At 38.6% G+C, this 111,856-nt stretch overlaps 2 protein-coding genes and 1 non-coding gene across 6 annotated transcripts; all 3 read right to left on the minus strand.

The window, feature by feature from the left end:
* Positions 1-1,681: 1,681 nt before the first annotated feature.
* MIA2 (MIA SH3 domain ER export factor 2) lies at positions 1,682-79,298 on the minus strand. Of its 4 annotated transcripts, none has more exons than XM_075530983.1 (24): positions 68,609-68,740; positions 64,160-64,181; positions 63,978-64,070; positions 63,218-63,227; positions 60,930-60,993; positions 52,371-52,481; positions 50,767-50,838; positions 45,173-45,277; positions 38,925-39,047; positions 36,435-36,555; positions 34,416-34,462; positions 33,248-33,338; positions 31,847-31,985; positions 26,676-26,777; positions 25,556-25,616; positions 24,977-25,012; positions 23,516-23,583; positions 21,978-22,060; positions 20,243-20,371; positions 16,622-16,780; positions 15,555-15,677; positions 3,565-3,623; positions 3,238-3,466; positions 1,682-2,234 (listed from the first exon to the last, which is right to left on the minus strand). In XM_075530983.1, exons 1-24 carry the CDS (start codon positions 68,714-68,716, stop codon positions 2,068-2,070), a joined length of 2,322 nt encoding a protein of 773 aa, XP_075387098.1. In that variant the 5' UTR covers positions 68,717-68,740; the 3' UTR covers positions 1,682-2,067. The 4 variants fall into 4 exon arrangements, with proteins under 4 accessions (XP_075387098.1, XP_075387097.1, XP_075387096.1 ...); XM_075530981.1 differs by lacking the exon at positions 63,218-63,227 and adding an exon at positions 79,148-79,298 and having other exon boundaries at positions 1,684-2,234; positions 60,930-61,001; positions 63,982-64,070; XM_075530980.1 differs by lacking the exon at positions 63,218-63,227 and adding an exon at positions 77,046-77,198 and having other exon boundaries at positions 1,684-2,234; positions 60,930-61,001; positions 63,982-64,070.
* Positions 79,299-92,676: 13,378 nt separating this feature from the next.
* LOC142426596 (melanoma inhibitory activity protein 2-like) lies at positions 92,677-110,853 on the minus strand. Its single transcript, XM_075532206.1, has 6 exons — positions 110,739-110,853; positions 107,461-107,594; positions 106,146-106,232; positions 100,951-102,193; positions 93,010-93,198; positions 92,677-92,909 (listed from the first exon to the last, which is right to left on the minus strand). Exons 1-6 carry the CDS (start codon positions 110,851-110,853, stop codon positions 92,677-92,679), a joined length of 2,001 nt encoding a protein of 666 aa, XP_075388321.1.
* LOC142426990 (U6 spliceosomal RNA) lies at positions 110,485-110,591 on the minus strand. Its single transcript, XR_012779839.1, has one exon. It is a non-coding gene; the product is annotated as a U6 spliceosomal RNA (small nuclear RNA).
* Positions 110,854-111,856: the final 1,003 nt, after the last annotated feature.

The following is a 111,856-nucleotide window of genomic DNA, read 5'->3' on the forward strand; positions in this document are numbered from 1 at the left end:
GTATAGCAAGAATGAAACATACAACTTTCCTCTAGTTCTTTAATGCTTCTCTCCCACCCCCACCCCCAATATCATGATCCCAATTCTACCTTACAAATCCAGCTATACCAGAGGATATATACTGGTACAGATAAAAACTGGAAACATCTGACAAAATAATTTATAAATTATAAAGGGTTCATGAGGGAGAGGAGCAGGGAGGGAGGGGGAAATTAGTAGCTGATATCAAGAGCTCAAGTAGAAAGCAAATGTTTTGAGAATGATGATGGCAACATGTACAAATGTGCTTGACACAATGGATGTATGTATGGATTGTGATAAAAATTGTACAAGCCCCCAATAAAAAGATTTTTTAAAAAAAAAAAAACCTGAAAACACAAGGAATTCAGGACAGATAAACCCCTCAGGACCAATAATGAGAGTAGCAATACCAGGAAGTAAGGGGACGGTGGGATAGACAGGGGGAACTGATCACAAGGATCTCCATACAACCCCCTCATGAGGGACGGGCAACAGAAAAGTAGATGAAGGGAGACATCAGACAGTGTAAGACATGATAAAATAATAATAATATATAAATTATGTAGGGTTTGTGAGAGAAGGGAGGCAGGGAAGGAGGGGAGAAAATGAGCTGATACCAAGGTCTCAAGTACAAAGCAAATGTCTTGAGAATGATGATGGCAGCAAATGGACAAATGTGCTTGACACAACGGATGTAAGTATGGATTGCGATAAGAGTTGTACGAACCCCCAATTAAATGATTTTAAAAGAGGGAAAAAACCCACCCGGAAATTGTTGGAATGAAATGTTCCAATTACAAACACATCACTGCTTTGTTCAAGAATATTCCATCTTCTGTCTTTTGGCAGTAAGGGGAAAAATAATCCCAGTAAAAAACTAAAAATATCCAAGCCTGTCCTTGTGATATTTATTAGCTATACTTAATTTCTTTTTCCTTCATAATTATATTAATGTTGAAGGCTAATTACAGAATACATACTTGACTTAGGAAAAATTACTATAATGATATTAAATTCAAAATGATGAAACATGGCCTCCATGCTTTTATCCTATAGTAAACCTCAACATTCTCTAAAAGAACCTTCAGTATCTTCCCAATGAGGACAAACAAGTTATAAAGCTATAGGACTACAATTGATATATGTATATATATGGATTGTGATGAGAGTTGTATGAGCCCCTAATAAAATGTTTTTAAAAAATTAAAAAATAAAGGCTCAAGTAAAAGGTAAATGTTTTGAGAATAATGATGGCAACAAATGTACATGTTTTTGACACAATGGATGTATGTATGGATTGTGATAAGAATTGTACGAGCCCCCAATAAAATGATTTTTTTTAAAAAAGCTATAGGACAACCATTGACTTTAAGAAAAACCAAATTCTGAAAGGCACTGCTAGATAACATGCTGCTTTTCTTTAGAATATATAACCCAGTATTATTTTTTTTAAGATATTAATCTTTTGCTTTGAGTCATTTATGTCTATTTGCAAGAAAGAAGATATATTTTTGGTAAGATAATGGAATCAGAAAGAGCCATATAAAGCATTAGTCTTGAGCTTCCAGCTATTGAAAGAAGGAAAAAAACTAAGTAATGCATTAAGGAAAAATTAGATAATTTATTATTATAAATGCCAAACAAATCTTTAAACAATAAAATTTATTTAATTAAGCAACATTATTTTTCACATATGTCTACAACTGTAGTAAACAGAGTTCTTGGCATAAAGACACAGCCTTTGGAATTTAAAATATCCCCATATGGTAAGATTATGTATATGTATATAAAAAGCTCTATTATGTATATGATACTAGTTAATCAAATTAAAATAAGTATGCCACCTAGAATAAAATAAAATGGAAATAATTTACTCATAAGATTCATATGTAAATCATCTTTATTTACAAAATACTATCCTGAGAATTATAATTCCATTAAGCTTCAATTTGAGCAAAAGTATAATCACTTAAGTAACAGTAGTTACTTAAACTGAAAATGAGAGACACGTCAAAATTACTTTTGAAGAAGAGACCGAGACCGCTGTCAAGTTTCTTGCGGTGGATCTGGGGGTTCAGTAGTAGGCTCATTTGAAGGAGGAATCGGCCCTGGAGGGAATTCACTTCTACTTTCAGGATGTAGACGTGGGGGGTAAAACCCAGGTCTTAGGGGGAGATAGGGAGGAAAACCCCTCGGTGAATAGACATTTCTCACTGTTCAAAGAGAGAAGTAAGAGAGAGTTTTAAACGTTAAGGATCTGTACTGCAGTCCTGACAAATCATTAATTTAAAACTTCTAACACCTATCTTTATGCTCATAAACAGATAAAATAATTACTTGAGCAAATTTATTTTTACAACTTTGAGGAAAACATAGTCTATCCAACTATCCATTAGAGAGAATAAATTTTATACATAATGCAAATCTAACACCTTAACATTTTAAAATAGAGGGGAGAATATTTCAGAACAGAGGAAACTTACTTTATGAAAGTTTTAAGATTCACCAGATTTAAAATTCAGATCACTGTTTCCCAAATTCTAATTTTACACTTTAAAAGATTTCTAATCATATCAAAGACTGTATTGAAATTCTCCAAACAGCTCATTTTAGTTCACCTTCAATTTTTGAAATAGAGGAACAAGGGAACGAAAAACTACCTCAAGCACATGCTCTTTTGCCCAGTGTTTGTAACCATGTACTAATTCTTCGTAGACCTACAGTTCCACATAGCAGTGTATGGGTGTTAAAAAATAAAATTATTCTTTTTTTTTTCTTACGTGAGACTGTGAAAGAATTTCAACAAATGCACAAACAAGCCACACATGACAAATATATCTCAGGATTTTGTGAAGTAAAACCACATGGTAAGTTCTCAAACTAAAAATACTGTAGTCAGTAATTACAATGCTAAAATACAATGATTTTTGCCAGTTGCCACAGTAACCAGTATCTATCAAATGAGACATAAATAATTTTAGTCTTAACATAAACTGTTTCAAAACACTAATGATTTTTTTTGACGAGTTAAATGCACATATTAGTAAACTCTATCTGAGCCTCGCCCTTCCCAATCTGGAAAAGCAATACTATGCTCACAGATCACGTGAGTCTTTTCTTCTACTACATTAGGTTAATAGATATTAAAATTAATACCCCGACTGACTGTTAAACACATATTCAGCTTTAAATTAAAAATGAAAGAAAAGGGCATACTTGCTAATGCAGGATGTGGTGGGCCAGGAAAATCCCTGGGTGGAAAAAAATCTCGGGGCACTCCGTACATGCTTGCGGGAGCCGGTGGAGGAAAGGGAGGTCCTCTTCTCATGAAGGGGCCCCTTGCGTCCACTGGAAACAGCGGAGCCCTGATTGGAGGGGAAGGTACAAACCCGGGTCCTGGGATTGCACTTTCAGCAGGGAGAGATGCATCAGGCATATGTAAACTCTACAAGAAAACGACAAATGATTATCACTAAAACCCGCAAAAGCCACAATCGTTATCCTCAATCAATACATGGGTAAAATTGAACTTTCAATACTTACACTGAGATCATCTTTGGGATCATTTTTACTAGATTCCATTTCTGAAGATACTGGCCCATCTAAACAAAGATTTCAATGAAAATATAATTAATCACTCTAATTTTGGAATATTCCCAAGTCACAAAAAAAATATTGTTTATTTTCCCACTTCCCTTGTCTGCACATAAACTAGCTTAATACCAGCATTCTGTGTTAAGGTCACAAGAGCAGTGTGAGGTCCATGGAAATATGGGGAGACTAAGGTTTGTGCAAAGGGATGGGATGATGGTTTCCCCAGCTAGTTCCTGGGCGATCCTGTCGCAGCAACGTCACAAAGATACCTATGGCTAGGAGGCAGCATTCCTCTCCCTGCTTCCTTTCTTTTCTCCCTATTTCTTTTCTCCTTCCTTATTCCTCCATCAGATAACACACTTTAGCAATTTGAATTTGGCTGTTTCTAAATAATGTTCATGGACATCATCATCAAGAATTGCTTCATCTGCACACCAGCCTACCCCGACACAATCGCTGAAGACAAAGCGGGTGCATAAGCAAATGCGGTGAAGAAAACTTATGGTGCCTAGCTGTCAAAAGATAGAGAATCTGGGGTCTTATAGGCTGGAAGATAAACAAAGGGCCTACATGGAAGAAACATACCAGCCTGTGAGATCACAAGGTGTCGAAGGGATCAGGTATCAGGCATCAAAGACCAAAAATTAAAATCATAGCATTGTGAATGAGGGGGAGTGTGGAGGGGACCCAGGGACCATCTGTGGGAAATTGGACATCCCCTTGCAGAAGGGCTGCAGGGAGGTGATGAGCCAGTCAGGGTGCAGTGTAGCAATGATGAAACATATAATTTTCTTCTAGTTCTTGAATGTTTCCTCTCCCCCCACTATCATGATCCCAATTCTACCTTACAAATCCGGCTGAACCGGAGGATGTGCACTGGTACAGAAAGGAACTGGAAACCCAGGGAATCCAGGACAGATGAACCCCTCAGGACCAGTGGTGAGAGTGGTGATACCGGGAGGGTGGAGGGAAGGTGAGGGAGAAGGGGGGAACAGATTACAAGGATCTACATATAACCTCCTCCCTGGGGGATGGACAGCAGAGAAGTGGGTGAAGGGAGATGTCGGATGGTGTAAGATATGACAAAATATTAGTAATTTATAAATTATTAAGGGTCCATGAGGAAGGGGGAATGGGAAGGGAGGGGGAAAATGAGCTGATACCAAGGGTCTAAGTAGAAAGCAAATGTTTTGAGAATGATGATGGCAACATATGTACAAATGTGCTCGACACGATTGATGTATGGATTGGAATTAGTTGTACAATAAATGATTTTAAAAACTGCTTCATCTCTGGGAACATCCCTGCCTCTCGTGTACATGTCTCATTTACGTCCTCCATTACATCTGCTGGTGGAGGCACTGAGACTTCCAGTCCTCTACCCTGTTCTCGTTTCCTTCCTTCTTCACTCATTTCCCTAACTCGATCCCAAAATTCATCCCTTAAGCCAGTCATTAAGTTCCTCACCTACTGCTCATTTTCCATGTTTGACACTGTCAAGCACAGCTCAACCCAGCTCTCACCTGCACTTTGTCGGTGCCTGTGGACGCCACCACTACAGGCTGTGGCTCTCCAGTGTCCCTTCAGCTGCACACTTGGTACCCCAGCCACTTACAGCTCTCCTAACTTCCTGTGACCAAGCTGACAACCATGTCTGCAACTGTATCCCTCTAACTTTTCTTCTTCCTCCCATTATGGAAAAGGCTCCTTCCAGCCAATCTGTGTCTCTGGCCTGTGCTGAGAACCCCGCTCCTCCAGCCTCCTCTGAGACGCTCCTCTCAGTTGGCTTCCTCCTCCCTTCGGGCAAGATCCATTTTAGCAAATCTCTCCCAACTGCTTCTTAAAATTGAGAGCGCCAATCACAATCCCCCTTCAACTACCTCTTATTCACAATCCAGGGGTGTTCCATATACATTGTTCAGAATTCCTATATTAGTCGTTATTTTACTGAAATGTATAGGGTCACTGTGAGTTGGAAGTGGCTTGACATTACTTTGTTGTTGTTTTTTATTTGTAACATCCACTACTCCAGTGAATTTATTTTCCCAAGATTGTACTTTGTTTGGGGGGAGGGGTATTTTTCAAAAGACTTATTATTGGTCATGAAAAAAAATAGATTCCCTAAATGGCGCAACTGGTTAAGCAATTGCTAGCCAAAAGTCTGGTGGTTGGAACCCACCCCGAGGCACTCTGGGTTTGCTTCCCAAAGGCCGTCGTTTGAGAAGTCCGTGCATGGTTTCGCTCTGCATACTTGAGGGGCTGCCAGTGAGTCGGGATTGATTGGACAGCAGCTAACAACGGTCCTAACTTTAACTCCTGACACTTCAGCGACTCGCAGCCTTCAGAATTTCTCCCATTGCTGTACTTCTGAAGATACTACTTCTCAGTCTTTCTGAAGGCTTCTATCTCGCCCTCTAACTATTCCTAAATGATGACGCTTAGTCCTATTCTCCTCTCATTGCGTCCTTGGGAAATCCCAATGACTCCAACAACTTTTACTTACATACGCTGCCAACCCCGGACCGAAGCAGCACAGCTGAAGTGCCTGGGTCCACTTAGACGAGCTGTGTCACACCAATCATCTCTAGAACAGCGTGTCTCTTCAGTAAACTGAGTAGTGCTCCAAATGGTGGTCCCTGGCCAATCTCCCATATTTTTCACCATGTTTGGTGCAATACCATAAAGTCTGAATAGAATTATGGGACTCATGTGGAATGCCACTAGTGATGCTGCAAGGGCTCCTAAGCAGCAAGAAAGGTCATGACATCATAGAAAAAGTGGAACTTACTGATCTGTATCTTAAATTGAGGTCTGCAAAGAAGGGCAAGCATGATGGTGGAGCAAGAGGAAAGTAAAAGGAAACAGAGGAAAGATCTTGGAAGCCAAGCTATGGATACCTGTATAGATATAGATGTGTACATATGTAAATACATCCATTCATAAAAATAGAGGTATAGACCTATGTACATATATTGATATGACAATACACTATGGTAGTGGGCGGACGTTGGGCCTCTGCTCAAGCCCTGCCTCAAGAATACTTTGTTCTAACAACATGGCATTCGGTGTTGCTCACCCTTCCAGCACAATCACTGAAGACAAAGCGGGTGCATAAGCAAATGTGGTGAAGAAAGCAGATGGTGCCCAGCTATCAAAAAGATACAGCATCTGAGGTCTTAAAGGCTTGAAGTTAAATAAGCGGCCATCTAGCAGAGAAGCAACAAGCCCACATGGAAGAAGCAAACCAGCCTGTGCAATCATTAGGTGTCAACAGGATTGGGTAACAGGCATCAAGTGATCCAAAACAAACAAACAGAACCATATTGTTGAGAATAAGGGGGCTCAGAGCAGAGATCCAAAACCCATCTGTACACAATGGAACATCCTCTCAGAAAGGGCCACAAGGAAGGGATGAATCAACCAGGGAGCAGTATAGCACTGATGAAACACAATCTTCCTCTGGTTCCTTGAGGCTTCCTCACCCTGCACTATCATGACCCCAGTCCTGCCTTTCACTGCAGGTATGTACACAGGTACAGATCAAAGGTCACGACACAGGGAGTCCAGGAACAGTAATGGGAGTAGCGATACCAGGAAAGTAGGAGGAAGGTGAAGGAAGGGGGAACCGATGGCAATGACAGACACAATCACACATACTCCACAAAGGGGATAAACAACAGAAACCGTGAGGGAAGGGAGATAGCGATTGGTATATGAAAATAACAATAATTTATAATTTACCAAGGGGTCACGAGGTGGGAGTGGGGAGTGAGGGGGAAAAGAGGAACTGATACCAAGGGCTCAAATAGAAAGTGTTTAGAAAATAATGGTGGCAACATATGGACAAATACACTTGATAAACTGATGTATAGGTTGTTATGAGAGCGCAAGAGCCCCAATAAATGATCTCTTAATAAAATAAAAATTCATATACAAAAAAAATTAATTGAGGTCTATAGTTGTGATTCCCTGCCATTCAAGATAAATAATCCAACTTAACAACCACTGTATTAAAAATAGTTGTGTAAAAAAAAAAGTTGTGACTGTTGCTACAGCTATGCCAGCACACACAAAAACTTTGCACATCTCATCATGAAAATGCAGCTTTCATGTGGGTGCAGTATATAACATGTAACATACAAAATGCATGCTAACAGCAGGGCTTTCAGTCCATAAGAGGCTGTTAGCAGTTAATTTGGGAGGAAATAAAAAGACTCGATTGCATGGGGGGGAGGGTGTCCCTAACCCTAAGCTATGCAAGGGTCAAGTGAATTATCCTGATGACTTCTGGACATACAGTTCAGGTCTGGGTAGCTTTGCCAGGACATAAAAGCTTGAACTGCCCACTTGAATATCCATGTAGGTATACAACAGATGCCAATAATTTTTTAAGTTCAAAATGATACTCAGAATCTTCTCTGTCAAATTTGCTACTGCAAGCTTGTTCTTAAGTCTCAGAACAAGGAATGGTACTTCCTTCCATCGAGCCAAGTGCTACAGCCTGGGCATCAGCTAAGATTTCTTCTCTTTTTTTAAAAAAAGATTTCATCTCTTCTTTCATTTTCCATGTGCCTTCAATTATAAATCATCCCAATTCTACTTTCTTTGTTCACATCTATCCCTTTTACAAAATCATCCCCATTATTCAACAAGACAGCTGACACAGCTCCTGAAATTATCCTCCCCATAATCTTGACCCCTCAGCTCCAGTCTATTCTCCACAATGCAGCCTGAATAATTCTTCTAGAAGGCACATGTGACTATACCCTTCCACTGCAAAAAATGTGTCCCATTATCCTACAAATAAGGTCCAAATTTCTAAACATGGATTGCAAAATCTATTCACGGATTGCCTCTTCAGCAGCTTGTTTCAAAAGTCCCTGATTCATATTACATAAATTATTAAATTCTGAATCTCCTAGAATATATTTTAACCATTTTAGTACAGCAACTTCTTCCTTCCCTTCTTAGAGGATATCCCACTTCCTCTGAGAAGTCTTTCTTTACAGGCCCTCCCTTGACCCACTTCTACTTCATCTGGGTTAGTGTCCCCACATGGTACCGTCTTGTATTCGTTATTATGGTTGCCATGTACTCTGAGTCAGTTAAGAGTCACTAGGACTCAGAGGACATGCATACCTCAAGAGGCATCACAGATGTGTTCTAGACCACTGCAATAAAGCAGTGTGACGAAGAAGCCAACCACGTTTGTAGTCTGTTAAGTATGCAATCCACCACTGCCATCAAGTCGATTCTGACTCACATCAATCCTACACAGGGCTCCTGAGGATACAAATCTTTAGGAGAGGACATATGCTCATCTGTCCCCCATAGAAGGGATGGTGGGTTTGAAGCGTCAACTTTGTGGCTAGCAGTCTGACACTTACCCAGCAGTGTCATCAGGGCTTATTAAGTTACAACAGCATAATGAAGAAGTTTGAAATAGGATGAGAAATACCAGAATGTGGCAGACACACAAGTGGGCACATGCACGTATAAGCATTGTGTTGATGGCCTTGATTGACAGGAGTTGCTATAAACCTTCAATTTGTAAAACAAACCAAAAAACTCACTGTCCTTGAGTCAATGTTGACTCATAGTAACCCCCTGTGGTTGAGACTGTGACTGTTTACAGGAGTAAAAAGCCCAAGCCTTCACCCTCAGAACTGCTTGTGGTTTTGAACTGCCAGCCATATGGATTGCAGTCCAACATGTACCCACTACACCACCAAGGAAGCTCCTGTAGAATACACCATATCTGTAAAACACAACAAAGTGTAACAAGGAGGTACGCATGCTGAGCTCCTGGCCCCCCTGAAACCTAACCACCACCATAATGCCTGGCACATAGGAAGCAGTCAGTAAATATGCAGCGTCGTAATTACTGAGTCCATAATCTTCTCTTTCAATGCAGAATCGGGACTAAGACATGGCTCTGGATCCACACAGGCAGGAGTTCAAATCCTATTGCTTACAGACTTCCTAGCTAAGGTCTTGTGTACCTTTGGGGGGGCCTCAGTTTCTTGATGTATAAAATGCAGATAATGATGGTTTATACTTCTTAGGGACATTGTGAATATTAAAATAAAACAAACTTCATTTCTTTTTAAAAATGCATAATTTTGGAGAAACTCTACACAGCAAATTAAGTTCTCATTGATCAATTTTAAGCATATTTTAATGATGTTGGTTACACATTTCATAACATATCAGCATCCTCATTTTTTTTAAAATCATTTTATTGGGGGCTCATACAATTCTTATCACAATCCATACATACATCCATTGTGTCAAGCACATTTGTACATTTGTTGCCATCATCATTATGAAAACATCTGCCTTCTACTTGAGCCCTTAATATCGGATGCTCACTTTTCCCTCTCCCTCCCCACTTCCTCCTGAACCCTTCATAATTCATAAATTATTATTTTGTCATGTTACACTGTCCGATATCTTCCCTTGCCCACTTCTCTGTTGTCCATCACCCAGGGAGAAGGTTATACGTAGATTCTTGTAATCGGTTACCCATTTCCACCCCACATTCCCTCCACCCTGCGGGCATCGCCACTCTCACCACTGGTCCTGAAGGGGTCATCCACCCTGGATTCCCTGTGTTTCCAGTTCTTGCCTGTACCAGTGTACATTCTCTGGTCTAGCCAGATTTTTAAGGTAGAATTTGGATCATGATGGGGGGGAGTGGGGGAGAAGCATTTAAGAACTAGAGGAAAGTTGCATGCTTCATCGTTGCTACCCTGCACCCTGACTGGCTCGTCTCCTCTCCACAACCCTTCAGTAAGGGGGTGTCCATCAGCACCCTCGCTTAATTCCAGTCTGGTAGTTCTGTTCCTTTTCATCTTTGATCTAGGGCAAATGGTGACGGCAAGGCCTCATTTAGACGACTGTACGAAGAATCACAGTGCTAGTGATTTTGTGACAGTGACCTCTGGGAGTGGCGTGAGTGGCAGGTTTAAAGGATGTACCACGGTAATGCTTTGGGGAAGTCCCTCTTATCTTTGCTGTTACAAACACACTCTTAATCCTGAAGACTACTTTCTTCTGTGTGTTTGGTTACAAATGTGGTGACCAAAAATTTATCTTAGATGGCAACTCACAAGCTTTTAAGACCCTACATGCTATTTACAACATTGTCTTTATAAACCTAATTCCTGCCCCCCAAAGCTATCATCCTAAACCTTCAAACCCATTAGCCCAATTATGTGAAGTGTTTGATGATATATAAATCTCCATAACCATATGCAGCACAAACATGTCTATCTGTTTGTATACAGGAGCTCTGGTGACATAGTGGCCATATGTTGGGCTGTGACCTTTGAGGTGAGCAGTTCAAACTCCTCGGGAGAAAGACAAGGTTTCCTACTCCAGTGTAGACAGATGCCGTCTCTGAAACCTCACAGGGACAGTTCTACCGTGCCTACAGGATCTCTGTGTGTTGGTGTTGACTGGATGGCAGGAGAAGTATCACAGATGCCCATCACCAAAACTAGTGTCCACTATCTAGAAAATGATTGCTCCTTCACTCTCTCACATCCCTGCTAACAAAGAAGATTGCTTTCTTGCACAATCAGAACGTATTACTAGAGTCCGTCCCAGTTCCTACATGCATGGCATGTTTAACATCTCTTTCATCAGTGGATGCTGCAGACAAGTTCTCTCAGTAATACATTGGTCTTGGCCTCGTGAAGGCGCCTTCCAAAAACACAAAACTTTTGTGGCATAGGCAAAACGTGTAGGTCACAGCTAATAGCAAATGTTTAACAAAACCTGTCTTCCCAAACCACTGAAGCTTTGCTACACTTAAAGAAATCTGCTTCAGTTTTTAGCAGAACAAATGTTTTCGGGAAGGTCAGAGACTTCAAAGATGAACTCAAAGAAGGAGGGCAAAACCATCAACCTTGACCAAAAAGAGAAAAAGACACTGACTGGAGTACAGGAACTGGAGGAAGAAGACCGTAGAACTACCATTAATTTGATAGCTATTTTAAGTGAGCCTCAGAAGCTTTAAGCTCATGAGTTGCCAAAGGCAAGACACAAAGATCAGCTGACTCACAGAACTGATCTTCCCAGCAGTCTCTCAAGCAAAACCAAAGCTAAGGAAGTGTTATGGAACAAATTAACCGGAGATGGGTTGATCTAACAATTTCTGATCTAAAGAGCAAAGTTCAATAAAGACTGGGGTCTTTCACAGGGCCAGTTAAATCATAACAGAGAGTTCCGTTCAAAAGGTACGGCAACTGGTTTTTATGATTCCAAAAAGGTAACTTTGGTGTGTTTTTCCCCCAAAACCAAGGACAATCATGGGAGCAAACATCAAATTTCTGGCTTGGATGGAAGAATGGTGAAATCGCTGATGCTTTATCGAAGCATATGGAGACAATGCCCACACCCCTCTCACCCCCACCACCAAATCAAAAGTTTACAAATGGATAATCCACTTTAAGAGAGATGAGCTGGTGTTTAAGATACAGCCACAGCAGCAGACCATTCACATAAATATACAATGAAATCATTGCTACTGTTCATGTTCCAATTGATGAGAACCAGCAATTAATGGCAGAAACAACAGCCAACACCTTTGCCATCTCAGTTGGTTCAGTTTACACAACTCAGAAGGAACAATTAATTAGCTGAGTAAACTTTCCAATGGATGAGTGCCAACAGGGTTGTGTCCCGGTCAGCTGTACACAATAGCAGAACTTTCCATGGAAATTTCAAACAACAGGATCAAGATCCTAAAGCATGTCCCGGAAAAATTAGAACAGGAGATGAAACACATGACTTCACCAGTGCAAGCCGAAGACCAAGTACAAAGAGCAATGGATACCAAAGGTGGGAATAGTCCAGCAAAGCAAAAGCAGGCTTATCAAGAGCAAAGGTTTTTGTGATACTCAAAGCCGTTTGCTTGGTGACTTTCTGGAGGATCACAGAATACCTGCTTATGGTGAGAGTTAGCCAAAGCGTTAGCAGGAAGCACCTGAGAAACCGTCACCACAACAAAGCTCTTGCTCACTCCACTCATCAAACAAGGGCAATTTTGCAAGAATTTTAAGGGAAAAAATCATGAGGCATCTACCTTACTGTTCTAACTCAGCTGCTGGGTTTTTTTTAAATCATTTTATTGGGGCTCTTACAACTCTTATCACAATCCATCTATCCATTGTGTCAAGCACTTTTGTACATTTGTTGCCATCATCATTCTCAAAACATTTGCTTTCTACTTGAGCCCTTGATATCAGCTCCTCATTGTTCCCCTCACTACCCCCTTCCCCATGAACCCTTGATAATTTCTAAATTATTATTATTATAACTTAGCTTCTTCTGACTTGTTTGCTACACTTGAGAAAAATATTTAAAAGACTTCCATTTTCATTCCATTAAAAATATGTTTTAAACTGTAATGATATGGTTAAATTGCCAGGACTCAGTTCTTTAAGGATAGGCTAAAAGACCGGCATCATCACTTATAAACGTGCCTTAATCGAGATTTTGTTGAAAAGCTTCTATCTTTTCATTCCTTGTTTCCATAACTGCTAATGTCTTCTCACAGAACATGTTGAGAAATCCTCCTCGGTCTTTCGGACTGCACAGTGCTCCCATGTGTGTCTGTGCCAGTTTATTCATCCATCTGAGGTTGAGCAGTGGTTTGCATTTTTACTACTGTAATGCTACACTGAGCAGACTAAGGGGCTAAACAAGCAAACAAACAAACCCTCACTTCCCACTCGGGGCAGCCCTACACAGTGTCTACGCTGTGCGTCTTTCCGGGAGCAGACCACCTGGGCGTGCCAATCCGCAGCATCAGTCCAATGCCTGCCCAAGGGCACCCCAGGACTGCATTTAACAGTTATGCACGTACCCGCCCAAGTCCGTGGTTTTGGTTCTGGAGCGTACACACCTAGGACTAGGACTGCTGGATCATGGGATTTCTAGTTTTTGCTTTTCCAGAAGCATATACCATTTTCCAGCGGGACTAAGCCAATTTAAATCCCACCAGGACTGGGGCAGCATTCCAACCTCCCTGATAAATTGCCAGCATTTGTTGTTTTTCACTTTTTGTGATCAGTGCCATTTCTGTGCAGAAGTGAGATGGTCTCTCATTATGGTTTTGATTGGCACCTCTGATGCAAATGACTGTGAATTTTTTTAATGTGTTTGTTGGCCGCTTCGTGTGCTTGTTGGTCCTCTTTTGGTAAAGTGCTAAAGTCTCGCTCATTTTTGGAATTGGATGGTTTTTCTTTTTGTTGGTGAGTTGTGCGAGCACTCTACATATTTTAGAAATTAGACACTTAACAAATATATCAGACCATCCAACAGAAAATAATGTTTTCTTGGTATTCTGGTTTTAGGCTTATTCCTGAGATTATTTGGGGTGCGGATTCGGAAAACTACATTGGATAGATCACATCAATTCTAGTTTCTTAGATATTGAGGTAGTTTGTTTATTGCGCCAACCTGGCCGATAAACACATGTGGGGTTAACTGAAGGGCGGAGGGATAAATGGCTAGGTCAGCCTTGCCTTTTTAGTACTCGGGTCTCTTGCTTTGTGATGGTCGCACCAGGGTGCAGCTGCCTTAGCAGTTCCCTGCTTCAGTTGGCAAGGCTCACTTCTTGTAAGACATCCCTTAGAAGCCACATGGACCTACCCCGATTTTAATGTGTACAAGCCAATGGATAATTCCTGTTAAATATTTCAGAAGTGAGATTGACTCCCAAGCTTGAATTAATGAGAAAAACCATTTCAAAAGCCAAAAAAGAAAGAACTAACAATACTACCAAATCACAGAAATCCGTATCATGGTTTCATTTCTTTTCTCTATATTCTAAAAGATAACTTTTCTAAAAGAATATAGTTTTCAATTAGAGAATATATTCTTTCTTGAGATAACTTCCTATCAATAAATTTAAATTCTACTTAAATATGCATAATTTATATACAGAGAGAACTCTCGATTACCTGTTTATATTTTAACGTTAACTTCAGTTCGTATTGATACACAGGATACACATAATTCCTAGCCTCAGTACATAGCTATAAAGTGTTTTAAATTCAAGAATGCCTGGCAAATAATGGGTTGCCCAGTCAGTGTAAGCTAAATTTCTCCAAGCTTATAACATTGAAGCAAAGTACCCGATTATCCCATAAACAAAGAGTTTAATTCTTCTGATTAATTTTCATATATCTATTCATATTTGCTTGCCTTATTCCCTTGATTACTATGCAGGTGGAATTAAAAAAGGAAGTAAATCACGGAGCAGCGTTTGGCATCTAGTATAAAAATCGAGGCCAAACTCAATGCCATCGAGCCGATCCCAACTTCCAGGGCCCTGCTGTAAGGCAGGGGAGAGCTGCTCCTGCATGCTCCTACAGCTGCCACTCTGTGAGGACAGAAAGCCCTGTCTTCCCCTCTGGGGCAGTGGGTGGTTCAAAACTGGCCTTGCAGTTTGCAGCCTAGTGCGCAACCATTATGCCACCAGCACTCCTTGCTTCCTGGTACATGTAAAAAAATTTGTCATCAAGGTGATTCCAAATCACAGGTGCTCTAGAGAATAAAGTAGAAATGCTCTACAGCATTTCGGAGACTACAAATCTTTACAGGTGCAGACACCTCATTTTTCTCCTGTGGAGCATGCTAGAAGGCTCAAACCACAAACCTTTCCGTTAGAAACCCAATGCTTAATCCACTGAGCCATCAGGGCACTTTTAACCATGTTCATGATGCTCAAACCAATCGCCAAATCATATTCTGCAAAATGTATATGTAATATAACGAAAAATACCAAACCAGAAAGAAAGTTTTCAGGAAATGGATGCAGGCCTGAAGGGCTACTAAAATGCAATTACATTAGTCTTGTATTCAACTTTCAGACATTTAAGTGAGTCATGATTACAAAAAGCAAAATTCCAAAAAGTGCTTCTTACCTGCCTTATCCAAAGAAGGCATATTAAAACCTCTGAGCTCTGCTGGTCCAGAGAGTCTACCAGAATTAGAATGAAATCTATCTTGCCTTTGTGGAGGAAACGCTGGATCAGAATATGGTTGGCCTAGAAAATAATTTTTATAATACCTTTATTATTATGTTTTAAGATGTATACTTAAGTATAGTATAATATATAATGATATATTCCCTTGCTTCCAAAGAGATTGACCCATATTCTTAGGAGACATCAGTAAACAACTGTAGGAAAAGTTTTTCCTTTTAAAGTCTTTAACCATAAAAAAGTGATTAAAAACAATGAAATTACAAACTACATAAAAATTATTTCTGCCCACTCATCTTAAAGTCAACAAAAATATTAAAAAATCCTGCCAAGAGTAAGAGCATACTACCAAGTATTCACAGTAGGGCTAAATGACACCGAGGAACCCGGTGCTTTATGGCTGCAAGGTGGCTTGCTAACCTCAAGGTCAGCAGTTTGAAGCCAACTGTCACTGCGCAAGAGAAAGATGAGAGTTTCTAATCTCATAAAAAGTTAGCCACGGAAACCCACGGGCAGTTCTGCGCTACCACACAGGGTCGCCGTGAGGGGTCAGAAGTGACTCAATGGCAGTGTGTGGAAACAGACCCTACTGTGGGGAAACACAGAGTGCGTACGTACCAAGAGATTCCTGAAACTGGCAACTTATGAACTTATTCAAAGAAAAAGCTCCTCAAAATCTTACAATAAAGTCCACTGAGACTAGGGGTACAGTTCATTAATTCTTTTTATCATGGCTAACTTTTTTTACAAATAAATGTTAAAAAAAAAAACATTCATTTGGGGGCAAAACCAGCTTTCTGTAACATGAGCAATCATCCCTAATGATTCCACGTGGAGATTCGTATGTCACTGCTTTCCGATGCTTCACGATGAGTCAGAACGGACTGCACCATGCAAAGCAGCGCCATGTGTCATGTTTTCTCATGACGTGGCAACCCTGTTTTCTTTCACTGCTATACATTTCACAGACTAGCTACCTTGCACAGGTAAATACCCGGCTCACAAACCTGATGGCGGGATCATCATCCTCCGATCCTGCTCCCATGGAGGTGACAGGGAGCCAGTGTCAGAAGGGGCTCTGTGAGGATCAAGCAGCCTATCATAGTTTGTGTCTCCTCTTTCATTGGAAGTCTGCTGGTCCAAAAGACTCCCTGGACCTCTTGAGCCTAATGAAAGGAAAACATTACAATTCGCATTCATCTAAAATATTTCATTATGATGAGATCTATAAATAAATAAACCCAAGTATGTTTTAAAGTGTAAAACAAAGCTGTCCCTAAAAGCCATTAGATATATACCACTAAGACAAAAAAAGGAGAAAATTTTGCCAAAAATATAAACACTTGTATAAAATTCCTATTTAAATTCATCAGTCATCAAATCAAAACAAGTCACTAAGTTGAAACATGAAATCTGTGGTTCATTTATAAACTATAAAAATGAGGGGGAAAAGTAAACTGCAATAGAAGTATTCCTAATACTACATATAAAAATGAGAATGATTACTTTAAAACAATAACCTCAATAATTCTGCTACTAGTAAGTATAAAGTTTAGGATAACTCTATTGGAAATATCCTTAGATTAGCTTAAAAATCATACTATAAGCCAAATCTCAATGCTAATAATAAAACACTGTGCTTCTAGCTGATACCAAGGGCTCAAGTAGAAAGCAAATGTTTTGAGAATGATGAGGGCAACAAATGTACAAATGTGCTTAACACAATGGATGGACGGATGGATTGTGATAAGAGTTGTACGAGCCCCCAATAAAATTATTTTAAAAAGAAAATAAAGGACTGCCACACCCTTGGGCCTAAAAAACAAAAACAAAAAAAAATGATACTTCTGCCAAAACTAATTGTAAACAATGTGATCATAAACTTCACACCACCAGATAAAATTGGCTCTACAAGTACATGAGTCCTAGCAGTTTCTAAATAACAAATTCACCTCAAGAAAAGGTCTATAAGCTCTGAAGGTAAGTCTAATACAAGAATTTCAAAATCTGTAACAGCATTATTGGAGTAAATACTTCAAACAGGATAACAATCCTTGCATTAAAGAGAGGAGTGAATACCATTTAAATTTCCTTATATGACACTGAAGAATAATAACTTCATTTAAATCCCATATTCACTTAAAAAGAAAAATATAAATATCATGAAAGCATTCCATAAAAAAACATACTAATACCTCATTTATCTGTTATTGAGAGGGGAATGAGGTCTTCTCAAAATTAAATGTCCAGAAAACAAAAGCTTATTCCTTTCAATAGCTTAAAAAAAGTTTTTCAATAGAAGTCTTTCTAAAATGCTTTCCATAATTCAATACCTCCTTTAAGAGAGGAGACCAAAATTAATTTGACCTTTTCTTCGTAACTCGTGCAAATCAGTATAGACATTCACTTTTAAATATATAACCTTTTTAAAATTTTCCATCTATTACCTCATGTAGAATCATGTGGTCACTGACTTTTATACCAAGAAGTACACCTCAACCCTTCCTTAAACAAAACTAGATCCTGATCTCATGAAAAAAGAAAACTAGATCCTACTAAATGCCCCAAATCCATCCTTGTAGGTTGCTCAGCCCTCTACCAATCAGTTCGTTCGAGACAGTAGGTTGGATTCATCCGGAGGGAGACATTCTTCTAATTGCTTACATCCAGAGGACCAGAGCTAGAAGCAAACTAACTGCCCGGTGAAACTACAAACCTGAAAAATACTAAAGATCAAAGCTATTCAATCTGACCTAAATCTGACCTGCATTCACTTTGCTCTAAAATGAAGTGTTCCTTATAGTCAATCTTATTCAAAGAACTCATTCAAACTTTAAAATGTTTAAATCTAAAACAAGGAAGGGAAAGAAAGAGCCCTCTTCATCCTCCTTTGAGAGGTCACTTTCCACTCAAAGTGGTGTTTTAACGCCCACTGATAACTTACTTAGCATCTCTACAAACAGTAACACACACACACATTGTAAAGAAAGTAAGTAGGAAATGAAAGGGATTTAAACAGGAGAGGAGAAATGAAAAGTTTGGGGGGTTTTATTGGAAAATTATTTTTTACTCTTCAATAGACAAGCAATCCTTGACTTATGTAATTGAATTCCAGTTAGTCACATTTGTGGGTTTCCTAATAATATCTTAATTTCTAGGCCACATTGTCAGACTACATACAATCTCACATTTGTGGTGCATGAAATAACTTAATCTCAATCAGCATTCTTTTCTTAATGAAATGGAGTAGAACTGAAGAGAAAAAACTAATAGACTTCAGGAATGTCCAGCCAACATGAAAACGGTAAAATTAATCGGATTTCTACAGTGCTCGTGGCAAAGTTCTCCTAGGAACCAAGTGCTGGTGTGTAACTTGGTCCCTTTTCCCTCGGTGCTCTGGGGCCAATGCAAGCAGCACAAGCAAAAGCCCTCTGTGAGGTCTGTAGCGGAGACCAGGGGCTGGAGGAGCTGGCTCTAAGTGGAACAAACCGAAGATGGAGAGAGAGCTGTAAAAAGGCAATGGGCAAAAGGTGCATATCCTGTGACCAAAAATAGGAAACTAACTTTCCCGTAGTCTTTGAAAACCGTTTCAAAGGAAAAGTTTCCAAAACTGTTTAAGATAATGGCAGCTTCAATGGGGAAGTACTAGGGCTTCCTAAGAGGCTATTTTGAGGAGGAGTGTCTATTTGGATGTGTGTACTAGGTAGGCTGGGCTCAGCTGGTGATTTTCTGTAGACCTGTCACTAGATGTTCCCACCTCAGATTCAATCTGTTAAAAACACTGATAAAAAGGAGGGTGAGGACGCTTTGCTGTGGCAACAGCGCTGATAAAGCACAACCTTGGCACTGAAAACTAGGACTGGATTTTTAAATAAATAGGGGTATAAAATCTTTGAATTTTGCCACTACTCAAAGGAAAATTATAAGGCAATATGACAAAGTATAAGAGCTCAAAATAGAGAAAAACCACCGGTGCAGTTAAGAGTTTTCATTTAAAACATAAAGTTTTCAAAGGCAACCCATTTTGAGCAGGGTTAAGTGCTGACTGAATGAATATAGAAAGATCATCAGCCAATGCTTAGACTTGCGGTAGCTGCAAAAACCCTCAAAAACATGTAAGAAGCAGCACAAAGTTCAGTTAGTTTCTTACAACACTAGCAAATTGTTTGTTTCCTTAAAAGGTACCAGTCAAAACTCTGGCCACACTCACAGAAATAGCATTTACCTTCGGATATTTTATTTTTTAGAAAAAGGATCAATTATGGGCAGATTTAAAAGTCTACATTAAAATAGTGTTTTATCCTAATATAATTTTAGGATGGGTTAGTGTTATTATGTTTTATATATTCTTTAGAAAGTTTATAAAATAATTTTAAGTAAAAATTATGGGTTTAGAAGATATGCACTCAGTCCTTAAATCAAAATGCAATGTAATAACATAATTTTGAAGGAAAAAAGGATATTAATATTGGATGGCTGAGAGCTCCTTTTCCAAAAATGTAACCAGTAAGAAGTACAAGGAATGCCTGTATTTTCCAAAGATTTATTTCATAGGTCATTTTAAAAGTGAGGTGAAAATATAAAGGAAGGAAGAAATCTAGAGTAATAAAGATGTTTAAACAATATACCTCTTCCTCCTCCCCCTGGAAGCAAAGGTGAAAGTCTGAGTGGGCCCTCCAACAAAGTTGGAGGGGAGAGAAAAGCTCTCGTTTCAGATGAAGGTCGACCCAACGGTGAGGGACCATATGGGGAATGCTCTGGAATAGTTAAAACAGCATGTTTAAAGTCACGGTTTCAGTTAGCCAGACTGCAGAGTTAGAATCCCATTTCAACAATTTCCATCAGGTCATCATCCTATTGCCAAGTTCAGTTTCATTCAGGCCTGAACGATGCTTTGATTTGCTAAAATAGGCGAGAATGAAATATTTGGAACCCTGAGTTTTTAAAGTTTGTCTACCAAATGAACACCTTCATCAACAAAACTGATCCTCTTGGTAAGGAGTAGATCCAAATAGCCATACCATATTAAGCAAGAGGAGATTGGTGGGATTTGGGGGAAATGAGGTTAAGCTTTATATTGTGTTTCATGGTAGGATGTTCCAGATAATTTCAGCTAGTGAGGGTTGTAACATGGAAGGGTTCAGTTTAAATCAGGCCTTTATAGGCTGGGTTGGGCCATGAATTTTTGAAGTAAAGCTCAAATTTTGGAAATTACAAAAGTGTGCATCACACTCTAAAGCATTATAAGCTACTTTTGAATCATAACCAGTGGAAAATTAGTTTAAATGTATTAATGCATCAGATAAATCACTTTTTCTCTAATTCACATAACCAAGAGCCCTATCACTTTACAAACTTCACCATCTCCAAATAATGGTTACATTTCTAAAGATCAAAAAATAACAACCAAAAAAACACTTTAAATACCACAAAATTAACACTTTTATACTATTAAAATTTATTGAATGTAGCCTACACAAAATATAAATGCAGCTACCATAAAAGATCAAGGCATTCTACCCTCCTTGAGCCTTTCACATTATATTAAAGAAAAACTCCTGTCTAATATCCCTTCCACTCCAAAATTGGATAAATTTTGGAATGATAATAATCTGACACTTTTTAAATGTAGAAACATTTTTTAATTCTAGAAACATTTTCTTTTTAAAGAAATTTCATTCTCACAAGATAATTTTCATCTTTTCAAAGGTTGTGAAAATAAGACTCTATCAAAAGACTGGTGTTTTTTTTTTAATGCCTCATAAGCTTAATTCTAATTCAACTGAAAGTATTTTGAAAAACTTAAACAATTTTGATAATAACTACACAATTAAAGATGCTATTGAGTAATGAAATATTAAATGTGTTTCATACAACTAGCTACCTCATGGGGGTATGATGTAAGGCAATCAAATTCAAATTACTAGCATTTCCTTAACTTTTTAATTAATGCTTTTACACTTTCTCATCCTTTCATTATAATTCAGGCAAAAAGAAAGTAATGCGAAGTTACAGTGCTAATCTATTTAAACACTCTCACTCCTTCATTCTTCCAACAAATAGTTACTGAGTACCAACTATGTATGTATATCAAGCATTTTGTTTTTCAAGGAGCTTAAGGTAGTAAATATACACTATCTTAGAAAATCCAACTGAAAAAAGGAAGCAATAAATATGTTCACTATTGTTCAATAACAAAATCCAGAAGCTTGGGAGCAGCTGATGGGAGAACTCAAAATAGAACATCTGGCTCCAAATTCTAAAAAACTATAATGGTAACTTACACCAATAGAAACTGTATATAACATATACACACACATTTATATATTACACATACGAGAAAAGATTTCTTTAAAACACTACCTCTGCCAAACGTTGTATTTGTAACATCAAGTGCATAGAGATCTTTTTCTAAAAGTTCATATTTAAACTCTGCTTCAGTTAATCTGCAAATAAAGAACAAATATCTCTAAGTTACTCATTCAAGAAAAAGGCCATTGCCAAATACAAGTTACTCTTCAATATTTTATTGTCATCAGTAAAGAAATACACCTAAAATTCATCAAAACATCTTTACTTATCCCTTACTACTTGTTGGGGGTGACAGTTACCTCTTCCGCTTCGTGATAGTAAAGTTGTGTTGAGGTTTGGAATGTCTTTACTCCTTTTTCCGATTTAGAAGATAATTAATATTGTGTCACAAAATTAAAATTTTTAAATGGAGGGATCTCCAGTCAACCAGTTCAAGTCTCTCATTTACAACTGTGGAAACGGAATGTGTGTGTTTTAATGATTTATTCAGAGTGAGAAGAGCAGGGTTAACATGGAGTTCTGCAGTCATGTATGCTTTCCCCGGCCCTGTGTCCTGTCGGAGTCCAATCAGAGTACAAAATCAAAGTCTAATGAACTCACCCTACTCTTGCACAGAATCTTATTTCCTGATCTGAACTAGAACACTGAAAAACAGTCACTCATTCAGCCTTCATTTCTGAGAGGACAGAGACAGGCAGGAAGGCCACAACGAAGAGTGGAAAATGTTAATAGTCGATACAAGCCTTGGTTATCCTCAGAGAAAAACATTTACTCTCTGCTTCTATGGAACACTGTGTGCTTTCATTGTCCCTCTCATCTAATGACTGTAACGTAAGAGTCTGCAATACAATAAACCAAGGGGGTTCATTAGATTAAAATGCCTTTAAAAAGGAACTGAGAAAGATAATACACGTGTATTTTACACACATATCCACAAGAAATTCTGACACCCTAGAAAGTACTGTGCAAGAGATTTATCATTTATCTTTCCATCCATCTCACTCTCCCTTCACTTTCACTGCCGTAGGAAAATATTTTCAGTGGTTACCATGGGTGAAGGAGGAAGAATTTTACTTAGGGGGCATTGAGTTTATGTTAATAGTAGTAGAATTAATTGGAAAAGGCTGTCAATTAAGGTTGATATAATCAATGACACTGAATTATACATGTGGAGATTGTTGAACTGGAGAATGTTTCGTTGTGTACATTTTTGCCACAATTTTTAAAATTACACTAAAAACAAAGAGTACAGGGAAGAAGAAAAAGTTCTAAAATTGATTGTGGGAATAACTGTAAAAGTCTTCTTCTTATGACTGACCTACTGAATTGAATGATATGTACAAGTGCCAATAAAACTTTTTTTAAAAAGGAAGTATTTTACATTACACTTTTTACAGAAGATCTAGGAATAATTTTCTTCAAGTCAAGGATTTTAAACACACAAAATGAAAAGGCCACTCCTCGATATAGTAAGTAGAAATAGACACACTGTATTCACTGCAAGTTTTCTTGTTAATCCAAAATCAAATTTCTAAGACTAAAATAGCACGAGTTTTGTTTCATTTAAGTGCTCTACCTAAGATACTTACTTCTGTCTGTTGTTAGCATTTTCTTTTTTTAAATCATTCAAGTTTCTTTCAGTCGTCCGAGCTGCCAACTTAAACAAAATTTACAAAAATTAAAACTTATACACATTCAACATGAAGGATATACATAAATACCATAGCAAAGGGACAACAAATCTCAATATCACAATCATTTGAATATTCATTTCACTAAGGTAAAGTAACATAATATATATATATATATACAACTTAGAAAATTATTTGAAAAGGAATGGTTTCATAAACCAGAAAACATGATTCTAAAGAATGGTGAGGTTAGAGTTTAATCATGTACTTAACAATGAATGCTGTCATCTAGATACCAAAAATTAAAATCATTAGGTACGTTGAATAGCCAAATAACAGGACAAGGGCAAGGTCAGGGTAATAGGAATGTAGACTCAGTCATTATTCATGAGAGAAATCATTACAATTCCGTAAAATCAAAAAACCTTAAAACAGTTCCACATAGCATGATGGTATGCGCCATCTTTTTATAATATATACAATTCCAAGCAAGTTACATCCCAATGAAGCATATGTTATATAAATCATATTCCTAGAAAACCTTTACATTTGTAATCTTTTACCTTTGTTTATTGCACTTTTAAAAGTAAAATAAAAGTTTATTCTCATTTGTAGATTGTAGGAAACAAAACAAAACAAAAGTTAAGTTTGTAATAAATACCAAGATCCTGCAATATTCTCAAACAGTGGAGTGCAAATATCAGAGCTGGGAAGAATACCAATGTGTTCCAGCCATTCTGTGGATTCTCCAGACCAGAAACAACAGCCTGTAGCGTCTCAGACCCACCAAGTGTATGCAATCACATCCAGCATCCAAAGTTTGATTAAGGAACCATCATTTTTTATAAGTAAAATGAACTGGATTGTCAAATTTATGTTCATTGAATATTGTGAACAACATATATGAAAGGTGGCCAAAGAACGTTATATCTGAGTCCCTAATAAAATGTAAAAGAAAAGAGAAAAAAATGATTATGGCAAAGACTGTACAGATGTGCTTTATACAATTGATGTATGTATATATATGAACTGTGAAAAGAATTGTATGAGCCCCAATAAATTGTTAAAATTAAAAAATAAAAAAAATAAAAATTAAAAAAAAAAAACGTTATATGTCCTAAAATGGTGGTACTATGAATATCCTCACATCACCACGCCCAGGAAGATTATCAACTTTCAAAGCAGCGGTGTGCAAAAAGCAGAGAAGAAAAAAATCTAATCTTGTGAGTGACCGTGCTATAGCAAAGTACACAATTCACAGGAAACAGCATTTCACTACTCGTGAAATTGAAAGAAGTGGATTTTTTTTAAAGTGGATTTTTTTAATGCTACTTTTCCCCACCAAATTTAAATGAGCAGTGCATTTCTGAGAGAACAAAGTCTAATTTCATAAAATAATCTAAGAGAAATTAAACTTACCCAATTATCATGTGCTTTTTTCTCATGAGAAATAATCTGTAAAAGAAAGCCATTAAATATTATAGAAAAAAGTTTTCAATAATATCTGTATTTCAAAATAGTCGTTTTCAAAAACAGTCTATATTTAATTTAGAACATAATTCACAAACTCAAAATTCTTCCAGAGAGCTCTGAAAAGTTCAGTAGGCAACATTTTAAAAGCAAAATTTCCTATATGCAATGTAGCCCATATTTTTTAAGCAAACGTTAAATGAAGAGACAATTAGCATGTTTCCTAATACTTTCCCTTTACGTAGTGATCTATTTTAACAGGAGTTACCAATTAAGATAACTAATCCAGACTAAATGAATATGAGACCACCAATGCTGCTGACATGTACTTATTTCTGTGAAGTTCAGACATAGCATCATTAAACAAGGCATCTAATCCCAGAATCCTTAGCTCCTGGAAATATGCTACAGCCACATGACATATCTCAACAGAAGTGTTCAACTAGTTACTTACCTTTCCTACAATATCAAAAGTTATTAAATCAAAATTGTTTTAAATCACATACACACACACACACACACACATACCTGTCCTTGATAAGAAAGAACGGTTCTCTCCAATTCTTCTTCAAGATCTTTGGCTCGCTTTCTATAAGAAAATAATAATCTACATTCACATATATGAAGAAATGATAGTCCACATTGTATCTATTAAGAATATTAATTAGAACACCTGAAATGTGAAAACTCTTAAACTCCATATATCAAGTAATAAACAGCTTTATGTGGTTCTGAGCATATTTTTTTCTAGATATAATATTAGCATTAATTAAGCTTTAATAATAATGCTAAATGGTTTTACCTAACCCAAAGAAGACATGTAAGAATTAATAGTATACATTGGCTTGCTTTTAAAAAAACTTTTAATAAGCATTATGTCAGACAATTTGTTCATATCTATAAATTCAATAGAATTATAAATAGCCTTTTGGGAAAAAATGCCTTTTATCACTTCTAGAAAATTAAAACAATAATTTCTCATTTTAGATTAAATCCTAGCTTATTATTGTAAGATGAAATGAATAAAACAACTATACAGGGCGCCACTCCATCTTTTCCCTTTCTTCCTTACATCCCCATTGCTCCCTTGGATCCAGTAAGAATAGAGCCAAGAAAAGCTAGACTTAAAAGTCCTACAAACACTTTTTTTAGAACATTAATTCTGGTCACATTTCTTGAGTGCCTTGATATTTTATACATTCTTTACTATTTTAACCAGAGAGGAAAAAGCTTGAAATTAAAAGCTATTCATAATTTTCTTGACATTACCTTAATGTTCACATTCAAAATCATCTAATGAACTAAACCAAACCAAACTCACTGCCATCGAATTGAAGCAGGCTCATGGTGACCCTAGAGGACAGGCAGAACTGCCCCTGTGAGTTTCCCAGACTGCAACTCCTTACAGGAGTAGAAAGACCAGTTTTGCTCCTGCATCTAATGAAAGAGTCTTCAATATCATATACATTGAAAGTAAAACATGGTTCCCTTTTTACATTTTCTGTATAATTGCATAACAGCAAGACAGACGAATAAAAAATAAAATAAAAATAATTTTATTTTTTAATTGCTTTATACTTTTTCTTAGTAAGTTTTTAATATATTTCCTACCCCACCCCAAAATTAGTAAAATGCATTTAGTACCTACCTATAGGTCTCCAGTTCTTCGGCTGCATAATTGAGCTTTTCATCTGCTTTGGAAAGTTTCTCCTGTTTCTCCAACCGGTGATTTTCCTCTACTGTTAATTTTCTTAAAACAAAAATTATTTTATTCCTTTTAATAATTCCATAAAATAATCAGTTATATCCTTTAAATTACTCTCCATAAAAGCAATGCCACCAAAAAAAAAAAAGCAATGCCACTAAAAAATCACATGCAAGGAAGCAACCAATAAAAGGTACCTCTATAAAGATGCCTGGTGTGGAATTTAAGATTTTAAAGCAGCTCATGTAATTATTCTAGTCTTAATACAGTAATTTACAGTTTTCTTGAGAATTTATTATAAAAAGATGACCAAAGGTCAATATTAATAAAACGACTACAATCACTGAATCATTTATCAAGGCCCCTTGTGTACGGAAGCATTACGTTTATTAGACAAGAAGTCAACAATTAATAAACTGTGCTTTAATCATTTCAAAAGTGGCTTTTAAAAATAGTAATGAAGCTTCTAGACCAATTCATTAAAAAACAATTTAAACTAAATGAAAGTCATAGTAGTTCTCCTTAGGTATAACAGGGCTTCAAAGAGTTGGGGGAAACAGACGTGAGTGATAACGGGACTTTCCACCAACTTTACAGTCCCCTCACACTTACATTAATAGAACAGCTAACTGATTGAGCAGTGAAAATGTGCCATAATTGTTCTTATGTATGATGGTATATTGGATATATTTTCTTTTTTGTAACAGCCTATTTTCTTATTTAATTATCGCAATAACCCTACAGAAAGATCTACAAATACTCCTATTTTACAAAAAGGAAAATGAAACACAGAAAACGAAAAGTAGGTATGTGGACAACACAAATAACTACCAAACAGTGTACGTGGTGCACTGCTGCAGTGGATGGTCTACACAAACCACCCAGTTCATGACAAGCTAGATACTGTACTATTCTATACAAACTACAACATCTATAACTTACATAACTACGGATTACATAAACTTGGTATTCTACTGCAGTACATAATCTGTTTGTCTTTCATATAATCATCATCAATAACGCTTAGTCACGTAAAGAACATTTACTGAACAGAAGAGAAAACTCTATCTGCAGTCCGAACCACAAATGTCTCCTCTCTCAAGAACTTTAGGAGAAACCGCTGAATAAATCCCATATATAGGGAAAAAACAAATATCTTCTATTCTACAAATTATATCAACTATTATTTAGAAAGTATTTCCCCAGACAGTCATGTCACTGGGATTACAAACAAATTAAACTCCTCAGAAAAGGTATGAAAGTGTAATACAATTGGGAATAGAAAGAAAGGTGTGTTTTTATGGATTGTGAATTAAAGATAACAAGAAATGCCTTAACAACTCTGCTAAACATCTTGAATATGGTGTTGATAGTGACAGAAACATCACTGTGAAAGGACAACCAATAGTTTGAGTAAAAATTACATCTTACTTCACATAGTTAAGCAACTCACCACTTATCGGGGCCCTATCTACTCTCTAATATTAAACTTGGAAAAATGCTACTAAAGCATGAAAACTATCAATATAACATCTAGAAAAGTTTAATTAAACATTTTACTAATACAATGAACTTCATGTAAACTGAGCAAATAATCCGAAAAGCTGGGCTATATGAGGAAAAACGTAACATCAGACTTCAACAACCTGCAAGATTCAGACGACATAGCAGTGCTTACAGAGCACTGGAAGCATTTATTGATGAAGATCAAAGATTACAGCCTTTGGTATGCATTACACCTACAGATTAAAAAACAAAGTCATCAAAACAGGACCAATCAGCCACTCCATGATAAACACCGAGAAGACTGAACTTCTTAAGGATTTCATTTTACTTGAATAAACAATTTCCAAAGACGCTTGAGTAAGAAAATCAAATGATGCATTGTATTGGGCAAATCTGCTGCACAACACTTCTTTAAAGGGTTAAAAAGCAAAGATGTCATCTTGAGGATTTAGGTGCATCTACCGCAAGCCATGGGATTCACATTCACCTCACATGAATGAGAAAGCTGGACAATGAACAAGGACCATCACAGAAGAAATGATGCATTTGAATTATGGTGTTGATAACGATATTGAATATAACATGGGTAACGCACAAACGTGAGTTAGGAGAAAAACAGTCAGAATGCTTATTAGAAACAACGATGATAGTGAAAGAAGGGGGAAGTGCAGAGTGGAGACCCAAAGCCCATTTGCAGCCGCTGGAGATCCCCTCGCAGAGGGGTCGAGGGGAGATGAGTCAGTCAGGGTGCAATGTAGCACCGATGAAGAATACAGCTTTCCTCCAGTTCCTAAATGCTTCCTGCCCCCAACTACCATGATCCGAATTCTGCCTTGCAAGTCTGGCTAGACCAGAGGATGTACACTGGTGCAGATAGGAGCTGGAGGCACAGGGAATCCAGGGCAGATGATACCTTCAGGACCAGGGGTGCGAGGGGCAATACTGGGAGGGCAGAGGGTGAGTGGGTTGGAAAGAGGGAACCGACTACATGGATCTACATGTGACCTCCTTCCTGGGGGATGGACAACAGAAAAGGGGGTGAAAGGAGACGCCGGACAGGGCAAGATAGGACAAAATAATAATTTATAAATTATCAAGGGCTCATGAGGGAGCAGGGAGGGAGGGGAAAAAGAGGACCTGATGCAAAGGGCTTAAGTGGAGAGCAAATGCTTTGAAAATGATGAGGGCAAACAATGTACAGATGTGCTTTATACAACTGAAGTATGTAAATGTATGGATTGTGATAAGGGTTGTATGAGTCCCTAATAAAATGTAATAAAAAAAAAAGAAACAAGGATGGTGAGATTTCATCTCATATGTTTTAGACATGATCAGGAGGGAATAGTCCCTGCAATATGACATCACGCTTGGGAAAGTCGACAACTGGTGAAAGAAGAGGAAGGTCTTCCATGAGAAGACAGGCGGAGTGGCTGCAGCACTGGGCTCAAAGATGGCAACAATCATGAGAACGGCACACAACCAACTCAATGGCACTTAATACTATCTACTACGTATTAGCCCTGGTAGCCTATTGGTTAAGTCTTTAACTACAAACACGAGGCTGGTGGTTCAAATCCACCAGTTACTCCCACATGAGACGAAACAATCTGATTCAGTAAAGATGACAACCTGGAAACACTGTGGCTGGTTCTATTCTGCCCAGTGAGGTCATAAGACAGAATTGACTCAACAGCACAGCTTTTCTCAGATCCCTATTTCCTACCCTGAAGAACAGGTGACATAATTCACTGAATCCGAGTAAGGAATTGTCTATAGTTTAAATATAAGAACAGAATACACAATATCTTGAGATTCAGAATATTTCAAACTAATTAATGAAATTCTAATCTAAACAATATACACAATACTAGAGAGCTATCTATTCTAGCTTGAATATCTTCAAAGAAAATCTTTCTTTGAAGTTTTTAGCATTACTGATTGAAATTCAACACTTACTGTTAATATTTTTTTGTTAAAAAAATACTGAAAAGTAATATTTTCACCTCAAACAATTTCTTTTATGTCCAAAATATACTTTCATTCTAAACAAAAGTTAAAGAACGCATTCCTAGGATTCCTGCTGAAATACTGAAGCTATGCTACAGCTTTCATTCTTTTTTAATCATTTTACTGGGGGCTCATACAACTCCTATCACAATCCATACATCCATCCTTTGTGTCAATCACATTTGTACATTTGTTGCCATCATCATTCTCAAAGCATTTGCTTTCTACTTGAGACCTTGGTATCAGCTCATTTTCCCCTCCCTCCCCGCCCCTCCCTCACAAACTCTTGATAATTTATAAATTATTATTATGTCATGTCTTACACTGTCCAACGTCTCCCTTCACCCACTTTTCTGTTATCTGTCCCCCAGGGAGGAGGTTATATGGAGATCTTTGTGATCAGTTCCCCCTTTCTACCCTACCTTCTCTCCACCTTCCTGGTATCGTCACTCTCACCACTGGTCCTGAGGAGTTCATCTGTCCTGGATTCCCTGTGTTTCCAGTTACTATCTGTACCAGTGTACATCCTCTGGTCTAGACAGATTTGTAGGTTAGAATTGGGATCATGATAGTTGGGGAGGGGGCATTTAAAACTAGAGGAAAGTGCTATACTGCACCTTGACTGGCTCATGTCCTCCCTGCGACCCTTCTGTAAGGGGATGTCCAGTTGCCTATAGATGGGCTTTGGGTCCTCAATCCGCACTCCCCTGTATTCACAATGATATGATTTTTTTGTTCTTTGATGCCTGATACCTGATCCCTTTGGCACCTCGTGATCGCACAGGCTGGTGTGCTTCTTCCATGTGGGCTTTGTTGCTTCTCAGCTAGATGGTCATTTGTTTTTCAAGCCTTTAAGACCCCAGACGTTATATCTTTTGACAGCTGGGTAACATCAGCTTCCTTCACCACATTTGCTTATTCATCCACTTTGTCTTTAGCTAGCATGTGGGGAAGGTGAGCATCATGGAATGCCAGTTTAAAAGAACAAAGTGTTCTTGTATTGAGGGAGTACTTGAGTGGAGACCCAATGACCATCTGCTACCTTAATACTAAACCTATAAATATATGCACATAGATTACCCAGACTGCCTGACCTAATGTGCTAGTATCAGTACTGTGGGTTTACCCAGACTGCCTGGCCTAATCTGCTAGTATTAGTATTGTGGACTTACCCAGACTGCCTGACCTAATGTGCTAGTATTAGTACTGTGGGCTTACCCTGGCTGCCTGGCCTAATCTGCTAGTATTAGTACTGTGGGTTTAACCAGACTGCCTGGCCCAATCTGCTAGTATTAGTATTGTGGGCTTACCCAGACTCCCTGACCTAATGTGCTAGTATCAGTAAGATTAAGGCAGTCATTTGTTGAGTGTTGTGAGGAAAACAAGTTTTTGTGAACTAACTGGAAATTCCAACACAATTTACAATATTATATGAATAGAAAATCTCAAGTTCAAATAATTTTCTTTAAAAATGAACCAATGAAATATAACCAAATCATATATTGATTACTTCAAATAGTCACATAAACTGAATACATGACACACAATTTTTTAGCTATTTTACTTGCCATTCAGTGGAGTTATCACTACAATTTTATTACCTGTGAAGTTTCATTTCATTTTCTTGGTATAGTTCAGTCATTACTTTAAGTTTCTGCTGAAGCTTTTGATTCTCATTTTCAAACTGAGTATTTTCTGACTGCAAAGATGCTTGCTCTGTCTGGAGATCTTTAATATACCCTATAGGAAACGTGTAAATGTCCCAATTAAAGAAGTTGACATGCTGCATTATCCAGTCACATTTTGTAAAAATAAAAATGACTACTAATGAATTTTCAATAGCGCTGCTCTTTACAACAGCCTGAAGGACCCAGGAAGGCATTCTGTAACCTGTGAGTAGTCTATGGCATTTCATGCTGTTGTACATAAGGTCATTACTGCGAGTTGGAACTGATTCGATGGTACCCAACAACAATAACAACATGGTTTTCGAGATCTAAAACTAATCTCACTATCAACATCATGTGATGACTTTTGTTTTACAATCTGCAACTTCAATGATTCAAACCTTGGCTTTCTACTCCCATAAAAAATTAAGTCTCTTAAAAAAAAATTAGTCTCAGAAACTCACAAGGGCGGTTCTACCCTGTACTATAAGGTCACTATGAATTGGCATCATCTCAGTAGCAGTGTTTTCTTAAAATTATAAACACGGTTTACCTATAGCAAACATTTTTTAAAATAAACAAATAAAAATGTGTCCATAATCCAAAATTCAAGAAAAGCATTGTTGACATCTGAGTATGTCTTTCCAATTTTTAAAATGCAAATCAATATATGGTGCACTTTTTTTTACAAAAAAAGAATGAAAAAATTTCAAATACAAATGACAAAACTTATCTACTTCTTTTAAGAATATAAAACACTACCGGTAAAATAAACAACTGTTTCTTTCTTTTTTTTTTTCTTTTAACAACTGTTTCAAAAAAAAAAAAAAAACTTCAGCTCCACGGGTCTATCATTACTCCTAATATGAGCTAATACATCGCATGCCTATAAAATATACTACTATCAATGATGATCAATTTTGTAATAAAGCTTTTATGGAAAAAATTTTGCAAGGTAAATACTTCAAAGGCTCCATAAATAAAAGATAGTAGTTCTGATACAAAAAACTCAGTTTACCCTCAAAAAAAAAGGTTAGATTGCTCATTTTTAATACTTAAAGCCACGCCAAACATATTACACTGTAACTCAAACATAGGAATAATTTAACATATCTTTAAAATCATTTCATTATTTTAACTTACTAAAAGGTAGAAATTGAAGGTTTTACTATCAACAAAAATCTAAGAATTTTTTTAGAAATTACTAACAAAAAATCTTTAAGCTTAATTTAAAAAATCAAATAGTATCTTCTCAAAATTGGTTCAATCAATGGTTCCGGTCTTTGTACGGAAATAGGTTTATTTAGAAAAACTAAAAGCACATAAATTACCTACCTGAAAGCTCCTCCTTTGTTTTATCTACTTCAGAGAGTTGAGTATAAATTTGGTTCCTTTCTCCTTCTAGGGTTTTTAAAGAAGCATTTAACTTTAAAGATAGAAAGAAAAAGCAACATTAATCCAGTGTGTGAGAGAGAGAGAGAGCACAAACCATTAATATAGTGCCCCCAACATTCTGAGGCTATTTGATCACTTTTATGGCATTAGAATCTAGCCTAGAAAACAACTGAGCAACTCCTGTCCTGAAAAGCTACCAAAGTCGGCCACAGCTGCACACTTCCGAATCGGAACAGAGAAAGGCGTGGAGAGCGGCGATTTTCATTCTATCTGCTGTCACCCCGGAGGTTTTGATTCAAGCAGTTCTCACACTACATTGACTACGATTCTCAGAGATCAGCGAACATTAGGATGCCACTCCTATGAAGGGGATGGAATACAGCCAAAGAAAATGAACCTTAACATAAAGAGGAAAGAAAATGCATCTAGTGTTTACTTCTCAAATTACGGTCAAAAGAAGAAACAGGTGGGAACACTGAACCCAGAGAAAGAATGCATAAGATGGAAGTGCGGGAGAAAATGGTAAATACGCATTCCTCGTGCCAACTTATAATTTGTAGAATGATCCATACTAAGAAGTCATCATATAGACTTCTGTTAATTTCTAATCATAGTAATATGAAAATAAAATAGCATCTGATGAAGAAAAGTCTAATCACTCCTTAAATACATTTCTATGAAAGCTAAAAGGGGCTTTTAAGACAGATCTATCGTGTGGAGGGAGGGTGGGTAGAAAGGGGGAGCCAATTACAGGGATCTACATGTGACCTCCTCACTGGGGGAAGGACAACAGAAAAGGGGGTGAAGGGAGACGCCAGACAGTTAAGATATGACAAGATAATAATTTATAAATTATCAAGGGTTCCTGAAGGAAGGGTAGTGGGGAGGGAGGGGGAAATGAGGAGCTGATGCCAGAGGCTTAAGTGGAGAGCAAATGTTTTAAGAATGATGAGGCTAACGAATGTACAAATGTGCTTTATACAATTGATGTATGTATGGCTTGTGATAAGAGTTGTATGAGCCCCTATAAAATGATTTTTTTAAATGATCTATCGATTAATCCCTTTCTAATTCTTAATACTCCTTGTATTTATGTAGTAATACAAACCTTAGCAGCATGGATCAGTTTCTTCAAAGCTCCTATTGGCTGATCATCTATAGTGAAAAACAAAAGCATAACTATGAATTAGGTAAACAATAAAATGCCATGGCAGTCACCCAAAGGATTGTATTAGTTAATTGAACTAGAACCTTATACATCTCTTCCTGATACAACAAGTAATTCGGACTAAGAATGAACCTGGGACCTGCGCCCAGGAAGCTGAACAATAAAAGCACTGAAAGTACCATAATATCATTTTAACACAAAGATTTTCAGCACCAACTTCAAGAACAGGATTATAACACATGAATTCCACATTCATCTACATCCAGCCTATGGTCTTAACTAGTCTCAGATTCCATCAAGTTGGTGCAGACTCACAGCAATCCCATGAACAACAGAGCTACACAGTGCCTGGTCCTGTGCCATCCTCACAGCTGTCGTTAGATCTGAGCCTATTGTTGCCGCCACTGTCAATCCATCTTGTGGAGGGTGCTCTTCTTTTTAACTGCCCATCAACTTTACCAACATGTCCAAAGTTTGTGAGATCAAGTCTCAACATCCCTGCCTCTAAGGAGCATTCTGCCTGCTCATCTTCCAAGAGAGATTTGGTAGTTCTTTTAGCGGTCCATGGTACTCCAAAGATTTGTGGCCAACACCCTATTTCAAATGCATCAAATTCTTCAGTCTTCTTTAGTCAATGTCCAATTTTCACATGCATATGAGGCAACTAAAAAACAACTGCGTGGGTTAGGGACACCTTAGCCCTCAAAGTAATATCCTTGCTTTTCAACACTTTAAAAGATCTTATGCAGCTGATTTACCCAATGCAGTGTGTCGTTTGATCTCCGATGCTTCCATGAGCACTGATTGTGTATCTAAGTAAGATAAAATCCTTGACAATTTCAATCTTTCTCCTTTTAGCATGATGTAACCTATCGGTTCAGTTATGAGAATTTTGGCCTTGACACTGAGTTGTAATCCACACTGAAGGCTGCAGTCCTTGATCTTCATCAGCAAGTGCTTCCTGTCCTCCTCGCTTTTAACCAGCCAGATTGGGTCATCGACATATTGCAGGTTCTTAATCTCGATGCTACATTCCTCTTCATGTCATTGATATTTCACCTGGCAGAAGATCACTCAAAGTGAACAGAACTCAGTGAAGCTCTCACACTAAGGATAGATGAAGAAAGAATCAGCTGCCTATTTCAATGGAATTAGCTCTGAAAACCCAAGGCAACACAGTGAAAACCCAAAATATGAGTGGAATCATATTTCCAACTCAAATAGCATTAAACATGCATGAGTTTCCTTTATTAGGAAAATAATTATCGTATAAGAACAAGCAGAAGGAAGTCGTCATAGAAGGGAGTGTCCTTATATTTGAGAATATAACTGTCTTCCACTATCTTCATAGTATCATGAAAGAAAATTATTTTCAAAAGACCACACTTTCTGCTTCTTACATTTGTGAATCATTCAGAAAATGGAGGTATATAAAAGACTTGAAAGTTAAAGGGGCTAGCTACTATGGGGACATCCACTGGACCCCTGTACTATGGTTCCAACTTTCTGTGATCCCTAATTACTTCAAAAAGAAAAAAATTTCAGTCAGAAGCATTAGTCTGAAAACAGTGAACCTAAAGTAAGCAAAAAAAAAGTAACATGGGATATTTATATAATACTCATTTTTCAAGCGACTCATCATCCATCAGATTAGCTTGAAGTACAGGGTAAAACATGCATTGAAATGATTATTAATGTGAAAATTAGTTACTATGATTAAGAATAGTAATTCTGTATAATATAAGAGAAGCGAGGAGAAGGAGCGTTTAAGTCTAGCTAAGGAGCTGTTAAACATTCAGTGACAAGAAGCAGTGCGAGAGCCCAGGTGACAGACAAAGGCGAGAATCTCTGTCCTGAACACATCTGTAGAAGGAACATGCTGCCCAGGCGGAAATAAAAGGAAATGAAAAGGCTCATCACCATTTTCAGTAAAAGAGCATGAGACAGGCCTTTCAATACCTAAATGGGCACCATTTTCTGATTCAGTCTTTGTCTCCAGGTCCAGGTTATCATCATGCAGTACATCGTCTCCAAGCACAACAGCCCAGTCTTCCATCTTCCGCAAACGTTCAGTCAGAGACTTGACATTTAGTGAAGAGAAAAACATCGAGAGAGGTTAATGTCTTATATTAGCTCCTTTGAGCTTCTGACTGTATCTTTATAGCGTAATACTCAATCCACATAAATGAGCAAATGAACTTTTGTCTATCAAGTACTATATGTAAATAGTCTTGAAAACAACATATACATTGACTTATAATTCTGCTACTTCAAACCAAAATTGAATATTAAAATGTTATATTTTAATAAAGATGCAACTCATTATAATAAAATAAACTTTAAGACAAAAACTCTAGCTATGAAATCAAACATAGTCCTTGAAAGTGGCCATTCTTGCTGACTACATCTCTGACTTCAGTCAAACCCTAGTGGGTTAGACATTAGTCTGCTAACTTGAACAGTGACCATTTCAAACTCCTCAGCCACTCCCCCAGAAAAAGAGGATGCAGTCTGCTTCAATCCAGAGTTCCACCTCTAGCCACTCTGTGGGCACTTCTCTCTCCTGTACGTCAAGATCATTCAAAATGGGCTCGACAGCCAAGGATTGAGGTTTTACATATAAGCATTTTCTTTTGTCACATACCACATACATTAGGGGCCATTAGCACGAGAGTCAAATAAATCTGCAAGTGAGATATACGCTATCTGAAAGGATCATGCATTCCACAGATCGATGTATTCACTTAATTAACTGAGCAGCTCAATAGCAATATAGGCACTATAAAAGAGTTTGAATCTGCACTACATAAGTGCTCTAACAGTGTCCTTTGATAATTAATGACTGTCATGTGTCCCTGGGGAAAGCGCTGCAGAAGAACCCACCTGCTCTCTAATGTACCCCGTATCTGCTCGCTCGGGGAGCACCGTGGCCTACAGCTTTGAGGAGCCTTCAAGGTTAGCAACCAATTCTGAATCTGTTTCAGAAGACTGCAACCCCTGGAACGAGGTGTGCAGGAGGGGAAAGATGGAAAATTCTGTATACTCCTCCTAAAGGCTGGAATCTTGAAAACACTCGGAATGTAGCAACATTACTAGCATGGATGTACATTACTTTTAAAATTATTATTTAGAAGTTTATTCATGGTCCACATGCATGTTTACAGATGTTGGGGAAAGTCTTAGATGGCATGAAAATGACTGTTCTGCATTAGATACCGAATTTCTGCATTGCAATATTAAAAATATTCATGACAGAATGAGAATAAGAATCACCCTGATTTCCCTAGAAGCGAGGCCGTAGAGCTCTTCCGGATTTCCAGAGCTTGCTATGGAAAGGTGGCTAATTCCCTAGTGGTCCAAGTGGATGCTGCGGAAAGAAGCCATGCCAGTATCAGCCTGAAAGCCTGGTCCAAGGCTACCTCTGAGGTGACATGATGAAGTCACTCACAGAAAGAGGTTGTGGGTATTCTGTCCGCGGGAGAATTCAAAGGGAGCTGCAGGGTGCATGCCAGTCAACTACAGGGTAGTTATCTCTAGGTTATTTAGACTGGAGTCCTGAAGAGCACTCAGACACTTTGTCCAGTTCCATCGACGCCCAAAGGATTAAGGGATGATGTCTGCTCTGGATGTGGGTAAGCCAGCAATGACTTCTCTCTGCTTGGAATGGTTCTCAAGTGCCAGACCATGGACCAAAGCCATGGCAACACTAGGATCACTTAGTTCAGACCTTCTAGATCAGAAACTCTTGGTATGGAGCCAGAATCTGAACTGTAAATTTCTGTCAGATGATTCTACACAATTCTAGAGTATTACTATATATAACATTCAAGATGAGAACATTATGTTAATTATAAAATGTTAATTTGATAGCGTATTACTTATACTTGAGTACCTGTTTGTAGCTGAAAGCATATGATTCTAAGAGTGGATAGGAAAAGAGGTAGAGGAAGGGGCAGGGAACGGGAAATTCAACAGGTCCTAAGAATAACACATTATTTAATTTCTATGATAATATTTAAGTTTATATTTCTAATATTTATTATATTTTTAAGATAGTCATCTCTATGAAAATAGACATATCAGCTAATCTATTAATGATATACAATCAATACATATAACTATCTATAAGATTTCTACAACTCTATCCAACCTCATCTTACAACCAAACAGCAATCTAAAGAGAAAATGTAAACGCAAAATTATTTTCTTTTCTTTCTTTCTTAAAGACCTACGCTAAAATACAGAGGAGAAAAAAAGGACACAAAATGTTGATATATACTACAAGTTCTAAGAAGGTAAAAGGACACTTTATTCTGCACTAGTGAGTATAACCAAAACAGTATGAATCCCCAAAACTGGCCAAATAAATTATGAAAACCCAACCGCTACCAACAAAAATTACAGAATTAACACACAATTCCCAGTCATTAAAATAGTAGAGCCAGCTACCTTTATTTGATTTTCTTTATCACTCAGAATTTGTTCTGCATGTATTTTGGAGTCTTCAAATGTTATTTTCTGTTTATTAAGTTCAATCAATTGTTCTTGCCACAAATCAGCATCTTGTACAAGCTAAAATTAAGGGAGGGAAAAAACCTCTTATTATACTTATATGTCAGTGAATTTAATTAGACATTAGGGTGTATCATTAAGATATTACACAACAAATACAACACAATACACTATTGACGCTTTTAAGTTCGTCTTTTCAGAGAACTTTTCAAACGGTCAAAGGAATAGTTGCGGTTTTGTGTCAACTTGACTGGGCCAGGATTATCAGTGTATTCACAGTTAACTCCTAGTAATCTTCCATGATATGATCTAATACAATGTAATCATCTTCACATCTCCTGTGAGTAGCCTATCAGTTGTAAAAAGATTTGGGTGGGAGGCAATATCCTTACTCAGATCACAGCCCTGAGGGGCCGGCCGGCCACATCCATATAGAATAAGCTGACCAGATTGTAACATTGGTAAAGCGGGACACCATTGACAGGGGCTGGGTGGGGGTAGGGGTTCTTAATTAAAAATTTGGTCTATATGGAGCAACAAAATTTTCATCGAACGTAAAAATAGTATTGTAATATTTTGTTAATTTCAACATAAATACAAATCTAATACATTAAAAATTATGTATAGTATTACTTTATTCTTTGGCATATTTCTCATTTGAGTGAATTTTTTTAGTAGATTGCTGTCGTTAAAGGGTCATGAAATTTTTCACAATAATTTGTTAAATTATATTTCTCACATAAAATGGCTTTCAAAGTCTCAACACTTAATTGTGATTTTTCTGATGTCCACACTTTATTTACCGTAGAAAAAATGCATTCAGTCGCAGCATTAGTTCCTGGTAAGGACAGAGCATATTCCACAATTTGTAGTGCATTATTGTATGGAACATGGTTTTTTTCAAAGTGATGAAATATTTCTAACCATTTGTTCTCTATTGTGATTTTTGCTGATGCCCAAGATTTAACCTTTTCCTTATCAATATGTTTTTTAAATAATGATACCTCATTAAAAAGATCATTTTCGGAAATATTACTAAATGGGAAATTTTGAGTAATATGATCAAATGATTTTTGCACATCATTCCAATTAAGTTCTTGTTTTAATGTAACCCAATGAAAATGTTCAATATCATTATAATGTACCGTCCACTCTTCTAAATAATCTATGCAGTTACTATAGAACTTTTTAACAGTGATTCATGATATCTGCACGATTTATTGCACCTTGTTCTTATAGTTGGCTTATACTATTACGGACAGCTAACGGAAAAAAATTCTTTTCTAACCGCTCTTGACACTGAAATTTTAAATTATTAACTTCATTTGCTACTTCAATTACCGAAATTTTGTCACCTTCAATAAGTTTTATAGCATTTTGAAAAAGAGCTGCTTGATTGTATACAAACTCTAGCTACATTTTTTAAGATTCTCTTTCAAAAAACTCTTCTAAAATTCTAGGACATTAATCCTGTGATAGAAAGTAGGATTTCAAAAAAAACTAAAAAATAAATAAATAAATAAAAAGAAAGTAGGATTTCAAAGGATCGTATATTTTCAAAATTCTTTCGACAGCTGGCAAAAGAGCTAACCAGCGCGTTTTACCGTATCCAAGTATTTTTTGATATTCGACTTCTGCAGTTTCACAAAATTCTTTAAGCATTTCAACACGCACAGTGTATATATGGAAATAAAAATATATTTTACTAACAATATTTTCCACATCTATGGGCAACAAATCAGCAGCTGTTTGAATGTTTGAATGGCGTTATGTATTATGTAGATTCCCTTCCCATTCTCCCGCCTTTCCCTAGCTTGTCATGCATTCTTTCCAAAAATCGGGACTTTTTTAAAATGCCGTGGGACGCAGGACAAATTGTTAAAAATCGGACTGTCCTGCCAAAAGCAGGATGTCTGGTCACCTTAATATAGAAGCAAACCAAGAAGAAAACAGAGAGTGTGCGAGACTAGACCCTATACTGGCACACCGAGCCCTGGAGATGACATCCCTGCACCGAGCTGCTAAGGCACAGGACGGGAGGAAGGGGGAACTGATCACAATAATCGACACTTAACACACACACACACACACACACAGGGACAAACAACAGAAAGGTGGGGGAAGGAAAACAGAGGTTGGTGTAAGATAGGAAAATAATAATAATTTATATTTTATCAAGGGGTCACAGAGAGAAGGTGGAAGTAGGGAAAAAAGAGGAGCTGATACCAAGGGCTCAACTAGAAAGTAAATGCTTAGAAAATGATGACAACATTAATATAAATATGCTTGATATAACTGATCTATGAAGGTTATAAGAGCTGTAAGAACCCCCAATAAAATGATTTAAATAAAGAAAAGAAAGGCAGTTTTCTAAGCCTTAGTTATGCATTGGGCTGTGATCTGCATGGTTGGCAGTTCAAAACCACCAGCAGCTCCACAGGTGAAAGAATGGGCTTTCTACTCCCCAAAACAGTTACAATCTCCGAAACCCACAGGGGTGTCACTATGAGTCAACACTGACTTGATGGCACTGATTCGGTTTGGTTTGGGTGAAAAACTGGCTTCCTTTGTGCTGAGTCTGTTTCCTGCATCTGGTTCATCAACTTCAAATTCTCTGAACTTGGGCCCACAGGCTGCCATATTCTCTACCAGTGGGGGTCATCAGCTGACCTGCCGACTTTGGATTCATTCACCTCCGCAGCCACAAGCCTGTCACCTTCTTGCCATTCTTAGGTTCATCAGACCCCCAGTTAAATAAGTTTCCAAAGGAACATCTGATGCAAGAACATGGAAGTTGCCTGTTTCTACAATTGTGTAAGCCACTTTCTTGACATACATTTCTCTCTAGATAACCTTCACTGGTTTTGCTTCTCCAGAGAGCCTGCCTAAGATAAGTAATGTAAAATAATGAACATTTAATATATTCTTCAGCTTTTTCTGAGACATGTGAGATTTCGTTATTATTTCATATAACATGCCAAACCTTACTTAAACTTCTGTTTTAATCCCTAAGCTGTATTTGAGTTAACATAATTAACTGCAGAAATATCATAGATCTAGGTCAGATGAGATTCTGTTTAATCCATCTTCTTTTGTATATACTTTTTCAGGAGAGGAAAGATTTTCTACTTATTAAAAGGCTGGATGATCTCCCTGAAACTACTGCCCTGAGGTAATTCAAGTCAAAGGCAGAAAACTTGTGAGACCCAGAAAAATAGGCAAATTGGATTGAGTCCCCAGAAATCTACTAAACTGACACTAAAAAGTTTTATTTTGTTTTCCAAGGGAGGGCATAAACTTACAAAGACAATTGGAGGACAAAACCAAACAAAAAATAGGAGGTCAAAAATATTGTGGAATTTGAAGAAGGAAAAGATGGAAGTACAGATGATTTCGTAAATCAGAGACCTGAAAGTTAAGTAAGATAAGAAAGTCCAAAGTGAGACTGATTTTCTACAACCCAGAATAAGTCAAGATTTAGAAGTACTCAAGCAATGAGATTGAAGAGAACTGGTCAACAGTCTGTATAAAAATCAGAGATGCCCCCATGTTCTCCTATCACATGCATGGTACACATTCTCATGCAGTCTCCCTTAATCTCTCACATACACACGAACATAAACATAGAAATCTAGAGAGTCATTCTCCAGAGAGACAAAACCGAAGAGATTCTGGGATGACTGGGCTATGAAAAAGTACAAATAACATCTTGAAAACACACAAGTACTTAGTGAAAGTTGACTTGCTGAACAGTGAGATACCACCTAATTCTTGGCTTACATCCTTGGGAATAAGATCCATAAATATCCAAAAACACTGGAGGTCCTCCAGTGAAACGTCCTAACCAGCACAGCCCACCAGTAATATACACAGAATTCAAATTTTCACAATTAGTTGAGCAGACAACCATAAAGAATGAGACATCAAAAAAAAAACCCTCCTAAATACAAACCAGAACTTCAAACCTTTTCATTCCATTTTCACCCCTTGTTAAGAATATGCATTTTCATCTCAGATACACTGAATTACAACGTACATTTTACAAGACGCCGTGCTAATTCTTACATAACTGTTAAGATTGTGATTTGGTGTATCTGGGGTATAAATGCAATTCTCAAAAGGACGAGCAAAGATAACGGGTTCAAAGCCCTGGACCAATAGACACAAAAAATAAATAACTCAAAGAGAAACCAAACAACTCAAGGACCTAAAAATACTTGAAAACAAACAAACAAAACAAAAATCAATTGTGATTAGTACTCTCAGAAAGGTAAGGAGATACATTCATGGTAAAAGAAAAAGGAGTGTAAACAAAGCAAAGGAAAAAAGAGCTATTTGAAGCTAAAAATAGAAAATAAGTCCCAAAGACAAAGAAAAAAAGAAGGTATGTAAAAGTGATTATCATATTGCATATAAATTTAAACCTCAAAAACTCACTGCCACTGAGTGGATTCCAACTCGAAGCAATCATACAGGACAGAGTAAAACTGCCCCAGTGGGTTTCTACGACCAACTCTTTACTACAGTAGAAAGCCTTATCTTTCTTCCATAGAGTAGTCAGTGGTTTTGAACTGCTGATCTTGCAATTAGCAGTCCAGTGTGAAATGCACTATGCCACTAGGGATCCTTCAATATATACATATGAATTATTTTCTCTAAAAATGTATAAAACAATTCACATAAGTTTAACAAAAGTGACTCACTAGGAGTTTCCAGAATAAAAGTCTTTAACACAAAGGATATAAAAAGGCCCCCACAAAAGCACATAATGATGAAATTTCTCAGAGCTGGAAACAAAAAGCTATCAAAAACTTACTGGGAGCATAAGAATAGGTCACACGCACACAAAGTTCAGGAATCAAAATAGCTCTGACTCTTCAAAGGCAGTAACAAAAAAGAAAAGAATAAAAAACAGTAAGGGAGCACTAACATTAAAATTCTGAAGGAAAACGTTCTATCCCAAATATATGCAACCAAAATACCAGTTAAGAGTAGAAGAACAAGATATTTTCAGGCATGCACATACAACAGTTTTCTCAGAAAGTTCTCTCAAGAGAATTACCTACAAAAGAGCGAGTAAGTCTGAGGTTTTTTTTTTAAAGACATTTTATTAGGGCCTCTTACAGGTCTTGTAAAAATCCACACGTCAATTGAAGCAAGCATATTTGTACATATGTTGCCATCATCATTTTCTAAACATTTACTTTCTATTTAAGCCCTTGGTATCAGCTCCTCTTTTTCCTTCTTCCCCACCCCCACCCCCGTGTCCCCTTGATAAATTATTATTTTCATAGCTTACATCAACCGCTGTCTCCCTTCACCCACATTTCTGTTGTACAGAAGGGGTGGTGGTTATGCCTCAATCATTGCGATTGGTTCCCCCTTCCTCCCCTCCTCCACCTCCTTCCCCTACCCTCCTGGTACTGGTACTCCCATTTGAGATCAAGAGATTATTGGACCAAGAAGAAGAAAGACCCCAGGATGAATGCTTAAAAAAATTGTTTATTAGATAAACCGAAGAATGTGAACGTATGAATAAGACATTTACACATCTGGTAGAGAGTTTATAGATGAATTAGACATTGGTATATAGAATGATGAACTCTAATAGGGGAAAAAACATTGGCTATGGCAGACTATATATTGAACGTGCATCATGTGGCTCAGTTCTAATACTTAGCTAAGGCACAATCGTCCTAAAAACTATTTCCATTTAAAACCTTTAACTATGCTGGGAGAACAGAGGGAACAGAAATATATGAGAGACAGAGAGAGAGAGAGAGAGAGAGAGAGAGAGAGAGAGAGAGAGAGAGAGAGAGAGAGAGAACGAACACGTAGGGATAAAAGGGTAAAGACTGGATTGGCATTAGCTCTGCCATCTAAATTGTTTCTCTATAGAGGCCCCAGAGCTAGCAGTGCAGCAGCACTCCTCCCAAGCCGTGCTAAAGGCCAGTTACCAAAATGCTCCACTTATCTCCCCGGGATCCCTTTCTCTTCGAGGGGAAAGCGTGAGTGCTGTTGCTAAACAAGAGAAAAACCAAGAAACACGTGGGAGATTGTCGAGCTCTCCTGTTCTCAAGGAGAAGACTACTCTTGTCGCTAGCCAGAGCAGCTCAGCGGGTGGAACCAGACATTTCCAATTACATATCTGCAAGCTCAAGGAGGAGGTTTCATACAGTACAAACCTTTTTCTGGTTTTCCTGAAGTTGGGAATTTTCATTCAAAGCATCCTTTATTGCTATCTTAAGTCGTTCTTCATTCATTTGAAATATTTTGAAGGTCATTTTGGCCTAAACAAAATAAAAAATACCGAGTTCATAGTAACTTAATTTCATTCAATAGATTATTCTGACATAATGCATAGAACATGGAAAACATGGAATTTAAAAGAACCAAAACAATATCAATATTAATGGCCAAGAAAGCCTTGTGTAGCAGAAAATGGTTGAATAGAATGAAGTTTTACTCATGGCTCTACCATTAATCTTTTATTTACCCTGGAGCAAGAATTCAATCCCTTTAACATTTTATATACTGTGCAGGATATGATATCCTCTGTCTCCCCCCAATCACGTTAACTACTTACTATGTGTCTCTCGGAGAGCTGCTTGACCACTAAAGTTAAGCGCCAAGCATCAGGAGTGTCCAGTGCACAGCAGAATATCTGTCTAATGCGGGGTAAAGAATGGCCTTTTCTGAGGCTACAACTGTGCTTAGGAGCCATCAAGGTGGTTACGACTCATAAAGACCCTACAGACAACAGAATGAAACCGTGCTCAACCGTGGGCCGTCCTCACAATCCTCGCCTTGTTTGAGCCATTATACAGTCACCATGCTAACCCACCTATCCGAGGGCCTGCCTCTTTCCACTGACCCTCTAGTTCACAAAGTATGATGTCAATCTATATGCTAAGAAAATCGTCAGAGAAGCTGGATTCTATGAAGCAGACATAGAGGGAGGCTTTTTAAAACAGATAAATCATTTTATTGTGGACTCTTACAGCTCTTTTAACAATCCATACAGCAATTTTATCAAGCACATTTGTACATATGTTGCCACCATAATTTTCAAAACGTTTTCCCTCTATTTGAGCCCTTGGTATCAGCTCCTCTTTTTTCCCTCCCTCCCCGGTCCTCCCACCCTTGTGACCCCTTGATAAATTATAAATTACTATTTTCATATCTTACACCATCCACTGTCCCCACACCCACGTTTATTGTCCATCCCCCTCAGGGTAGGTGTTAAACATCAATCATTGTAACCAGTTCCCTTTTTCTCCCCCTCTTCCCCCGTCTCCCCTGCCCTCATGGCATCGCTACTCCCATGTTATACATCAATCATTGTAACCAGTTCCCTTTTTCTCCCCCTCTTCCCCGTCTCCCCTGCCCTCATGGCATCGCTACTCCCATGTTATACATCAATCATTGTAACCAGTTCCCTTTTTCTCCCCCTCTTCCCCGTCTCCCCTACGCTCATGGTATGGCTACTCCCATGACTCTTCCTGAGGGGTTTCTCTGCCCTGGATTCCGTGTGTCGAGAGCTCTTATCTGTCCCCGTGTACATGGGGTCTAGCTGGATTTGTAAGGTAGAACTGGGTCATGATAGTGGGGGGAAGGAAGCATTCAAGAACTAGAGGAAAGTTGTATGCTTTGTCGGTGCTATACTGCACCCTTCCTTGTGACCCGTCTGTGTGGAGGAAGGCTTGTTATCAACCTACGATATGGTGATGATACGACCTTGCTTGCTGAAAGTGAGAACCTGAAGTACTTGCTAATGAAGATCAATTATTACAGCTTTCAGTATGGATTAAAATTCAGTTAAGAATAATAAAATCCTCACAACTGGACCAAGAGGTAACATTATGATTATGGAGCAAAGGTTGACACTGTCAAAGTTTTTGTCCTGTTTGGGTCTACAACCAATGCTCATGAAAACAGCAGTGAAGAGATCAAGACATGTTGCTGCATTGGGTAAATCTGCTCTACAAGACAGACCTCTTTAGAGGATTGAAAAGGATGGACTTTGAGGACTAAGGTGCACCTGACCCAAACCATGTCTTTTCAGTTGCCTCATATGCAAGTGACAGTTGGACACTGAGTAAGGAAGATCAAAGAAGAATCGATGCATTTGAAGTGTGGTGCTGGCACAGAATATTGAAGATGCCATGGACTGCTAAGAGGGCAAACCAAACTGTGCTGGAAGAAGTACAGCCAGAGTGCTCCTCAGAGGCCAGGATGGCAAGTCTTCATCCTACACACTTTGGACATGTTGTCAAGAGAGACCAGTCCCTGGAGAAGGACACCATGATAGGTAGAGTGGAGGGGTGGCAAAAAAAAAAAAAAGATGGAATGCCACAGTAACTACCACAATGGGCTCAAGCATCAGAACAATTGTGGATGAAGGTGGCTTAGCACCAAGCAGGATTTTGTTCTGTGGTGAGGAGGGCTGCTAGGAGTCAGAACAGACTCAACAGCACCGCACAACAAAAACCACGTCCTTCTCCAGGGACTGGATCCTCATAATATGTCCAAAGTCTGTGAGATAAGGTCATGCCACAGTCACTTGTAAGGGACAAACTTGGCTACATTTCTTCCCAAAAAAGACCTGTTCATTCTTCTGGAAGTATATAGGATATTCGGTATTCTTCACTAACACCAAAATTTAAAGGCAACAATTCTTCAGTCTCCTTTATTGTCTAGCTTTCACAAGCATATTAAAATACCATGCACTGAATCAGGTGAACCTCAGCCCTCAAAGAGGCATCTTTGGTTCTTCACACCAAAGACATCTTGTGCAGCGTATTTACCCAATTTAGCTTGACATTTGGTTTCAAGGCTATTGCTTCCATGGACACCGGTTGTGGATCCAAATAAAATGAAATCCTTGACAGTTTTAATATGTTCTCCATTTACCATGTTTTTTATATGTCCAGCTGTGAGGATTTTGTTTTCCTGGCACCGAGGTGCAATGCACAATGAAGGCTTTGATCTTCATTAGTTAGTACTGCCAGTCCTATTCACTGTCGGAAAGCAAGGTGGAGTCTTCTTTTTATTACAACTTGTTACAAGCTTTCGTCCAAACCTGATGCTCAATTCTTCTTCCTAGAAATTAGCTTCTTGGATTATTTGCTTAGCATAGAGACTGAACTAAATACGCTGACAGGGTACAATCCTGACACACAGCTTTCCTGATTTTAACCCTGGTTGCATTACAGCTAATGCTTGTTGGTATACACTGAGTTCCCACAAGAGCACAATTGATGGTTTTGAAATTCCCTTTCTTCACAATGCTATCCATAATGTGTATGATCCACACAATTAAATACCTTTGCATAGTCAATTAAATCTACATAAATATTCCTCTGGTATCCTCTCTTTCGGTCATGATCCATCGGATCTCAGCAACCATGGCCCCCAGTTCACACCCTATTCTGAATCCAGCTTGAACGGCTAGCATTCTCTATCGATGTTCTGCCACAGCCACTATGAATTGTGTTGCAAAATTTATTTGCATATCATATTAATGATGCACCTCAATAGTTTTCACATTCCTCTGAGTCACCTTTCTTTGGAATGGGGACAAATAAATATATATATCTTCCAGTCAGTGGGCCAGGTAGTTGTCTCCTGAATTTCGTTTTAGATGAGCGCTACCCAGCTTTATATTCATTTGTTGAAACATCCCAGTATTCTGTCATTTCTTTAAGCCATTATTTTACCAATTCCATCAGTGCAACTCAGATTTCTTCCTCGGTATTATTGGTTCTTGATCATATGCTCCTAAAGTGGTTGAATTTCACACTCTAAATTTAGCACACTCTTAATTCCTTCCTTCTTCTTTTGAAACTTCCTGTGTCCTTCCAATATTGTGCCCACAGAAGCATTCGCTATTGCCACCCGAGGCTTGCAGTTTTTTCTCCAGTTCTTTCAATCTGGGGAATGTCTGTGTAGTCTTCTCTGGATTTTCTAATCTCAGGTCTTTGCACATTTCATCAGAACATTTTACTTTGTCTCATCGAGTTGACCTTTGAAATCTATCCCTTCTTTTACGTCATTATTTCTTCTTTTCATTTTAATTACTCTATGTTCTCAGAAGCCCACAGCGATGCCACTATGAGTCGGCACTGACTCGATGGCAGTGAGTTGTTTTTTGGGGGTAAGTTTAAGAGTAAATTTTAAAGTCTCTTCTAACATCCATCTTGGGCTTTTCTTTCTTTCATTTCAAAACCTTTTGCTTTCCACATAACTTGTCTAGTCTTTGGTCATTAGCATTTAATACATCATATCTATTCTTAAGACTGTCTTCAAATTTAAGTAAAACATACTCAAGGTAAAAAAAATTTTAAAAAAAACATACTCAAGGTTGTGATTTGGCTATTGTACACTTGTTTTAAGTTTCTTCAACTTCAATTTGAACTTGCTTATGAGTAATTGTTAGTCTATTTCATAGTTGATTCCTGACCTTGTTCTAACTGATGATGTTACTTTTCTTTATCAACTCTTTCCACAGAAGCAGATTTAATTGCTGTGTATTCCATCTTATCAAAGTTCATTCACATAGTGGCTATTTACATTTTTTAAAAGAGGTATTTCTTTTTTTCAAATCATTTTATTGGGGGCTCGTACAATTCTTATCACAATCCATACATACATCGATTGTATCAAGAACATATGTACATTTATTGCCATCACTATTCTCAAAACATTTGCCTTCTACTTGAGCCCTTAATATCTGCTGCTCATTTTCCCTAAAAGAGGTATTTCCAATGAATCAGTCACCATGATTTTCCCATACTTTGGTGGCTTATTTGTTGCTGATGTTGGAAACTATAGCATTGATATTTCAAATACCAGCAGGGTCAGAGATTTGAGTGGACCTTCCAGACTAAGACAAATTAAGAGGGAGAACTGAAAGATCTACTTCTAAAACTATTGACCCATGGAATCTTTAGGAATAGTAGCAGAGCATTGTCTGGTACAGTGTCGGGAGACAAGCTACTCAGGCTAACACTCCACGTACTGAGGAAGAACTGCCTCTTCAAAGTAAATCTGTTCTTAATGACATGTATTAATGACCTCATCTCTGATATGGCATGACCCCAAAATTTTAAGAAACATCCTTTACTAATCAGAATGTGGACTACATAAAGTATGAATCTTGAAAAATGAGAAGTTATTAAAAATTATATGGAATGCATGAAAATCAATATTCTAGGTAGTGAACAAGAAAAAACTGGTTTTGGCCATTTTGAATCGGAGAATGATATAGCCTACTAGGCCAGGAATTGACAAATTGAAGAGGAATGGTGTCAAAAAGAACATTTTTAGATCTATCCTAAAGTACAATACTGTCCATGATCGAAAATCCGAACACCTACAATGAAGAGCAATTAATAAGACTATTATTCAAGTTTATGCATCAACCACTAATGCCAAATATGAAGAAACTAGAGACATTTACCAATTGCTACCATCTAAAATTGATAAAAATGCAATCAAGAAGCACTGATAATGACTGGTAATTGGAATGTGATAACTGGAAATACAGAAGAATCAGAATTTGAAAATATTACCTTGGCGATAGAAAGGATGCTAGAGAGCACATGACAGAATTTTGCAAGATCAACAACTTATTCTCTGAAGTAGATAAAATAGAGTAGGTAAATAGAAAAATAGATAATAAATTCTAATATTTGTCTTATTCCTTAGTGATAAAATTTTAACTGTAAAATTTAAAAGATTTTCAACAGAAACAGATCTATTAAACAAATTAACTTACTTCAGCTACTTGTGATTTCAGAGATTTTGATTCATCTTCAAGGGACTGTATCCTTTCTGAAATATCTGTCATCTGGAAAATAGCATCAATAAATAGTAAGTATTTACTAAATTCCTCCAGTTTCTAGGATGCTGTCTTATATTATTAGATATTATCAACTGAACATTTGCTTCATAAATGAAATCACAAATTTCAAAATTCATCTTATTAGGAAGATTTCTGAATAAAAGAATTTTACAGTACATGAAAGTTAGTATCAAAAATATTTCACCACACTCACTCACTCTCACTCATTCTCACTCACTCTTACTCATTCTCTCACTCACTCACTCTCACTAACTCATTCTCTCACTCATTCTTACTCTCTCACTCTCACCCACAAACTCACTCACTCATTCTCACTAACTCATTCTCTCCCTCACTCTCTCTTTCACTCTCACTCACTCACTCTCACTCACTCACTCTCTCACTCTCTCACTCACTCATTCACTCACTCTCATTCATTGACTCACTCACTCTCGCTAACTCATTCTCTCACTCACTCACTGTCACTCATTCTCTCACTGTCACTCATTCTCTCACTCGCTCATTCATTGACTCACTCACTCTCACTAACTCATTCTCTCCCTCACTCTCTCTCATTCACACTCACTCACTCACTCTCACTCACTCACTCTCACTCACTCACTCTCACTCTCACTCACTCTCACTAACTCATTCTCTCACTCACTCTCTCATTCACTCTCACTCACACTCACTCACTCTCACTCACTCACTCACTCTCATTCATTGACTCACTCACTCATTCTCACTCACCCTCACTCACTCTCTCACTCTCTCTCGCTCACTCACTCTTTCACTCACTCACTCACTCTCACTCACTCACACTCACTCTCACTAACTCATTCTCTCACTCACTCTCTCATTCACTCTCACTCACACTCACTCACTCTCACTCACTCACTCTCATTCATTGACTCACTCACTCATTCTCACTCACCCTCACTCACTCTCTCACTCTCGCTCACTCACTCTTTCACTCACTCACCCTCACTTACTCTCACTCTCGCTCACTCACTCTCATTCATTGACTCACTCACTCCCACTCACTCACTCATTCACTGACTCGCTCACATTCGCTCACTGACTGGCTCACTCACTAACTCACTCACTGATTCACTCACTCACTGACTCATTCTCACTCTCTCACACTCACTCTCATTCACTGGCTCACTCACTCACTGACTCAAAAAAAATATCCTCATATCACCTTTACTGTTTCATAACATCCAAGTTATATAGGCTCAAGGTAAGTTTCCTCACATTATATCTTACTAAATATACACATCGAGAGCCTCTTTAAGCTGAATTTCTTTAAGAAATTAAAATTTTAATATAGTTCTTAAACATTAAAAAGTATCCACTGTGTATGTGATTGTTCTACTTAGATTACTTATAGTACATATAGAAATATTTTGTAATTTATAAAAACAGCAGAATAATCTCTACCAAGGGAAAAGGCATAATGCCTCTGAAAACCAACAGTAATTTAAAACACTCAATCATTGTTTTTCTTGTATTACCCACAAATACAAAAGCCTTACCAATTCATCTTGTTTAGAATGTTTCAATTTCTCTTCTTCTAACTCTTTTTCTAGAAAGACTATTTCATGCTCAATATCAGATTTAGATCTGTCCAGTTTCTCATAGGCTGCCTAAAAAGGAAAATCGACTTTATAGCACACATATGGGAATTAGGGATCAGGATAAATCAGATGGGTATAATCAAAGATATATACTGTAAGTTAAATCAATTTAATTTATATATTTCTCATTTTTATAATGTTAACAGAACAGCAATTCGAGCAGGGATCAGCAACCTTTCTCTGTAAAGAATCAAAAACTAAACATTTTGAGTTTGTGGGCCATGAAGTATCTGTCACAACTACTCAGCTATGCCAGCGTGCTGAGAAAGCAGGATATGAGCATGACTGTGCTCCGATATAACTTGATTGACTGCACTTCTAGGTATAGACCTAAAAGACTCAGTCAGAGACTCATTCATTATGACACTACTCACAACAGCCAGAAGGGAAAAACAACCTAAAGGCCAGTCAACAGAGGAATAGGTAAACAAAAGGTGGTACATACATGCAACGAGGTAATTACTCAATATTGTATATTACAGACGATCATCATGAAAACGATACTCAAAGAACAATAACATTTATAATAACTACAAAAAAGATAAACTATTTAGGAATAAATCTTCCTGGAGAAGCAAAAGACTTAAACAAAGAAAACTACAAAATGCTCCTTCAAGAAACCAAAAGGAGCTTACACAAACATAACAAGTTACCCTATTTTTAGAAAGGCAGAAAGAAAAAAACTAATTGCTCACTGAGGAGGTGGGTACAGGAACTGAACAGAAGTTTCACAGGGGCAGAAATCCGAATGGCCAACAAACATATAAGAAAATGTTCCCGATCTTTAGCCATAAGAGAAATGCAAATTAAAACAACAATGAGGTACCACCTAACACCCTCAAAAGTAGCCCAATTCAAAAAATCATAAAGCAACTAGTGTTAGAGGGGCTGCGGAGAGATGGGGACTCTCATCCACTGCTGGTGGACCTGTAGGTATGTACAGCCACTATGGAAATCGATCTGGCGATATCTAAAACAGATGGAAATCGAGTTACCATACAACCCAGCAATCCCCCTACTGGGCATGTACCCAGAAGAGGCAAGAAACAAACCAAGGCCAGACATCTGTGCTCCAATGTTCATAACGGCACAGTTCACAATTGCAAGGAGTTGGAAGCAACCCAAATTTTCTTCAACTGATGAGTGGATTAAAAAGCTGTGGTACATACATACAATGGAGTACTACGCATCGTTAAAAAGAAGTGATGAACGTATGAGGCACATTGCTGCATGGAAAGAACTGGAGGAAATCATGATAAGCGAAGTAAGCCAAGAACAAAAGGACAAGTACAAAATGAGTCTGCTGAGGTAAGCATTTAAAAAAAATGCAAAAGGGGCATAGGGAAAAAGCTACTGTATACAAACATTGCTAGGGTGAAGACCAGGTAGTTTGGCAGGGACCAGACCAAATACAGGGATACATATGGTAGCCAACTAAAAAGGAGGTGAAGAAAGGGGGAAATAATAATATAAAAAAGAAATGGGTATCGGGGGCAAAGGGCACTAACCCACCCAAGAGGAGCATATTGTTTATATCTCCACAGGGAAAGAGGGACCAGTCTTCAACCCAGTGCCCCAAGATGTGAATGCAACATGCCAGCGTGGAGTAGGGAACCAAAGGAAAGGTCTGAGGAGGCGGCCTCTGTCCCAACTACTACGTGGATGCCTGCTCCAACCTCCAGAAGAATTTACTTCAAAGGACAACACTAAATCTGCAGCTCCGGGAGAGGGACGTATCTGATCGGAGCACACGGGAGCAGATGAAGGGGGGGGAGGAGAGAGTGGTTTTGAGGACGATGTTCCCGATTAGAGCAGCCAGTCCACAGACAGGATTACATGGACGGCCCCACTATGAGACATGACGTCCCTCACTGACCCACAGCCCTACAGGAGACAACACCGGAGACACAGTGCCCAATCTGATCCTGCCACACCAAGGCAAAACACTAAAGGGGTGCAACAGAACAGTAAGGGAACAGAGCAATGAGGTCTCCAAGGAATGCTGAAGGTGGACTTTGGGGCCAGGGTGTGGTGCCCCAACAGACTGGACTGGAAAACACTCCAAAAGGCCAACAAACAATCCTTGAACTAACTACAAGCTTTCCTTTCTTGTTTTGTTTTGTTTTTGCCATTGGTTTGTTGTTGTTTTGCTGTATATTGTTGCTTGGTTTTACTCCGTCTTGTTTTTGTGCATGTTATTATCTCCACAGTTCTGTCTAAATGAGACAGGCTGGATGAGAAAACAATGGGACCGACAGTTCAGGGGGGACATAGGAGACAGGGAGGTGGGGGGAAAGGTAGTGGTGTTAACAAACCCAGGACAAGGGAACAACAAGTGATCCAAATCAGTAGTGAGGAGGGTGTAGGAGGCCTGTAGGGTGTGATCAAGGGTAATGTAACCAAGGGAATTACTGAAACCCAAACGAAGACTGAGCATGATAGTGGGACAAGAGGAAAGTCAAAGGAAATAGAGGAAAATGCTAGGAGGCAAAGGGCATTTAAAGAGGGGCCTAAATAAAGGCATGTACATATGCAAATATATTTATATGAGGATGGGGAAATAGATCTATGTGCATATATTTATAGGTTTAGTATTAAGGTAGCAGAAGGACATTGGGCCTCCACTCAAGTATTCCCTCAATGCAAGAATACTTTCTCCTATTAAATTTGCATTCTATGATGCTTACCTTCCTGGCACAATCGCTGAAGACAAAGCAGTGAATAAGCAAATGTGGTGAAGAAAGTTGATGGGCTGGGCTATCAAAAGATACAGAGTCTGAGTCTTAAAGGCTTACAGGTAAACAAGCAGCCATCTAGCTCAGAAGCACCAAAACCCACATGGAAGAAGCACACCAGCCTGTGTGATCATGAGGTGCCAAAGGGATCAGCTATCAGGCATCATCAGAACAAAAAATCATATAGTGAATGAGGCGGGGAGTGCGGAGTGGAAACCCAAAGCCCATTTGTAGGCCACTGGACATACCCTTACAGAAGGGTCTCGGGGAGGAGATGAGCCAGTCTGGGTGCAATGTAGCAACGATGAAGCATACAACTTTCCTTTAGATCCTAAATGTTTCCTCCCCACCCACTATCACGATCCCAAAATACCTCACAAATATGGCTACACCAGAGGATATACACTGGTATAGAGAGGAACTGGAAACACAGGGAATCCAGGGTGGATGATCCCTTCAGGACCAGTGGTGTGATTTGCGATACTGGGAGGGTGAAGGGAGGCCGAGTTGGCAAGGGGGAACTGATTACAAGAATCTACATATAGCCTCCTTCCTGCGGGAAGGACAACAGAAAAGTGGGTGAAGAGAGACGTCGGACAGGGCAAGATATGACAAAATAATAATAATTTATAAATTAGCAAGAGTTCATGAGGTGGGGGGAGCAGGGAGGGAGGGGAAAAAATGAGGAGCTGATGCCAGGGGCTTAGGTGGAGAGCAAATGTTTTGAGAATGATGAGGGCAATGAATGTACAAATGTGCTTTACACAATTGATGTATGTATGGATTGTGATAAGAATTGTATAAGCCCCTAATAAAATGATTTTTAAAAGGCAGATTAAATAATGTGAAAATGTCTCTATTACCAAAATTACAAATTCAATGCTATTCAAATCTAAATTCCAACACAATTTTTCAAAGAAACGGAAAAACTAATTACCAATTTTATATAGAAAGGAAAAAAGTCTAGGATAAATAAAACACTTAAAAAAATAAAAACAAAGTAAGAAATTTTCTAAAAACCTACTATACAACCATGGTAATCAAAAGAACCTGGTACAGGTACAGTGACACATATGGAGACCAATGGATTAGAACCGAAACCCCAGAAATACAACCAAGTACCTAAACCACATTAAATAGGCAAGAGGCAGACTTTTCAACAAATGGTGCTGGAAACACTGGATCTTCACCTGCAGAAGAATGAAACGAGATCCACACCTCACACCAAGTACAAAAACAAACGCAAGATGAATCAAAGATCTATATAATGTGGTGAAGAAAGCTGATGGTACCCGACTACCAAAACATATAGTGCATGGGTCTTAAAGGCTTTCAGTTAAACAAGCAGCCATCTAGTAGAGAAGCAATAAGTTCACGTGGAAGAAGCACACCTGTGCAATCATGAGGTGTGGACAGAATCAGGTAAAAGGCACCTAAAGACCCAAAATGAAACAAATAAACAAAACACACTGTAAGAACAAAGGGAGTTGGAGCAGAGAACCAAAACCCATCTGTTGACAATAGGACATCTCCTCACAGAAGGATCACAAAGAAGGGATGCATCAACCAGGGCACAGTATAGTAGCATCAATGAAACACACACTATTCCTCTGGTTCTTTGAGGCTTCCTCACCCCCCACTATCATGATCCCAGTCCTGCCTTTCAGTCCTGGCTAGACTAGAACATGTACACTGGTACAGATAAGAGCTCATGACACACATGGAGGGGATGATCAAAGCATAATCCCCGCCCCCCAGGGGAACGAACAACAGAAACGTGGGTGAAGGGACACAGCAGTCAGTATAAGATATGAAACCAATAATAATTTATAATTTAACAAGGGGTCATGAGGGTGGGTGGGGGAGGGGAAAAAGAGGAGCTGATACTAAGGTATCAAATAGAAAATGTTTAAAAAAATGATGATGGCAGCATAAGCACAAATATGCTTGACACAATTGATGTACAGAATGTTACAAGAGCTGTAAGAGACCCCAATAAAATGATTTTATTTAAAAGATCTAAATATACATCACACAATTATAAAGACCATCAATGAAAAAGTAGGAACAAACTTGAGGATCCTAATACAAAGCATAAACATAGCACCTAACCTAAAGAAAAATATCCATACTATATAAGACAAAATAAAGACCTGGGACCTACTAAAAATACATTTAAGCACAAAATAAGACTTCATCAAGAGTCAACAGAAAATCTACAGATTTTTTTTTTAAAACATTCTATAATAATACATCAGATAACAGGCTGATCTCCTAAATCTATATAGAACTACAACATCTTAGTAAGAAAAATACTCAGTCAGTGTAAGACATGAAAAAATTAATTTAATTTATAAATTATCAAGGGTTCATGAAGGAGGGTGGCTGGATGGAGGGGAGGTTAGAAGCTGATACCAAGGGCTCCAGTAAAAAAATGTTTTGAAAATGATAATGGCAACAAATGTACAAATGTGCTTGACAAAATGGATGGATGCATGGATTGTGATAAGAGTCGCACAAGCCCCCAATAAAATGATTAAAATTCTTTTTAAATACAAATGATCCAATCAAAAAATGGGCACAAGACATGAACAGGCAATTTACCAAAGAAGACATATAGGCAGCTAACAACCATATGACGAAATGTTCATAATCATTAGTAATATGAAATATAAATTGAAACACTGATTAGATATTACCTGACACTGACACTTCTGACAAAATTCAGTAAAATGGTAAAAGCAAATGCTAGAGAGGATTGCTGGATCGACTGTAAAATTGTACAAGCATCCTGGAAATCAGTATGGCATTCCCTTACACAAACGTAATCCAAGCACCTTATGCTCCAGCATTCTCTCTACTGGTACATACCCAACGGAGAGAACATAACACCAACAGATATGTTCACCTATGTTTACTGCAACAATTTCTACATAGAAAAACCATGGAAACAACCAAACACTCCAACTATAGTGGAATGGATAAACCATTCATGCACTAGAATTTTATGCATCAATTAAAAATGACAACTTTCCCTGCCGCCAAGAAAGAACTAGGAGAAAAAAAAAATGACAACCTGGAAAAAATGGACAAAACTAAAGAACATTATTAGCAAACAGTCAATCTTACAAAGATAAATATTCGATGACACCATTGTTATAAGGAAAAATAAAGAAGAAATGTTGTTTATACAGTAGATAAGAATTTAATGACTGAGGAGGCCAGGGGCGGGGTGGGAACGGGGGGGGGGGGGGACCAAAATACCTCCAGATTCCTTACCCCCCCCCCCAGATCTGAATATTGGTCTGAGTGACTGAAAGAGGAGGAAAAGTAAACCTGAAGCGGACTTGGAGTCTTTAGTACCACACAAGTACAGGTCAAAGATAATAAGACAATTACTCAACTAGAAATGAAATCTTGATAAATGCTAAAGTATGGATGGAACTTGAAGATAAAATGCTGAGCATGAATTTACTGAGGTCATCTGAGCAAGTGAAGTCCATCACAAAAGAGCAAACACTGTACTATCTCACTTGTCTGAGAGATCAGAAACGGCCTCTGTATAGGTCCTACTAACGTTTACAGTTAGTTCCTGAGAGCAGGGAGGAAAGTACATCAACAGCAATGAGAAATCGCATTAAGTGTGGGCTTGTGCAGCTGATTCCTGTGACTGCTAAAAAAAAGTTGTACATATTTAAAAATTGAACTGGCAAAATTGTGTGTCAAATATACAAAATAAAATTTTTGTTATTTACAAAAAAAGCTTGGGAGCCCATGCAGTATTGTTTGCCAACCACTGCTCTACTGCATTATAAAGGGAAAAGTGAGAAATAAATCCAATTTAACATAATTAGAAACATAAAAAAATTAAACCCCAAAACAAATCTAGATTGCTACAACGTTAACAGTCAATTGAATTGAGACAAATTTTCTGTGACATTTTTAACTTACAATGATTTTTTACTGGATTATTCCAATGAATTTTTAATCACTGTCATAAACATACCTCTGGTATTTGTGATCCTTCAATAAACTTGTCAAAAATAAACAAATCAAAAGTTACAAAGAATTTAATAAAAGGAAAAATAAAAGCAGAGAGAATATATACCATACTATAGTGATTAAAAACTTGTTTTAAAATATTTTCTCAAATTCAGCTATTTCAGTACATCAATTCTATAACTTGAATCAAAATTACTCTATTGGTTTGATTTTATCTACAGGTTCAATCATGAAATTTTTAAATTTTACCCCATACTGTATTTTTATTGCATTATTATGGCTCATAAACACTGTAACATATATTTTAAAATTCTATAGCTAGAGAAAAAATTCCAAAATGTTCAATTTAAAGTAGAGTGCGCCAATTTTAGGGCTAGAATGTGCGAATTCAAAGGCTTGACAGTAAATCATTGTCTTGTATGATTCATACCACCAAGCTCACGTAAATGTCTTTGCTACTAAGGTTTTGCCCCTTTATAAGCACACCACATGCCTTCTAAAAATCTTTTGAGTTGTCAAATAGCAATAAATTACTACTTTATGGAAAATTAAAACAGAGGATCCACAAATAAAATACAAAGGTTTTAAGAAGTTCTTGAGGAGGATGGGAAGAAGAGGGAACCAATCACAATTATCGACACATAACCACCATCACCCCCAGGGGACGAACAACAGAAACATGGGTGAAGGGAGACAGCGGTCAGTGAAAGATATGAAAATAATAATTTATCGAGGGGGGAGGGAGAGAAAAAAAGAGAATACAAAGGATTCAAGTAGAAAGTAAATGTTTAGAAAATGATGATGGCAACATGTGTACAAATATGTTTGATACAATTGCTGTATGAAATGTTAATAAGCTGTAAGAGCCCCCAATAAAAAGATCTTTTAAAAAAGGGGGGAGGAGTTTTTGAAGATACTAGCAGGTAACACAGGAAGAAAGAAGAGATTAAGAAATGTATTTTATATAAATCAATTCTTTGTATAACATTTATATCTCTAAAGAGAAGGAAGGCACTCAATCACTTTATCTGCCTTGTTTTAGCCACAATACAATGTCTTATAATGAACAGTCTGCTGGACAGCTCAGGCAAGCCAACTGCACACATCTCTTCCAAATGCTACGATCAATGACATCATAGGGACAGCTTCAAGTTAGTCACGGCATTTATACCAGGGAACTCAGCAAATGCTACAAATAAGCGTTCAGGTATTTTTCTGGCAGCCACGTAAACACTTACCAGCACACCGCTGACTACAGCTGCTTATACTGTGAACCTTACCAATCTTTTAAGTCAACTAATATCCTGAGGATGAAGTAAAGTACTGGAACAAGTTCCATCCATTTACTAGAGCCATCTACCCCTAATTTTTTAAAAACGAATCCTCTTTCTGCAAGCTGAGTCACACAAAAAAAAATGGTAACCTTAATTCATTTCCCAGAAATAAAGAGACTCTACATACCTGTGAGGCCCCAAAATTGAATCTCCCTTCACTCAGTCAGTAATGAAAGCTCAAATTTTAAAATCATTTGCTGTAACCTAGTAATCACCTACCTTTACCATTTAAATCTTTCCTTAAAATAATAACATCTAGAGTAACATTCACATTGTGCTTAAAATACTCATTTTTGCGAAGATATGTACATATACAATTTTATAAGCCTTTATTTAGTAAGAATCTTTCCTCTAGACATTTTTTAAACTACATCATTTGTTTTTACCTCCAAACTTTGTGCTTCTTTTGACTCCTTCCCAAAGCTGGCATCCTTCACAGATGACTCTAAGCTGTCACACTGAAAGAAAAAGCAGTGTTGCACGTGAAATCTCTGAAGCTGTGTTCCAAATGTGTCTGGGGTAGTAGGAAGGTAAGTAATGAAGGTGGTCCACCTTCCCTGTTTACATGAACTTCACTTGGAAGGATTGATCAGCCCGGAGGAACAACCCAGAAGCCTTCCAATGAACCAGTCTGACAAACAAAGTCAGATCTTCGAACCCTTTGCAACAATGACTAGCTCAAAAGACAAACGGCAGATTCTGTCATTAACTTGAAAGATTGCTGCCCAAAGTCTGCTTCGCAAAGAATCTAGGACTAAAACTCACATCTGAATTATTTGCCTTTTGAAAGAAGGTAAATATTCTAAAGGCAAAGTTGTGCTGAATATTATTTAAAATTGTAATTAAAAATCTGTTTCTATAGTGTTTAAATGTTATATTCTCTAACAAGTAAACCTCTTTTTTTTCTTTTATTTAAAATAAACCTCTTCTTTAAGGCTAATCATTAAAGTAAAATTTATAGTAACTGGCCATCATAAGTATTCAATTATAAATCTAATTACATAGGTAAAAGTATAAAATCTTTTAAAAATACAGTGATTAACCACCAACAAATGTAAAATAAGAGCAATTAAATGTACAATGCTCTAAAATTTGGCAAAATGTTTTAGATCAACCCACACTCTAGAAACAAGAAAAAAAGCTAGAAGATGTCAGAAAAAAGGATCTGTTCAAAGACCTCACAGAACTAAGAAAACAGTGAGAATTTGCGAGACACGAAGGCATCCTCAAAAGTCAAGTGCAGCACCGACATTTCTTTTCCCGCTGAAAGATAGGATAGAAGCTGAGTGAGATCTTTAGGAGACTCATGACTGAGAAGAGAAAAATTACAGAACTGAGTTGACCAACGAGGATAAGACATGTCACTAAACTGTAGGATGGGACCCTATGTTAGTCTAATGAATCACCCACAAAGTATCTATGTCCTAACCCCCAAAACACACCAATGTGGGTAGGTTAACAATACAGATGGGGCTGACCTGCGTTATCGTGTGTGGGCACAATGTAACCACATGGGTCCTTATCAAAAGACTTCAGACCACACTCATGAGAGAAGTGAACTGTGAAAGCAGAAGCAGGCTGGAATGATGAAACACATGATGGTCGCCCACAAAAGAGGGAAGGAGAACTCGAACTTTCAACCTGACGGCTGGGGACGCAAGGCTTGCTCCTTTCTGGGTGACTGAAAATAGTCTAAAATTGATTCTGATGATGAATATGTAATTCTATAAATACACTAAAAGCCCCAGATTTAGACTCTTTAAATGGCTAAATGGTCATATGTGAATAATACTGCAAAAAAAAATTTTTTTAATACTAACAAGACTAAAACAAGTGTGTTATTGAAAGAACTTGTCTGTAGCCGTCCATGGATCACAAAGACAGATTTCAACATGCTTAGTCTGGGGAAAAGCCATGTACGTAGGACTGGAACTCCAGTAGCAATGCTCAAGTGCCAACATGGCCACGAGAACCTTACAAACACAGTTAGTTATTTCCGGAGGACAACAAAACTTGTCATGAAAATAACAGACCAACAAGACAGAGGTATTCCAAACATAGACTCACATACATCCCACCAAATAATTTCCATCAAGAAATCATACTAAAGTCTCCTACTGAAGACAAGTATGTCCTATACATACTAAAGTATTATTATACTAAAGTATGTCCTATACATACTAAAATATTTCTATACAAAGTATTAGTATACTAAAGTATGTCCTATAAATACTAAAGTATGCTACTGAAGATAAGTGTTGTCGTTAGCATATTCAAAGCTCTGAAAAACAACCCTGCTGTAAGGGAATCTATCGAATTTCTTGAAGATGCAGTTCGATACAACAGGGGAAAAGATGGTATTTCCAAGAATGGCATTGGTTAATTGGCTGCCAATATAACATAATTTCATCTGCACCCCTCCAGATCATACCAACATAGATTCTATTTCAGATGGATTATAGAATGAGAAAAGTAAAATAATAAAGTGGCTAAAGATAATAGAAGACTATCTTCACATTCTTGGGTAAGCAAAAACTAAGAACTACTGCAAACCATTTGAAGTATAAAGGTAATCCAGTGTGGATATAAAGCTGTTTTCAATACGTACATCAGACAAAAGACTCACATCTCAAACACAGAAAACAAAAACTCTATATATCAAAAAGGAGAAGACAGATAACCATCTTTAAAAATATTTTAAAAATCACTTGGTAACAACTTCACCAAAGAAATACGGTGCTCAGGGGAAACTTGTGTGGTGATAGAAATGTTCTGTGTGTAGTAGTATTTAAATGAGTGTGTACACTTATTAAATCCCTTCAAATTGATACAACTTATTATATATAAAATGTATTCTCATACATTTGAATTTAGTAAAGTTCTAGTTGGGGGCCAGTGTGGAAAACTGGGCAAGAGACAATTTACCACCACTAATCCCATTCTGGAGTCCTACGGGTACAGGCAGTTAAACGCTGGTTTGCTGATCACAAGAGGAGTGCTCCAAACCCATCAGCTATTTTGCAGGCACATGAGGCTGTCCGGTCCTGCACAGATTTACAGTCTTGGGGTCCCCAGGAAGCGGCTCAGCTCTGTGCCGCCAAAGGGTTGCTGGGAGTCCAGTCAACTCGATGGTGGTGTGTTATTCCTACTATTACTACAATTCAAATGGCGAAGAGCTACTATATGGAAATTGAAAGAAAAAAATCTGCTGCTCTATTCCATCTGTTAGGAAACTGTACATTTTAGTCAAGAGGAATAGTATCACTAATGACCTACCATAATAGTTAAAATTAATAAAATTGGTAGAAGAAAGTTTTCAAGATGAGGAACAACTAAACTGTAGTATTCTAGAAACAAAGCATTGATTACACAGTAGCACATATAAGAACTATAAGTCTTCGGAATCTAACGTAAATGTTAACATTAAAAATAACTTACCTCTTTTTGAACTAGGCTAAACTTTTCAAGTAGTTTACATTTTTCTTCAATTAGTGCAGAAAGTTCTACAGCAAGTTTTTTCTCTCTACCTAAAAAGGTCAACATTATCATGTATAAATGATCTATGTTTTAAAATGATAAGAGAAAAGATTCGATCTAAAAGAGAAAAGGAGCTTACCTATATAAAGTCGGCTTCTAACCTGAAACAGATTTTTAACAAAAATTATATTACAGTAAATGTACATGTAAAGAAATCTAACGTATATTTTACTACCAACTTAAAAATAATAGGTTTCTTTTCACTCAAAGGTAAAATGTGTTCTTTTCAATGAGAAAAAAATGTTACCTTTTAAAGGTATAATATAATTAGCACGTTAAAAGCTCTGATAATTCTGTCAAAAAGGTATCTGCTCAATGTCACTTAACCCATTCTCTAAATATATTTGACGCGAAACAATTTCGGGAAGCACCTCTTATATCTCCCTGTGCTCTTATCTACAGTAACATAATTTGAAAAATATCACCATAGATCAGAATCTGTCTTTAATTTCTCTTTCTCAAATATCAAAAGAGAGAATAATCCATTTATAAGGGGATTAATCTTAAGTCTGAGGTAATATAAACATAAACAAGATCAAAATAACCCATTGCCATAAAGTCAATTTCAACTCATAACTATTCTGCAGGACAGAGTAGAACCTTCCCACAGGGTGTCCCGGGTTACACGTCTTTCCGGAAGCAGGCTGCCACATCTTTCTCCAACAGAACGGGTGGTGGGTTTGAACCAAGGACCTTATAGTTAGCAGCTAAGCACTTTACTACCATGCCAGCAGGGCTAATACAGACATAATTAAGTACTCGTTAAAAAAATGACACACACACACACACACACACACAAAAATGACACAATGGAACTTAAATCATCTATAGAATAAACATAGGGAAAAGAAAACATTTAAATGATAAAGTACAGTACAATGGATATAAGTGAAGAGTAAATTAGTGAATGAAACTTCAGATTGAAGAAATTGTTCAGAAAGTAATAGAAACTGTAAATAAGTTTTTAAAATATCAAAGTTAGGAGATCAGAAGTAGAAAGGCTAGTATCTAAAAGATAATGTTAAAATAAAGAAGAAATTTCCCAGAATTAAAAATGAACAAACAAACCAAAAAACCTCATACTATAAGATTCCAAAGAATTCTAAAGGAAAAGGGGAAAAAATTCATACCCGGATATATTACATTGAAATAAAAATATAAAATTAAGATTGTAAAAGTTTCCATAATGAATAGATCACTTGAAAATTAATTAGGGCTCACATTTACATTAGATATTTCAACAGTAACCATAGAAATAAAATGATAAAAAAGTCATGTTTTTTAAGTACTGAAAGGATTGAATTTAGACCTAGGATTTCCTATTATCTGGACAAATTACCATTCCAGCATGAGGACTTAATCCTAACATCCCCAAGCATTCAAAGTCTCAAAAGGTTTGACACAAAAATCACCTACACTAGAAATAATCTAAAATGAGTACTCAAATATAAGTATAAGACTTTGTATGAGATCTCTCCATTAAAAGTGACCTAACACCTTGGTAATATTCGTTGGTTGGGGATAAAATTAAGAATAGAGCAAAGAAAGAAAAATATGTCTTTAATAAGTCAGAACTAAAATCCTAGACTATACCAACATGATGGAAGTAGAAAAGTGAAAGAGGAGACCAAGTGAGAGTCTACCATGGCTCTTGCTTTCTTAGAGAGCTTTACTTACCAATTTAAAAGAAATTAAACCAAATACATATATAGATAGCTTAATAAATCAAGCTGTAAGAAACTTGTTCAAATACATTAAAAATAAAAACAGGAGAAAAATCAAACTCACTAGTGAAGAGACAGTCATATTAGGTATTTTAAATTTTATTTTAAAATGCACACTAAGGAAAATCACAGAAAGACTAGAAATAAAAGGATGGAAAAGACATCAAATATGAAGGGACTGAAAGAAGTTGATGGAAAATTGAAACTCTGTGACATACCCTCATATAGCCCTCCCAAAAAAACTTGGCATGGCTATAATTAACATCCAATGAAAGACTATAGGGGCAAAGGCATCACTGAATTAGCAACCAGACTAAACCCAACCGCCACTGACTCAATTCTGACTCATAGTGACCCAACAGGACAGAGCAGAGTGGCTCTAGCCCTCTGGGTGTCTAAGGCCGTAAACCTTCACAGGAGCGAAGAGCATCTTTTGCCCTCAATGAAGCTGGTGGGCTCAAACTGGCACACTAAACCCAGACTCCTTATTGGAGTTACAAAGGGTAATCATTTATTAATAAAAATGATTAATTCACCATTGATTAGTGATTAATTCTATGATTATTATTGGAAGTTTTGTCCTAGCACCAACACCTATTATTTGTGTTAAAAGTGGTCAGTCATTGAAGAGCTTAATCTATGCAAATGGATAATTCATGTATTACAGTTCATAGCCAGCCTAACACTTGTAAAATTTCCTTTTCTCAAGTGTTTTAAATACTATAAAATTAATAACACTATCAATAGAATTACCTTATGCCGCAGGAGATGACTGATGTTTTTTATCATAAAATGACAATTATGTCTCAAAAAAAACAAAGACAGATATGAACTCTAGCTACATGAATGGATTTGGGGTTCACACTTAATTTGCACCCCAGTCGAAGTACAATTAGTTCTTCTGCCATGGCCTTGCTCAATGCTCACCTCCACGAAGAGATCCCTAAGGTACAGGTGCTATAGCAAAGTGTGGTGAAGGAACCAGATGGTGCCTGGCTGTCAGAAAGAACAGCATCCGGGGCTTGCCTTCCAACAAGCAGCCATCAAAGGGAGGTATCAACTAAGGCCACATGGAAGCACAACTACCTGCGTGATCCAAGGATTGTAAATAATAAAACCCAAGCCCAAAGGAAGAAATGGTATCAGAGCTTAAATTGTGAACACCAGGTTTTCGGAAGACTGTGGATGACAACGGAAGTTCAAAATCCATTTGGAGGGTCCATATAGGGACTAAACCTCTGGTCAATCCCTATGACCACAGTCCAGGGACGTGACCAGCCTTGCTATCAGAGAGGGCTCTATTGCTAAGTTGGTTATGGCAGATGCAGGTAGGGTGAAATGCAAGGTGTTGTCATTTGCTCTCCCAGGGGCCTCCTCTGACACAGACGTGAGCTGTGAGCAGCCCTGTCACTATGCAGAGGGCACTGGAAAGAGGAGTGCTGCAGATCCAGTCAGGTTAAAATCTAACACCTTCAACCTCCCGTTGGACCCACTTTAAATGTCCTCTACTTTTTAATATTTCCTGCTTTCTTTTCAATTGTGGTTTTTCTGTTTTACTTTTTATCATTGTTAGCTTTTTATTTTTTTGGTATGATTTTCTGTATATGAAATCCAGAATAGGTAAATCTATAGACAGTAATTGGATTAATGAGTTCTTGGGGATATGGCAGGAGAGGCTGAGGGGAAAAGGGGAGCTAATAAAAATGAGTGCGAGAATGAAGAAAACATTCTAAATTGATTGTGGTGATTGTACAACTCTTCTTCAAATGATTAAACTTGTGAATTGTATGATTATGTGAATTATAAATCAATTAGAAAACATTTTAAAGACATAGCAATTCTAGACATGAAATTATTAAAATGTCTTCATGATATATACATGGGGACTTCAAATAGTTCATGGATACATTCCATTACCTTTCAGTTTCATTTTTCCATTGTTTTGATGCCCCCTCATAAAACAAGAAATGGATAGAACTCCATCATCACAATGGAATTAATCCAATTGATCCAATTTCTCTTCATTCTTGATAAGTCAAAGCAATGCGCACACACACACACAAAGACACAAAGCTATATACTATTTGGATATCACAATTAGTCAATTAGCAAACTTGATCTAAAGAATGAAGATAAAATTATATACATGGCAGATTAGTCGGGAAAGTAGAGACTATTCAATAAAGAGAGCAGGGTAAAGAAAGGTTATTCCTTGGGGGATCAAATTACACAGAATCTCTCATCAGACTAATTCCAGATTAATTCCATATATGCCAAGGACATCAACAGTCAAAATTAAAAAGTGATAGCTACAGCCAAAAATAAGGTTGAATCCAAGTAATACAAGAAGTGGGAAAAGTTCCAAAAGAAGATACATCGTATGGTGCTCTTTTGGAGAAACGGAATGCCACTACACATGCACATGAAGACAGGACAAACCTTTCAAACAAATGATTAATACGGGATCCAGAACAGAGGGCGAAATGAGGAATGACAATCTACATAAAAGTCACGGGCAATGCTATAGATGCCAGGTTGGGTGGTATGTTCACAGATACTCAATATATAATTAAAGTGAACACACATACACACCAAAACACAAACAAAACAAAAAGGAATAGAGAAAGACATGGTTTTACTATCTGTATACAACATGTCAACAAAAAATTCTTTTAAATGTTTACACTTAAAAATTCTTTTGAATCTATACTCAGTTTCTACTTGCTACACATAACTTGTTCACTTAAAATAAACGTTACTTCTTCAACATAGAACAAAATTTCACTTAGAATAGCTCTACTTACCGACTGAAAACTTCTCCACACAAACAGAATAACAGCAAAAAATCCAAAAATAGATGCACATATCAACAAATCCCAGGGGAAACCATCAGAATTAGGACTTGGTTTCATATCCTCAGGCAACGCTGCTACAACCTTCAACATAAGAAAGCAAGGGTTTTTAAAATGCACTTTAAATAAAAACTGTTCATTACATGCACAGTATATAAAGTTTATATGGTCCACTCCATTAACACCATTTTGCTGAAGTGGACAACAAGGCCACCACAAAACTAAAGCCAGCTGAGTACAACGTCTCCAGCAACTTCCAACCACCACTAAGTAACAGCAGCATGATGAATGCGAGAACTTTCACTCCGCAGCTCCATGCGGTGACTCAACGTTTGCAGACACAACTGAGAAACAGACAAAAATGCTGCACGGCCTGAGGTGCAGGTCTTCTTACTCTGATTTCACGCTCAGGTTTTATCTAGAGTGCTTTGGAGTTTCATACATGATTTCCCTAGAAGGTTAAGAAAAGAAGTTCCAATTTGCGAAGGAAAAAGGAGGAGAGGGGTTGAAAGCCATCGGGTTGACGATAAAGCATAGGTTTGGAATGTGAATTCCTCTCCTCTACTTTCGTGGCTCTTCTTTCCGTTATCCATAAATATGAATGCTGACCTGTGAATACACACGGCAGGGACTTGAGTAAAGAGTTACGGTTTCTGTTTTTCCTCTGCCAAAGATCATGCTCCTGTACCCACAACTTTCTCTCCTTCTCTCCTCAAAGGTCTCCAGCACAGTTTAGTTTAAGGCTTTGGGCAGTTGGTCCTTTCTCTGAAGCCAACTCATCCTCACGCATTTGATTTCTTTGTTATGAGGGTCCAGAAAGTCACAAAGAAAAGGAGGAGGCAAGAAAAGAACAAAACAATAAACAACTACCTGGAGTCTGACCAGGTTGCTTCTTTCCTGGTTTCAACTCTAAGCCTCATCTATAGTAAATTCCTTATTAGAACTTTCTTGACGAAAAAAAAAATACGTTTCAATGATTATTCTCTTACTCAAAATCTTTTTCATAACTCATCTACATATATATTCTCCTTCTGAATTATAATCTACATACAGCTCATTCATCTGGATCAAATCAACTTGATTATACTTTTCAGCACATTAAAAAAATTTCCAAAAAAGAAATTTTATTTTCCAATTTTTTTACTATTTTTTAAAATCATTTATTGGGAGCACGTACAACTCTTATCACAATCCATACATACATCCATTGTGTCAAGCATATTTGTACATTTATTGCCATCATCGTTCTCAAAACATTTTTCTACTTGAGCCCTTAGTATCAGCTCATTTTTCCCCTCCCTCCCCATAACCCCGCCCTCACGAACCCTTGATAATTTATAAATTATTATTATTTTGTCATGTCTTACACTGTCCGACATCTCCCTTCACCCACTTTTCTGCTGTCTATCCCCCAAGGAGGAGGTTATATGTAGATCCTTGTGATCGGTTTCCCCTTCTACTCCACATTCTCTCCACCCTCCAGTATTGCCACTCTCACCACTGGTCCTGCGGGGGTCATCAGTCCTGGATTCCTTGTGTTTCTAGTTCCTCTCCGGACCTGTGTACATCCTCTGGTCTAGCCGGATTTGTAAGGTAGAATTGGGATCATGATAGTGTGGGGGAGGAAGCAGTTAAGGACTAGAGGAAAGTTGTATGTTCCTTCGTTGCTATACTGGACCCTGACTGGTGCGTGTCCTCCCTGCAGCCAGCCCTTCTGTAAGGGGATGTTCAGATGCCTACAGATGGGCTTTGGGTCCCCAGTCCGCAACTCCCCCTCATTCACAATGACAGGACTTTTTGTTCTTTGATGCCTGATACCTGATCCCTTCGACACCTCATGATCACACAGGCTCTTGTGCTTCTTCCATGTGGGCTGTGTTGCTTCTCAGCTAGATGGCCACTTGTTTACCTTCAAGCCTTTAAGACCCCAGATGCTACATCTTTTGATAGCCAGGCACCATCAGCTTTCTTCACCACATTTGCTTATGCACCCACTCTGTCTTCAGCGATCATGTCGGGAAGGTGAGCATTGTGGAATGCCAGGTTAATAGGACAAAGTGTTTTTGTATAGAGGGAGTACTTGAGTGGAGGCCCAATGTCCACCTGCAACCTTAATACTTAATCTATAAATATAAGCACAGAGATTTATGTCCCCATCATCATAAATATTTACATATGTACATGCCTATATTTAGACCTCTATAAATGCCCTTTGCCTCCTAGTTCTTTCTCTATTTCCATTTACTTTCCTCTTGTCCCATTATCATTCTCAGCCTTCCTTTGAGTTGCAGTAATTCCTCTTGGTTACATTTAGTAATTCCTCTTGATCACCCTACCAGGCCTCCTACACCATCCTCGCCAGCAATTTGGGATCACTTGCTGTTCCCTCATCCCTGGGTTTGTTAACACCCACTTCCTTTCCCCTATGTGCCCCCAGGAACCAATGGTCCCATTGTTTTCTTTTCCAGATTGTTTATCCCACTTATCTTATCTAGAGATACTTGCAGAGATAATAATATGCACAAAAAAACAAGACAGAGCAAAACAAAACAACAACAAAAAATGACAAAAAAAGGAAAGAAAAGCCTGTACATAGTTCAAGGTGTTTTTGTTGACCTTAGGAGTATTTTCCCGATTGGTCAAGTCTGATGGAGTGTCACACCCTGGCCCCAAAGTCTATTTTGGGTATTCCCTTGGGACTTCCTTGCTCTCCTCCCCTGGCTGTTCTGTTGCACGCCCTTAAGTGTTTTGCCTTGGTGTGGTGGGGTCAGATCAGGCACAATTCCCACACTGTGTCTCCAGTGTTGTCCCCCATAGGGCTATGGGTCAGTGAGGGATGGTGTATCTTGTAGTGAGGCCGGCCATATGATCCTTTCTGTGCATTGGCTGCTCTGAGCAGGGATATCCTCCTCAAGGCCTGGTGGGCCAGGATGGGCTCCACTCTCTTCCTCCTCCTTCATTTGTTCCTGTGTTCAGTACATTTTTTATGCAGTTTTTGCGGTAAAAATTGGTGCCTCGGCTGATATTCTGATCAGCTTATACTCGAGTATATACAGTAATTGTAGTAAACCAATGATACCAACCAACGATATCACCAGCAAACTAGTTGATTCAGACTCATAGCAACCCTATATAAGAGTTATTGATGCTGTAAGTCTTTTTACGGGAAGAGACAGTCTCACAGGTTTGAACTGCCAACCTTAAGGTCAGCAGTTCAACACTTACCCAACAGTACCACCGGGGCACCTTTGACAGGAAAAAATATATATTTTTGTCTCTGGGGAAAGAAGTTAACATTCAAATCATAATACTAGGGACAAAAGTTTTCTTCACAGTTTACGTATTCTCCAAGTATCTTACTTTCAGCGAAAATATATAAAACACGTTCTATTTCATAAAGCTAATAATCAGTATGATTTCCTTACAACACTTTAAGTGACAATTATAAAAGCATCCCTCAGATCAAATAGTAATTTATCTTTAACATATTGACAGTTTTCAGATTCTAAAGTATTTTATTAGTTCATCTATTCAACTATCACAACACTGCCAATTTCACTTATGGCTGAGTAATTCCCACTCATGGCAAACCCATATGTGTCAGAGTAAAACTACATCATGGGGTTTTCCATAGCAGATTAACAGCCCTTTCTTCTGATATACCTATGGATAGACTCAAACCTTCAACATGTCTGTTAGAATCTAAGCACATTAACTATTTATATCATCCAACAATGGTTGCCGCAGTCCATTGACAGGGAACTGCCAGAGGTTCAGGTCAGTTTCAGAAGAGGAAGTGGAACAAGAGATATACTGCTGATGTCAGATGGATCTTGACTCAAAGTAGAGAATACCAGAAAGATGTTTACTTGTGTTTCATTGACTATGCAAAGGAATTCAACTGCGTGGATCACAACAAACTAAAGATAACCTTAAGAAGAATGGGAATTCCAGAACACTTCCTTGTACTCAGAAGGAACTTGTCCATGAATCAAGAGGCAACTGAGTGACTAGAACAAGGGTATTCTAGAATGGTTTAAAATTAGGAAAGGTGTGTGTCAGGCTTGAATTCTTCACTCTACTTATGCAATCTGTATGCTAAAAAGTAAATGCAGAGCCTTGTTGTTGTTTGGTCTCATGATGTCGGTTCCAACCCATAGCAACCCTCTGCACAACAGAACAAAACACTGCTCCTATGTCATCCTCACAATTGTTCCTATGTTTAAGCTCATTGCTGCACCCACTCAAACCCAAACACCAACTAAAAAACGAAACACTAAAAGCCAAAAACCACTACCATTGAGTCAATTCCAATTTACAGCAGCCCCATACGTAAGGTTTTCCAAACTCAATCTTTACAGAAGTAGCTGTTGCTACGCACCACTGAGTTGTTTCCCACTCACAACAACCCTATGTACAAGAGAATGAAACACTGCCTGGTCCTGGCCATCCTTAACCATCTTTGTCAATGATTGAGCCTATCATTGTGGCCTTTGTGTCAATCCATCTTGTGGAAGTCTTCTTAATTTCTGCTGCCAATACATAGCACCACCAATTAAACACTGGACTGCTAACCACAAGGTTGGCAGTTCGAACTCATCAGACACTCTGTAGAAGAGAGATGAAGCTGTCCAGTTCATTAAAGATCAATAGTCTCAGAAACCCTGTGAACAGTTCTACTCTATCATACAGGGTTGTTATGAGTTAGAATAAATTCAGCAGCAGTGGGAGGATAGCTAAGGGAGAAAAAACAAAAAATAGCAGACATTGGCAAGGATGTACGGATATCAGAACCTTTATCCACTGCTGGTGGAAATGCAAAATGGTACAGCTGTTGAAGGAAACAGAGCGGTGGTGGTTCCTTACAACACCAAGAACTACCATATAACCAACAATCCACTCCTAGGTATATACCCCAAAGACTTGAGAGCAGAACATCCAACAGACTTCACAAGCTTCACAATAGCTTAACTTACAATAGCCAAACAGTGGAAACCACCTAAATGTCCATCTACTGATAAATATATATGGGACAGACAGTAGAATTACTACTCGGTAAGGGAAATGACATCTTGCTATATGCTACAGTATGCACAGAGCTTGAAGATAAAATGCTGAATGAACAACAAGTCCATCACAAAAGGACAAATATAAGAACTCACCTCAACAAAAAGACAAGAACAGGCAAATGTATGCAAGCTTATGAGTGGTTAATGAGGGATAAGAGAAAAGGAGGGAGGGGGAGAAGACCATTGTTTATGGAGTGCCGAGCTTTGGTTTATAGTGATGGTAAATAACAATGATTAGCGGCAGGGTAGAACAACGAATTAATGCAATTGTTCACAATAAATTGCACACCTGTAAAAAGTTGTACTGGCAAGAATTGTGTGCTAGATATATTTACAACAATGACAAAAAATGGGTAATGGTGAGAACTCTGAAATTAAAATAATGCTAGTAATGCTAATGATTATAAAACCCAGAGAGTACTCAAGGGATTGAGTAGGCCACTTAAAGGGGTAAATTTATGTTATTTAATTAGCTCTCAATAAAAAAGTTTTAAATGATCCAAAAAGCAGAGTAGTGTCATGCCATCCTAGCCTCTAGATCACTGTGGGAAAAGCTGTGGTGCTTAGCAATAAATCACTGAGATCAAAATGTTGTTAAACTTGTTATTATATAATGGTTAAAAAATGGTCTCAGTACAAATAGTATTTGATTTATATTCTACATGTCATAAAACACTGTCTAATTGATAAATATAACTCCATATTAATCAAATATTGTTTTACTATATGAAAAACATTTACATTTTATTGGGGGATAAAATACTGTACAGAGAGCAAGAAAAAATGCTGCGAAATCTGATTGTTCCTTTTCATGTTTCTATTACCAATCCTGATAAGCTTGGGTTATCATTTTTAATTAAGAAACCTGAATTCCAAACTGACATAGCCAGCAACCCATAAGTCCTTCTATATTCCTCCTCTCTTCCTTACCTTTCTCTCTAATCAATAATCAAGTCCAACCCATGTTAGCAGAGGCCTGGTTGCATAGTGGTTACCCATTCAGGTGCGATCTAAAAGGTCCGCAGTTTGAAACCACCAGCCACACCTCAAGAGAAAGATAGGGTCTTTCTACTACTTCAGAGTTACAGTTTCAGAAACTCACAGGGCCAATTCAACCCTGTCTAAAAGAGTCACTAATGAGTTGGCATTGACTCAATGGCAGTAATTTTGATCCATTTGGGCTAACCCCTAAATATTTCCCCATTACATACTCTCTTCTATAGCTCTACCACGACTAAGTTCTGTCTCTCCCAGCAGCCTTATTTCTACTTGGCTTCCCTTATATTTACCAGTAAAATGCAAACCAAACTTCCTGCCATAGAGCCATGCCTAGTCATAGCAACGCTATAGGACCGGATAGACCTGCTCCTGCCGGTTTCCAAGACTGTAACTTTACGGGAGTAGAAAGCCAGAGCATCTGGTAGATTTGAACTGCTGACATTGTAGATCGCAGCCCAATAACCATATACAACCAGGGCTCCTTTAAATCTAACTATTGGTAATCCAAAGAGTCTTGATACATTGGGAGCCGACTACATCTCTAGCAAGCATCACTGCCCACCACTCTGGGGCTGCTTTACATTCTCAGGCTGCTTTTCAGCTCAGCTGCTACCTGAAAAGTTGGCAGTTTGGAACCACTCAGCAGCTCTTCAAGAGAAAGATCTAGTGATCTGCTTCCATAAAGATCACAACCAAGAAAATCCTGTGAGCAGTTCTACTCTAGCACATGGGTTGCTATGAGTCAAAATCTACTCAAACGCACTAACAACAACAAATCACAGCTTGCGGGGCTACCAGCAGATGCCAAAGGTTAGTAGCTGGGCAGCTAAATGCACAGGCTGGCATTCTACCCAGAGATGGCTGGAAGAGAGCCTGTGCTCTCTGTTACACAAGCTCTGAAAACCCTCTGGAGCACGGTTCTACTGTAACACACACACACTAGTACTCGAATGGCAATCTAGTCCAAGGCAACTGCCTGGAGCTCCCTGCACTCGTCCTGCTGTGTCCTATGGCTTCTCTGACTAAACTGCTCGCTCAGCTGGAAATTCTCCCTTAATAACCTCTCAGAAAAGCTTTCCCAAGCCACTTAATACATTTTTCTAAATACATTGTATTGATGCTCCAATAAGCACTTCTTCACCTTCTACTTTGTATAATTTTCTTGTATTTTCTCCTTTAAAGGCAACATAGTACAAGTGGCCAAACTATGTTTTTGGCCATTACGACTGTCCACAGTCACTCTCACTCACTCACTGCCATCGAGTCGATTTCACACCATATTGACTCTATAGGAAACCTGGTGGAGCGGTGGATTATGAGTCAAGCTAGCCTCAAAGTCAATAGTTCTAAACCACCAGCTGCTTCAGGGGAGAAAGATAAGACTTTCTACTCCATAAAGAGTTACAGTCTCATTAACCCATAGGGGCAACTCTACTCTGTCCCATAGGGTCATTATGATCTCCAGAGTGGTAGCTAATAGTTACATATATCAACCAACACACACATGATGGCTGGGTGGTTTGTTGGCTAGTTAAATAAATGAAGCTTGACAAGAGCAATTGTAAACTCACATTAACAAGAAACTGTAATAACTGCCTCATGGTTTTAATGAATTTCTAAAACTTTAAGACCGTGTTAAACAAGCCATCTCTAAATATGTCATCTTAAATACCTAAATAGAAAAAAATCCTGCAATTTAATCATACACTGAACCTGCAGGAAATTTTTTTTAAATTGGGAATTGAATTAGCTCCAGATTTTTCATTAACAAGTCACAGAAGAACGGTTTCATGCATGGAGTGCATCTCGAAAGAGTTTTGTTTTGCTTTTTGTTTTAATTAAGAGAAAATGCAGAAGCAGAACCCCAACTACCTGCCCAAGTTTGCTTGCCCTTTTCAAGACAGGAAGTTTAAACACTGAAAGAAACTCATCTCTGAGGACCAATCCTCAAATTTCTCACAGGCGAAGGAACCTCGTGTCACTGACCTCTGCACAGAACAACCTGAAGAAAGGCTACTTTGTCGAGGAATTAGGGCGCATTCACTGCATCCCTGCAGTCCAGCTAAGCAAATGCCTCCTTCGTTTTCCTGCAAACACCCGGTTCTGATCCCCAGATCCCCTTCCACCACAAGGAAAACACGGCCAAGCGCCCTAGCCGCCTGGCTAGCGACTTGGACGGAGTTGGAGGTGGGCGGCAGGGGAAGACTGGCCTCAGGACCACCGGCCGCGGCTGCTCAGTTCCCAAACTCCGACGGCGGCTTCCATCCCGGACAGCTCCCGCGACCCCAGGGCCACGAAATCCGGATCGCCCTTGGACTTACCCAGCGCAGCTTCTCCAGAACCAGGCCGACGTACGGCTGAAGAGCAGCCCCGTGCCCCTCCATGGTACCAAGCCTGCCTCGGAGGTCACCGCTGCAGCCATGGACTGGCTCGGCCCCCACCAGCGGCCCAGAACACCCAGCTTTGCGTCGGGAACCCGCACCGGCGACCGGAGCAGACCACCGGGTAGCCGGCCGGGGGGGTGAGCGGGACGGGGACGCGCACTGACGAGCTCTCTGTGGCCATCCTGCCGGCACGGAGCGGCCGCGCCGCCCAGGTGCAGCGTACCTGCAGAGGCCTGGCACCCCCGAGAGGGCCGCGTTCGAGCCCGCCGGGCTTCTTCCGCTCGCCCTCCCCCACGCCCCCCTCCGCTTGGTTTCGTCCACGCGGCCGCCGAGAGGCGGGGCGGTTCGGGCCGCGGTAAACTTCCTCCCCTACTTCGCGCGAGGTTCGCAGACGTGTCCGGGTGGCTCGCTCTTAAAGGGACCGGCGCCCTGCCTGGCTGGGCCGTCCGCCCGTGAACGTGGCGGTGCTTGAGGCGGAGACCCGGGGTTCCTACCTACGCCTCCGAGTCGGGGCGCCCGCGCCAGCCTCCCGCCGCGGGGGCCGGCGCTGTGGCCCCAGAGCCCCGGACTGCGGTGGCCGGAGAGGCCGCGTGGCTCCTCCGAGGGGGCCTCGCGCGCAGCCCCCCGAGGTGAGCGCGGCGCGCCCCCCGGGTCAAGGTCCCGCGCCCGCGCTCCCGCTGGCCACGCGCGAAAGGCTGACCCCGCACCCACGCCAAGGCCTGCCCGCGGCGTCCCCCGTGGGCCCCGCCGGGGGCGGGAAACCAACGCCGCCTTCGCGCTCGTCAGAACGTGGCGCCCTTGCGTCCTGCCACCGTGTCCGGACTTGGGGCAGGAGAGCGGCTCAGCTCGGCTGTCACCTGGGCAAAATGCAATCTCGCCCACGCCAGAGGGCATCATTCGGGCGCCTCTGCCCATGGAGGCTCTGCAGGGCTCACCCACGGTTACCCGAGGGCCGGGAAGCAGAACGGCCTTGCACTTCACAGTCTCGCCCAGATCCCCAAAGGCAGCGTGCGGGCTCTTCCCTGGAAGGAGGGCTACGAGAAGCATCGTGTCTTCTAAATTTAGGACTCTTATTTTTAGGTCTGTTGAGTGGAGTACGGAAAACTGAATTCGTTCACAGACGAGGGCTTATTAGCTCGTGTACATCGTCCTTGTCAGCATAATCATTCCCACCAAAGCCAGCCTTCCGACGCAAGTCCCAAGACCCCCAAGTAGCACATCACTCAACAGATGAACAGGATCTTAAATCCTGAAGTAAGCTCCTGCAGCAACCGCACTGCTGTGCCAGAAAGAATCGAACTAGGGCCTCGGTGATCTTCAGGGTCAAAATGCGGCCCAGGGTTTCGGAGTTCCAAGGGTTAGTTTCCCTTGGTTTGCCACATCAGCCTTTAAATTTCAGGACTGCCAGTATCAGAGAGGAACAGCGAGTACTTAATAATTCTCCATTTTTAAGGTATTGCATAACCTTAATTTGAGTTGGGTGCTTCTTTGGAAATTAGATATATGTGAAGAGTTTATTAAAGACATATATATCAGAGCCAAAATAAAACTTTTTCTGTTTAGGCCCTATAAGAACTTCAACTCCTAGCAGCAATGCATACCTCAAAAAGAGCACTATTACTCAATAAAAATTCTTCAGTGAGTCAACATTTTCCAGGATCGCCAGAATCGTTTTCGGTTTCTAGGACTTGTTTATTTCAGAGCCTATAACACACACACACACACACACACACACATACATGGCCTTCAGAAAGTCATAGAAATATTTCAGTTTCTTTTAACTCTTATTTTTTCATGAACTCTTTTAGCCGCCGTGTGTACATATGTTCCCTTCCTCTCCTTAATCTGTGTCCCTTTACAACTCATTAATTATTCTAAATATTAAAAACATAGAAACAAAAGTAGAAATAAAATTCAAAAATACATATGAACACCACAAAGCTTCCCCATATCAAAAGTAAAACTAAACCAACTCAGTGCCAGATTCCAAAGCTAATTTCTTTTCCGTGCCCTTAACATAAGCAAGCAATAGAACTTACCTCTTCCTTTAGATCTTTCAATTCCATTTTTTATAACGCTCATGTTAAAATCTTTTAATATATAAAGTTCTAAACACCACCTATCCTTGAGTAAGATTCCACATTCTACTGCGTCCTGTACTCTTCTGCTTCCACGCTGACTGATCCTGTTTTGACATTCATGCGGTGAAGGGGTGCAAAAGGTGGAGTTGTGACTACCAACCCATAACCCAGTTTCATGGACATCACTCATTAAAATATGTGCCATTTATATGTTTAACATCCACATGCACGTTTTCTTAAGTATTATGCATATTATTACCTTCTAAAATCTACAATTGAAAAGAATAGTCCTAATTTTGATAACTGGCCTGTGAGAAGCTCCTGAGGAGTCCTAGTGGCACAGCGGTTACTTAAGCACTCAGCTGCTAATTCAAAAGCCAGTAGTTTGAACCCACTGGGAGCATTCAAGAGGAAAACACAACAGCCTTTGTACAAATGTCTAGCCTTGGGAACACACGACGGGGAAGTTCTACTCTGTTCCACAGTGTCTCCATGAGTAGGAATTCGACTCCACAGCAATGGGCTTGGTTTTTTTGGGAAAAACTATTATGCCCTCCCATTAGAGTACTTGATTTTCACTGTGTAAAAAATAAGTGGTTCCATCTGTAGATGCGAGGATTTGCAGTCTTATCTAGAACTTGCTTTCAAGGAAATAAAGATATGTTTTTAGTGTTTGTGACAGCTACCAGAAAGCACCCAAGAACTCTGGAAACATGCTAACACGTAAACTTGGTCCGTAACCTAGAAACTGATTTCCCCTAAGAAGGGCCCTTTGCAAAGCTCTACCTACCAGTTACTCCCATTTAATTAAATAGGCTGTGTCACTGACGTTAAGAGCTAGTCCTTTGGAAGAAAATCAAACAAAATTGCTGAGCCAAATTTTCATGCTCTGAACACTAGTGATGTAAGAATAGTTCTCAGAACAATTGGGCGCTACCGGTTAAACCAGATCTGGGTAATTTCCATTGTTTACTTCACATAGAAATGAAGCATTCTAATTTTAAAAAGTGTAAATGTTAGAACTCAAAGAGCCTCATCAATTTTAAAATATAAATGGTAGTGTTGATTCGTATTATTGACCAGGGGGCCTCAAACTACAGCCCGTGGACCACATGCGACCCACCGAGGACATTTATCCAGCCCATCAGGTGTTTTTGCTGCCGCTGCCTGTCCTGCTTAGCAGCGGACTCATGCAGTGTGCATAGGAATTTCTTCATAGTTTTTTTTAAACTATAATCTGGCCCTCCAAAGGTCTGAGGGATGATGAACTGGGCCCCTGTTTAAAAAGTTTGAGGACCCCTGAAAGCAATGCAATGAAAATATTTGTACAAAATGAATTAAAATTACAAGTGAACTGAAACATTAAAGGAAACGTTTCCATTTAAATGTAACCACTACTATACAAAACTGTTGTCTTTGCTTGATAGATATATTCAGATTTTTAGAATTCCAGATCTGCCCAGAATTTATCAGAACATTTAGTCCCAGAGATTATAAATGTAACACCTTACACAGACGAGGCCATAAAAACAATAATGTAAAAAATTGAAGACACTTGTCTATTTCAAGTTGAGTTTCTTATTACTATATGAGAAGGGAAGACTATATATCAGTCTTCAAAAGGACTCTTTCAAAAGAACCCAGAAAGACAGATGTCTATGTGAACCCATTTTTTAAATGTTAGTAAATGATTCATAAAATATTAACAACGGGTATAAGGCATGATGCAAAAAAAAAGATATAAGTGTGTGTATGTATGTGTATATGTGTGTATATGTATATATGTATATATATACCATATTAAATGAAGGGAGAAGTGCAGAGTAGAGACTCAAGGCCCAAGTGTCGGCCAATGGAGATCCCCTCATAGAGGCGTTTAGGAGAGGAGATGGGTTAATTAGGGTGCGAGGTAGTACCGATGAAGAACACAGCTTTCCCCCAGATCCTGGATGCTTCCTCCCCCCAACTACCATGATCCGAATTCTACCTTGCAGGGCTGGATAGGGCAGAGGCTGTACACTGGTACATATGAGGGCTGGAGGTACAGGGAATCCAGGGTGGATGATACCTTCAGGACCAAGGGTGTGAGGGACGATGCTGGGAGAGTAGAGGGTGAGTGGGTTGGAAAGGGGGAACTGATTAAAAGGATCCACATGTGACCTCCTCCCTTGGTGTAGGACGGCAGAGAAGGGGGGGAAGGGAGACTCCGGATAGGGCAAGATATGACAAAATAATGATGTATAAATTACCAAGGGCACATGAGGGAGGGGGGGAAAGGGGAGGGAGGAGGAAAAAAAAAGAGGACCTGATGCAAGGGGCTTAAGTGGAGAGCAAATGCTTTGAGAATGATTGGGGCAGGGAATGTATGGATGTGCTTTATACAATTGATGTATGTATATGTATGGATTATGATAAGAGTTGTATGAGTCCCTAATAAAATGTAAAAAAAAAAAGAGGAGAAAAAAATGAATAGGGCAAAGACTGTACAGATATGCTTTATACAATTGATGTATGTATATGTATGAACTGTGATAAGAATTGTATGAGCCCCAATAAATTGTTAAAAAAAAAAAATATATATATATATATATATATATATATATATATATATATATATACAATGGACAAGCCAGTTTGGGCTATTTTTGACACCACAATTCAAATGCATCAAATGCATTTTTCAGTTTTCCTTAATGTCCAGCTTTCATATTCATATGAGGCTATTAAAATTACCATGGCTTATAAATAAATAAAATTACCATGACAACACTAATAACATTCAGTATAAGGAAGAAGAAAATGTTCTAAAATTGATTGTGGTCATTATTGTACAACTCTTCTTGATATGTTTGAAGTATTGAATTGTATGAGATGTGGAAAAACTGCCAATAAAACTTTGGAAAAAGAAATTACAATGTCTGGGTCAGGCACATCTTAATCTGCAATGTAAAATCTTTGGTTTTTACCCATTGAAGAGGTCTTGTGCAGAAAATGTATCAATGTAAACCATGGTCAAGCCTGTGCTCTATCTCAGGTCCTGATACTAGAGTTTTATGTTAAAGTTGTATGTTCCATAGATGTTACACTGCACCCTGACTGGCTCGTCTCCTCCCTGAGACCCTTCTGTAAGGGATGTCCAGTTGCCTACAGATGGGCTTTAGGTCCCCACTCTGCACTCACCCTTATTTACAATGATATTATTTTTATTATTTTATGCCTGATACCTGATCCCTTCGGCACCTCATGATCACACAGACTGGTGTGCTTTTTCCATGTGGGCTTTGTTGCTTCTAGAACTTCTACTTTTTAACAGCACATCGCAGATTCATTATTCTTCGCAGCACCATAATTCAAATGCCCCACTTCTTTGGTGTTCTTTACTCATAGCACAGCTTTCACATTCATATGAGACTATGAAAAATACCAAGGCTTGATACAGACACACACCTTTGTCCTCAATGTAAAATCATCACTTTTGAACACTGAAGAGGTCTGGTGCAGCAGATCTGCCAAACACAATGCATCACTGATTTCCTGACTACCGCTTCTGTGGGATGGTCTATAGAACCAACTGAAATGAAATCTTACAACTTCAATATTATCCCTGTTTATTATGTTGTTGCTTCTTAGTCCAACTTGTCAGGATTTTTGTATTCCTTCTGCTGAGCTGTAATCCATTCTAAAAGCTGTATAGTCTTTGACCTTCATCAGTAAATGCTTCAAATATCATCTGTATATTGCAGGTTGTTAGCAAGTCTTCCAGTAATCCTGTTGCTGGGTCCTTTATACAGTCCAGCTTCTCAGAATACTAGCTCAGCATACAGATTGAATAAGAATAGTACAAAGATACAATACTGGCACACACTTCCTGATTTTAAACCACACAGTATCCTCTTGTTCTATTCAGGTGGATGCCTCTTGGTCTATGTACAGCTTCCATATGTGCACAATTAAGTACTGGACATAATTTTTCATTATCTGCATAATCAATGAAATGCAAGTAAACATTTTTCTGGTAAGGTATTTTCTGCCTTCAGCCAAGATCCATTTGACATCAGCGATGATATCCCTCTTTTCACATGCTCTTCTTGCCTGGTCTTGGCACAAGGGACTCCATTTTGAGTTTGGCGGCTCCACCTTAGCTCTCAGAACTCACCCCCCTCTGGCCTCCCCTCCCCTCGCTGAAAACTGCAAGTTCTGAGAATCAAACATCCCCAGAGCCAGGACGTTCTTTGAAGATATGGTCACTCCACCCATCCTTGACATATAGATAAGATTAACGACCTTCTCCCTTCTGAAGCACCTGTGTGTGCAGATTCTCCCCAACTTTGATCCTGCCCAGCTGTGCCTGCCAGCAGTGGGCATAAAAACGCTGCCAGGACTTTTCCCGGTGCGGTTTCAATAGCTCAATACCCAGAGTTCTGAACCCGGCTGCAAGCTTCTCAATAAAACCTACTTCTAAAACTTTGCCAATTGGATCGTTAGTTCTGTTTCGCGCCCCAATAAACCTTACAGGCAGTTCCAAGAAGCACTCTTACAAGTCTCCCAGAGAGAGCCAGTGCTCTTCGACTCCCTGGAAAATGGCACCTGGCTCCTCTAAAACAACACAAACAGCCATCAGTCCCAAAAACCTCAATGAAAAAACATGAGAAACAAAAGGCAATGGCAGAAGATGTCCTGAACAAAATGACATGCATAGAGGAAGCAGACATTGAGCTGCCACAGAAAGAAATTTTCAGAATGCTACTTGGAGTCATATAGGTTATGAGGGAAACAATACAGAAAAAGGATGAAATTATAGAAGAGGTAAAAGCCATAAATCAAAGAGAAATACAGGAGCTTAGGGAGGAGATAACAAAAACCAGTAGCAGACTCACAGACCTCGAGAATCAACTGGAGGAATCAGAGAACTCTGTCAGTGACTTGGAGGACAGCCAAGCAGACTTTAACAAACGCAAACAAATATCTAATAGGATCATCAGAGAAGCTGAAGAAGACTTAAGACCTATGAAGCGGAACAGCATTAGAATTATTGGCTTACCAGAGGAAGACACAACAAAGAAGTCATCTGCAACAATAATGAGAGAATTCTTGGAGGAAAGCTTCCCCAACTTAATGAATGAAAACCAGGAAACCATTCAGGAGGCTGAAAGAACACCTGGTAGACTGAATCCCAACAAGAAGTCACCAAGGCACATAATAGTTAAATTATCCAACTTTGAGGAAAAGGAAAAAATCATGAGAGCAGCTAGGGAAAAACAAGCTATCACATAAAAAGGTTCCCAAATAAGAATATGTTCAGACCTATCAGCAGAAACTATGGAGAAGAGGCAAGAATGGAGTAACATATTCCAAAAATTGAAGGAAAGCAATGAATACCCAAGAATATTCTACCAAGCCAAATTATCGATCAAGATAGATGGAGAAGTAAGAGTCTTCGCAGAAAATGAAAAACTCAAAGAATACCTTAGAAGAAACCCAGCTCTACAAAAGATCCTTGCCGACCCAGTATGGGCAGAGGAACAGCACTCACCAAGCATAAATAAGAGACCACCACATAGAAAATTTCACCCAGAGGGCAAAAAAGAGAAAATAGATCTCAAGATAGCGTTGACTTAAATATAGAAAGACTTGAAAGGCTGCTGAGGTAAGCTTTAAAAAAAAAAAAGGCAAAAGGGCCATAGAGAAAAAGCTACAATGTACAAAAATTCCTGGGGTGAGGACCAATATGGCAGTGACCAGGCCAAATAAAGGGATATACATGGTAGACAACTAAAAAGGAAGTGGGGAAAGGAAAAATAATAATAATAAAGAAAAGGGTAGCAGGGGCACAAGGCACTAACCCACCCAAGGGGAGGGAGGGTATTGTTTGTGTCTCCACAGGGAAAGAGGGACCATACTTCAACCCGATGCTCCAAGATGTGAATGCAACATGCCGGCGTGGAGTAGGGAACCAGTGTAGAGGTCTAGGGGGCCAGCCCCAACACCAACTACTAAGAGGACACCTGCCCCTCCTCTCATAAGAATTTATTTCAAAGGACAGTACTGAATCTACTGCTCTGGGAGAGGGACATATCTGATCGGAGCACACAGGAGCAGATGGAGGGAGAGGAGGAGAGAGTGGAGCACATCATGGCCCACCAGGCCTTGATGACAATGTTCCCAATTAGAGCGGCCAGTCCACAGAGAGAACCACATGGCCGGCCCCACTATGAGACATGAAGTCCCTCACTGACCCATAGCCCTACAGGGACAACACCAGAGACGCAGTGTGGTAACTGCACCCGATCAGATCCCACCACACCGAGGCAAAACATAAAGGGGGTGCAACAGAACAGCAAGGGAATGGAGCAAGGCGGTCCCCAGGGAATGCTGAAGGTGTACTTCGGGGCCAGGGAGTGGTGCCCAAACAGACTGGACTGGAAAAAACTCCTAAAGACCAACAAGCAATCCTTGAACTAACTACAAGCTTTTCTTTCTTGTTTTGTTTTTGTCATTGGTTTGTTGTTGTTGTTTTGTTGTATATTGTTGCTCAGTTGTGCTTTGTCTTGTTTTTGTGCATGTTATTATCTCTGCAGGTCTGTCTAAATAAGATAGGCTGGATGAACAATTGGAGGAGAAAACAACGCGACTGATAGTTCCATGGGGACATGGGAGATGGGGAGGTGGGTGGAAAGGTAGTGGTGTTAATAAACCCAGGGACAGGGGAACAACAAGCGATCCAAATCGGTGGTGAGGAGAGTGTGGGAGGCCTGGTTGGGCATGATCAAGGGTAATGTAACTAAGAGGAATTGCTGAAACCCTGGTGGGGAGTGATCATGATAGTGGGACTGGAGGGAAGTCAAAGGAAATAGAGGAAAGAGCTGGGAGGCAGAGGGCATTTATAGCGGTCTATATAAAGACATGTATATATGCAAATATATTTATACATGAGGATGGGAAAATAGATCTATGTGCATATATTTATAGGGTTAATATTAAGGTAGCAGAGAGACATTGGACCTCCACTCAAGTACTCCCTCAATGAAAGAATACTTTCTTCTATTAAATTGACGTTCTATGATGTTCATCCTCCCGACACAACCACTGAAAACAAAGTGAGTGAACAACTAAATGTGGTGAAGAAAGCTGATGGTGCCCAGCATCTGGGGTCTTAAAGCCTTGAAAGTGAACAAGCGGCCATCTGGCTCAGAAGCAATAAAGCCCACATGGAAGAAGCACACCAGCCTGTGTGACCACAAGGTGCTAAAGGGATCAGTTATCAGGCATCAAAGAACAGAAAAATCATATCATTGCATGCTCACCTCCCTGATACGACTGTTAAAGACAAATGGGTGCATAAGCAAAAATGTGGTGAAGAAAGCTGATGGTTCCCGGGTATCAAAAGATATAGTGTCTGGGTTTTTAAAGGTTTGAAGGTAAACAAGTGGTCATCAAGCTCAGAAGCAACAAAGCCAACATGGAAGAAGCATACCAGCCTGTGTGATCATGAGGTGTTGAAGGGATCAGGTATCAGGAATCATCAGAACAAAAAATCATATCATTGTGAATGAGGCCAAGAGTGCAGAGTGGAATCCAAAAGCCCATTTGTAGGCTACTGCACATCCCCTTACAGAAAGGTCGCGGGGAGGAGACAAGCCAGTCAGGGTGCGATATAGCAATGATGAAACATACAATTTTCCTCTAGTTCCTAAAGGCTTCCTCCCCACCACCATCATGATCACAATTCTGCCTTGCAAATCTGGCTAGACCAGAGGATGTACACTGGTACAGATAGGAACTGGAAACACAGGGAATCCAGGGCTTATGATTCCTTCAAGACGAGTGGTGTGAGTGGTGATGCTGGGAAGGTAGAGGGAGAGAGGGTTGGAAAGGGAGAACCAATTATAAGGATCTGCATGTGACCTCCTCCCTGGGGGATAGACAACAGAAAAGTGGCCGAAGGGAGACGTCAGACAGTGCAAGATATGACAAAATAATAATTTATAAATTATCAAGGGTTCATGAGAGAGGGGAGCGTGGGGAGGGAGGGGGGAAATGAGGAGCTGACGCCACGGGCTTATATGAGAGCAAATGTTTTGAGAATGATGAGGGCAATGAATGTACAAATGTTCTTTACACAATTGATGTATGTATGGGTTGTGATAAGAGTTGTATGAGCCCCTAATAAAAGAATTTTTTAAAAAAAAGAGAAAGTGGAAGGGGTACACAGTCACTGTAATAAAAAGAATTGATAGCATCTGAGATGTTTCAACAAACTGATTTAACTCTGGATGCACTCACTTGTCTAGGCCAAGAAACTTGAAGACACCCAGTTGGCTCACTAACTGGAAGAGAATCTTTTGCAGAGTTGAGGAATGACAAATGTGTATATCAGCAGGACCTACCAATTAGTGAAATTCTATGAGAGTTGAACAATTTATTACTATTTTTATAATCATCATTATTATTAATTTTTGTTTCTCCTATGGTCATATAAATTTCTAGCTGAAGTATAATTTACTTCAGCATAAACAATCAGTTAGCCAATTTTTTTTTTATTATTTGCTAGTTAATATCAACTCTCACAAACTCTCACAAACGTAGCTAGTTAGGAGCCTTGGAGAGAAAAGGATTACATTGTGCCCTTCTCCCCTACCCCCAGCCCCAAAATGTATGTCAACCTGACTAGGCCTTGTCTTTTAGCAGTTACATAATGATGCAATTATCCCATGCTATGCTCTAATATAATTGTCTTCCTTTTGTGATGTGTTATAAATCCTGAACTGTATTCATTAAAGAGGCAGGATTAGGTCATGTGCATGAAAATTAAGTTAGGCTTGTTTTGTCAGTGAGGTAGGATGAGGGTAGATGAAACCCCTTCCTCAGGTTGAGGTCCTGATCTGATTTAAGGGAAGCTTCCTCAAGGGTGGTCTGTATCGCCTTTATTTTACAAGAGATAAAAGGAGAAGTGAGCAGAGACAGAGGGTCCTACTACCATAAGAAAGAAAACTGAAAAATAGAGCACATCTTTTGAAAACTACCTAGACCCGGGGGAAGACTGATGACAAGGCACATGGAGATCTCCAGGAACATCTGGTTCACAATGCTGAAAAAAGACAGACTACAACAAATCTAAAAGAGAGGCCTTCCCTTAAGAGTCGGCACTATAAATTCACACGTCTATCCTTTTAACTGAGGATAGAATAAATTTCTGTTTGTTAATACCATTCACTAGTGCCATTTCCGTTATGGAAGCACTAGGTAAGTAAGACAAATTATGTCAGTAAAAGCTGTTTTCACAGCCTCTTACCACAATCAAGACACCACCACCGACATTGGCCATGAGGCTAGAAATAATGTTGTTAGTTATCCTCACTAGTTCCTTTCTCCCTCCTCGCTGCATTCAATCAACCCTTAAATTCAATGAGTCATACCTATGAAGGGTCTCTCTAATTTATCTTTTTAATCACCCCATCAACCACTATCAAGTATTTGGCCAAAGGCTTTAAAATGTAGTTCATGAGCCAGATTTAACCCACAGACTGTTTTGTCTGCCCTGCATGGTATTTTTTTCTCCAATCAATATTTCCCAGAACTCCTTGTTTTTCTTTTAAAAAATCAGATCTGATAAAAAACAGGCTGAGGGTAAATAGTGATCCCATCCTCTAAGCAAGGCAAACACTCCTGAAGTTGGTTATCATTCTCACCTTTCCCTAGGCTTCACTCATTTCACTTGAACTTGCAGATCCTGATTTAGATAATCACCATTTATTTCCTGAACTAATGCAATAATGTCTTGACTGCGCTTTTGCCTCCAGTCTTTTTTATTTTATAATTTATGTATTTGCCTCTAGTCTTTACTCTAAATCCCATTTGATAATATTGACAGACTATTAATTAAATGTTTTCATTTTAGTCCATTTAAAATTTTTCAATAGAGTTCAACTCCCTATTATAACACACAAAGTTATTCCTGATTTGATTCTTATGTACATCTATATTCAGTCTGAGCTAACTGCTTATAATGCTCAAATATATCATGTTTTCCCAAATTTCTGTACTTTTAAAAACACTGTACTCTCTTTCTAAAATGTTCTTTCCTTCCCCGTCCAGCTAATACCTACTTTTACTTCAAAATCAGTTCAAATGCAATTTTCTTCGGGACCCTTGGCAAATTTCCTCTTACCCACCTACCTTCGACCTCAACTGAGCTATAACTGAGCTATTAGGCAGCCCCTCCTTTCATCCTGCATGCACTATAGCATTGTGTTATAATCATCCTGCATGCACTATAGCATCGTGTTATAATCATCCTGCATGCACTATAGCATCGTGTTATAATCATCCTGCATGCACTATAGCATTGTGTTATAATCATCCTGCATGCACTATAGCATTGTGTTATAATCATCCTGCATGCACTATAGCATTGTGTTATAATCATCCTGCATGCACTATAGCATTGTGTTATCATCATCCTGCATGCACTATAGCATTGTGTTATCATCATCCTGCATGCACTATAGCATTGTGTTATAATCATCCTGCATGCACTATAGCATTGTGTTATAATCATCCTGCATGCACTATAGCATTGTGTTATCATCATCCTGCATGCACTATAGCATTGTGTTATCATCATCCTGCATGCACTATAGCATTGTGTTATCATCATCCTGCATGCACTATAGCATTGTGTTACAGCTTTTCTCATCTGTGTCTTCCTATTAGCGTGTACCTCTTAAAGACCATCACTGCTAAATTTCATCTTGAAAATTAAGTGAGAAAATGAAAGTATCTCCTCGGTTATGCATATGGTAATCATAGAGGAGAAAAGGAACTAGCATTTATAAAAAGCCTCCAAGGTGTTAAGTGCTACCAAGCTAAAAGAAGATTTACGTAGTACTTTGGGGTCAATTCCAGTTCACAGCTGCTCTCGAGGACAAGGTAGGACTGCCTCTGTGGGCGTCTGTGCAATTCTTGGTCAAAGTAAAGCACCTCGTCTTGCTCCCAGCTGGTGGTGGAACCTTCAGCTAGACCTTTTCCATCATCCTAATCATAATGACTCACTGCCATTGAGGCAATTCTACTCATCTGGACCCTGTAATGTAGAGTATGGTTCCCTAATCTATAGATCTTTAAATGAGCAGGAAATAAATATCTTTTGCCAGGGGAGCAGTTGGTGCATTTGAACCACTGACTTTGAGGGTAACAGCCCTGTGCTTTCCCCACTGTACCATGAGAATTTATAAGTGAAATGTGGCCAAAATCTGCATTTTGCTAAGTGCTTGGGTAAATTTTAAGACATTTTTAGTTTTTGTTAGTTTTTCACTTTACACCTTTTCAAAAACAAGTAATTTATTGTGCATTTGGTGAAAGTTGACAGATGGTGCATCTGTTTTATATTCCATAATTCATAGGCATTTTGTTTCATCTCATTCATCAGTGAAACATCACTTGTGTTGCCCATGTCCATTCTTTCTGAGCCCTTCAGAATTTGTCCTTATACAAATGCTGCCCTTTGGATCTGAAATTGCTGATTAGTCTAAGGTATGTGTGCCTTGCAATTGTTTTTGTTCCCCTTTTAGACCTGTCTATTGTGCTGAACATTGAGCCACAGGAGCAAGTTTCCCTCCTTCAAAGTTTCAAAAGTTCCACCAATCTCCAGCTAACTAGTAAACATGTTCTCTTATGATTTTGCGTTTTGGTCCACATTTTCCCCTCACTCTGCCCAGGACCACCTTCTAATGTGATTCTTTTGAAAGTAGATGGTAGTGGAATCCAGGTACCATCTAGTTCTTCCAGTCTCAGGGTCATGAAGACGGATGTTCAAATGGTCCGTTGGGCAGTTGAATTAGTTGCTTCCATATATCTTCGATTTTCCTCACTCTTCTTTGCTCCAGACATGGAGAGGCCAATGGTTACACCTTAGGTGGCCACTTATGAACTTGTAAGACCCCAGTCACTACTCACCAAAGTAGAATGTTGCCTTTGTGAACTGTTATGCCAATTGACCTCGGGGTCACCTGAGACTATGATCCTGAGTCCCCAGGTGTTTGATTATGTATACAAATTTCTCATAACATTGCTCCCTGTATATTCCACCACAACATAGATATATTTACAGCACAAGTAAATACCCATGTGCAAATGTCCTCAGTCAAGCCTTTGTATATGTGTGCTTACTCCTACTCCCCCTTCCCCCCAATACTGATTCAACCTACATATCTATGCGTATAGATTACGGTTACACAACACCTCACACCATTTTGAAGTCAAAACTAACTTTCAGATATTAATAGTTTACTTAGGAATCATATTATTTTAGAGTCAATTCATTGTGTATAATTTCTGCTGATTTGAAAGCCAGTGCATTCAGATGCCCAGCTAAACAAAGCTTAAGGTGTGTGTGTGTGTGTGTGTATACACATGTCTATATATAATTTTAAAACTCACTCATTCACTGCCATTGAGTTGATTCTGACTCAGAGCTACTCTATAGGACAGAATAGACCTGCCCTTCTATGTTTCGGAGACTAATTCTTCACAGGAGGTGAAAGTCTCATCTTTCTCCCAAGGAGCAGCTGGTGACTTCAAACAGCTGACTTTGCAGTTAGCAGCCCAATGTGTAATCCACTATGCTACCAAGGAGCCTACAAGTGATCCTACAAGTGACTTATATATACACACGCACACACAGACACACATAATCCTACACACACATAAATAATATAATTGTACTACATGCATACAGCACTGTACAAATATATATATATACTTAACTGTATCTATCCAATAAAATATTCATATAAAGAGGAGACAATATGCAGGATTTTATAGAAAAAATATTATGGAGGGTAGCCAGCCACAAACACTTGGCCAACAGCAAGTGATGGCACGCCCCCGACCAAAGAGATGGGAGCCATGGAAAAGTAGCTCCCCAAAGAAGGAAGCTGCTTTGCTCACAACAAGAAAAAGAGTCCTGCCCCTACCAATACGTTCCCGGATCCGATGGCCCAGGAGGGGGAGCGACAGGGACCAAGGACACTACTGACTCTTCGGAACGGGCTAATATGGAGCCAGGTGGGGCCATGGAGCCTCAGAGAGGATCAAGGACTCCAAGTCACACAGCTGGGAAGGGGAGGATGCCTGGAGTGAATCAAGGTCACCTACTGCCAAGCCTTGACTTCTTTCCACGGGGTTGAAAATACTTAATAGCAATAGCAATCGCAGCAGGAGCTAGCTACTGCTTTTGGAGTGCTCGCTGTATGGTTGGCACTTACATTTGTTCTGAGTGCTTGATTTACTCATCTATTAGTCCATCTAATCCTCACAGCTACCCTCTGATACTGACGATGGTCAGCCCATTTACACACCCACACCCCTGAAGGAAACTAGGCACAGAGCAAAGACTGCCTTGCAGAATGAATAATTTTCCAAAAATGGTGTTGAGACGGTAAACCTCAGTAACTGGTCCCTGTTGGCTGCTCTGTCATAAGTAGTCATTATGGCACACACAGACTTTGCATCAAAAACCCCACAAATATTATATAGGAAAGGTTCACTGAGAAATAACTTGTAGCTTTTTCTATACTTAGTAAAATAGTTAAAATTATTTCAAAAGATTGAGAAATGCAACTTACCCTTTCTTTAAGAATTACAATTGGTGAAATTGCAGAATTCATGATACCATAAACATCAATTTGAAATAAGTATTTCTGAAACTCGAAGACATCTTCTGTTGATTTACAAATTTAAAAAATATATGTTAGCAGTTGATATTATAGAATTTTCTAATATAATTTATCTTTATTAGAGAAAAATAACCTGTATCTTACCTTTCTGAGGAATGTAATTTTGAGAAGACATAGGGTTGTCAGGTGAAGACAGAGTATTTTCTACAAATCCATTGACTTCTACCTGAGTATGCCGTTCAGCCGCTAATGATATTTTGGGTTTTTCTTCGTCATTTTTAGGAGATGGAGTTTTGGAATGTACTTCTTCATGGATTCTCATAAAGTGCATATCTACAAACAAAAAGAAATGCCTGTTATATTTTTAATACTTGCTTTGTTGGTGTTTTACTTTTGCTTTTCTAGGCAAATCTTTCTTTGAACCTCTATGGTCATCGTGAGACTTCACTAGGAAACAAGAATTGTAGCCTAGATTAGTTTCATTTTGCTGATGTAATAAATTACTCTAAACCTAGTTGCTTAAGTAAAGCAAATGTATTCTTTTGTAGTTGTAGAGTCAAAATCCTAAAATGAAGATATTGGCAGGGCTTTGTTCCTGACAAAACCCATTTTCTTGCCTTTTCTATTTTCCAGAGGCCATCTGATTCCTCTGCTCATGCCCACACCCCCAAACTCACAGCCATCCCGTCAATGCTTATTCATAGAGACCCGCTGTGGGTTTCTGAGACTGTAACTGTTTACAGGTATGGAAACCCAGTCTTTGGCTTTGAACTGCCGACCATGTAGATCTCAGCCAACACATATCCAGTACACCACCAGGTTCCTTGCCCATCTGCACAATTCGTAGTATAGTATCTTCTGTTCTTGGTCACTTACCCTAACTCTCCCGTCTTCCACTTATAAGAAAATGTATAGTTATATTTATTGGGCCTACCAAGAAAATCCAGGATAAAGCTTTCATCTCAAGCTCTTTAATCACATTTGTAATGTCCTTTTTTTGGCCACATAAGGTAGCATATTCATTGGTTCTGGAGATTAGAACACGGATACATTTGATGGGGAGGGGAGAGGACATTTCAGCCTCTCAAATAACCTTGACTTTATTTCTTGCCCAAGGAAAAATATCAAAATCTGTGTACAATTCTATTCTCTACATTACCTTTTGTCCTAAAAAATATTTTTTTAATTTGAAACTGTCAACATAAAGCATTGTTACAATTAATTAAAACATTAACTATTAACTCTATTATACTATATAAACTTATGATTAACAAGAAGATAATAATTAGATCATCATGAGATTTCATCTCTTCATAAATTTCATCTGTACATTCATTAACAAAGAGGGTATAATATCTAAATGCGATAAAAAATGTATATCCTTACCTATCAAAAAGATCAGTGAGAGATGCTTTTCTTTACATATTGCAGAACCAGAAGAATCAATATAACCATAATTTTTAATAATATCTAAAGCCAGTATGCTATTAATAAATAATTATATTTACTAAATAGAGCTAGTTGGCTAGTTGCATACAGATATTAAAATTTACTGTAAATAATTTCTAAAGTTCTAAACCTATTACACTGAATCATTCATATCTATAATATATTTTCCAAATGTGACTATTAATCATTAAAATAATCACTCAAATTTTAATGGGACTGTTTCAAGGTGGAAGAACTTGTTAAATAAACTATATTATTGCTACATTCATTTGCATAGGAACTACATTCCTATATTCCATTGTATAGTTATGTCACTACATAACTCTATCAATTTGCATAGGAAGATGCCAATATTCTTACAATACATGAAATTACATTGAAAGTGAGAAAGTGCCAATCAAATGTCAAGCATAGTTGAGCTTACCCTACCCTTCAGGGCTTCCCTAATCTCAAATTCCAAACTTGGTCGCCTGCTTCATCCCATGTCCAGAATCTTAGATGATTGTATTATCTTATCCATGAAAGGATCCCTGGAAGCATAGTCATTACATGTTGGGCTGATAACTGGAAGGTCAGGAGTTTGAAACCAACAGCTGCTCCACAAGAGAAAAAGAAGACTCCATTCCCATAAGGACTTACAGTTTTGGAAACTCGCAGGGGCAGTGTTCTACCTGTCCTATAAGGTCTCTGTGAGGCGGCATCAGCTCATTAGCAGTGAGTTGTTTTTTTTTAATTATTGTACAGGGAGTTTATTAAGAGAATAAATTAAGAGACTTTTTTGCATAATTAAATGCTTTTATAAAGTGAACATTTTGAAAGTAGATGTCATTTATAGGAATTCTTATTAGTTACTATTTACAAGATATTTGTATTTAAAACACAGTACTCTATTTTCTAATATTGCCAATGGCCAACATGCTTGGAGAGGAAACCAAAGGTCAGCCGGAGTTCCAAGACCCGGAAAAGATCTCCGGCACTTCAAACATATCAAGCAATGAAAACCACGCAGAGCTACTCTCAGATCAAATGTCACATTATTCACCCGAGAATCTGATCGTTATTTTAATGGGAAAAAAACCTGCTGCCATCGAGTCAATTCTTACTCATAGCGACCATGTAACTAAGCAGAGTAAAACTGTCCCATTGAATTTCGGAGTCTGTAAATCTTCTCAGAGCAGAAAGCCGCATCTTTCACCCAATAGTGGCTGGTGGTTTTGAACTCTTTACCTTTCAGATAACAGACCAACATATAATCCACTAGATATTTACTTTTATATCTCAACAAAAAAAAAGCTAATGCGGTCTCTTAAAAAAAACCTTTTATGCTACATAATGTTAAATGAATAAACAACTCAAAATTTGAATGAATAATATTGTAGACCTCTTTTGAATTTCATTTTAAAATGATTATTCTCAAAGGTTAATAAAAATATATGTCTGACAAAATAACGATGTATAAATTACCAAGGGCACATGAGGGAGGGGGGAAAGGGGAGGGAGGGGGAAAAAAAAGAGGACCTGATGCAAGGGGCTTAAGTGGAGAGCAAATGCCTTGAGAATGATTGGGGCAGGGAATGTATGGATGTGCTTTATACAATTGATGTATGTATATGTATGGATGGTGATAAGAGTTGTATGAGTCCCTAATAAAATGTAAAAAAAGAAAAGAGGAGAAAAAAATGATTAGGGCAAAAACTGTACTGATGTGCTTTATACAATTGATGTATGTATATGTATGGACAGTGATAAGAATTGTATGAGCCCCAATAAATTGTTAAAAAAAAAAAGAAAGAATAGGATCTGATATCAAGGGCTCAATTAGAAAGCAAATGTTTTGAGAACAATGAGGGCAATGAATGTACAAATGTGCTTTACACAATTGATGTATGTATGGATTGTGATAAGAGTTGTATGAGCCCCTAATAAAGCAATTTATTTTAAAAAATATATATGTCAAAAAATAGTGGTAATAGTGCATCCTATATTTATGTCTGTGCTAAAACCTGCCATCAATTTCTTTTAAAACAATTTAAACTGGTAACTTGATTGACTGGTTAAGTAGCACTTAAAAGTTTAAAAAAAAATAGTTCTAGCTAGTACTAGCCTAACGTACAAATAAATACAATAGCTAAGAAAGCCATCGTTGCTATTTCACAGGGCTCCTGTTCCAGACTAGGATAGAAAAGAATTAAGGCAGTCCTGAAGAGTGATATTAAAGAACATTATGTGAATTATTCAATGTCTAATTTTGTTCTCTGAGTTTCTGATTCTTAGCAAAACACGTTGATGATGCCACTCATTTAGCATTGCTTAAAAATGAAAGTCCTAACTGAGCCAACACATTGTTAACTTAGTAATGCCACGTATAGACATTAGAATTAAGAGTGAGCAATCAAATCAGATGTCTTAATAGAATAGGATTGTTGTAAATAGAGGGATTAAGTGGTGCTCTACAATAAATGTTTAATGCCACTAAGGAAAAAAGCCTATTAAATATTGAATTATACTACTCATTGTATTTGGCTATGTTGATTTTTTCTCATGCTGATCCTTTTAAAACATTGCTTCAAGCCTCATTTGAAAGATATATATATATGATGGTATGTCAAAAAGTATTGTTACTAAGGTTCCAATCTGTACATGCACAGGGTTATTACAACTAAAACAAGTGCAAACGTATCTGGTATCTCAGTAACGGGTGTCTTCAGCTTGTTAGGGTACTTTCACAAAAATCCTCTCAAGACTGGTTTCTGAGGAGCTCTACTGAGTCAGTTAAATTGAAAGTCTCAAGGCAGAGAGGTCAGCTCAGGAGATTATTATTGTTTGTTGATGTTGTTGGGTGCCGTAGAGTCAGTCGTGACTCCTAGGGACCCTATCCTGTGCCATCCTCACAACTGTTCCTGTGCTTGAGCCTATGGTTCCAGCTACTGTATCAATCCATTCCATTGAAGGCCTGTCTCTTTCTAGCTGCCCTTAGCTTTACCAAGCATGATGTCCTTCTCCAGAGACTGGCCTCTCCTGACAACATGTCCAAAATAAGTCAGAGAAGTCTCACCATCCTTGCCTCTAAGAGGGCTACTCTGGCTTCCTCCAAGACAGGTTTGTTTGTCCTTTTGGCAGTCCATGATACTTTTACATATTCTTCACCAGCACCACAATTCTGACGCCTCGGCTCTTCCTCTGTCTTTCTTACTCCATGTCCAACTTTTACATACATAAGAGATTGTGCAGACGTTATGGAGACTGTTTATAGGATTCCTAAGGGATAATCTTGACAGATCTTGTCAGAAGACCCAGGACAGACTCTCTCTCTCACTCTCTCTCTCTCTCTCTCACTCACTCACTCACTCTCACTCACTCACTCACTCACTAACCCTCTCACTCACTCACTCACTCTCTCACTCACTCACTCTCTCACCCACTTACTCACACACTCTCATTCACTCACTCACCCTCTCACCCACTCACTCACTCTTTCACTCACCCTCTCATTCACTCACTCTCTCACTCACTCTCTCACTCACTCACCCTGTCACCCACTTACTCACTCACTCACTCTCATTCACTCACTCACCCTCTCACCCACTCACTCACTCTCTTACTCACTAACTCTGATTCACTCACTCACTCACTCTCTCACTCTCTCACTCACACTCACTCACTCACTCTCTCAATCACTCACTCACTCACTCTCTCACTCACTCACTCACAAAAAAAAAAAAAAAAAAGACCCAGGACAAAACAGGTCTTAAGAGAAAGAAGTTGGATTTTGTTGTTTTTAGAAAGAAGTTTTGAGGAAATTGAAAACTGCATTGGTGAGATAACGGCAAGCAAAGTGTACCGAGGAATGTTTTCTTATCACTGCGATGCACTGTTCATTCCTCGAATATAGTAAGAGCTATCCTACAAAAACATCATTGGGAAACCTTACCCTGTCTATCCTACCACCTTGATCTTGCCCCTTCAGAGATCTTTTTGGTCCCCAAAATTAAAGAATATTTCCAAGAAATATGATTTGAGTCCCTCAACGATGTGGAAACTGCTGTTTAAACATGGTATCAATTGAAGATCACAGAGCTCCTCAGGGAAGGAAAGGTTAAAGAGATGGAAACAAGGCCTTCCATGGATAGACGACTACTGCTGCCCTGTAATCGGATCCATCCAGCTTTTCCTCCGTAGGCTGCAGTCTAGCTCCTCTAGACCCGGGCAAAATCATTGTGCTTTCTGGAGGATTCCTATCATGCCCTGTGCTCTTTGCTGCAGGGGTTAACCACTTTGCCAAGCATGATGTCCTCTTCAGGGACATGTCCAAAGTGCGAGAATCAGAATTGCCTCATCCTTGCTTCTAAAGAGCATTCTGGCTGTACTTCGTCCAAGACAGGTCTGTTTGTTCTCTTGGCAGTCTGTGGAGTTCAATATTCTTTTAGCAGTTCACAATTCTTCACTAGTACCATAATTCAAATGTATCCATTTTTTCTTCTGTCTTCCTTACTCAATGTGCAACTCTTACATGCACCTGAGATAACTGAAAATACTATGGTTTGGGCCAGACACACCTTAGACCTCAAAGTAACATCCTTGCTTTCAGTATTTTAAAGAGGTCTTAGTGCAGATTTACACAAACATGTCATTTGGTTTCTTGTCTCAAGAAATATGGGTACCTCATGTCTCAACTCTTCACAAGCATTGACTCAAGTTTTGTGATCTCATTTTTATGTTCACTATTTCTAAGTAAGGTGTGCAGTTGTTTGGGGTTTTTTTTTTTGTATATTTGTTTGTTTGCTTGATAAAGTATGTTTTTATTTGTTATTTCCTTTTAAAAAAGTTATTGAAATTAACTGAAAATTTTAATTTGTTTTTAGCTGTTTCTTCCATCCCCAAATAATAGGGCATACACCATTATCTAACGCTCTCATTTAGAATTAATTTTTTGTTACACCAAAGTTCTGCATGACTTCAGGTTACTTTTCATTTAATTAATGTTGTGTTTATACATGTCCTTTTTAAATAATCCATGTCTTTTTTTTCTGGAACTTATTTCTGAATGTGTTCACAGAAGTCTTTTAAAACTAGTTTAATTGTACAAACACTTTATTCTCACTTGACCATTCACCAAGTTTTTCATGTTTAGAAGTTCTCTCAGAATCAAAAGTTCTAAAGAAAATTTACTCAACAATTTTTATGGCATCCTGGAATTTCAGTGAATATATGCTAAAATATTTCTGTGTCAAAGTTACAAACCTTCTAATTTTATTTTATTTTAGTCTCTTAATTCTAATTGCTCTGGCCTTTTTATATGTATTTTGGGGTATAAAATATTTACATCAATAGAATTTCCTTTGTAATTCGCCATTGACAAATAGGATCTCTAACTTTTTAAGTCATGAAATACATCATTCTTATAATTTTCTCATTTGGAAAAAGATTAGAATCTAAATAGTTATGTTTGGTAGAGAATGCAGGGCAAGGAGAGAGCTCACATATTTGAAACTTTTATGGAATGGCATTGTTCTATGGAAGCTCAGGAAAATCAACGGATTCTAATGAAAATGTGTTTCCTTTTAGTTCTCAACATTTTGCTCTTTTCTTACAAAAGATTTTCCTATTATTTCTGAGCTCAGTGGTATCATCCAAATATGCTGCGTATCTGATCTGTCCATGATAGAACGTCATAGAGACTATGTAGATTTGGGAAAATCATATTACAGAATTCTTTACTTAAAATGCAATCTATGTGAAAAACAAAAACAAACAAAAATACAATACATATACTTTTATTCATAGGGTTGCTAGATATCTGGATATCTAGATCTAGAAATATCCTTGGATGCTCTGCTCTCGTACCCTCTGTTGAGCTCCAGTATTGTGAAATTTGATGGGGAAAGTTGAGAACATTTTATTTGGGCTCTTTTGCTTGAGTTTTCTTATTATCCTTTATACATAGGGAAAGTCCTTATTCTCATAGTTGTTCTTCAAGGGAGAGAAAAAAATTATAGACCTCAAAATAAAATATAATTAGAAATCTAGACTATTCTGAATATTATAGCTTCCGTTAGCTTAATAACTCTTTTGGAAAGGTGTAAATTAGCTAAAAATACTCATTAATCAGACTAGGAATCACCATCTAAAATAGATTAACCAAAACAGGATAGAATGGAGTTTCTATTTAGAAAACTGCAGAGAAACACTAAGAGGAAATGACTTAAAAATGACAGAAAGAAAAGATATTGTCTCTGGACCAGAGGTCAGAGTAAAAGCAAAAAGGATAGAAAATGCTTTGGGGAAAAAAACCTAAGCATTATTTAAATGTTTAGCTTATTTACATATAATACTTAGATTAAATTTTAAATTATTTTTAAATATACTTCGATCTTCTTGGAACATCAGTTACCTCTACAATCATTTTTTCTCTTTGAAATTTTATTTTAAATATTAATGTCCTGAAATAAAAATATTAATGTCCTAAAATTAAGTCCTAAAATAAAGCAGAAATTTGTTTTAAGTCTGGTTAATAAGACCTATTATTTTAAAAAATATTTTAAGGAACACAGTGTTCAGATTATACTTTTTAGCATAAATTATATTTTAAAACCAAATGAATTATGTAATAGATGTTTTCATATTAACTTGACTTACTGCATCTGCTTTTAAGCATCACAACTTTCATATTACCTGTGGGATAATTTTCGGCTGAAAATTCTTCCGTTTCATCATTTTCAATGATATTATCTTCATCCAGTATCTGTTTGGGATATAATTCTGTTTCCTTTGGAATGTTCTGGAATTTCCAAGGATTATCAAAGTTAGATAAGAACTTTTTAAAATATGGTAAAGTATCAGAATCATCTGTATCCTTCAAGACTCTTTTCTTGTCTGTTTGATCTTCAGTTTCCATAAATTTTATTAGTTCTGTTTCTTCTTCCTTATCAGAGCCAAATTTGCTTACTGGCGGTTGCTCATGTTTATTGCTTCTGTCTCCTTCATTTTTTCTATCATCAGACATAATTTTATCTTCACTGGCATATGCAAAGCCTAGCATACCAAAACCAAAGTCAAACCAATTTGAGTTGAGACTCGAGCTATTACTAGTAGTTGAGTCTTCTTTTTCTACTAGCGTTTCTGTACATGGCACTGTGGGTTCTTCATCAGATGATATGGGATTGGGAACATCTTGTAGTGGTTGATTGCTTTCTTTGGACAGTAATTCAAGTTCCATATCCTCATCTCCAAAACCTAAGTAACTTGTAAATCCACCACCAAACCATCCAGTGGCTTGAGGTTTGAGAATGTGCTCAGATTCGGATGCTAGTTCGGACAATTTCTTTGGCAATGAATCAAATTCTGAATTAGGTTCTTGCTTATACTCTACTTGAGGCTCATCGTTATTTAATTCTTCTAGGGAATTCTCAGCTACCATTGCCATTTTCCTACTTTGCAATGAGCTATCTTGCAGAGGTGCAATCATTGATTCAATGGCCTTCCCTTCAGCTTGTTCTCTTCTTGATCCAAACCACCCTCTCGCTTCAGGCACAGATGCGGATGGCGGGACAAGATCCACTTCTGGAATCTGATCTTCTTCTTCTTCTGTGACAGGATCCTGTTCCAGAGTTTCAGCTTCTATTTCTTCCCAAAATGTTGATTCACGAGTGCTTCTTACATCATCTAGAGTCCCTGTGGCTGGAACTTGATCTTCTAACCAAGTACTTTCAGAAGTTGAATAAAATTCAGATTTTATCTGAAAATCACTTTCATGCTCTTGAAAATTGTTGTCTTTATCTTCTTCATATGGAAATATGGTTTCATCATAATCACTGTTTACCTCACTGTCTTCATTTTCAAAAATGTAGCTTAATCCAAAAAGACAAAGAAAGTCAGATTCCTAAAATAAAAGAAACATTATGATTGACATTAAAAAAAAGCCAAACTCTCAGGCATCAAAGAACAAAAATCATATCGTGAATGAGGGACAATGCCGATTGGGGACCCAAAGCCCATCTGTAGGATACTGGACATCCCCTTACAGAAGGGTAGCGGGAAGTAGATGATCCAGTCAGGGTGCAGTGTAGCAACAATGAAACATACAACTTTCCTCTAGTTCTTAAATGCTTCCTCCCCCCCCCCCTCCATCATGATCCAAATTCTACCTTACAAATCTGGCTAGACCAGAGGATGTACACTGGTACATATAGAAACTGGAAACACAGGGAATCCAGGGTGGATGATCCCTTCAGGACCAGTGGTGAGAGTGGTGATACTGGGAGGGTGGAGGGAAGGTGGGTTGGAAAAGGGGAACCGATTACAGGGATCTACATATAACCTCCTCCCTGGGGGATAGACAACAGAAAAGCGGGTGAAGGGAGATGTCGCTAAGTGTAAGACATGACAAAATAATAATAATTTATACATTATCAAGGATTCATGAGGGAGAGGGGGAGGGGAAGGATGGGGAGTGGGTAGGGAGGGGGAAAATGAGGAGCTGATACCAAAGGCTCAAGTAGAAAGCAAATGTTTTGAGAATGATGATGGCAACAAATGTACAAATGTGCTTGACATAGTGGATGGGTGTATGGATTGTGATAAAAGTTGTACGAGCCCCCAATAAAATGATTTTTTAAAAGCCAAACTCACTGCTATTAAGTTGATTCTGACTCAAAACAACACTTTAAGACAGGGTAGAACTGCCTCTGTGGGTTCCTAGGCTGTAACTGTTTACAGGAGTAGAAAGCCCCATCCTTCATTGATAAACAATGAGATAGATGTATTAAAAGTCCTTGTTTCTTCCTAAATAATATGAAATTAATTATTAAGATTTTCTTAAAACAACAGGACTAGTTCAGTAGCAGAGCAAAAACTGAAATCCTTTTTCAATCTCACTTATATTGCAACTGAATTTTAAGGCTTCATGCTATAAACCTAACTTTAATTTTTTTCACATATGGCTTCATTATTAGATAGGTGAAGAATTTGAGAAGCAGAGACAATCAATGTTTTGAGTATAGTCCACAAATAAATTTTAATGAAATTGCCCACAATACCTTATTGTCCCGAAGTGTGTACTGAGCAGGCACATTCATTTGTGGGATCGTTCAGGGGGGTTATTTCAGAGCAATGTGAAGGCTCAGTGCCTTGTCAGCTCACACAGATCTGAGGCTTTGGTGGCATTAGGATCTCACTGGAATTCCACGATAACATTGGGACTCTTTTTATTGAAGCCTTGCATATAACCAGTGGGGGAACGGGATCCACTTGCTCATCTCGCTGGACAACCAAATCAGGAACAAAAGTGGTGAGGGCTTTTTTCTTTTTTAACTTAACTGAAGATCAGAAACAATGATGCTTACTGCACTTTGGATATCATCAGTGTAACATAAGAATAAAGATCATATTTTAAAAACTAACTTCAGAACTGCACTTTTACAACATACTTTTGACCCTGCAATATAATGGCTGATATGAACAGAGTCTGGAATCAAATCCTTTGGGCTCAAATCTCAACCCTGCCATGTCCTGGTCCTGTGACCCTGGGTGAGTGATGTGACTTGTCTATGTCTGAGTGTCCTCATCTCTGAACTAGAGACAATGACAGTATCTATTTCATAAGTGTCTTGTTAGGATTCAATTGGTCAAGTACTTAGAATAGTGACTATCTCTCATGTAGCCCAAGATCAGGGTGGTATAATGGATGATGTCTGTGTGCTCCTCAGGAAAGATGGGACTTTCCACTCCTATAAAGATTTACAATCTCAGAATTCCAAAATGTCAGTTTTACCCTGAACCCTAGGGCTTCTATGAGTCCAGTTCAAGGTATATCTCCTTGGGCATAAAGGCCCAATTACCTTGCCTCAGTCCAGATAATTCTGAAAGGTGACCTGTATGTCAGAGCTCCTTGTGAGACTGACTGCAGCTGCAACACAGTTGGCCATTTCTGTCTGCCTAATCCTCCTTGTCGTGGTTTGTGTCCTCACAGGGACTATCCTCACAGGGGCTTTCCAGTAAACTTGAATGCAAAGAGCCGTCTCAGAATCTGTGTCTCAGGAAGCCCAAGCTATGGACCTGGCACTTCAGCATGCTTACTTTGTACCTGGTGCTGCACTAGTCTACAGTAAATAGAAAAACAATGTATAAATTATTTTTTTAAATAATTACAAATTGTGTAAATGCTAGGAATAAATACCCGGGAGTCACTCCATCAGGGAATGGTGCGGTTGTCTACATCCATAAAGATTTGCACGCCTTGAAAATCCTATGGGGCCGTTATCCTGGGTGCTATAGGATTGCCATGAAGAGAACTCAACTTACGGGAAGTGGGTTTGACACTGGCATGCAGTAAATAGACACGGAACTGTGACAGAGAAATAATCTTTAGAGTCACCATGGCAGGCTCTCTGAGATACTGATAGTTAAACCCTAAAGGAAAGGAAAAGAAGGAACGAGCCAATGGAAGAGCGAAGAGAAAGTATGGAGCAGCCTGTCTGAGACTCTGGACTACAAAAGAGCTTGGCAAATGCTAGGAACAGTCTAAAAGCCAGGGTGACACGAGTGGAGCGAATAGTTGAGCAAGGGGAGGGGAAGCAGATCACGTGGGCTTAGGACGCAAGGGGGAGGGGTCTGAGTTTTAACTAAGGGAAGGACATGATTGGACTTTGTGTATGTTCATACAAGGTCTGTGCTGCCTGGAGAATGGACTGGAAGAGGGCAACCAGGGCAAGGAGACCAGTAAGGAGGTTACTGTGGTCACCTAATCAGGAGATGATGGCGCCTTGCACTGGGGCTCCGTGAGAGGGCAGATGGAGAGAAAACAATATACTCCAGGTATATTTTGGAGATGGACGTGGCAGAGGCAACCACCGCACAGTAAATAAGTGGTTAATCACAGAGTTTGTGTTGGAAAAAAAGCCAGATAAAAGTTTGTGCAACTGCACAGAATTACTTGACCCTGACCTCATTCAAGGTAAACTGGCTTAATCTGGAATCTGAATTAAATAGGTTAATCAAGTTCACATGGTGAAAAGCCCTTTCTGAGGCCTGTTTTCGCTATCAAACCTAACATCAAGCAGCTCAACAGTTTCACTATTAAATCTGACATTAACAAGCTCAATGCGATCAAGCTCATTCAAAACCCAAAGTGCAAAAGTACTGAGGGAATACCCAAAACAAACAAAAACAAAAACCCCTCAGCACCATCGAGTCAATGCTGACTCATAGCGACCCTCCGTGGGTTTCCAAGACTGTAACTGTTTACGGGTATTTAATAGCATGCCTAGTCTTTCTGCCGCGGAGCCGCTGGTAGTTCCGAACTCACAACCATGAGATTTCAGCCCAGTTCGTAACCACCTCACCAATGTGGTACTTATCAAACACATTGGGTTACGCGTTGGGCTGCTAACTACCAGGTCAGCAGTTGGCATTACCAGCCACTCCATGGGAAAACAAGGGAGACTTCCTTCAGTAGAGGGACAGCCCCGTCACCCACAGGGGCTGTTCTCTCCTGTACGAAAGGGCCACTAAGAATCAGAATCGATTTGATGGCCGTGAGTTTGGTATTTGGGAAATGCGGTTCATTCCTCAATAATTAATTTAGGAGGCATCACTACATTATAATCATCACTATAAGTTTGCAGATGAGGAAACTGAGGCATAGAAGATCATATAACTTCTAAGTGGCTGAGGCAGGCCTTGAACTCAGTCCAACTCCAAAATCCAAGCTCTTATCTGTTACATTGTATTGTCTATTAATCATTCGAGATAAACATCTTCGCCTGTCACCAAATTTGTCTGACCCAATAAATTTTAAGATCAAATAATAACCAAGAATGACTTGGTCTACTCACTTTAGTTGATACTTGAACTTCCTCAGATATGAACACCTCTTCAATCTGGACAGCATCTTTGGGGAAATACCCAAAGTCCTTTCCTTTCTATCAAAAGGAAGAAGAAAGGTTATCAACAACGAGTGATCCTAGCTACATGACTTTTGAGTCTAATACGTGTCCCATGTTCTTGGTTTTCATTTACTTCAAATTGCAAATTGGCTTTCAATTGCCCTCAAAAAGAAAGTGAGTGAAGTTATATTCCTTTTTTAATCATTTTACTGGGGGCTCTTACAGCTCTTAAAACAATTCATACATCAATAGTGGTCACACGGCTCCGGGGGGTGGGGGTGGCGGGAAAAGAGGCTCCAAAGAGAATTGGCTCCTTCAGTGACCACGGTGGCGACACAAGGCAGAGATGTGATAGGCGTTTGCGATACGGAATGATACACCCGTTTAGTCAAGCTTGTTCAGCTTGGGAGTAATATTGTTTATCACAGTATCTTGTCATTAACATGCATAATGATACAATTAAAGATACAAGCCTATTTCTAGTAGAAATCGTTAATCATCCATTTTCCCATGTTAAATATTCAGATGATTCAAACTTCTAGGAATTTCAACATACCATGACTTCGGGCTAAATAAAAGGTTTTCCGTTTGTTGGTTTTTTGCTGTACTTTGCAGTGAAAGATTCACACACAAGCTACTGGCCTTTCTGAGAATCACTTTAGTAACTCCTCAGCCCTTGGTTTTTTCAGAAAGTAGGTCATTTAGCCCAATCACCTAAAATTTTCCAATCTCTCCAATTTTTTGTTTTTAACACTGGCAGCACAAAGGAATGGTTGAGCTTTCCTATGTTGTTGTTGTTTGGTGCCACCAAGTTGGTTCCTATGAGGCAATTCCAAACCATAGTAACCCTGGGCACAACAGAAGGAAACACTGCCCAGGTCCGCACCATTCTTACAATTGCTTTTAAGTTTCAGCCCACAGGTGCAGCCACTGTGTCAATCCATCTCATCTAGCCATTCTATAATTTATACCATAATTCAAAATAAGTATAAAATCTAAATTTAAAAGTATGCCTGATACATGAAAATTAATTTCAAGGTCATTTTCATAGTCCTCAACCTCACGCAGGCGGCTTCCCTAAATGCCTGTACTAAAGAAATTCTGGAGCTACCACTGAACGAACGTGCCCAGTTTGTTGATTTGGTTTTTTTTCCCTGAACATTTTAAAGCTTTTAAATAGTTATTTAATTTTTTTCAAATTATTAGATTAAGTTCCTTTAGATAGAAAAGCAGATCGTGGTTTATTCTGCATTCAGATACTTACACTTCCTGCCCACAAATCTTCCCGTCCTCCTGCGAGTTTGACATAAACAGATATCTCTTCTCCCTTCGTGAAGTTCAGGTATCGACAGTCAGGTCCTCTGTAGTCTCTCGTGGCTAAGACTCTGCTTATTAAAGCTACATAAACGAATTTAAAAAAACATGCTTTAAAAGGTCATTTCCCTTCCTTCAATTGTCAGTTCCTTCAGTCTATCTGATGTATTTCCAAATGTGATTTTCCTGATATCTCTATGCCCCTTAAATCCTACATAGACTTCCCACCACACACAGAATCAAGTCTAAGCTCCTTTGGCCTGTTATCAAAGTCTGATCATGGCCCCGCTCTGTCTTCCCTGCCTAAGATCTCTTCTTAGTTCTTTACACAGCCAGGGTACAACCTGGCTCCTCTGTCTACCACTCCTACAATATGCTGTCAGCGTTCTCTAGTCTGTATAGAAGCGAAGGGAAATAGGGTTACTTTGCTTCTTGGTACCTATTAGATTCTGATAAATTCTTGCACCTTAAACAAACCTAGGTCCTCAAATGAAACCTATAAAATAAAGAAACTCTTTTTAGTGTAACTAATAAGCCTTTAAGCCAAGACTTGGAGTTGCTTACACAGTTGATGAATAAACCTACTCCATACTCACCGATAACATCTCACATCTACAACAACTTTGAAAATATTAAACGGCACCTCTGATGGTCTGCAACCCATGCAGGACCAGCCTGGTGCTGGGGCCCCTCATGAACCCTGTTCACAAGCCCATACCAGGGACAATGGCTCACCACTCACTCACTGTTTTCCTGGGATGTCTCAGTATGGCCGCAGAGGGCTCAGGGCCACAGCTGGATGAAATGAAGGTATGTGGGCAGGAGAGACCAGGAAAGGGCCCACACAAGACTGGTGGAAGTTCACTAGTGGGGCAGAAAAACTAGATGAGGGCAGGGGACACATAGAGCTTCAGGGACTGGGGGAATAAAGGACAAATAGGGTCCCCTGCCAGGGTCGGTGCCACGAGTTGGCAGATATCACAATACTTCACCACCACCTTCATTACCCCCAAGACACCATAGTGGTGTGGAAGGGGACCCACCATGCCACATGAACCCAAATTGGCACCAGGGGCTTGGGGCTCGTGGTGAAGGAGGGAGGGGCACACTGATGCAGATGGCAGGTGTGGCTCCTGGTTCTCAATGACACACCATTTTCATCGATGACCTCCTGCCTCTTTGGAACCCAACCATTGCTGTCAAGTGAGGAACGGGCGGAGTGCAGGCAGATTTTCACTGAGATTCTTTCCGCTACAACATACATTGTCCTTATTTGGGAACGTATTTCTGCTCTTTCCAAAGCCGAGAAACCCTCTCATCCCCCCTTTGGGTCCATTGCTCTATGAGGTGTCCTTAGTCATTCCAGACTATCCTGATGGCTCTTTCTCGGAGCTTAAGATCACCTCTTATTCTCACATTCTGTCACTGTTTGATGTCTCATAGGAACCTGTCTTGTCATCATGCACTACAATGAAAATTCCCGGAGGACAAGAGCCTTCTTTTACATTTTATCTTATTCACCTGAGATGCATTCCACTCATCCTCAACCCCGGCACACAGTAGGACCTCAAAAGTTATGGAAGACCAATCACCAAATGCTAGAGTTAGTCCTTCATCATTAACTATTATGAGCCATTATAATTATGGGTAAAACTTTTTACAAAGTCACAGAGTTAAAATAACATACATTATTACACATATATATGTATGAGTGTTTCTTTTTCAGGTTCTGTGTCTGGCCACAGGACACTAAAATGAGATTGTAAAATAAAGAAGAAAAGAAAGCTTATTATTATAAAACATTGCCTAGTAAGCCTTTTCTGTATATCAAATCATATCAAAAAAGTTAAAGACAATCTTAATTTTAAAATTTCAATTATAGATGATCTATACTTATACCTGTTTCATACTATATTGCTTTTTATAATTTATACTGTATTATTTACACTTCACATATATAATTTATATTATATATTTATTTTTGTAATTATACTATATTGCTCTTTTGCAAATTTTATTGATTCTTTGTGAACTAGGGAGGGGCTTCCATATCAGATCATAAACAGCTCATCAAATCTCCCATGCTGCATGTTGTGCATTAGATGGTTACACACTGGAGAGCAATAACTTATTTAAAGCAATCCTAACGAAAAGTGGGTGAAGGGAGACGTCGGACAGGGCAAGATATGACAAAATAACAATTGATAAATTATCAAGGGTTTGTGAGGGAGGTGGGGGAATGAGGAGTTGATGCCAAGGGCTTAAGTGGAGAGCAAATGTTTTGAGAATGATGAGGGCAATGAATGTACAAATGTGCTTTACATAATTGATGTATGTTTGGTTTGTGATAAGAGTTGTATGAGTCCCTAATAAAATGATTTTTTTAAAACAAAGCAATCCTAATGTACTGAGATGCAATTCAATTTTTATCACAATGCTACTAAAAATATATATATTGGTAGCACTGATTTCCAAGGCCTTAGTGGTACAATGGTTCAGTACTTAGCAGCTAACCAAAAGGCTGGCAGCTCAAACCCACCGGCAACTTTATAGGAGAAAAACATACTTCATGACGACGATTCCAGCCTAGAACACTCTGAGGCAATTCCAGCAGGGCTGCCGTGAGTCAGAATGGACTTGACAACACATAACAGCAAAAATACTGATTTAAAGGTTTTTAATTTAAATGTCTTTACAAAATCGATGAAATAGAAATTATTACTCTATGATAAAATTTAAACTGCAAAACAAATTTTTAAAATAAGGGCTTTATTAATGAAGCACTATTAATAACTTGTTTATACATTCAGAGACATCTATGTTTTTAAAGGGGGCTAATTAATTGACTTTGGATGAATAGACTATTATCACTGTAATTGTTGCTATATTTATATATCAAGCTAATTTACACCCTTTTGTATATTTACATTAAATACTATAAATGCCTCCCTTCCAGCATTTCCTTTTTTTTTTTTTAAATATGGAACGCTTCGCGAATTTGCATATCATCCTTGCGCAGGGGCCATGCTAATCTTCTCTGTATCGTTCCAATTTTAGTATATGTGCTGCTGAAGCGAGCACTCAGCATTTCCTTTTTATACTGAGCTATACCTTATAGTTGCAAATATTTTCTATGACATTAATGCTTTTTATTATCATACACGTCACAATTACATGTCCTTTCAGAGTCTCAAATGAAGAAGGAAGAAAAAGATAAAGCAAACTTACTTTCACATTCCAAGTCACCGCATGTTTTCAGTTCTGACAACAATCTTGTGCTCTCCAGACTCTTTGTCAAAGAAATTACCAAAAGAAGGAGTCTGTGAACTCGAAGATCCGCCATGCTGAAATGAGCAGCCAGTAATCCAAAATGAGGTTTACACTGATTAAGTTGCAGATGCGCCAGATTTCCTTCTCTCTTCAGTAAGTAGAAGATAGAAAGAAAATTAGGTTTTTTCCTAACTGCTTGATAAATACATTTTTTTCTTCTCTTTTAGTAACTTGACAGACAAACAAACACTCTCTGTTCGGAATCTGCACTGTCAGGTATTGAGATAATACATAAGAGTTTAATAATTAACAGAGATTTCTAGTTGGACTAATGATTCTATAAAGGTGGCTCATGTAAAGCTGTCTCACTTAAAGGCACCTCGCACACAGCAGGGCAGTTCTTACACAGATTTCCACAAAAAGGTAATCATCTCTTGCTACTGAAGTCTTAGGAAGATCCGTCAACAAGTGTAAACTGTTGTGTTTACTGCATACAAATATCAACACCAGTGGGGAGACTATATATATATTTGAAACTCATATATATTTACTCGTAGAAACTAATAATTTGTGTTAAAAGCACAATTTTAGAAACAAAAGTGATTTGAGAAAGCACCCTATCTTCACTCTTAAAACCCCCTCAGCATTACTATAAAGTTACAACACATATTCCCTTACAAATAATAGTTTAAACATATGGACATATGCCATTGAGTCAATTCTGCCTGACAGGACCCTATAGGATAGGGTAGAACTGCTCTAAGACTGTAACACTTTCAGGGAACAGAAAGTTTCATTTTTCTCCTGCTGAGCAGCTGGTGGTTTCAAACTGCTGACCTTGCGATTGCAGCCTAGTATGTTCAGGTACTGAAGAACTTAAATATATGATCTCATTTAACTCAAATCCCCACTCTGAGTTAAGTAACATTATCATCCCCATTTTTTTCGTATGAGGAAACTGGGGCATGTAAAATTGGTTAAGTCATTGCACCATGTCATTCAGTGCATCTCACTCTCTTGTTGCTGGGCGTGGATTCTGACTCATAGCAACCTCATAGGACTGAGCAGAACTACCC

The sequence above is a fragment of the Tenrec ecaudatus genome, chromosome 14, assembly GCF_050624435.1.
Source record: "Tenrec ecaudatus isolate mTenEca1 chromosome 14, mTenEca1.hap1, whole genome shotgun sequence".
Taxonomy (NCBI): Eukaryota; Metazoa; Chordata; class Mammalia; order Afrosoricida; family Tenrecidae; genus Tenrec; species Tenrec ecaudatus.

Bases quoted from the DNA above. Each gene is read 5' to 3' on its own strand.
- LOC142426596 (XM_075532206.1), bottom strand. From the start codon at position 110,853: ATGGCGGATCTTCGAGTTCACAGACTCCTTCTTTTGGTAATTTCTTTG. The intron at 107,595-110,738 runs GTAAGTTTGCTT...TCGTTTATGTAG, and splicing joins CGGTGACTTGGAATGTGAAA to CTTTAATAAGCAGAGTCTTA. The intron at 93,199-100,950 runs GTAAGTCAAGTT...TTTTGTTTGTAG, and splicing joins GATGCTTAAAAGCAGATGCA to ATATGCACTTTATGAGAATC.
- MIA2 (XM_075530980.1), bottom strand. From the start codon at position 77,108: ATGGAGGGGCACGGGGCTGCTCTTCAGCCGTACGTCGGCCTGGTTCTG. The intron at 23,584-24,976 runs GTAAGTTTAATT...ATTTTGTTTAAG, and splicing joins AAAAAGCACATGATAATTGG to TTGGCAGCTCGGACGACTGA. The intron at 15,678-16,621 runs GTTTGTGAGCCG...ATTATTTTCTAG, and splicing joins GATGATGATCCCGCCATCAG to GCCAACCATATTCTGATCCA.